At 41.3% G+C, this 115,467-nt stretch overlaps 3 long non-coding RNA genes across 6 annotated transcripts in view; all 3 read right to left on the bottom strand.

Moving 5' to 3' along the window:
• Window positions 1-27,081: 27,081 nt before the first annotated feature.
• On the bottom strand, window positions 27,082-63,715 carry LOC135983588 (uncharacterized). The gene is made up of 4 exons (XR_010601290.1): window positions 63,459-63,715; window positions 37,245-37,339; window positions 36,682-36,734; window positions 27,082-27,929 (listed from the first exon to the last, which is right to left on the bottom strand). It is a non-coding gene; the product is annotated as an uncharacterized LOC135983588 (long non-coding RNA).
• Window positions 63,716-66,816: 3,101 nt separating this feature from the next.
• On the bottom strand, window positions 66,817-108,998 carry LOC112059823 (uncharacterized). 4 transcript variants are annotated; one of them, XR_002889096.3, is made up of 9 exons: window positions 108,786-108,998; window positions 107,453-107,646; window positions 107,119-107,296; window positions 105,777-105,921; window positions 94,732-94,821; window positions 92,239-92,310; window positions 83,143-83,272; window positions 80,839-81,020; window positions 66,817-71,120 (listed from the first exon to the last, which is right to left on the bottom strand). It is a non-coding gene; the product is annotated as an uncharacterized LOC112059823 (long non-coding RNA). The 4 variants fall into 4 exon arrangements; XR_002889098.3 differs by lacking the exon at window positions 80,839-81,020; XR_006176762.2 differs by lacking the exon at window positions 107,119-107,296.
• A 2,938-nt stretch (window positions 108,999-111,936) lies between these two features.
• Window positions 111,937-115,467, bottom strand: part of LOC135984107 (uncharacterized) — an 11,158-nt gene continuing 7,627 nt past the window's right edge. The window contains exon 3 of the long non-coding RNA XR_010602015.1: window positions 111,937-112,118. This is a non-coding gene — a long non-coding RNA (uncharacterized LOC135984107). The remainder of the gene's footprint in view (window positions 112,119-115,467) is intronic.

Genomic DNA, 115,467 nt, shown 5'->3' with positions numbered 1-115,467 from the left:
CAAAGAACTAAGAAATACACCCCCAGACACACATAGGGAAGTGCAGAAACATGAGGACCAAGTAACATGGACCGGCCTTTGTCATGGGGATGAGCACACCTAGACTAGACTAACGGAGGTGCTGAAATCCCAGTGCCAATCAGCCAGCTTAATTCTGCAACAAAGACAGAGCCTTAGGGTAGGTCTACGCTACCAAAACAAAACAAAACCCCAACCAACCAAACAAAAAAAACACAGGCACCAGTGCCAGCTGACTTGGGTTCATGGGGCTCAGGCTATGGGGCTGTTTAATTGTGGTGTAGATGTTTAATTGCAGTGTAGATACTGCCTGAGCCCAAACAGCTCTTGAGCCAGAGCCAGAGTCAGTTGGCCCAGGGCAGCTGCAGGCTTTTAATTGCAGTGTAGACACACCATTAGACTCTGTTCCATAAAGCATTTGAAGCACGCACTTAACTTTAAACATATAAGCAGACACACTGAAACAATGGGACTCATAGGTTTGTAGTTAGTCACATGGTTAAGTGTTTTGCTGGATCAGGACCTTAAAAAGCAGTAGGAAGGAGCAAGCTGCAGCTTAGCAGTTATCTGTATTCTGTAGTTCACGGAGCCTCCTTTTTGTGTTAAAGAGGTTACATGGACCTGTAAGAGGACTGTCCATTTTTCACATCTCTCACAGCCAGGGGCAGTTCCTGAGTGTACTGCCTCAGTTTCCCCTCTTCAGGGCTCTATGAACTCCACCAGTGCACAGCCCTTAAAACATTCACCTTCTGACACTTATTTATTTATAGAATTAGAAACAAACTCAGTGCTAAGGCTTCTCCCCTCTCTGGTTCATCTCTGCTCTGAGCAGGTCACACCCCACCCTACCTGGCTGGAATATTGTCTGCTGGTGTCTCAAACTTTCCTGCAGTATTCTGCTCTCTATAACAACACTGTACTACAGCTTTCTGCTCCTGCTTCTTTATAGAGACCAGCTGCCCTCTAGCAGGTGCCATCCAAGGCTGGTAATGAGGCACAGGTGGGTTGGACCAGTTCCCTCTTAAAGGGCCCAATCCACCCTATGACAGGGCTCTAACCTGCATTCATATTTGCCTGAGTAAGGAGTGGGGCAGGAATATAAGCACATGAGCATGAAAACACTAAGGGTACGTCTTCACTACCCGCCGTATCGGCGGATAGCAATCGATTTATCTGGGATCCATATATCGCATCTCGTTAAGACGCGATATATTGATCCCCGAACGCGCTCACCGTTGACTCCGGAACTCCACCAGAGCTAGCGTCGGTAGCGCAGTGGACGGGGGAGCCCGGCCGTCGATCCTGCGCCGTGTGGACCCCAGATAATTCGATCGAAGATACTTCGACTTCAGCTACGCTATTCGCGTAGCTGAAGTTGCATATCTTAGATTGATCCCCCCTTAGTGTAGACCAGCCCTTAGTACAACAGTATCACAATCAGTTGTGTTGACATCAGTGGAGCTACTAGTACAGATTACTGCTGTAGTCAGGCTTTGTAGAGTCTATACATAACTAAGGTTGGTAAGTGCTCCAGCCCGCTTCAACTAGCAGAGGCGATACTAGACTTTTTTTCTTTTCTTTTTGCAGATGTGGTTGCCTAATACAGTCAAATGTTTAGAATTAAGGTAGCTATACCTTAGTTGAAGTAAGTGTCACATGACTGTTAGTGAGTATGCTCTGAAATAGTCAATATTTCCATATTTTGATGTACATGTTTATTATTAAAACCTAATAAAAAGAGAGTCAAAACAGAAAAAACAGGATTGATCAGTACTGGATTTCCCTACCTCTCAGCCTACCTTTGAAAAGCTAACTACAGATGTTGCTACTTTCAGCTTAATAAATACAGTGGCATGCAACATCTGCATGAGATGAATGAATTATACATTCAAATACATGGTAGAATGAGCGTTCTTTAAAGCATTCAGAAAGCAGGTGACTTGCAACATGATTTTCCTTGGGGAAAGAGAAGGAGAGTTGGCAAGAGGAAAAAAGCCCATAATTTTGGAGTTATACTAATTTTGCAAAATGTAATACTATTGAGACCTTTATATATTTTGTTCTGTACCAACAATTATGACTATATACTTAACGATAATTATATAACTGTAAACATGCCTTTAGCATGAACCATAGATTTACTACTTTGCTTAGGTTGCTGATTATTCAGGTTTTTCTTGTTTGGGTGAAAATTGCATTGTTCCCTGGATAATGAATGTGGATGAGTGGTCTGAGCAAAAGATTAGGGTCCTAGAACTGAACTCTAATCCTGTTTTTATAGCTATGGCCTCTGTCCTCCCCCATTTGTGCGTTTAGTGAAGTCTGTGCCTCAGTTTCCCTCTCTGCAAAAGAAACACACCCATATATAGTGCATATGTACCACTGAAACTTAATTAGATTTAGTAAAGCCTGTTGAAGATTAAAAGTGCTAGGTGTTGTTATAACCTAAGACCTACAAATAGTGGAAGAGAAATCTGTACTTGTCAAATATTTGGAGAACAGTAAATTGAAGGGCAGTCACAATTTTAAATACAAAGGTATATAGTATATTTCAATAGTAGAGTGAACAGTTTGGATCAGATTCTGTCCTTTAATGTGCACTGGCGGGTCGCACGGAAGCACCAGCAGAGGGCAGAATCTGGCCCTTACTGCATAGATTTTAAGAGATTTTTCAAACCCACCTTGTCCTAAGTAGAAACTAAAAGCTTAGAACAGAAACAGAATCTTCACAAGTCCTTTGTTTGCGAGCATATTTCAATATGTAGTATATTGTCCTGCCAGTGCAAGCTGTGCAGTGTTCCTTGGAAAAAATCTCTGCTTGTACACAGGTGCACCATCACTGATTTTTGTTCAGATACAGTATGTAGTCCGAATGATACACACCAGTGTACTGGATTGGAGGCCAGAGTCCAGAGAGTGCACATTACAGTGCTTATATTCAGCTTTTCATACAAAATGTAAGACCTTTTACAAGAAGCCGTGACAGATTTCCAAGTAAAGGAGAAGTGTGAACTCTGATTTACATATCTTAAAGCACAAGAGCCGGTGCAGACACTGAAATGTTGGAAGAAAGGTTCCTAGAGTGATCAGCCATACATAGCTAACATTGCAGATGACAATTAAAAGGATTTAACTAATGCAACCTGATATAACCTTGGGACCTGTTACAATGTTCATGGACACTAATTTATTTTAGTGTTTTCTGTCACTTTTTTTGGGTAAGGAGATACTTTCCCCCCTCTCTCTTATAGCTTTTAATGTGGTCAGGAAACTGTTAGGAACAGTCAAATCAAATTGTAAAACCCCAGAAGACATAGTCCATTGCGTATTTTGCATATCTCATTGCTTCATGTACAGAAGACCAGAATCTGATCTCTCTCTTACAACAAAGGAAAGCCAGACCGTGGAAAATGTGGGAAATTTATGTATTATTTTTATGGAAAAATATCCATGACTTGGTTTCTCCACTCCTGTTATATCATTACCCACTCGGTACTAAGGAGTTAATTTCTTCCCTGGGGTAGGGGACTCAAGAGGAGTCACACAGGCAGTAGGCATGTCTGTGCTGGTATGAATGAATTATCAAGAATTGCCAGCATGTGAATGTAGTTGCCATGGCAATACAATGGAAGACCAACAAGTGGACTTTAACTTTTAATGACTGGCAGATGGGAAGACAGAACATATGGAACTAGCACGTTGAAACAAAAGTGGGAGGTGGGCGCAGACAGTGGGTATATCTACACAGCAGCTGGGAGGTGTAATTCCCAGCTCGGGAAGATGTTCATGCACTAGCGCAAGCTGAGTTAGTGCCTAAAAGCTGCAGTGGCACAGGTGGTGGCTTGGGCTAATCACCCAAGAACATACCCAGGGGGGTTGGGTAGGATTGCACTTGGGTGGCTAGCTCAAGCCATTTCCTATGTAATAGTGGCTACACTGCTACTTTTAGGCACTACCTTGAGCAAAGCTAGCACATATACGTCTACTTGAGCTGGGACTTACACCTCCCAGCTGCTGTGTAGACATACCCTCTGTTAAGTGGGCTGCTACCCAGAACAATGGGAGATGGAATCCTGGATTTGTGCAAGAGAGGTAAGTGATGCTGCCAGCATTGCTTTGCATGTAAACTTTGCTTTTCCGTTCTAACCCAGAGACCCTAACATTCTGTATTCTAGTTTACTAGTAAGTGATGGCTTGTTTTCAAAAGGTGGTTCCATGTCACTGCAAAACATCTAGATGGCTCCCAAGAGTGGCAAGTCTCCAACAGGGGGTACATGGTCTTTTGGACCCAGCTGAAGAAGCCAGGATGAAAAACAAAAGTGCTGAAGCCAGGGTCTCCCTCTCAGAGTACTAGGGGAGCCACGGGCTACCTTGCACAAGTTAGAGTCCTAGGATCTAGCACTAAAAGGGTACCATCCCAGAGAGATTGTGTAAAGGTCAGAGGCCTAGAATGCCCTGTGGATCTGGGACACAGGCTAGCTGCTTTGAAGCCACTGGAATTACTGCAGATTTAGTCCTGTGTAACACAGCAGAATGTGGCTCAGTAAGTGAAAAACAAAGCAGAAGACCTATATCTTTCACTATTGACGCTGCAACATATGACCGGAGCCTTTTCTGAAGCTGTGTTGTTTTGTTGGTGTTCCATCCATGTTGAATTAATTTTCTTTGGCAGTTTCTTGATTGTTCCGCTGTCTATTTGTTTGAAATGGAAACTGAGCTATGTCGTCTGCTCCCTCTTTTGGCACATGATTATACAGTACAGCTTCCATTTTTGTAATCAATCACTATCAACATAATTTCCCATTGTGTGCCACAGCATTACAAAACTTTTGGAGAGGATTTCATCTGAACATCAGATATTGTGAAAAAAATGATAAAACCTAAGAGAGAATCCATGTGTGAGAGAAAAATGTCCATGTTATTCCAGTCACTTGTTCAGTCCTTTAAAGACATTTGAGTTGGAGCCTTTGATTCTGAGATTTTCAATGTACAAAGGGCAAAATTCCCAGTCTTGGCTGTCTGAAATTAGACACCTAAATCCTAATAAGCAATCTGATTTTCACAAATGCTCAGCAACCGTAGCTGCTACAGACATCCAGTGGAAGCTACAGATGCTCAGCATCTCTGAAATCAAACCATAAATGTTTGTGTACTCTGTGGATCTAATCCAAAACATTCTGCCTTTAAAAAAAACAAGTTAGAAGTAATACAGTTCATAGTTGCAGTTACATAAAGATGCAACACCCGTAAAAATAGTTTTGGATTGGAAATGCATTACAAAAGGGTTAGATTTTTAAGTAGTCAAGATAAACAAGACATAATTAGCGCTAATTTGGTTCACATCTCACTTCAGAGCTCCAATGAGGGGCTTGTCTACAATTGGACTAAGTTAGCTTTAGCTGCATCTTATTTGAGTTGGATGGACAGACTGAATGTTCATGGATGCTTTATACTAGAATGTATTTAACACAATAGGATTTAATCCTTATGTTGCTTGTCTGCCACCTGTGCAACAAAGGTGATATGACAGTGAATTAGTCTTAGTATATTAATACTTAGCTCTTATATAGATCATTTTATATGTAGATCTCAAAGCACTTTACAGATAATGTAAATGTCATTATCCCTCTATTGCAGATGGGGAAATTGAGGGACAGAAGTGAAATGATTTGCCCAAGGTCATCCAGCAGGTCAGTAGCAGAGCCAAGAATAGAACTTGCATCTCCTAAGTCCCAGGCCAGTGTCCTAGCCACCAGGTCACACTGCCTCTTTAATAGAAAACAGCCACCTTTGAAAAGCCAGAAAGAGAAGATGCTGGAATGCTCGGCTGCAGAAAGTCATTGGAGGGTAAAATTCATGCTTGTGATCATATTCTCTTTCCATATGGCAACCTTGGATTCAGAAGTGGATTGGGCAGTCCCTGTGGAGAAAGGCATGGGTTCTATGGCCAACTCTGTTACTGATTTACTGTGCATGTCTCACTCCCCGTCTGTAAACATATGGCAATACCGTCTATCTACCTCACAGGGTTGTGGTAAGGCTTAATTAATGAAAAGACCCTATAATTACAAAGTGTTCATTACGTGTACAGAGAAGTGGTTTTTGCTCTCATGTACCTGCCAACGCTCTTTCCTCCATTTTTTCATGGCTGAAGATTCTCATTTTGACCATTTTGATCCTTTTCGTTCTTTCACCGGTTCAGCTGGAGTCTTGTATACATGCCACATTGGCCTGTACTGAAGAGGACAGCCTAAATCTCCAAAGGCCAGCTCTTGTAGAACACACTAGGTGCTTTCAGCTCAGCAGCAATGAAAACTGTGACTGGCTGGAGCCTTCACTTTAGAACAAGCTGCTCCAGTTTAATCTGTAAGATTTGTGTTCTTACTCTATAAGATGATCTCACTTGTTCTGTTTGGAGCGATTCTGTGGCACACCCTTCTCTCAGTGGGATTGTAGGAAGTGAGTTGAGAAAGGGCTACTCATCTTACGTTCACAAGAATTTGTAGCTCAGCACAGCTGGGAGATACAGTAGTTCAGTTTAGATTTCTGTAAGCCTGTGGTCTCGACTGCAACATGCTTAGTGTCAGAGGACCTCTTAATTGTGCCATGGATTTAGTCATTTGAAACAAAATAGGGGTAAAGAATAACTCTCAACGAGGAAGGACAGGTGAATGAGAAAAACAACTGTGGCAAGACAGCTCACATTCTTTTGGATCAATATTAATGGAATTGAGATAGTATGAGATAGAAAGCTGTATGAGATCTTCTGTTAAAGCATATGGAGCCCCATTGTGCCTTCTGGGGACTGCCCTGTGGGAGTTCTGCATGTTTTGCCTCCTTTTGACTTCCTTTGTCGTAGCTAGTGCCTCAAAGCAGGGTGCAGTCTCTGCATTCAGAGAACAAGGATTGTAACTCTGGCAATGGTGATTTAAAGGAAGATGAGGGAGGCTCCTTGGCCCCTTCTCCTTCTTGTGCACCATGTGCAGGAGCTGACCCCAACCTGGCCCATGGTTTGCAGCCCCTGAGCTATGCAGCCAGCAAGCCTTCAGCTCTGTTGTAACCACACATCACTATTTTTAAGGTCTGAGTTTCCAAAAGTGAGGCACATATCCAACAGGCTTCCTATTTTAGTTACAATGACTGTGATTGCACATACACCCATACTTCATTTGCAGGAGCAAATGACTGCTCATACATCTAACTGTCTATTTGTACTGGCTCACACCCAATTTACACATTACCATGCTAACAGGGCCTAAAATAAGGTGTGTATGGGTGTGTACACTTTAGTGCCTGACTTTTTGAAAAAACAAAGGCCAGTTCCTTGGCTGGCATACCTTGGTGTAGCTCCATTGAAGTAAAAAGCTACTCCAGATTTACACCAACTGAGGCTCTGGCACCCCATATTTAGTGAGACGCATACATCACAGAGTAATTCAGCCACAAGCAAGCAAGAGTTGTAAAAGAAAGCATTGGAATTACATTATAGTATGTTTGCTTTTCTGCAGTGTTGTCAGTGAAGACCACCCTCAGAAGCAAGGTATGTAAATCCCAGCCTCACCTGCTTGTTTAACCAGGAGTGAGAATTTGAAGAGTGAAGACTCCACTGAACACTAGCATCTAAATTATGCCTCATTGAATGAAATAGTCTCTCTCTCTCTTTCCTCACACACACACACCACACACACACACACGTACATACGTACGTTGGGGCTTGCTTTTTCCAGTATCAGAACATTCATTTGTAAAACTGGTTCTCTTGTTATTGTCAAAGTGAGAGATTTCCAGGGGGGTGGTTGACAGGTTAGACAAAGGGCCCTGTTCAGTAATAAAATTGTTATGCAGGTGTTCAGTTTTCCCTGCAGCATCATGCCAAATGAACTATGCTTGGGCCTGATACATCCCCGCCCCACTGAATTATTGCCATGGAAGTCTAGGAGAAGAGCACTTTGTACTAGTGTTTTGAGTGACAATATTTGAACAAAAATAGGCATGGGTGGAGGGGAAATAATTTTTGCTCCTTAAAGCAACAGATCACACATTCACTGTATCTATTTGTTATGGGAAACGCTGGTTCTATATTTTGCAGTGACACAATGGACTTGACTTCAATCTGTGATACAGTGTGTGGGTGAGCATCATAGCATATCTGGAGAAAGCTAGTACTGCTATGCAGACACAGGGCATGTCAGAACTAATCCTAGCGGTGGCACAGATGGCAACATCAGATTATTCATAGATTGAAGCTGTTTCTCCCATTCATTTCTTCTTCCTCCTTGAGATTGATTCTTTACCCTTTGTTTTGTTTCAAATGACTAAATCCCAGAGTTGGCACAATTAAGAGATCCTCTAACACAAGTAGGGTGACTATATAGCAAATGTGAAAAATTGGGACACTTATTTTTTCAGGGTGCGGGAGGGTGGTATAGCTGCCTATATAAGACAAAGCCCTAATATCAGGATGATCCTGATAAAATTGGGATGTCTGGTCACCCTAAACACAAGGCATGTTGCATTCAAGACTGCTGGGTTACATAAGCTTAGGAAACACCCATGGATGAGAACTGAACTTAAATGGAAATCAGAAGACAGCAGGTCCCTTAGATTTGTGAATTTCATGTGGTCTGAGGTTTATTGAGGACATTGCACACTGTTACAGCCAGTCATAGGGCCTGATTCTTCTCTAACAGCAATGGAAATCAGGAGTAGCTCCACTGACGTGAATGGAGTTGTTCCAACATAAAACTGGTGTATATGGTCTGTTTATCATGTGAAGTGGGGTAGGTAGGTTTGTGTGAAGGGAGGTAAGCTATTGTAATGTTGTTTGTTATTAAAGGGATAATAAAGTTCAAGCACATTGTAACCCGAGAAAGCACCTAAATATCAACAAAGAAAAAGGAAACATGTTATGGAACAAAACAGATGTTAGTGTTAGGCACTGGTCAAAGCTCTGTGTTGGAGAGCATGCCTGGTAAGATCATCATTCTATCAGTGGTAGCTAATAGTGAGCTACTAAATGAAATTAGATCACACACCTTCATCAGTAATGTACTGTGTTTATCTAGTAATTTCTTTTGTAAGCTGTATGCTCAACCCAACTGGCCCGTATGAGTATTTATTCTGAAAGTAAAGGCCAGTTCCACCAAATGAATTCTGGGATCACAATGTCCACTTTCATTGCTCATGATGCCACCAGTTAACATGGTCCAATGGTTCTGTGGCAGGCAACAAGGGAATGTTAAAGTAAAACCTATGAAGATCGGAAATACACTATTTTTCAAATCATCAGTGGGATCCCAGGAACCAGCAGTGATGAAGCGAGTTGGGAACTTTCCTTCCTTCACAATTTTCACCAAACCCCTCCTCTCAGAGCAGCCACGGTCATGAGATGTTCCCTCCAGCTGCTGCTTCTCCAATGCTCTCAACCCTTGTCAGCCCAGAATATGAGAGGCTGAGCCTGTGAATTTAATCTACGACTTCTGTATCGCACCAAGGCACAGAGAAGAACTTTTACTAGATGGTGGGCCTTCAGATTCTATCCTTCAAATGTTTCATAAGGATTTCATTGCTGTTGCTGCTAGTCACTGCTCTGCAGATGCTGCAGTTTCCTAAAAAAGTTTCTGTTCCAGGAAATGTCACTTCAGCACAGTGGGAGGAGAGATGACCTAACAGCAATACAGCAGCAGCCACTGAAAAACTGCCTGTTTGGAATATCAGATGCTCCAGGCTTAGGCCCCTTTAACTGTCTTTTGTTGCCACTGCAACGTTGGAGCAGTTTCCAACATTGCTTCCATTCTGGAACAACCTTCAGTGAATGATACGCTTCTCCGCCAGAAATTTCTGGTAGCCTGCCCTCTACAATAAATACTCTAGGGGATAGGGCATAAACCTATCCCTGGATCCAATTTGTTAAGGGAAGGAGCAGGAACCTGCCTATTACGGCTTTCTGTACCTATATGCATAATCCACTTACACTGGGAGCATTACCTTCTTCAGCTAGTGAACACCGTGCAGAATAACTGGCCTCTGATTACTTTATTTGTCAAAAAATGCAGCTCTGGGCTGACCAAAGCTATTCAAGAATTCAATGTAGTTGAATAGTTTTGGATGAAAAAAAAAAAGAAAAAGTTCAAAACAGTCAAATTTTTTGATTCAAGAGTTTCCAAATGAAATATTTTGACTTTTTGTTTTGACACGTGTGGCTTCATAATTTAGCTACATTTATTTAAAAAACAAAACAAAGCAGTAAAAAAACACCTGACATGAACTAGGGAAAAAAAATGAAAATAATTTGTTTTGGGTCCAACAAACGTTTTCTTTGACCCAAAATGAAATTTTCTTTTTTAGCTTTTTATTTCAATGAGGAAAAAAATCCATTTGGGATCTACCCAAAACTAAATTTTTTTCCTTCAGATTTTTATCCTGTCAACTCTACCTCTGGTATCCACAGGAAAAGAACTATCCATACATGAAGTTATCCGCTCTGTGGCTGCCAGCACTTACTTATTTAATACAATGTGATGCCAAAAGCCTTTGATTGTGAGCAAAACAAACACATTGAACTATACATAATTGTTGCAGAGAGTGGAGTGTAATGCAGAAGTCAGTACTTTTGACAAGCCTCAGTAGTTCTGGCAAATCTTTAGAACAGAGGGGGACAAACTACGGCCCGTGGGCCACATCTGTCCCACAGGACCCTTCCCTCTGGCTCCCGAGCTCCTGCCAGGGAGCGGGGTCAGAATAGGCTTGCAGAGGAGCCAGCCCAACTCCCCGGCAGCACAGTGAGTGGAGTGGAGGCTAGCCCCTGGCCCATCCCCTTCTGCTTCCCTCCTACCCTCCCTCCCTCGCAGTCACACTTCCCCCAGCACCTGGGCAGTGTGGCTGCAGCTCTGGCCAGGCAGCATGGCTATAGCGCCACCAGACCTGGTGCTCCAGGGTGGCGCGGTCCGGGGGCGGGGAGCAGGGGGAGTTCTGGGGCAGAGGGCTGCAGGGGGCAAGTCAAGGGGTCTGGGCCCTGCTGCCAGGGACAGAGGCAGCGCAAGCCAGGGCCCCCCTCCACCCGCAGCATGCTTGGCCCCTGTCCCCAGCAGCCAAGCCCAGACAGGGAGCGAGCTCTGCCCGACTGCCAGGGAGAGTAGCCAAATGAGCAGGGGAAACACACAGGGAAAGGCCTGAGACCCCTTTCCCCCATCCCACAGGTAACGTGGGGCAGGGAGAGCAGGGAGGGTTGGATAGGGGTCTCCAGGGGGGTGGTCAGCAGGTGGGGAGCAGGGGAGATTGGATAGGGGCAGGGGTCCTGGGAGTGGTCAGGGGCAGAGAGCAGGGTGTTTGGATAGGATGAGGGAGTCCCAAGGGGCTGTCAGGGGTGGGGAGCGGGGGGGGGGGGTTGATGGGGGTGGGGTTCTGGGAGGCTGGATGAGGGCCAGGCCACGCCTTGCTGTTTGGGGAGGCATAGCCTCCCCCAGCCTTCCCTACCCAGCCCGCCATATAATTTCTGTATCTGATGTGGCCGTAGGGCCAAAAAGTTTGCCCACCCCTGCTTTAGAAGGAAATGCAGTGCTCACTAGATCTGATGTATCAGAATCAGAGCACCCTCTGAGGACAGAAGTGCATTGTGCTTGACAGTCCTGGAGTTTCATGCAGAAAGGGAGCAAGACATGTCAGGCTAGATTTCCAAAGTGCATAGGAAAGCAATTTGACCCATGTGCAATGACTGAAATGGAGGCAGTTTCAGAGTACAGGGCAAGCAACTCATGGTCCTCAGAGTGCAAGAATGGCATTGTGAGGCTAGCACTTTGACAGAACAGAGAAAAATAGATTTATTTATAGAGACGGCATATAGGGCTAGTTTGGAGCAAAATGGGCAACCCAATCCTCCATTTGAGGAAGGTGGGATTAGCAAGGAGAATGGAAGGAAGTACTCCCATAGAAGGGACTTCCAGGAGGGTTAGTGGAGACTGATTCCTCACATATCAAGGAGATGAGGATACATTTGTGAAACACAAACAAGCTGTGGCCAAAGGCGATTTGATTTTTAGAAATGTTGATAGTTGGGCACGTGGTGACTATGCAAGATATCTGGTGACTTGTCATTTGGGTGTGAAAATGCAGATTTCATCTTTTAGACCAGGGGTGGCCAAACTTACTGCCCTCCAAGTCGCATACAACAATCTTCAAAAGTTTGAGAGCCAGGGTGCACCTGCTGGGGCTCAGGGCTTCAGCCCCACATGAGGTGCCTGCCGGAGCTTGGGGCTTCAGCCCTTCTCCTGCTGAAGCCTCAATCCTTGGAAGGTTCCCTTCATGGGTCGGAAGCCCCAAGAACCCCTCCTCCCTGCTGGGCAGAAACTCCTACCCCACCATCCACCTGCAAGGCAAAGGTCCTGAGCTCCCCTCCCCAAGTCTGCTAGGTGGAGAATGGGAGGGAGGCAGGGGGGCTCCGCAAGCTACACTTTAACTGTAAAAGAGCCACATGCATCTCGCGAGACACGGTTTGGCCACCCCTGTTCTAGACAGACTGTGGTGGAGTGGACTCTGTGGTTATGCTTCATAGTGGTATCAGTGATGTAGCAAGGTGCATGACAGAGGTCCTGGAAGCAAAATGTAGGTTATTAGGCAAAGGGCTTAAGTCCAGGATCACTAGGGTAATCTTCTCTGATATGCTTCCTATTGAACATGAAGGGCTAATCAAGAGGAACAACAAGGTCTCGCCATATGTTTTAGAAGATGGTGGAAAGTGGCATGTTTTAAATTGATTTTTCACTGAGGAACTTTTGCGGCTCCACCTTAACCAAAATGGAACCAGATTTCTGGCACAGACAAGGGATGAGGATTATTTAACTAGAAATTGGGGGAGAGCTAAATAAGCATTGAGAAGGATTCAGGTGGAACAAAGAAACATGCTAGGAATTAATAATAGTACTAATTCAATATCCAATAGTAAAGGATAGGACAGAAATTGCAGCTGCATTGGAAGAGGGACAGATTGATCTACACCTATAATGTACTATCTACTACAATTCCTTGAGCAGATCTACAAAATAGGGAGTAAAGGACTAGCTTAAATAATTTACTTGGATTTTGACTAAGTTCTTCTAAAGAATCTATTATGGCCCTAAGCAATCACAGAGTGAGAGAGAAAGTATTGTCATGGATAAGAAAATGGGTAAGAGACAGGAAAAAAAAAAGTAGAAATAAATGAATGGTAGGGGATTGCTTGTTGGAGCTATGTCATCAGCGATGAAGGCTTGTCCGAAATATTGCCTTGGGCATTATGTGAGGTGGACAGATCCCACGTGAACCCTGAAAATGATGGCTAACACAGGCGGCGAAGATGCAAGGCAAAGGAAGTCACTGATAAAGACTCAATGGCTCAGGTCGCACAGCGTGAAGCCAGTACTGGTAGACCAAGAAAAGGGTCGCCTTACTGCACCTCCGTATCATCCCACTGTGACGAGATATTTCCTGGGATAATCGTTTGCTCTTGTTTTTTTGACCATGAATAACCTAGTACTTAGCACCAGGGTTAAAGCCTCTGTCTTACTTTCAGCAGTAGATGCCTTCTCGGTGCGGTCTCCCGTTAGTGCAAACATGACGGGTTCGTGCAAAAGCCCGCTAGGGACACGTGTCCTCTGATGTCAGCAGGCGCGCCTGCAGTACATTATGACAATGCAGCCAATTGTATCTGGGATCTCCGACAGTCCACCAAAATTGCAACTTGGAATGTTGCAACTCTTTGCAGGCATGGTCATCAGATAGCGAAATGGACCGTCTTGGTATATCAATCACAGGTCTATTAAAAGCAAGGCTGATAGATCATGGACATCATGATGTAGAAGATTCTTTACTTCTGTATTCTGGAGGCCAACCATTTATATGGGGTAGCACTATTACTGCGAGGTGAGGCCAAGTCCTCGCTGACAACCTGGGCGCCCGGGTCTCCTTGTTTATTTACTGCACCTCTTAAACATTGGCACAGTTACCTCACTGTCATAGTGGTCTATATGCTGATAGAGGAATCTGTTGACTCAGTTAAAGATCATTTCTACGATCAGTTGGAACATCTAGTATGCACAGTCCCTCCACATGATAATCTCGTGATCCTGGGTGACATAAATGCAGTTACTGGCTCCATGCGAACTGGGTTTCAACAGGTCATTATGGTTCAGGAACACCCAATGATAACTCTCCCCTATTGCTTACATTCTGTGCCTCCTAGAATCTTTCCATTCTTGGGTCATGGTTCAAGTGGCGACACATACACCAGAAGTCATGGATCTCTCATGATGGCGTCACTCAGAAGGAGTTGGACCACATCATTACATGCAATAGACATCTCTTCGCCTCCTGTAGAGTATATCGTGGCGTGGAATGGGTGACAAACACAGATCACCATCTAGTGGTCGCCCGTATGGTATTGATGCTCCAGCAAGCAAGTAAGCCCTCTGCAATGATGAAGAAGTTTGACATCGATGCACTCGGTGTGCCAGGTTTAGCCAACAGGTTTTGTATTAATGTGAGCAACAGATTCTTGGCTCTATCTAATCTGTCAGATGATGTGGAGGTTGCCTGGTCCCTGTTCACTTCTACCCTCCACCAATCTGCTGAACAGATGATTGGGTATAGGCATCCAGCACGCCGACCGTGGCTATCGGAGGAGGCCTTTTAGATAATTAAATTGAAGGCCGCAGCCCACCAGGATGGTGATAAGCACACTCGTAATCAGCTGAAGCAAAAATTTAACACCCTGGCACTTTGCAATCGTGAGGCATATTATAACCAAGTGACAGATGTCGTCGAATTTGGCTTAGCCAGGGGTGACTTGAAGCCAGCATTCCATGCCATTCACAACCTCAGTGGTCAAAAGGTAGTCACTACAAATGGCATCCTGAATGATAGCCAAGGCCATCCATGTAAATTGGATGATGACGTTCTCTCACGCTGGGTCAAAACTTATCAAAGTGTCCTGAACCACTGCTTGTTCAGAGCTGGATGATCTGGCAATCACTGTGGTTCCAGATCCAGACATTTGTACTGATGCACCAACATTGGATGAAGTGAAGTGTGCCATCTCTAAACTGAAAAACGGACACTCAGACGGTGCTGATGGCATCCCCTCAGAGCTGCTAAAATGTGCTATTGATCCTGTAGAAGAATCACTTCTGGCCATCTTTTGTGTGGTGTGGAAAACTGGAACCCTGCTGACTGCCTGGAAGGACGGTATTGTGATCTCGCTCTATAAGGGCAAGGGACCGCGCAGTGAATGTAAGAGCTACAGGCCGATCACCTTGCTCTCCATTCCAGAGAAGGTGTTTGCGTATGTTTTGCTGGCATGCCTGGAGCCTTTGCTACATTGGAAGTGTTGTCCTCAACAGTCAGGCTTTACGAGGAACAGGTCCACATTAGATGCAATTTTGGCCCTTTGCTTATTGTCAGAGATACATAGAGAGTTCAGGAAGCCCCTGCACGTAACGGATGTTGATCTTAAGGCTGCATTTGATTTTGTAGCCTGTGTCACATTATGAAAGGCCTTAAAGGGCACAGGTGTCTCTACCACTGTGCTGGACTTGATTAGAGAGCTGCATAATGGAACCACTGACGGTGTTCGTCTGGGGACCCAGATGTCAGAGCCTTTTAAATCATATCTGGTGTTAGGCAGGGTTGCGTTCTGGCCCCTGCACTCTTTTGTCGGGCAATGGATTTCATAACGCAGCATTCCATCAGGTCTATAGGCATTGAGATCGGTGATCTCTCGCTTACAGACCTTGCCTACGTTGATGACATTGTTGGGACTTTTTACTAAAAGAACAGGTTTTGTGAGGCACTCCAGCATATGGAGGAGGAGTCAGCTAAGATTGACCATGAAACATGGAGACCGAAGACAAAACTGCCAAATCTAGGATCAGGTCCACCTGTGACTCCCATTTCTTTGAACAACGAAACCGTCGAATCAGTTTCCAGCTTTTGCTATCTGGGTTCTATACTTACCAGCGCCTCCAATTCTCACACGGAGATTCTGGATTGGCATTGAAACATCTGCCATGGGCCGTTTACAACGGATATGGAATCAACATCATCTTAGTATGACAACTAAGTTCAGGATTTATTCAAGCTGTATCCTTCCCATACTGTTGTATGGCTGCGAAACAGACACCACACTGCTCAGACTGGACAAAGCTAGAGGCTTTCCACACAAAATGTCAACGTCATATATTGGGCATATAGTGGAATTTCTTCACCTGTAATGCAGTTGTTTATGGTCGTTCAGATCTACAGACTACTGGGCCATTGTCCGCAGGCAGTGCCTTATGCTTTTCGAACATGTCGCAAGGATGCCACAAGACATTCCAGCAAATGCCATTCTCTGGGTGGCTTGTAACATCCAGGATAAAATTCCACCAACACCGAGGGGTGGAGGCGGCCCAGAGGCAAACCCCCTATTACATGAGTTCATCAAGTCTGTTCCAATGTTGGACTCTCAGGCCATCAAGCCTTTGTGGTTGTGCAGGAATGGACCAAATGGTGAATGATCGCTACAGCCAACTGTCTGGCTAAATGTTGAACACTGAGAAGAAGATGACTACTTTCAACTCAGCAAAAAGTTAACAACGGGATTTACCAAGGATCCAAACATAGACGCAGATGATCTGCTTTCCATTTTTGTGCCTCTAACAATGTGGACACAAATCATTGATGTCATTTGGACACCTGATTTGTAGGTGCAATTATGGCACAATCAAATAGATATCTGGAGTGCGGTTTTCCAAAATGCTCCGGACTGGCTTAACTCTACTCAAAACCTTGTTGACCATTGATTTGAATAGGAGCAGAGTTAAGCCAACATCAAAGGCTTTTAAATGGCATCAATTGTGTTTACAAATACTGTAAACCCAAATTTGCACCCTCTAAACTGTTGGGACAAAAGCAAAGGGTAGTCAAGACCAAATTGAAAATCAGAAAAATCAGACCCTATATGTTGTCATAAAAATAATTTAGATATTTGATATTGTAATTAAAATATATACATATGTCTATATACATATATATCCACCATTGTTATTAATTTTATATATTCAAATGACCTCTACCTACAACAGTGATCTTAAACGGATCAATGGAATCACTGTCAAGACGCAATATAATTTCTTGAATGCCATTTATTGCATATTTTGGAAATTTAATGATTCACTATTTCAAAATAATTTTCCATACTGAGTTATAACACAAACCTGTCTATGAGCACGAAACATAGCTCCCAGGTTTGATAGAAAATTAATAGGGTCATAAAATTCAGATATGACTTGTTATTGCAGCTGTACTGTCTGTCTAAAGGACAATTCATATATTAAATAGTTTTACATAGAATAGCCTCTATAAACTAGATTTGTTTGAAATAAGCCTGATGCTACAAAGATGTAGGGGAGGTGTTATTTTTAATATTAGAGGCAAATCATAGCTTCTAGTGTTTGACTTCCCAAATCCCCTTTAAGTTCCTCATTGAGACTCAGATTTGTCTGTTTACGAAATCTTTTTCTCTGATAAATCAGTCTTCTGGAAGTCCCATAAAATAACTGTCTTTTTATATATTTTCTCTGTTTGGGATATGATTTTCTAATCTTTGCAGGCGCCTTTGTTAATTCCAATCCAAACCATTGAGGCATTTATCATCTTGAAAATGAATTAAAATTCTTCCTACCTTCATCTATACATACATATTAGAAATAATTATTTAATTGCTGATTCAGCAAAACACTTAAGCATGTGTTTGACTTTAAGCACATGTTCAGATCTGTCCCTATCCACAAAACACTTAAATATATGCTTAAAATCCCATGGGACTTATGCATATACTTGAATACTTTGCTGAAGTGGCTTCTTTGTTACTCATTCTGTTTAGTCGCTGTATTGCAATTTTTGTGGTTATTAGCCATTATTCTTGGACTAAGTAGTAATAGTAAGTAGTCCAAGAATAATAGCTAATAACCACAAAAATTGCAACACTTCGAATAAACAGAACGATCCTCCCATTAGTGTGCAGATGTTTTTTAGATCTTGAGAAGGGCTCAGAACATGTCAGTGCTACTCTGAAAAACAGTTGGAAGGGTTCATTGGATGGTGATGTGGTTGGAGCTTATCTCCTCAGCGTCCCCAGACTGGCAAGTCAGTGACCAAGCCCCGGACCTGACCTCAGTTGAACAAGCTAGTCATTTATATTTCCCCCACCCCCACTCAATTTTTAAAAATGAGTCGTTCCACATCCCCATTAACAATTTGTGCTGCCTTGTTGTGTGGCCTGGAGCAAGTCACTTCACCCTCCTGCCTCAGTTTCCTCATTTGTAAAATGAGGGTAACAATTACTTATCTGCCTCAGAGGCCTGTTGTGGGGATGTCAATGTTTGTGCAGTCCTTCATTGCTGTAAAGCACTATGGGCCTGATCCACCTCCAATTAGTCTCAATGGAAATGACTACCATTGATCCCATCCATGGGAGCTGGATCAGGCGCTATAAATGCTACAAATATTGTGGACAGTTAAACTTGTGAGATTTGAAATAAGGATTATGGAAAGATTGACAAAAAAAAAAATCAATCAAAATCTTGAATTTTGGAATCATACAAAAATTTCAGACTCTCTTTTTCCGACAATATTTTTTACTTAGTATATTTTTATTTTAAAGGTAGATTTTTCGCTAAAGAAAAATTATTAAATTTTGTAGGACACTGGAATATATGAGGGAACAAATTCTGTTCTCAGTCACTCCAGTGTAACTCTAGAGTACCTCCATTTAAATCAGGAGAGTTATTCTGGATTTAGACTGGGCTAGTTAAGAGCAGGACTTAACCTGGTGGTTTTGAAAATATACTGAACAATATTAAAAAGGGATTTTCAAATACATTTTTAAGTGATCAAAATTTTTTTTGGACAAATTGCCAAGTTTACAAATATGAATACACATTCCACATATGGACACACTTTAGTAATCATTGTTACAAACCTTATAGTACTACAGATGTCTCCAATAAATAACCCATTCACAAAGAATATATGATCATCATAAAAAAGTGTTTCATATACAGCCCTGCAAACCGTAGCCTTCACTTTCAACCTCAGCTTCATGATTAATCATTACCTCAGTGCTCATTTTTCATGGTTCAGTGTTCAGCCATAAATTGAGAGGAAAATGACTGAAATAATTAATATTGCATCTGACAATAAGCAAGGCTGAAAGAGAATTGGCTAGCGACAGTTGAAGACAGCCTGCCTACTGGAAGTTGCAAAAAGTAATAAAATCTAAAGACTTAAAAAAAAAACAAAAAAAACCCCCAAAGTTCACGTGACAAAACTGCATGTCATTTCTTTTGTGTAAATAGTAAACAGCTGCAGCTAAATGGTTTACTCCTTGAAAAACAATTTATTGTTAGCTCAAGGTTAAGAGTCCTGCAGAAGGCCAGTCTAGCTACTGGAAAACTGAAATATCCTCCTCTGGGCATCTGCTGACACATAGTCAAGAGCTGAGTTATGTGATACTGACAGAATAGGTTTCAGAGCTTAAGAAATGAAATTTGACTAATAAAGAGTGATTTTGGGGGGGAAGTGATTTTGTCGATTATTGTTTTCAACTAAAAAAAACCTCTTTTCTGATCTTGATCCCCTAGCTTTTACTCACCCCAGGACCCACTGGCTTCACTCACATGAATATGTGCTACTCAGATGTGCAAGGTAAGGTTCTATGCATCTTGTGTGTTTAGTCTAACAAGGATAAATGAAAATACTGCACTCATTAATGACCTAAACCTACATTCCTTGTGTACCCAAAACTCCTTTTAAATTTATTGGAAGGCATGATCTGACCATGTATTTTTTCTTTGTATTTTTAAACTTAATGGGAGTTTTGGCTGCACAAAGTGGCCAGATTTGACAGGAATATGCAAATAACTATCTTGTAGGGCAGACACTTCCTACTTTTGTTCAAACATGCCCCATTTTCATCCTCTTCCAGCACAGGCACGTTAGAGATCTGTATCTGACCTGACACAATATTTGAAGGATTATAGTGCTCAAAATTGCTGCTCTGCCAGGATACTGACTGCTGCCAGGCCCTCAATTGTACTGATTGCTCCACTTTATATGTACAACCGAAGCCAATGTCGTGCAAAGTGCCCACAGCTCTCAGTTTAATGGGATTATATCTCTGGTATACAAGACAGTTGCTTCTGTCACAGAAATTCAAATTTCCTGCATGGGTCTAACTTCAAGCTATGTCACAATAAATTTGCATAATTTGGTTAGTAACTAATAGAACAGCATGAATGATCCATATATCAATGTACGAAACACTATATGCTTAATTTTAAGTGTACAAAAGGTTGTCTTGAGATCCTGCTGGCTGCTCTGAGCTCCTTCAGCAAATTGTCATTCATTTCACATGAAAATAATAGCTTATTTGATTTATAAAATGCACCCAATTATAAAAGTGTCAGGGCAAATGTACATAATGTAATATCACAGTTGAATGGTTAAAAATAAAAGTAAAACAAAAATCTCCCCCATATTCCTACAGTAGAATTACATTCCCCTACCCCAGGCAAAAGGCTGAGAGAACAGATAGATCTGGAACAGTCAACAACCTGATGGTCAGCAAATCTGGGCCTTCTTGGACTAGCTTGAGAGTTGAGGACCCTCCCTCTGAGAACACACTTTCACTGTCCCCAGATGTTTAAATCAGAGGATTCTTTGCTTGAATGCTGCAGCTGATCTCATCTATCTCTATAACATGGGGAGAGAGGCAGTGTCACAAATAATCAGGACCCACTTTCCTTAGGTTACGTCTGCACTGCAATCTGGAGGTGTGATTGTAGCACATGTAGACGATTCCTGAGTTAGCTTAGATATAGCTCTTCTTTTGCAAACATGCCATTTTAGAATGAACATGTTAATAACAAAATTGTGTTTTTCCTATATTTTGGCAACTTTGGTTGATTAGCTAGAAAAATATTTTGTCATCTTTGAAACTTTAGGTACAATCCTGGTCCCAATGAAGTCGATGGCAAAACTCCCATTGACTTTGATGGAGCCAGGATTTCAGCCTTTAATTTTTATCTCCACTGTCACGGGCCTTGTGTGAAAGTGAGAATTTTGGTGTAACTTTACGTAGCTTTTCTTTGGAAAAAGTGTGAATGTTTCCTGAAAATTATTGAATGAAGAGTTGAAAGCAAGGGTATTCAGTACTGCATAGAAGCAACATGTTGATCTTTAAGGTCAGAGGGGGCCATGATGTCAGGATGTCATGGTTTGGACAAAAATTATGTTCAGTAATGTTGTTGCCACAAATTTCAGTGTAAGATGCTTGATGCATAGACCCCTGAAGACAATGAAAAGATTCTCAGTGACTTCAATGAGCTTTAGATCAGGCCTTAGGTGTGCAGAACAAAACAAAACAAAACTTTACTTTTAAAGCAGCAAAGTAATTTTCTGCTTGTATTTCGGATTAAATTCTGGCCAATTTGAGACTGCTGCTGTCCGTAATTAAGATCTATAAACAATCCAAGACTACTATAGAAACAGGAAAGTTTAGGGAGGCTGTTTTTCCTTATTTGTTCATAGCACAGCATATGAGACAACAATAATGAAGGGAAACAACTTTGTATTTATTATTATGGCCAAGATGCTTGTAATAAATTATGGAAGAAAAAAGGTTTAGGAATAATTGACTGAAAAACAAATGCCAGTTAAAGTAAACAGCAGATTCTACTAAGCCTATTTGCAAAAATGTCAAAGGAGTTGAGTTGTTTTCCTTCACAATATTTGTACTGGTATAAAGGGACTGTGGTTTAATTAAATTTTCCCACAGAGACTAGGTATTCCACTAGGTGTCACTCTGAGACCTTGCTAAAGTGAAGGACAGCAATCTGATTAAAAGATGCAATATCCCCCATTGTGAAGACTAATAAGCTGAAGGCTGGTTCTATTTTCTCTTGCCACAGAAGTAGCAATCAGTCAGGGATATGGTACCAGGGTAAATTAAACATACTAAGGCTGATTTTCTGGAGTACAACAATCTGCCCGGAACAGAGTTGCAATCCAGAAATGTTTAAAAGCACTGTCTACTAACATAGATCATTTAACTGAGGTTAACTTTCTAAATTGCTGTAAAGAGATCATATAAAAGGAGTCTACAACCTTTAGATGCAATGGGAGTTGGGGAAGAGGGGATAAAATTCACCTCTACAACTCACAAGGAGGCGATGGCGCTTCAGGCTTCTCTATATGGCATTCTTGTACTGGATCCATTTAAGTACTGATCCAGCAGCCTTCCCACACTCATCCACCCCCTTTGCATCTTTTTATTTGGACCAGTTGCAAAACAGCTCTTTTTGTCATGCAGGGGACGTATGACCCTCACATGGGCACTCTTTGACATTCTTGCCCCTTCAGAGAGAGGTGTGGTTGGAGCAGACAGTCTCTGAGCCTAGATGGAGGGGTTTCCTTTCTGGTAGATCACTGTTCAGTCTTATTTAAAACACCAAACAAAACAGAAGACAGCATAAGCAATCATGGTTTCCGTAAGTGACGTTTTTAGGTCTTGAAGGGGCAAGTGAAATATAGTTATCTCCTTCTTTTAAAATCAGGTGGTAGGAGAATGGGATGAGATAGACATATGCCAGTGAGGCAATACATGAGTCCTCATAATGCCAAAAAATCCACCTCTTTCAACCTAGTCCAAAAAGCCTGATATTTAATGAGAAGGAAAAAAAAATCTGGCACATTTATTTCTGTGTTTGGAGTAAGACCTCTGCATGCACCTACACTCAGCTGTTGTAATCACCCCGAATAACCAGCTGGAACTAAAATGTCTAGGAAAAGTAAAAAAAAAAAAAAAAAAAAATCAGAAAAGTGCAAAGAGAGAAATATGCCTGTGCATTAAACACCCTCAGACCGTGCCACTGCCAACCATGCCTCTTTCCAAAGCTCCAGCAAGCTGCATACTGTTTGTGTTGTAAACAAGCAGCAGCTCTTGCACCTCTGCACATTTGCTTACTAAACAGATGAAAACAATGGAGCTCAATTAAAAGTAGATTAGCCACACATGTACCGAAGGAATGTGTACTTAGCTGACTATGGTGAATCTGGATCCAGTGAAATCCCCTGATGATGCTGTTGTGGCATGTCTGCCTAGGCTTTATTAGCATCACATCCAGGCACAATGGTACTTATGGATCCTCTGGAATATGTTAAATTGATCATATAATAACTGACGGGCAGATGTTGTAATAAGCACAAGTTTGATGCAACTGTGCAGATGGGTTGGTAGATTATCATGGGAATGGAAGCATTGTTTAGTGGGTTCTTTCCCATTATTGTTTGGCAGTGCACCATATGTGCCACTGATCTTGTTGGAAACTCCCTTTCTGGTGCTGAAAATGAAGGTGACACAAGGGAATGAGAGAGACAGTCAATTATGCACAACCCTATGGAGAGAATTTCTGAGGGAGTTTCCATTTATGACTTTTAAAAAAATGATAGAGAAAAAGCTAGAAAAGTATAGCATGGGAAATGGATGAACAGATTGTAACTTACATTCTATGAGAGTTTTAAGGTTTCCTTTCAACTTTTTGTTCTTACCTGAGGTAAGTTGTTTTGCCACAGATAAATTTACTAAAACATAGGGTAAATCAGAGATATTAAGGCTAATAGTATCTCTAAAGATATTGGACCAAATTATCTCTGCTAAAACTCTACTAAACCCTGAGAAGCAATTAACAATAACTAAAAGCAGAGCTCAGTTCAAACCAAAACATCAGTTCCAAACAATCGTGGATTTGGAGCATTTGGAATTCAAAACTCGTATCAGAATTTTGCACATGAATCCAAGCTTTATAATGAGTTGAACCAAAGCTCTTCTATTGTTACCAAAGTGAAATGGATTTAGGAGCAGCAACTGGATTTTTACTTATTAGAGTTGGTCCAAAAGTGAGAAGATGATTTGAAAACTTTTGAAGTTGCTTCTGTTTTGCAAGGATCAAAATGGATTTATTTCCCGTTTTTATATCATTTTCTGTGATTTTTTTTAAATTAAAATTTGTATAAAAAAATAAGCATTAAAAATCTTTTGCTTAGGGTTAGGAAATGATAAATTCAGAAAACAATTTCAATTACAATCTTGACTAAAATGCAGAAAAATATCTATAATGTTGCAATTTCTGACAAAAAGTTTTTTAATTTTAAAATGTTTCAGCCATAAAAACTCTGTGTGAAAAATGTACAATCAGGTGCATTAGCTACCTTTCCATTTCCTATGAGAAGCTTGGGATCCTGCGGTATTGTTAGGCCACAGTATCACCATGGCCCTGCAAGAAGGTTCTGGAACCTAGCATTTGGTTTCATGGAAAGTCTATTCTGTCTTTGGAGCATAATAATATTACTATGCATGTCTATAATTTGTAGCAATATCCAAACCACAGTACAAATAATTAATTAGTCAACGCAATAGCCCTATAAAATAGATATTAATTTGTCCACACAGATGGATTAACTGAGTCAGAGAGAGATTAAGTGACTCCCCATTTTCATAGAGCAAATCAGTGGTGGAGTTAGAAATACAAATCAGGAATTCTGACTTTTCTAATCACTCCACTCCCTTTTCTAATTGGTATTAAACTTGACATAAAGTTCCCATGTTTGTTTTAATATAGTATAAATTAATATTTTTTTTAAAGAGCCCCTTCTGGATAACTGATAGAGAAGAATCTTTCTAAAGAAGTTTTGAATCACCCTACAGATTTTATTAGAGAATTATATTCTTTCTATAGAATTCTGTAGGTTGGTTTAAAACTTCAGTAGAAAGAAATCATTGTCTATTAAATTCTGTCGTGGAAATCCTGGCCCCACTGAAGTCAAAGGGAGTTTTGCCATTTATTTCTATGGGGTCAGGCTTTCACTATAAGTTTTTAGAGTCACTTCTAAATGTAACCCTTCTGCCAAGTGAAGCCAGCAGCAACCAGGGCTGGGTTCAGTATCTAGGGGTTCCTTTCCATCAATACAACACAGAACTGCCTTGCTCCTCCACCCAGTAACCTGGAAAGTTACAAACCACCCCTGGGCACCTCTGAGAGACAATACTTCCCCACTCGCAAGCACAGAGTCTGAGTGTAGAAAAGAAACTTTAAATAAAAGGAAGGAAGTAACTTGGCGTTAATTTGAGAAAACACCACAAACAGAGTTCATAAACATAAACCATGAGCAAAAGACTCACCCCCAAGTAAGTTGGGCAGTTCCCTTTTCCCTTCAGGTTCTTAAGTCCAGCAACCCAAAGGTCCCTTTCACGTGCCTGACCCTTCTCTGCACTCCACTCACAGTTGCTGTCCTTGGTCAATGCAGTTACAGAGTTCAGAGGTGCATTTGCAGAATTCACCTCCCACCCTGGGGGCGGGAGGTAAAGAAGCACCTTACTTGCTCCACTGCTTGGGCACTCGCTCACTGCTCCTCTCTGCAAGGCTCTGCTCTGGCCGTCTTCGCCAACCGCCTTGCTGGCCACTTGCCATGCCTCTCCGCTAGCCACCCTGCTGGCTGCTCGCTATGCCTCCCTGCCTCACCAGCCACTCGTTCGCCAGCCGACTGTCAGTCACCTTTTGCTGCCACCTGCCTCTCTGCTGTGATCTCTGCACATCACTCTCTTAGTAAGTTTCAGCTCTTTTCAGGCTGGGCAGAAACATTGCCCCATCTCAAGAGATTTCAGCTCTCAATTATTTTTAGCTCTTAGCAGGCAGGGCAGAAACACAGTCCTATGATTTCAGCTCTGATTAAGCATTTAAAATAACAAAGAGGCTCCTAATGAAGCCTCCTAAGGTTAAACCAGTCCAGGAAGGACCCTTGGGGGAGGGTCCACACCTCCTGGCTAGGACATCTGTCCCCACCCTCCTTACTTTCATAGGGCTCCGGCATTCGAGCCCCTGGCTTAACGAGATCCTTTTAGCTGTGGGTGATCCCCTCATGTGGGACAGGTCAAGCACAGCCCTGCCTCCCTGCACCCAGACAACAATGCCAAAAACATCCGCCATAGCACCCTGCACTCAGCACCAAAGTGACTTGTAACCCTACTCCAGCCAAAGTTGATTATTTTGAGCCGGCCTGCTCTATTGGCTGGATAGCTAAGCAGAGTAGGTGTGTTCATGTAAATCAGTTTGCTCCGGAAGTCTCTCCCACTCCCAGCTAGCTGTCAGGAAAGAATTTGTTCAGACCCCGCTTATGTATATATTCCTATAAAATTTCTATACAACACTGTTGGTTTCATCCCTGTTATGTTCCAAAGGAACTTTTGCATAAGGAGTAATTTACCTTGTTGTCTGCCACCAAGATCAGTTTTGCTTTTTGTGGTCATATACTGTTGTTGGCACCAGATAAGTAATTTTTTTAAATATGTGCCTAAACCTTAAGCATAGGAGTAGTTCCATTGAAGTTTATTGTCACTAGTCATGTGCTTAAGTACCTTGCTGAATGAGAACCTTTGTATTTGTGAAATGACCTAAACTTTTTGCCCTTTTAATTTTTATGTTAGTATTTGTAGAGCGTTACCATCAGCACCTTCTGTCATCTTAATTCCTTAGTAATTCTAATGGGTTTGCATTGAATTCAACAGCAACCGGACTGGGGCCCTTATCAGATCTGGGCTTATTTGAAATGACTAAAAATATCAACAGTCAATTTATATTTCCCTCAATTGCTTAAATGTCTCTCTGCAACCATGAATGTATATTTTCAAGTTCAGTCTCTTCTCTTATGTAGACCTACTATATAAAATTTGTGATCCTTTACAACTGCTTTGCATAGTCTCAGGAGGAGACTTTGTGGATCATAGGGATACATTTTTAGAAGCTTAGCTTTATTTTTTTCAACAATAGCATCATGTTCACATGCAGAACTGAATAAGGTCCCAATCCTGCAAAGACTTACAAATGTGAGTAACTCTATATACATTAACAATTCCACTGAGTTACTCAGGTGGGTATTTGCAGAATCAGGACTGAAACTTAATGAAACTGTCTGAATGTAAGTCATAATTTGGCAGGGATAGAAAATTACTTTACCTTGCTATTGTTTCTGCCAATAAAATATTATTTCTATTCAGAGATGACAAACATTTATTAATAAAATATTTTTCATACGAGTGCTTTGGGAACAAACGAATAAACAAACAAAATTTGTTGATTTAATTCACTCACTCTCCCTGGAGCAGAGGCTTCCAGCTGTTCCTACTTTATTGCAGGGCAAGGTATAAAAACAAAATGCCCACTTAATAAAAAACCACACCACATGTTACATTACTTATTGATTTTCAGTTTTGTTTTAAATGTAACTTAATTCTAAGTTAAAAGCAGAGAATTGAGTGTTTACAACTAAAAGGCAGCACAACCAGACTTTTTATACTTCAGCTATGTTTATGTTTCTATGGAAAGAGGTGGAATCCAGCTACTGTAGTTTTTCTCGTTCTAGATGAGCTTGCCTGGGACAGGACCAAAAGAAGAATGGTTTTGTGGATAAGCACAGTTTCTTGGATGGCCCTGACTTTCTCAACTACGTAAAATGGCTCCTTTTCCAATGCATACTCTGTACTGAAATGCAAGGTTCTTCCTTGGATGTACCATAAGGGATTTGTCGGGGACACAGAGGAACAGGTTCCATCCCCAGGTCTGTCAGGCTTGAGCAAGTCCATTAGGGCTTGATTCTGCCAGGTGCTGAGCTCTCTGGCCCCAATCCAGCAAAGCAATTTAAGCTCATGATGTATGTGAGTAGTTCCACTGAATCAGAGCTTCAGTGTTTAAGCACTTTTCTTAATCAGGCCCATCCTCTCAGTGATTTCAGCTTACATGATTTTTGCAGAAGTAGGCCCTTCATCTCTCTGTGCCTCAGTTAGTCATCTGTAAAATGGCAATAGTAATAATTACCTGTCACACAGCAGGCATGCATAGATAAATTCATTAATGTGTGTGGCATGCTAAGATACTATGGTGGTAATTACTATAGAAAGCCTTCTAAATAATAAATTAATAAAGGCTTAAAGTGAGCTGGATCACATGAGGGAATAAACCCGATTAAAAAATATAAGGGCCTCTGAAGTGGGTTGATTGCAGGTTAGAGGGTATTATACATGCATTTAAACAAGAGTGCTAAATCCTACTGCAGTTTTATCATTGGACAGAGAGAGAGTTATGGGACAACTAATGTCCAATGGAACATAAGAGTGGCCAACTAGGTCAGACCAATGGTCCATCTAGCCCAGTATCCAGTCTTCTGACAGTGGCCAATGCCAGGTGCTTCAGAGGGAATGAAAAGAACAAGCAATCATCAAGTGATCCATCCCCTGTTGTCCACTCCCAGCTTCTGGCAAATCAATACATACAGATGAATGAATATATATAATCAAACAAAAAAATTTCCTATTCACTTAGTGTAGTGAGCTTATATGGACTAAATTTTGCAACCAGTTAGTAAAAAAATTACCACTTAAAATATCACACCTGACCTTCTCTTTGGAAGAAGAATTGCAATAGCATATTAGGTTGAATTTTATTTCTTGGGTTGTTGTATCCATGTTGGTCCCAGGATACTAGGGAGACAAAGTAGGTGAGGTAAAAGTTTTTATTGGACCAACTTCTGTTAGTGAAAGAGACATGCTTTCAAGCTTACACACAGCTATTCTTGAGGTTTGGGGAGGTACTCAGGGCTTGCCTACACTTAAAATGTTGCAGTAGTGCTGGCTGCAGGTGCGCGGCTGTAGTGCTTCAGCGGAGATGCTTCCTACACCAACAGGAGGGGGTTCTCCCATCGGCACAGGCAATCCACCTCCCTGAGAGGCGGCAGCTAGGTCGACAGACTCATTCTCCCATTGACTGAATGCTGTCTATGCTGGGGGCTAGGTCGGTTTAACTGCATCATTCAGAGGTGTCGATTTTTCACACCCCTGAATGACAAAATTATACTGACCTAATTTATTAGTGTAGACCAGGCCTAAGAGTGTGTCAGTTAAATACAAGGTGGAACAGATTGTTTAGCATAAGGAATTAACATGTGTTGTAAGAGACCATTTTAAGTGAAGTGGGCAGTTAACACTTCTGCAGTCGTAAGACAAAGGAAAGTTAGTGGGTTACAGATTGTTGTAATGAGCCATAAATCCAGTGTCTTTATTGAATCCACGATTTGTAGTGTCTAGCAAAGTTATGAATTTAAGCTCCCTGTGTCATCTTTTGAAGGTGTTGTGCAGGTTTCCTTTGGGGATGGGGACTGAGAGATCAGATATGGAATGATCCTTTTGTGAAGTGTTCACCCATGAGTGATATGGTGTTTTTGTCTTTTATCATTTTTTGGTGTGAATTCATTCAACTTGTCCATCCTTGTGTCTGAATCATTGATTTGTTGTTCATTTTACAATTATATTTAAAAGTTAAAAAGAAAATCCATTCTTTAAAAAGGCCAGTTAATTTATAAAATGTTAATCTAGGTGACACTTTGTTCTGATTATGAGTTTCCACTTAAGCAGTCCAGGAATCCTGGGAGGGCTGTGGTACAGCATTTTAGTTTGTTTAATATGATATTGCTGTTTTGAGACTAAATACCTGAGATGTTTGGAATCACAAGCTGCTGAAGCGAGAATCAAACTCTGGGAAGGCAGGAGATTATTTATGATCACCTATGGCTTTAATTGGTTAAAATATTTTTCACTTCTAAAGTGGCAAAATTATAATCTGGTTCCAACATTACAAAATGGCTAGGGGCTGGATCCTACCCCTGCCAATGGAAGCAGGATCAAGCTGTCAGTGATCTAGCACATGCAAATCTGTCTCGAAGAGTTCCACGATTTTTATAAACTGGGAGACATTCTTTTCACTAATCTGGACCAAGGACTGAATGTCCCCAAAATAATTCCTACAGCGTATCTTTTAGAAAAACATCCAACATTTACACTGCTGCCTGCATGTAACACCTTGCCCTTTATGCCCACAGTATAGTAATTCAGGTGGTCATTGCTGACATAGTTACTTGGGCCAGACACTCTCAGATGGCAACTAGCATTTTATACAACTTCCTGAGTCAAATACTTTAATCTTACACATACTGTGTGAGCTTTGACTTTTTTCTTTTTCTCAGGCCCCCGCCCCTTTCTTTTTTTACTTGGATTTTGTAAATTGATTGATTTGAGCATTGGGGGTCTGCATACATGCCAACACAATGTCATTATAATGGTTGTAATGTAGTTTCAGTCTGATTTTGATAGCGAGTGTAACCTCATCTTATATCTTCTCTTCCAGTATCCCATGACTGAATCCATAAACTAAGCATACTCCACTACCAGTATGATTTTTTCCTTCTTATACAATGTATTACCTACAGGACCTTACATTGTCTGGTCCTCTCAGGATGAAATCCTGGCTCCACTGAAGTCAGAGAGGTCAGAATTTCACCATCAGGCTCCAATGTGACTCCTTCCATGTGCAAGAACTACTCATGTGAGGAAATGTTTGCAGGATTGGGCCCTCTGTATCTGCACTAATGCTGAAGACAGTACGCTGACTTGGACGCTGATCCTGCAAACACGTTAATTTTAAACTTGTGAGTAGTCTCACTGCCTTTGCAGGACCAGGCACCTTAACTCTATCATGTAGCACCACCATGAGGGAAAACAAAGAAAAAAAAAATCTAATGCTTTTCTAAAATTCCATTTGGTCTAATCTGGGGCCACAATCACCAATTAAAATTGTCTAATTATTTCACAGCATCTCTACAGAGTGGAGTAAAGTTGCTTAAGTATATTCAGTGTGCATTTCTGAACCTTGACATATCAGAATTTCTTTAAAGGTTAATCTTAACTCTGAATTCCCCGGGTTTATAAATAAATACTTGTTTTTGGAATAACTGCTATATTCCTTTATTGTATTTAACTGTAAATTACTGATATATGCTATCATCTTAACTCCATTTTAAAAGGTTTTATTTGGGATTGTTTAAGTTAGTACATGTAGGACATGGTTGAATATAGTAAAAAATGGGACTGTGGAATGGCAAACCCCAAACAGCTCTTTGAAAGCTCCTGACAGATTGTATAGTGGGATTTTTTAGCATATTGAGTGATGTCTGAAGATGGAGCTGTTGACTAAGTTTTGGAGAACAAAAAGGTGTATCAATGTATAAACATTTACAACACAAACTTCATAGCAGCAGTTGATGTAATCTCTTTTATATTATATATAAACAAATATGATACACATCATATACACCATCATGAATTATGGATGTATAAATAAAAGAGATAGAGATGGAGATAGATATATTTTCCAGGATATGCAAAATCATGCACAACATACACAGAATGCCTCATTCCAGAAGGGAAGAAGTAAATTAATAGAATTAATCAAGAGGAACATGGAAATGATCACATATTTGTGTTTTACAGTAACATTCTTGCTAAATACAAAAAGAAAACACTAATTTATACTTTCAAGGTACATCACTATCTCCCCCTTATTTTGTGTTCCCTCCACATTACTTTATTTATATTATATACATACATATTATGTATGTGTGTGTATAGTGATTCGATTTCGTCATGTTATACTCATAGATGACATCTTTTCAATAATCACAGCAGTAAAGCTGTCAGCTACAACTGAAGTGGTCATTCTTTCCAGTGTTTTGTAAATGTAAGCTTACCCTCACATAGGACCATCTTTCAAAGATGGATTAATGTAATCAAAATACAGTGAATTTTAAAAATGCATGTAATTAGCAACAAAAAAGCTCTTGTGTTTCTCTTATTTGTATGTGTTTTTGTGGTGCAAGTTGGCACTAATTTACTGCCTGCCCTTCTTCACTTTCAGTGGACACTAAGGATCGGATATGTCAAAACACACACATGGGGATTTTCATAAGCATAAAATTAAGCATGTGCATAAATCGTTGAAGGATCAGGGCCTAACATATAATAGAGTCAGTCCCATTACACACAAGCAGGTTTATATGCATGTCCTGCACAGGCATGCGCATGCACACACACAGAGCTGGGATTTAGAATAACTATAAAAGAATAGGTATCTTTCCAGAAACTTGAAAGGGATTTTTGTCCAAGTCTTGCAAGGAGGAAAACACTGTGTTTGGTTAATTAAGTACAATTATTATAATGCTGGCTTTTAACGTGGCTCTTACCTTCCTTCCTACAGGAATCACAACATAAGCATAGCCTGAAGGTACTCAGTCCATTACTTATTTAGGATGGATTATCTACCTAACTGATGCATTATTACTATCTTTTTCAGTGTTGCTTGGAAAAGAATAAATTTTGGATTTGTAATGAACCATAATATTCTCAAACACACATGCACAATCACACACCAATGTTTTTCTTTCATTATCGGTCAGTTTAATTAAGACATTTTAATCAAACTCCTGTGCAGGTATAGTAAGAATTAATCTTGCCAACAGATCTGAAAATGAGCAAGCTGTCTGCTATTTTTTTCATTTAAACTTTTTAAAGAGCATGCATACATAATGCAAAATATCATCTACACCGTGTCTAATTACTAGATCTAAATCCTGAAGCTTTACATAGTCTCAAAATAAAAAAACAAACATACAAACAGACTCTAGGGTATATATTGCTAATAAGATAACTAGCACTGTTTTAGTTAATTTTTTTCCCATGGGCTGTAACTTGACAAACATTTACCTGGGCCTTAAAAATAGCAAGAAAATCTCAGCCTGGAAGCATATTTTATATTCAACATTAAGAGCCTGATCATAAAAGTCCCTCTATTAATGGAATTCCCATTTACATTCAAGAATCAGTACCACTGATTTCAATGCAAATTCCAAATATATTGCACTGACAGCTCCAGGGCCGGCTCCAGGCACCAGCTTACCAAGCAGATGCTTGGGGCGGCCACACCGGAGAGAGGCGGCACGTCCGGCTCTTCGGCAGCGGGTCCCTCACTCCTGCTCGGAGCGAAGGACCTCCCACCGAAGTGCTGCAGATCGTGAGTTTTTTTTTGGGGGGGGGGGGGGGGGAAGAAGGGGAAGGGGCTGCTTGGGGCGGCAAAAACCCTGGAGCTGGCCCTGGACAGCTCAGGTCCTAAAACATGAAAAACATATCGGTGGTTCTCAAACTTTTGTACTGGTGACCCCTTTCACACAGCAAGCCTTTGAATGTGGCCCCCTTATAAATTAAATTAAAAACACATTTTTTATATTTAAACTATTATAAATGCTGCAGGGTAGCAGGGTGTGCGGGTGGAGGCTGACAGCTCGTGACCCCCCCCACCTAATAACCTCGCGACCCTCTGAGGGGTCACAACCCCCAGCTTGAGAACCCCTGCATTAGCTTGTGGGTAAGGTGGATAAAAGTAAAATTCCCAGAACGTTGCTGTCTGAAGATACTTTTTGGGGCTAATAAAACTCAAAATCACTGCAGCCTGGAACATCATTAATTCTTAATAAACTATTTTAGTTTGAAAAAATGTCAGAATATATTTACCTGTGAAAAGCTGCTACTCTGCACATACACCAGCCACTTTTCAAAATTTAAAAAAAAAAAAAAGCTACTTATTTACAGTGCAGCAGCATCTAGACAAGCTTCCAATTGAGATTAGGGCCCCATTGTGCTAGGCGCTTTACAAACACAGAGTAAAAGATCATCTCTGCCATGTAAAGAGCAAACTGACAAGATTAAACAAATGGGTGTAACGTATAGCTGGAAGGTGTGGAACAGGGAGGACACGGAAAACATGCATTTACATAGCCCAGATTTGGCTGGGACAGTCCATTTCTTAAGCCCTGTCCTGGCCGTCCTGACTTTCTTGGCAAGAGCAAATAGGACAAATGCCCACTTTTGTCAAAAAAGTGGGGTGCGAAAGAACATGGGGGGTGGGGAGAGCAGTGATGCCAGCCCCAGACTCACATGGGGGGGGGGGGGTTAGGCAAGGGTTGGGCGAGCAGTGATGCCAGCTCCAGTGCCGCATGCGGAGGGGAGTTTGGGCCGTGCGGGGGGGGGAAGACACGCTTTGGCAAGTATCTCAAGCCAGCCCAGTGCTGGGGTTGGGGGGAGGGTTCGGGCTAGCCCCACGTGTTGTCCATTTTCCCTTTGAGAAATATGGTCACCCTTGTGCAGCTAGATGGTTTCAAATTGGTTACTGCACATTAGAGCAGCGTGAAACAAACATCATGAAACCAAAACTCAGGCCAGGTTATTTAAACTATTAATACAGTTTTGTGAACCTAGGCCAAGTTTCGAGTTAACTTTGACGAAGGTTCAAGCGAGCTTATGCCTATTTATGTTTTGGGCTGGAACCCATATCAAACTGTATGGTTTTGGATGCCAAATCAAGAAACCTCAGTGTCTGAGTGAGTTTCACTGAGATTATGGGTTAATTTGAACTGAGTCACAAATGTAAAGATTCTGTTTGATCTAAAAGGTTCCAACAGACACAAAGCAAAACACAGGACAAAGGTTTATGTGAGCCCCTGTGAACTATGATCCCAGACATTTGCACAGCTTCACTGCACATACTGGGCCAATGTACTTTTTAAAACTCCCAGCAGCCTTTTATAACAAGGATGGAATCAAGCTCAAGGATCAATGCGGATTGCAACAGCATCAGTATGACACACAGAGAGACATGGTCACTCCAATAGGCAGGTCCCAAGTCTCTTAGAGCTCTAGAGATCAAAACCAACAGTTTAAGCTCCACACAGAAATCCAGAAATTAATGGGCAGACAGCACAGATCTCAGACAATGGTAACATACGCCACTGAGAGGTGCTGCTTAACAAGCAGACTGCTGCATTCTGCACCAGCTTGAGTTTCTGTATAGATTTAAGATGTACCCTATGTAGAGCACATTGCAGGTTTCAAGGTAAAAAAGGTCATAGATGATGGTAGCAAGGTCCATTTCTGAAGGTCAAAATCCATCTTTTCCTCATTCACCTTTAACATTCTGAGATATGCCTGTTGGATTTAGCTTTTCCTTTGTGTGGAGACAATGAAATCATTTCTCTGCATGTTTTTAACACATCCCTCAAACTTTAGATGTGGTCTTCCATCTCTAAGGCTATGTCTACACTACTGTGATAAGTCAACCTATGCTACGCAACTCCAGCTACTTGAATAACATAGCTGGAGTTGATGTACCTTAGGTCAAGTTACTGCAGGGTCTACTTACCTTACTCTTCTCATCGGGGGTAGAGTATAGGGGTCGACTGGAGAGAGATCTGCAGTCGATTTGGAGGGTCTTTACTAACCCCGCTAAATCGACCGCTCATTGGATTGATCTCAGAGCATCAATTCCAGCTGTTGTGTAGACCTGCCCTAAGATTATTTCTTCCGATTTGCTCAGTTGCTCATTTGCATTTATTAAAGAGATTAAAGGAAGAATCTACTGCAGTACATTTTTAAAAAGCTTGTGTGTTGATTCTCTAACAAATCTATTTCAGTCATCGGTTTCATGAGGTTTGGTTAGCTATTATATGATTAATGGGGAAAGGGACTATTCATAGACATATTATACAACTGGGATAATGCAAACATCTCTCCATAGATTTTCTTGGCTGTAAAATGTTGAGTAGAATCAACCAGATTTATCTGGTAATTGTAGAGAAAATAAATGCCATTGTGCCTAGGATTTCTGACTAGCAGCGTGTGCTCATCTTGACAGTTTATGTGAATTTCCTATCTTTTCTTTTTAAATATTTATCAGACAGTCATTAACAGGAACTGTTTTTGCAACATTCTCTGCTATTGAAGATTCTACTGGGATATAATTGACTGCAAGTTGAACCGTGCGTTATGAGGGCTTATAAGGGTGCCAAGGTCAATGGTATCATTGTAGAGCTTCCAATAAAGAGGATTGTTGTTAGTAGAATGAGCCATTAAAAATATTTAAGGCCATATACTACCATGAATCTCAGCATGGAACTTCCATTGACATTTGACATCAGCTATAGTCCTGTCTTCAATCTACTAAATCTCTTTTAACAGTGTTCTATTGTCTGATGGGATAAAAAAAGAACACCCCCCCCCCCACACACACACAAGTTAACACTGAATAGTTCAACAAGCTGCATAACATGCTTCAGAATCCACTGAAACTAAAATATTATTTGTGAATTTCACTAGTAGTGTTCTAATTGATGGCATACTGCATGAAGGGCCTTCCTGTCATCTTTGTGTCACAGTTCCCACCTAGCCAGAAGCCAGAAAACTGAAATTCAAAAGTATTCTGATCTGCATTACAAAAGTACCACATAATTGGGCACAATTTGGTACTATTAGCAGCAGAAGCCTAAGCCAATATGGATCTTGAATTGCTGAAGCTATTATGCTATATGTTTATTTACTGTACACTGACACCCTGAGGATCAAGGAAACCATCTTAATCAGCAGATGGTCTTTGCATTTAGACAAAACTATGCATTTTGGAACAAGACAACTGTAGTTGCTACTGTTGGATTTCATCTTAAGAAAAACAGCTTCCAAGCTTGCTAAATTGCCTCTTTACCTGAGGTGTGCTGCTATTAGCTCTCAGTTAGCTTTCTGCCATTTGGGAAGCAGACTATTTCAAGTCTAGTCTACAATAACTCAGAGAATTGTATTTAAAAACAGTCCATACAATTTTATGCCACACTCACCAATTTTCAAGTAAAAGCACTTTTGCTCATGAGTAAAAATATTCAGGTTTCAGCTGCAAGAGAAAGCAAGAAGGAAAGAGTGTCATTAGTCTCATGCTAATTTTGGAATAATAATTAGTTTATTAAAAGTTTTTTATTTAATCAGAATTTCATTACAATCTGGGCAGTTTACTCTGACAGATTTCACCCACCCCAGCCAATGTAAGAACATCCTTTAATACAGCTATTTTATTTTATCTGACAGTCATCATTAAGAGAGAAACAAAACCTCATGCCTTCCTCCTGCTCCAAAGTGCAGACGGAATACTCTGCAGTGCAGATTTCCATGGCTGCTATGCATTTCATTATGAACGGCAACTTTAAAAATCTGTAAAGACAAATTCTTGTCTAAAAGAATAATAATTAGTAGTAATTGAACTAAAATCTGGTTAGTGTGTGTCATTTGGTTGTGAATGGTGAGAGTAAATAAATGGAGATATGATAGACTTTATGGGATGTCCTAGGACTATACTGAAGGAGAACGCTGTGAGCTCAGAAAAGAACATTTTCCAAGATTCACTAACCTTGTTGATCTGCCACTTCTCTGTGATATTCAGAGCCCCAGTGACTTCTTCAATTCCTCCTGTTCATTATGGATCACATCCGTCCAATCTGGGAACTGAAACAATACCATGTAATTTATAGGACCAAAACCGACAGCGTGGATTCTGAATACCTAATATCAGATTCTTGTAGCAAAAACATTCTGAACAGTAAACTATCTCCACCCACCCAAAAGACACACACACCAATTTTTTTTTATTGCAGAGTAGTTCTGAGTAATTAAATAATCTGGAAAAATTGTACTCTGCATAGAGACATTCTACATTAGGAAAAGAGGCTGAATTTGCTGAGTAAATGATTTCCCTTGAATTATTTGCTAAAATCTGGGAATAACTGAACTCCTCATTTCATGGTGAATCAGTTTTACTGGTGTGGGAGGACTGAATGATTTCCAGTTAGGAAAAGGCCAGTATTCTCTTGGCTAGAAGATTTACCTTTAACTCACACATTGACATGGTGCATGCTAACCATACGGTGAGCACACTGTATGTGCATTAAGTGAAAGTCCAGCCACAGAATAGGGAATCTGGCAAACTGGCTATATTTGTTTAGAGAGTCTGAGCACTAGGTGGCCAATGCAGTAAGATAAATAGTAACTTTAATGTATTCAAAAATGCTCATTAAATGGAGTATTATTTAGGAATGGGTCTTATACATGGTAAGGCTACATTCCCCCTTCACAGCCATACTGCCACAGTGAGTTAATTGGGGTTGCATAGGGCAAGGGCAAGATTTTGCTCAATCATTTCCAATGAGCATCTCTTGCAACCTGACCTCATTTTATAAGTTCTGCTGGCAAATTGTGTTTTTAGATAAAGTTTCATTAAAAATGTTTAGAAATTGCTGTTAACGCTATTGGCCTGATTTTTATTTAAATGATATGCAGTGTTGGTGTAGGCGTGTCAGTCCCACGGTATTAGAGAGACAAGGTGGGTGAGGTAATATTTTTTATTGGATGAACTTCTGTTGGAGAACTCAGCCTCCATAAGCTGATGTAAGCTTGAAAGCTTGTGTCTTACCAACAGAAGTTGATCCAATAAAAGTTGATCCACCTTCTCTCTCTCATTAAACTTACAGTTTTACATTGTAACTCAGCTGATGTTGACAGATTTATCCTGATTTACATAGGTTTGAGGTTAAGTCAGGCCCCATGGCTCTGAAAATGAGAGAAAGTTAGAGAGAAGAACTAAGTTCTAATATTTAATGTGCTAAATGATTTTTTAACATGGATGAATGTGAATGCCAAAGACACCAACGGTTCTGGAATCTTTATGACAAGTTGGAAGGGAGTGGTGTTGCTCCACTATAGTGATTTCTGCCTTCATCTTGAATTCTTCTAATTGTATTCCTTAGCTGTTGGGGTTTTGGCTTTTTCAGCTTGCTTGTTTAGAACTCTGACCCCCATGGCAAGTATTATATACACTTTAAGGCTACGTCTTCACTACCCACCTGAATCGGCGGGTAGAAATCGATCTCTTGGGGAATCGAATTATTGCGTCTCGTCGGGACGCGACAATCGATCCCCGAATCGATGCTTGTAGTCCACCAGCGCAGGTAGGAGTAAGCGCCGTCGATGGGGGAGCCGCGGCGGTCAATTTGCCGCCGTCCTCACAGCAGGGTAAGTTGGCTCAGATACGTCGAATTCAGCTACGCTATTCGCGTAGCTGAATTTGCATATCTTAATTCGATCCCCCCCCCCCAGTGAAGACGTAGCCTAAGACAACATTGTTTTCTAATTGGTGTAGAACCAGACTTGACCCTCGTGTTTGATTACTGGTGAAACTGGACCAAATAAGGGGAGCTTCAAAAACTGCAAACACATTTCACTAGTTCAGGAACCAGGCTGCTCACAATGACAGACAGGAAACTTACAAAGAAAATAGCCAACTTTCCAAGATCATGTCATTTTATTCAGGGCTAACAAGGGACACTCCTGCATCTGGCAAGCACTGTCACATTTCTGCATCTCCTCTGCATTGAAAGGCAGTTTTGTAAAATTATCTGCATAGATTTTTTAGTGGAAGAGTATCCATATAATAGTTTGGTAACGTAAGCAGAATGGCAATAAATTAGTTACACACACTTATGCTACTACATAATTTCCTGATGATTGTGCAGAAAAACCATAGGAGGCTCTGCTATGTGGTGGCAGAACAATTAGTTGACTTTGCCTGGGAAAACATCGACTGCCCATTAGATGGACTGAATCTGTGTCTACCTTCTCCCACTTGGTGCCAGATGATTCTGAGGCCTCTGTGGAGCCTGGGGTTGCAAGTTTACTTCCTGGACCAGGGTCACAGCCTGGGCTCTGCTAACAAAGAATTAAAATTCATGAACTAATTCATCTTTACAATACCTCTGAGGTAATACTGCCCCTATTGTTAAGTGCTATCCACATTTTATCTAAGGCGTTGTCTAAACGCTGGTTAGCGTGCAGCAAGCTGGGGTGTGAATATACAGCGCACTAACCTGCCACTCACTAATTGAACATATTCTGCAGTGGGCATTGACATACTTCTGTTTCAAACTAAACTCACAGGGTAACTGTAAGTCAACCAGTTCCCTGTGGGGCACCATATCGAATGATGAAGCAATAGCACATCCTTGACTAGCCCAAGCAAAAGGGGCATAGTCTCCCTCAATTTGCACTACCCACATGGTCTTGTCCTTTTACAAGAAATTGGAGGAAAGCCCCATTCCTGTATGTACTACAGAGGTTTATCTTTCCTAGTGCTCTTTCCATCAACTGTAGCTCTTCTAATCTACTGATTACAATGCAGTTTCATTGAGAAATCTACCAGAGGATGAGCTATGCTACACAGAAATTTGTCTTAGTCATGTTTTAGGTAGAGCTGTTCAAGCTTGCAATAATGAGGCTGAAATATACATCTATATGTGGTTAATAGAGAAGTTCAGAGAGACAGAGCGAGAAAAGATGATACAGAGAAAAATCAGACCTATACAGATGGACCCACATCAGTCAAAAGGAAATATAGAGTCCCGGAAATATAGCATTATATAATATGGCTCAACCTACCAATATAGTATGTATATTCAGCATGACGGTGGAGTGCTCAAGTGGGTGGATTAAAAAAAAGAAAGTTCCTCTTAATTAAATGAGGGGAAAAAACTCAAAGAAAAAGCAGATTTTCACATTAATTAGGATTTGATTTTTGTATTTCATTTCCTTTTCAAAGACAAGCAAATAGTTCAGAGAAAACATCAATCACAGAGCATATAACAGGATTGGCGCATCATGCTTAAGAATAAAGCCTATAGTCAAACTGACCTCAGCTACTTTGGGCCAGGGCCAGCCTTTTTTCAGCTGTATGTATAGATTTGTTTATTCTGAGTGTAATGTGTATAATTAAAAGACACTAAATAAAAGGCAACAAATAAAGAAGCAAATTTTGCACAATCTTAAACATGGGGTGGGGGTTATAGATACTAATCAGAAGGCAATGTCACACCTGATACTCTATACATCCAGAGATTTTAAAACAATTTTTATCTTAATTGCATGGATTTGCTATAATTTGCATCTAGTTATGATTCCATAAATCTAATTTATATTAGCATCTAGTGGTTCCAATCGGGGACTGAAGGGCAACTGTGCTACAGACCGTAGTATAAACACATAGAATGGCACTGGTTATCAGGAAGGCACGTTTGAGAACTGACTCGTCACACCGATGACTGTCTTTTCAGGTATGCCTCCTTAAACTAATAATGTGTTTGTGTTAAGAAACAAAGGATTCTTGTACGTTATCACAGCATGACTTGCCTGTTAAAAGTATATGAATATTTATTACTCTCCTATTTCTTTCCTCCTGATAATTGTCACTGCATCTTAGTCTGTGTTGCTTTACAGATTTAATTTGAAAAGCAGCATTGTTTGCAAGGGATCAGTTGTTCTGAATCATCCTAAGAACAATTGAATCCAAGATTAGCGTGCTCAGTTTTCTCTCTCTTCCTCTGTTGATTATATCAGCACCTACTGTAGACAGTTGGGTGAGTTACCATCCCAAAATGGCAGCTAAACCCACAGACTGTGGAGGACTTGAGCAGGTTTATCTGTGGAAAAGGCCGAAATGTGGATTTGAAGCCTGGTTCTTAATAGTTTAAAAGTTCATAGGAGGAATTTATCCTTTTATTTTGTACTGTATCATACACACAAAAGCACTCAAAAGCTAGGAAATGCCAGAATTCAGGTTGCCCGTGCCCTTTAATTTGGCCTCCTGCTGTGTATGCATTATGATACAGTCTTTAATTACCTGATCACATAACATTATATGGAATATCACTGGAAAAAATAGTAAGTATAAGGAATCTCTCGCAAACTAGTAGAATCTTACAGAAAGCTTCTAAGTACTATCACTTGCATATACAAGTCCATAACCACTCCCACCCCCATGCTTTACAAGAACATTAAGGTTTCAAAATGAAGCACTCAAAAGTTAGAAATGTCCAAACTAAGGTTACCTGTGCCCTAACTGCAGCCTTGTCGTGTGTTTTGAGGCAGTCTTACTTACATGGTCTCATACTTCTTTTTCTACAGGACTATTGTTTCATTCACAGCACAGGCTGGGTGTTGAGCAGTGAGTGAGGCAGTGTGTAATAAATATTTTTGCCTTCACTGTTCAATTTGCTTCATTCACTGCAAATTATCCAATCATATTGAATGTTCTGAATATTTATTCACATTTATAAAAAAATTAAAGTGAATGTTTAAAATGAAATATACACGAGTTAAGAGAGAAGGTACTGTACATCTGGGGTCAGGCTTCGGTTATGGGGGGTTACAGGTATCATTGCAAGGATTAAAAGATACATACATATTGCATAACCTGCATAGACTCAGATTAGGGTGCAAGGATTTTTAAAGTATCAGTGGATAAGTGGGCTCGGGTACGCCACCCATGGAATGTATAAGGAGTCCAAGTCAGTATCGGTGTAGCGGATAAGTACATGGGTGGGGTGCGTCCCTTGGTCCGTCAGGGAAGGAAGTGGGTTATTTCCCTGGTCGGCGGTCTCAGTTACTCAGTGTGGTATTGACGGTGTCCTGTGATGTGTTCCGTATAAATGTCTCTGGACCACCTGATGGTGTCACACACCATGAGCTATCTCATGAGCCGGGCATAGCATCTACTGACTCCGCACACTCTCAGAACCGGCTCGTTGTGGGGGTCCCACGATCCCAGGGCTCCCACGATCAGGGCATGTATCTGGACCTCGAAGCCCTGGACTCTCAGGGTCTCGGCCAGCGGAGTGTACTTTGACACCTTTCGTGCTCAGGCCTCATGGAGGGCCGGTGGCCGGTTTTCAAAAGGCACCGTGACGTCTACGATGAGGACTTTCTTCTTTTCTGCATCCATCACAACGATGTCGGGTCGCAGTCTGCTGTCTGTCCTGGGGATGGCCAAGTCGAGGGTGATCTTCCCCAGGGATGGCTTTCACCAGCCAGTTGTAGATGGTGTTGTGCAGTGCCGCCAGGCTCCGGAGTGCTGTTTGCATCCACACAGGACGTGGGGCAGGGTCTCATTTGCGTAGCCGCACTTCCTGCAGTGCTTGTCCCAGTTGTCATGGCGGATGGCTCCGTTGAGGGGAACGCAGTTGAGTCGGGCCCTGTGGACGAACCGCCAATCGGCGAACCTGGTGAAGCTGCCCCCGGTGAGGAAGTGATTGCTGGCATCCCACTTGCTGAACACCTTGCCCTGGTCCGGCTTCCACTTGAGGTTCTCGGCATAGTGGCAGCAGATGGCGTCTTTCAGGGACCTTTCCAGCATAGCTCTGGCGGTCGGGGTGACGATGGTATGGTCTGGGGTCTTTACGCGTGGCACCAGTATTCCCAGCTCCTGGCGCTCCTCACACCACTTCCAGCAGCAGCCGATCCTCTTATCCAGGTGTCTCAAGGAGTTGCGGGACCAGAGAGGACAGGTCTCCCCCCTCTCTCCTGAGCTCAGCCTCCAGGGAGCCGCTGAGTTAAGTGGCAACATCCTGCTCGGAGGGGGCCCTGGCGATGCGTTTCCTGACCACGCCCTATAAGGCCTCCTGCACGATGCTCCTCGCCATTGGGTCCGGGCACGTCAGGAGGCGGAAGGCGTGTACTAAAAAGGTTCCTAGCCATAAGCACTAGGTGCTCTTGACCAAACTTAATACATTGTAAGTGCAGCAATCCAAAATAACCCACCACAAATCCCCATTTTCAGATGCCTGGGAAAAAGATGACCTTTGCAACATACCTTCTGAAACCCTATTTCATTCTCTCCAAACTATCCAGCTCATCCAATGAAGACTCAGATGTGTTCTGCATTAGACTGATTTACATGGTATGGTATAGTAACTGTGAAGAGAATTTGGCCAAAAATACAGCACAGGCACACATTTGCTATCCGCCATCCAAGCGGCATATTGAATGAGTACAGGGGTCCTCTGGCTAAACAGCAGGTGATTATGCAATTCAAGAGTATATTTGTAAAACATATGCACAAGTGGGCAGTATTAAGATATAGGTACAGAGGGCTGTCTCTACATTGGCTGTTCCTAAGTCCTGGTCAGATACATGAAAAGGAGATCTTCTCAGGACATTAAACAGATGCTAGAGAAAAACTCCAGGACATAATTAAGGAGAGTTATGTGCCTTTTCTCTTGCATTCTGTAGGCATTTTGCCTGAGCAAGGACAGCAGTATTTGCCCCATTATTCATACAGCATCATAGATTCATGGATGAAATTTGACAGGCAAAAGACAAAGGGCCTAATTCTCTTTTCACATACACTTGTTTTACACCAGTATAACTGCATTGACTTTAATAGAGTTACTCCAGGTTTGCCACAGTGTAAGGGTGAGGAGGACGGGGCCAAAAGAACACAATCTACAATAATTTGACCTAAGAGCTCTTTGTCCCTTTTAAAATTTATACTCCCAAGTCTGAGGTTTGGAAAAATGCATTTTAATTACAGTAGTTGGGTTTTCCTTGTGTTTGCTCAGCCCTAGCACATAGACATTCATGAATAGGGCAGATGAATGAAAGCTCACCACAAGTAGTTACAAACTCTCTGTGAGTCAGATTAGACTGCCACAGATTAAATTTATTAATAATACCACTCCCAGCTATCTGAATTCCAGACATTTGTTTTTCAGCAAATATGATTTCTTTAATTGGACCACACCTTTCAGAAAGGCCACAAACTTGTCATGCCCAGGCAGGTAGCAGATCTAATCTTATTCATTCATACCTTTGTCAGCAGTTAGGAAATCAGATTTATCAATCCAAGTGAACATTAGTATATTTTTTTCAAGGTCTGGGAATTCTGTGAATAAAATGTCTGCCATGCTGAGAACACAGTCTCTGATTTTACTGAAAGGTGCATAAGGAAGACAAAGGAACTTTCTTAGGCGTTAAGAGAAAAGAAAGGAGTGCTGTAGCATTAAGTGGAGGCAATGGAGAAGAACTGTGTGTGTAATTATTATAAAAATAGTTAAAAAGCCATAAATTTCTGTGCCACATTGAATGGAAAAAGCAGCAATATTCATAAATTTTTAATTTGCCAAATGGAGAAGAAATGAAAACTTTTGTCTTAGTTAAGAACATCTCCTCTTTCATTTGAGATCACCATTTTGGTTTTACTCTACATATGATCTGGGTTATATTTAAAAACAGCTTTAAAATTATGAATACATTTTTCATATCAAATTTTCAAATCTTTGTTTTTGGACACACAAAGGTTGATCTCAGAAATTTAGAGGCCTTGTTGATGTCCCTTTGAGAATACGCCCCTTTCTATTGCTAAATGAAATAATCAATGAATGAAATAAAAAATTCTCATTCTTTCCTAAGGGTTCACTGCATCCCACCTAGAGTTTTGATTAGCCACTGTTCCACCCACTTCTAACACCCCACTTCTGAGTCTCAACATGCCTACCACCATCCTTTCAGCTGAAAAACTGGACAGATTCCTTTGTGGAGTGGCTTCTTTTTCTCCACAGCAACTCAAATACGGTCACTCACAGTGAGGAAGTATTAAAGAATATTCACCCATGAAAAGGATTTATTCCAAAGATTGGTGTAGTTAACTCATTTCAGACACTTTTAAAAAAAAATTAAGTGCGCTGAAATTGAAACAAATTGTGAACAAAAATATTAAGCATGTTTTAAATTTCCCTTTTCATTTCTCACAATTAAAATAAATACTTAACATTTTCTACGTTCTAAGACTGTACAGACAATTAATCTGGGATGGGTGCATTTAGAGATTCATAGAATTATAGGCCTGGAAGGGACCTTGAGAGGTCTTCTAGTCCTGTCCGTCCCCTACATTCAGAGCAAAACTAAGTACTGTATTATCTAGACCATCCCTGATAGGTGTTTGTCTAACCTGATCTTAAAAATCTCCAATGATGGAGATTCCACAACCTCCCTAGGCAATTTATTCCAGTGTTTAACTACCCTGATCGTTAGGAAGGTTTTTCTAAAATGTCAGACCTAAACCCCGCTTGCTGCAATTTAAGCCCATTGCTTCTAGTCCCATCCTCAGAGGCTAAAGAGAACAATTTTTCTCCCTCTTCCTTGTACTTGAAAACTGTTATGTCCCTTCTCAGTCTTCGCTTCTCCAGACTAAACAAACCAATTTTTTCCAATCTTCTCTCATAGGTCATATTTGCTAGACCTTTAATCATTTTTGTTGCTCTTCTCTGGACTTTCTCCAATTTGTCCACATCTTTCCTGAAATGTGGCACCCAGAACTGGACACAATACTCTAGTTAAGGCCTAGTCAGCATGGAGTAGAGTGGAAGAATTACTTCTCGTGTCTTACTTACAACACTCCTGCTAATACATCCCAGAATGATGTTTGCTTTTTTTGCAACATTGTTACACTGTTGACTCATATTTAGCTTGTGATCCACTGTGAGCCCCAGATCCCTTTCTGAAGTACTCCTTAGGTAGTCATTTCCCAATTTTGTATGTGTGCAACTGCTTGTTTCTTCCTAAGTGGAGTACTTCGCATTTGTCCTTATTGAATTTCATCCTATTTACTTCAGACCATTTCTCCAGTTTGTCCAGATCATTTTGAATTTTAATCCTACCCTCCAATGCACTTGCAACCCCTTCCAGCTTGGTAGCATCTGCAAACTTTATAAGTGTACTCTCTATGCCATTATCTAAATCACTGATGAAGATATTGAACAGAACTGGATCCAGAACTGATCCCTATGGGACCCCACGTGATATGCCCTTCCAGCATGACTGTTCCCAGAGAGTGGTTATCAGTTGTTTACAGTTTTCTAACCAGTTATGGACCCACCTAGATTGTATTTCCCTAGTTTGTTTATGAGAAAGTCATGCGAGACAGTATCAAAAGCCTCACTAAAGTCAAGATATACCAGGGGTTGGCAACGTTCAGCACGCGGCTCGCCAGGGTAAGCACCCTGGCGGGCCGGGCCAGATTTATTTACCTGCTGACGCAGCAGGTTCGGCCGATCGCGGCCCCCATTGGCCGCAGTTCGCCGTCCCGGGCCAATGGTGGCAGCGAGAAGTGGCACGGGTGAGCGATGTGCTGGCCGCGGCTTCTCGCCGCCCCCATTGGCCCGGGACGGCGAACCGCGGCCAGTGGGGGCCGCGATCGGCCGAACCTGCCGCGTCAGCAAGTAAATAAAACTGGCCCGGCCCGCCAGGGTGCTTACCCTGGCGAGCCGTGTGCCGAACGTTGCCAACCCCTGAGATATACCACATCTACCACTTCCCCTCATCCAAAGGGCTTGTTACTCTGTCAAAGAAAGCTATTAGGTTGATTTGACAGGAGTTGTTCTTGACAAATCCATGCTGACTGCTATTTATCACATTATCTTCTAAGTGTTTGCAAATTGATTGCTTAATTATTTGCTCCGTTATCTTTCTGGTTACTGTAGTTAAGTTGACTGGTCTGTAATTCCTCAGGTTTCCTTATTTCCCTTTTTATATATTGGCACAAAATTTGCCCTTTTCTCTCCCATCTTCCATGACTTTTTGAAAACAATTGCTAATGGGTCAGATATCTCCTCAGTCAGCTCCTTGAGTATTCTAGAATGTATTTCATCAGACCCTGGTGACTTGAAGACGTCTTACGTGTCTAAGTAATTTTTAAACTTCTTTCCCAATTTTAGTCTCTGATACTACCTGACTTTCATAGCATTCATTAAATTAGATGTCCAATTGCTACTACGCTTCTTGGTGAAAACTGAAACAAAAAGTAATTTAGCACTTTTGTCATTTCCACATTTTCTGTTATTGTTACCCCCCCCCCCCATTGAGCAACAGGCCTACCCTGTCCTTGGTCTTCCTCTTGCTTCTAATGTATTTATAGACTGTTTTCTTGTTACCTTTTATGTCTCTAGCTAGTTTAATCTCATTTTGTGCCTTGACCTTTCTATTTTTATCCCTACATACTTGTGTTATTTGTTTATATTCATTCTTTGTAATTTGACCTACTTTCCTCTTTTTGTAGGGCTCTTTGAGTTTCAGATCATTGAAGATCTCCTGGTTAAGCCAAGGTGGTCTCTTGTCATACTTCCTATCTTTCCTACACAGTGGGATGGTTTGCTCCTTTGCCCTTAATAACGTCTCTTTGAACTGTTTTTTCCCTTAGACTGGCTTCCCATGGAATCTTATCTACCAATTCCCTGAGTTTGCTAAAGTCTGCCTTCTTGAAATCCATTATCTTTATTGTGTTTTCCCTCCTACCATTCCTTAGAACAGGGGTAGGCAACCTATGGCATGCGTGCCGAGCTGATTTTCAGTGGCATTCACACTGCCTGGGTCCTGGCCACCGGTCCAGGGGGCTCTGCATTTTAATTTAATTTTAAATGAAGCTTCTTAAACATTTTAAAAACCTTATTTACTTTACATACAACAATAGTTTAGTGATATATTATAGACTTCTAGAAAGAGACCTTCTAAAAACGTTACAATATATTACTGGCACCCGAAACCTTAAATTAGAGTGAATAAATGAAGACTCGGCACACCACTTCTGAAAGGTTGCCGACCCCTGCCTTAGAAGCATGAACTCTACCATTTCATGATCATTTTCATCCAAGCTGCTTGCCACTTTCAAATTCTCAACCAGTTCCTCCCTATTTGTCAAAATCAAATCTAGAACAGTCTCTTCCCTAGTAGCTTTCTCCACCTTCTGTAATAAAAAAATGTCTCCAATACATTCCAAGAATTTGTTGGATAAGCTGTGCCCAGCTGTGTTATTTTCCCAACAGATATCTGGGTAGTTGATGTCTCCCATCACCACCAAGTCCTGTGCTTTGGATGATTTTGTTAGTTGTTTATAAAAAGCCTCATCAACCTCTTCTTCCTTGTTAGGTGGTCTGTAGTAGATCCCTACCCTGACACCATCCTTGTTTTTTACCCCTTTTATCCTTACCCAGATATTTTGAACAAGTCTGTCTCCTATTTTCATCTTAATCTCAGTCCAAGTGCATAAATTTTTGATATATAAGGCAACACCTCTTCCCCTTTTTCCCTGCCTGTCCTTCCTGAGCAAGCTGTACCCCTCTATACCAATATTCCAGTCATGTGTATTATCCCACCAAGTCTCTGTGATGCCAACTATGTCATAGTTGTGTTTATTAACTAGCATTTCTAGTTCTTCCTGCTTATTCCCCATACTTCTTGCATTAGTATACAGACATCTAAGATACGGATTTAATTTCCTCCTATGTTCCCTCTTGTCTCTCCCTTATCCTTGCTATAACAGTATATGCTCCCCTCAGATTCCAACCCTGCTCCCAGGTCTTCATGTTTTTGACTTACCTGTAGGCTTTTTCTCCTGCCCCCATAGAACCTAATTTAAAGCCCACCTCACCAAGTTAGCCGGTCTGTATCCAAATATGCTCTTCCCCTTCCTTGATAGGTGGATTCCATCTCTGCTTAGCAGTTTTTCTTGCTGAAACAACATCTCATGGTCAAGGAAGCTGAAGTTCTCCTGACGACACCATCCTCACAGCCAGGCATTCACCTCCAGGATTAATCTTTCTCTGCCTGGACCCCTACCTTTGACCAGAAGGATTGAAGCAGCTCCTTCACCCTTACTCCCAAAGCCCTGTAGTCACTTCTGATCTGCTCAGGGTCATACCTTGCAGTCATTAGTGCCCACATGGATGAATAGCATGGGGTAGTAGTGAGAGGGCTGGATGATCCTCAACAGTCCCTCCATAATGTTTTGAATAAGGTACCCTGGCAGGTAGCATACTTTCTAGGGTGCCATGTCAGGCTGACACGTGGGTGCCTCTGTCCCCCTCAGAAGAGAATAACCAACCACCACTACCCAACATTTCCTCCTGGGAGTGATGACTGTGATCCTCCCAGCCTTGGGTGTACATTGTTTCTTCTCCTCAACCTTTGGGGGTGATTTCTCATCGCTCGTTACCAGGTCAGCATAATGGTTCTTCATCATTATGGTGGGTGGGTTGGGAGTAGGGGTGGACCACTGCCTGCTGCCAGAAGTAACAAGCAGCTAATGTCCTTCCTGTGACAGAGCCATATCGTCCTCCCCTCGGGAGGTGACAGCAGTCCTCTCTAGCTGAATAGCTTCCTCAGCCTTGGACATCTCCATATGAATACTCTCAATGAATTTCTCATGTGCATGGATGCTCCTTAGTCTAGCCACCTCCTCCTGTAGCTTTCCTACCTGTTTCCTGAGAGATTCTGCTGGCAGACACCTTTCACACTAGACATCCAGTGTGAAAGGTATTAAATTTATGGGCCAAATTTAACCCTCAGATTCTATTCTATTCAAGTTCTTATAACATGCCCAGCCTCATGGCACCTGAGCACCTTTATGGTATCTGATGTGATACTCTTATTGACTTCAGTAGGGGATCTAAGAACTCACCAAAGGGCAAATGTAGCCCACTGACTGTAGAATAATGAATTTATTAAAATTTTTTTTTACTGTGTTATTTTCAGTCCCTATATCTAAAAAAACGTGATATTACTCTAATTCTCTAAGATCTTTCTTTTCAGGATATGTGGAGCCTTTAAACTCGATGCCTATTTTCTCTCCTCTGAGCTATCTATTTATGGTCTAAGAGGGGAGATAAGAGAGCAAGCCCCCAAAATAGGGGTGGAAAAGATTAAAGTGCAAATAAATTATAGTACATTTTAAGGCTGCAACTCTAGTTTGTATTTGATAGCAAAGCAACACAGCAGGTTTTCCCCTGTTACTGTGACAGGTCACCATTTCTAATCTCAGGGTCATGTCCACGTTCTCTCTATGGTAATTGCTTGGGCTGACATCTATCTTGACCTTTATTTACTTTGGCCTTTCTGACTGCAGAGTGTCACACAAGCAAAAGACGACAGAAGGCCCATAAAATGCAGTGATGATTAAGGAATGAGCATATTACCCCTGTGACCTTTGGTGTTAATATATGTATGCTATGTTATGCTATTTTAACCCCTTAAGGTGGCACACAGTACAAATATTTGTCTTGTTTCTGTGTGACTTCAGAGAGCTATATCACTGACTTTACTATTTATGTATGAATTACTGTAAAATGTTCAAATATAAGCTTTTATTCTGGTCCCTGATGCTTTAATTTAGGAACAATAAATACCCAATTACCCAAATTGGACATCTGAACTTGGTTTTATAGCTTTGCCTCCCTCTGTTAAGGAATACTTTTTATGTTCAGTTGTACCAGCCTTCCCTCTTGTCAAACTAAGCCCTGATGCTTCTCCTAGTGAAGTCAATGGCAGTTTATCCTTTGACATTAATGGGAGCAGAATCAGGCTTCTAAAGCTCAAGATAACTGTTGTTGAAAAGAGGGTGGGTACGGTCTAAAGGAATTTCCTAAAGTTACCTTGCTAACTGTTTCCATAAAGACATTCTTCCTGCTCATTTCACCCCAGATTTTATCAAGGAGTAGGAGAACTTTCCTATTTTGAGCGAACTTCTTGTTAATTTAGAAAAATACTTTGTGCCAGATTATGCCCAGCAGCTGTTCATGTGTATGTAATTTACAACTGTCTGCGTTGGAATCAGTTACAGTATTGTTGCTGTGGTGAATATATAGTTTGCCACCTGGCTGGTATTTGACTGGCCTGGCTGTTTTTTTTTTTTTTATAAAGAATTTGCCAGTTGCCAGAAAAATAATTTAATCTGCCGGGTTTTTTTTTATGTGGGTCTAAAAATTTGTATTATCACAATACACTGAGATATCTCATGTTAAAAGTTTGTGTGTCCAGCTAAAGATGCTGCAGTGTTCCCACTTCCACAGTTTTAAGCGATAATAGATCAAAACTGTTGAAAATACAGCAGCTGTCTGCCCACCAACACGCAAGCACACCGCGCATGTGAGAAAGAGGGTTTGAGTCACGTGTGAGTGAGGAGATGTGCAATGTTATCAATCTTATCTATAAGTGGTATCTCTCTAGATACTATATATGGCCATTGAAAGGGGATGGTTTGTGGAGTAGCCTTGTGTTTGGGGTTGCGATGAGTAAGCCTTGTGGGGGTGTGTGCCCATTTTTTTGCATTTCAAAGATGGTAACCCTAGATGTGTGCCCCACACTGGAAGTGATAGGGTGAATTGGAAGAGAGAGCAATTAGTGCACCTGGTTGCACCTGTAAGGTGGGCCAGGCCCATGTTAGCATTTAGCCTGGCTGGGGGAGGATATGGGTGACGAAGAAAGGCATTAGAGGGGAGCTCTGGCAAAGGGCCAGGAGAGAAACTGGGAAAGGACAGCTGTGCTGTACAGAGCTTCAAATGGTCGGAGGAAGGGAGGTGGGGGGGTCCTATCATTTTCTACAGAAATGAAAGTCGCATCACATATATGTGTCCCTCAGCAATTCTACCCCCTCTGCCTTGCCTCTGCTCCTCCTGGGGCTCTTCAACCCCCAGAATCATAGAATATCAAGGTTGGAAGAGACTTTAGGAGGTCAACTAGTCCAACCCCCTGCTCAAAGCAGGACCAACACCAACTAAATCATCCCAGCCAGAGCTTTGTCAAGCCGGGCCTTAAAAGCCTCTAAGGATGGAGATTCCACCACCTCCCTAAGTAACCCATTCCAGTGCTTCACCACCCTCCTAGTGAAATAATGTTTCCTAATATCCAAACTAGACCTCCCCCACTGCAATTGGAGACCACTGTTTCTTGTTCTGTCATCTGCCACCACTGAGAACAGCCGAGCCCCATGCTCTTTGGAACCTCCCTTCAGGTAGTTGACAGCTGCTATCAAATCCCCCCCCCCCCACTCTTCTCTTCTGCAGACTAAATAACCTCAGTTCCCTCAGCCTCTCCTCGTAAGTCATGTGCCCCAGCCCCCTAATCATTTTTGTTGCCCTCTGCTGGACTCTATCCAATTTGTCCACATCCCTTCTGTAGTGGGAGGGACCAAAACTGGATGCAAACTCCAGGTGTGGCCTCACCAGTGCCGAATAGAGGGGAATAATCACTTCCCTCAATTTTCTGGCAATGCTCCTATTAATGCAGCCCAATATGCCGTTGGCCTTCTTGGCAACAAGGGCACACAGCTGACTCATATCCAGCTTCTCGTCCACTGTAATCCCCAGGTCCTTTTCTGCAGAACTGCTGCTTAGCCACTCGGTCCCCAGCCTGTAGCTGTGCATGAGATTCTTCCATCCTCAATGCAGGACTCTGCACTTGTCCTTGTTGAACCTCATCCGATTTCTTTTGGTCCAATCCTCCAATTTGTCTAGGTCACTCTGGACCCTATACCTCTCTCCCCAGCTCAGTGTCATCTGCAAACTTGCCGAGGGTGCAATTCATCCCATCATCCGGATCATTAATAAAGATGTTGAACAAAACCGTCTCCAGGACTGACCCCTACGGCACTCCGCTTGATACTGGCTGCCAACTAGACATTGAGCCGTTGATCACTACCCATTGAGACTGACAATCTAGCCAGCTTTCTATCCACCTTATAGTCCATTCATTCAATCCATACTTCTTTAACTTGCTGGCAAGAATACTGTGGGAGACTGTATCAAAAGCTTTGCTAAAGTCAAGATATATCACGTCCACTGCTTTCCCCATAGCCAGAGAGCCAGTTATCTCATCATAGAAGGCAATCAGGTTGGTCAGGCATGACTTGCCCTTGGTGAATCCATGTTGACTGTTCATGATCATCTTCCTCTCCTCCAAGTGCTTCAAAATGGATTCCTTGAGGACCTGCTCCATGATTTTGCTGGGGACTGAACTGAGGGTTCTCTTTCTTCCCTTTTTAAAATATGCTCTCCAATGTTGACTTCTGTCTCTTGGATTTTAACATACCTCAAAATGACAGACATTTGTTCCTTCTGACGGATATCAGATGTGCAATCCAAAATAATGGAGTCCTACTGCATCTTGTTTATATTAATAATTGTACATTACTTTTTCAGATAACTTCAAAATATCATCATTTTGCATTGTAGGGCTTGTGTAATGGTGCATTTCTTCTTTAGTGAAGATTGGTCTTACATGTTCCTTCATCACAGGCTCAAATGTAGCTGTGATAAATGAAGCGTGTGGGGGGGGGGGGAGTCGGTGGGGGGGGGGGGGGAGCTCCCTTTTCATAGAATATCAGGGTTGGAAGGGTCCTCAGGAGGTTCTAGTCCAACTCCCTGCTCAAAGCAGGACCAATTCCCAACTAAATCATCCCAGCCAGGGCTTTGTCAAGCCTGACCTTAAAAACCTTTAAGGAAGGAGATTTCACCACCTCCCTAGGTAACCCATTCCAGTGCTTCACCACCCTCCTAGTGAAAAAGTTTTCCCTAATATCCAACCTAAACCTCCCTCACTGCAATTGGAGACCATTGCTTCTTGTTCTGTCATCTGGTACCACTGAGAACAGTCTAGATCCATCCTCTTTGGAACCCCCTTTCAGGTAGTTGAAAGCAGCTATCAAATTCCCCCTCATTCTTCTCTTCTGCAGACTAAACAATCCCAGTTCCCTCCGCCTCTCCTCATAAGTCATGTGCTCCATGAACTGGACACCCAGCCAGCCAGCCAGCTATAAAATCCCTGTTAGTAGCTGTTCTCTACTTGTTTTACCTGCAAAGGTTAAAAAGTCCATAGGTAAAAGGACGGGAGAGGGCACCTGACCAAAAGAGCCAAAGGGAAAGCTAGAACTTTTTAAAATTGGGAAAAAACTTCCCCTTTGTCTGTCTCTTGTTCTCTGGAGAGGAGAGACAGGGCTGAAACTATGTTGTAAGAGCTTGCGCCAGGTATGGAAAATCATCAAATCATACCTAGAAACTACTCATTTGAAACCCCAGATATGCAAGTAGATCAGGAAATGTCTAGGAAGATGCGATTAGCTTTCTCTTATTTCTTTGTGGCTTGTGGACTCCTCTGTGCTAATGCCAGGTGCTTTTCTTTTGCTTGTAATCTTTAAGTTGGACCTCAAGAAAACCATTCTTGATGCTTAATTATTGTATTTGTTCTTTTTAAATCTAGCAATAGCCTAAGTTCCAGATATGTTTTCTTTTCTTTTGTTTTTAATAAAATTTACCTTTTTTTAAGAACAGGATTGAGTTTGTGTGTCGTAAGAGGTCTGTACACAGGTTGTTTAATAAGCTGGTGGCAACAGCTGATCTCCTTTGTTTTCTCTCTCCGCTCTTCCCCAGAGTAGGGGTGAAGGGGCTGGAGGGTACCCTACAGGAAGGCATTCCCAAGTGCGCCTTCCTGGGTTCCCAAAGGGGTTTTTTGCACTTGGGTGGTGGGAGCATCTATCCATCCAAGGACAGAGAAAAGCTATAACCTTGGGAGTTTAATACAAGCCTGAAGTGGCCACTATTAATTTTTAGAATCCTTGCAGGCCCCAACCTTCTGCACTCGAAGTGCCAGAGTGGGGAATCAGCCTTGACAGTAGCTATCAACTCTTCTTGGCCTAAGAAGTTTCCATTTACATGCTCATTAAATTTTTTCATGGATCCATGAAATGTTAGGTTCCATTCAGTTAATGAAAGAACAATGGCTACAATTCTTTCAAATACACCTTGCAAGTGTTGTGTCTCAGTTTCAAGCAACAATTGTGAAGTCTGATCAATTGCAGATTCAATTTTCAGTCATAGTTCCAATTTTCTCTACTTCAACATATTTCTGATGTGAACATAGCTCTTTTTCATGAGTTTTGTGGCTATATTACCATTCCTGAAAACCACTATGAATTAAACTATGCTTACCAACACCAAATAATTTGCAACAAAAACAGAACACTGCATCTACTTTACTGGAATATATGAGCCAGTGATGTACATTTTCTCATTTTTCAATTTTCTTACATAATTCTTCTCTGTAAACGTTCTTCCATTGTAACTGGGAAAACTTTTACCTTTAACTTGCAACAGTCCATGTTTCACTATATTTATTCCTGTTCTGTCATCTATGACTTTTGGGCCATCATGAAGGATCATGGACATTAAAAAGGATCACGGACATACTGGAAGTAGTGGAATGTCTTCTGAGTTGTGTCTGCTCTATGCCATTTGTTGCAAAATAGTGGCATAACTATTAGACAACATTTCTTGTTCCTTATTTTCTGCATGCACCTCTAAACTCTTTTCTTGATCTGTTTCTGGACTGATTCTACATTCAGAGAGGTGCCAGGAGTTGAAAAACCTCTCAAGTGTACCTTTATGTCTTTTAATCTGCTCCTCACTTTCTCTTTCTTTCCTTTCTTTTGTACATTTTCTAAAACCTCCTGACATCTTGTGGAATAGGGACCAGCTGTGCCAACATTTAGCACTAGAGGGGAAAAAATGGGAGTGAGGTGACGCATAAACACCATAACCAGCCCTCTCACCCCTTCTCTCTCTCACACCCCCCCCCTTGATTACTCGATCATTAGAATATGCTCATCATAATATGTAGAGGACATTCTACTTCACTGAAAGGCAATACAGATACTGAATTGAAAGGCCTCCCTCATCTAGTGATCTTGACGGGGGCCTCGGACCACTACAGTCCCTCCCATAAATAAAAATCCTTATTGAGTTGGTTAGATTTTGAAGTCAAAGAGCATTCATACGGACTATGCACCTAATTTTAAACAGAAGTACAACATGCAACATGTACCTGCAATGGTAAAGCAGAAAGGTGAAAGCTCACCTCCAGCAGGGAATTTACCATTCTCTAACAGAGAACAGAGTTGGGGAGGGGGAGGGGCATCCCAACCATGGCTAGGGAATGTACCAACGCTGTAGGAAACACAGTGCATGTGTCTAAGGAGTTCAACCATGGTATAACCTCTCAGGCCAAGTCTATACTACCACTTACTTTGGTATAACTTACGTTGCTCAGGTGTGTGAATAAGTCACCCCCCTGAGTGATGTAGGTTATGTCATGCCACCATAGCTACTGCCTCTCGCGGAGGTTGATTTATTATGTGATGGGAGAGCTCTCTCCCATCAGCATAGAGCATCTTCACCAGATGTGCTACAGTGGCACAACTGCATTGGCGCAACTGTGCCGATGTAGCGCCTCTAGTGTAGGCTAGCCTTTATTCTGTCTACTTTACATCTGCAGTAGCACGTTGAGTGTGCAAAGGGCCATACACATGCCAAATATCACATAATTGCATGACATTTTGTCTGCTTGGCATCAATCAGAATAACCTTGAAACCACGGACTGGATCTGAGGCCCCCTGCAGCCACAGGGTTTGCAGGGTGGGTTGCTAAGGCACTCTGGGTGAGTGCTCCAACCATTAGGCATTATAAGTGAAAAGTTACAAGTTAAGCGGTGGCACCACCACCTCCTCGTCCAGCCAGATTTTGAATGGGACCAGTCCACATGTCTTCATCTAGTTTGTGAATTGCTCTGGGGCTTTAGTGGGAGATAAGGGTCTAGCTGCCTAGAGCGAGGCAGCAGAGACATACTCAAAGGCAGAAACTTAAGAGCTTATGGGAACTTTTACCCTGAAAATTTAGGCTCCAAGTGATTACAGTGTTCAGTGGGAGTTTTGTGGATTAGTGTAGCCTAAAACTGGGCACCTAAGTCTGGGGTTTAGCCACCTAAGTACCTTTGTGAATCTAGCTTGGTGTGCCTGGGAGAAACAATAAATGCCTCAATCACTGAACATTAATTTTTAAAAACTGGGAAATAAGGGAAGCTGAGCATGTGAATGCCATGTGTCTGTAACTTGGTACAAAGGGACCGGGTGTGAACAGAGTAGGTTTAAGTTTGCTGCTGGCCTGGGCAGCTTCCTGGACCCATTCTCCAACTAAAGTGCTGCAGTAGAGGAATTTGGAATGGGAAGCAAAGAAGCTTTAGATGGAGTAGCAGAAACTGGAACTGGTGCACCAGAAACCAGCTGAGAGAGAAAAAGAGAGCTGAGTGAGCCTTACAATAGAAGTGAGGAGCAACAGTGAAATTATGCACCGGAAATTGAGAGACTGAGAAGCAAGAGGCTGCATAGAACGATAAGTGGAGAGAGACCACAGGACGGCAAGAGGGAGAATAGATGCTAAATTATTAATACAGCATTGTTTAAGGAGGGCGGGTGAGACAAAGTGGATTAATTTAAAAATCAAACCAATTTGAATCATGTTTTTCATTTAGTTATTTTCCCAGAGAAAGAATGATTCTTACTAGTTAACCATTAAAACAGGTTGACTTGCAACTAAGTATAACCTTTATACTAAATTTGGCACGTCGTTTGCTAATCAGGAGGATACACTATATCTGTACCCATTTATTTAAGCAATTATGTAGTTTAACATTTATTCAGATTCTTAATTTTTACTTTTTAATTGTATTAGAAAATGGTGAATTATTCATTTATAATTTACTAAATGATGATTAATTTGTTACTTATGATTTGTTTCAAGCTCTATTTGTATAGAAATTCAAATTCAATTAAAATGCACAGAATCAGGGTTAAGGTTTCTGAGGGTAGGGTTCCCTGGGCTAGGGTTAAGGTTCCTGAGGGTTGGGCTACCAAGACTAGGGTTAGGATTGCTTAGTGATGGGTTCCCTATGCTGTAGTTAGGGTTTCAGAGGGATGGGCTTGCAGGGTTAGGGTTCTAACAGTTAGGGCTGCCCTGGTAGTGTTAAGGTGCCAATGAATAGGGCTGCTCGGGTTCCAGGAGGTAGGGCTCCCCACGCTAGGGTTACAGTTCCAATGGGTAAGGCTGCTAGGGTTAGGGTTGCATAGCCATGAGTTCCCTAAGCTATGGTTAGAGTTCCAAAGGGATGGGCTCCAAGGCTAGGGTTTGTGTTCTAATGGGTAGGTCTCCTTGGGATCATGGCAGGATTCCAGAGGGCAGGGATCCCCTGGCTAGGGTTAGGGTTCCTGAGGGCTGGGGTTAGGGTTCTAACAGGTAGGGCTGCCCAGGGGAGTGTTAAAGTTACAAGTAGTAGGGCAGTCTGGGGTACGGTCAGGGCTCCTGAGGGTAGGATTGGGGTTCTAGAGGGTAGAGCTACCCTGGCTACAGTTAGGATTTAAGAGGGTAGGGCTCCCTGAGCTATTGTTATAGTTCTAAATGTTCAGGCTTCCCAGGCTGAAATTAGTGTCTGAAATAGCAGCGCTCCGAGTTAAGGTTGGGTATTGGAACCCTAGCCCTAGCTTGGGCAACAACAGGTATGGCTGCCCATTCTAGGTTTAGAGTTCTAAAGGCTGGGTCTCTTCAGGAAATGGTAAGGGTTCCAAAGGATAGTTGTCACTATGCTAGGGTTTGGATTCCAGAGGGTATGTTCCATGCACCTTGGGTTAGAGTTTTAAAGAGTAGGGTTCCCTCGGCTAGGGTTTTGATGCTAAAGGCAAGGACTCTTCAGGCAACAGTTATGGTTTGAAAGGGTTGGGTTAGAGTTTCAGATAATATAGTCCATAGGTCTACTGTTAGTGTTCCAAACAGTATGGCTTGCTGGGCTTTGGCTAGTGTTCCAGAGAGTAGGGCTTCCCAGACTAGTGTTGGGGGTTCAAAGATCAGGGCTCCCTGAGCTAGGGCTTCAAAAAAAAAATAGAACTTCTCTGGATAAAGTTATTGTTCCAAATGGTAGGTCTCTCTGAACTGTGAAAGGTTCCAAAAGGTAGGGCTCCCTCTGCTAAGGTTAGAATTCCAGTGGATATGGCTCCCTGAGTTAGAGTTCTAATGGGAAGGGCTGCTTGGGTTTGTGGTAGGGTTCCAAAATGTAGAAAGCACTGGGCTGCTGCCCCCACCCCCCCAAAGACTGTGGATAATGTGCCAGATGTTAGAAGTTTCTGAGCTAGGATTAAGGTTCTAAAGGCTACAGGTTAGTGTTCCAGATGGTAGAAATCCATAAGGTAACTTTAGGGTTTCAGAGAGCAGGGCTCCCCAGGCTAGGTTTAGGAATCCAATTGGTAGGGTTTCCCAAGGTAGGGGTAGGGTAAAGGGTAATATTCCTCAGGCTACATAGCTCATCATAGCTATGTAGCCTGCTAATAGCTAGTTGCCTAATCATAGCTGCCAACCCTAATCTTAGGCTGGGGCCCTAACCCAGGAACCCTTGTCTACCTCAACCCTAACACTAGCCCAGTGAGTCCTCCCTCAACCCCCCAGCCTAACCCTAGCCTTGGGACTCCTGAGTACCACAACCCTAAACCTATCTTGGAGCCACTTGCTGGTCCCAGACCTAACCGTAACTTGGAGATCCCTGTTCACCACACCCCTAACCTTAGCCTGGAAACCCCTCTCCCAGCCAATAGTATCCTAGGTCCTCTTACCCTTGGCAACCGCAACTCTAGGCTGGGACCCTCATCTCGATCTAGCCCTAGCCTGGGGCCTTCCCACTACAATATACAGTTACACAATGAGTTACACATTGTTCATAAAAATATTGCACATTCTCCACATATGGGTCCCTGGTCTAGAGTTAGGGTTGGAGTGGGCAGAGAGCCCGCAGTTGGGGTCATGGCAGGCAGGGGGTCTCAGGCTAGGACAATGGTTGGGATAGGCTGGGGTCTCATGGTTAGGTTTGGGGTTGATAGGGGTCCTAATTCTATTTCATTCCTATCCATGTTATATCACAAGGAAATTAAAGCCACAATCCAACATGGCACTTATACACATGCACAACATAAATGCTGCCTGTCAAGTCAATACTTTGTAATACTGTCACTGAAGTAAATGTGTGCTTAAGTACTTTTCTAAATCCGGGTCTTATTTGCTTATTGTCAGGTAGGCAAGCCATCTATTTCCTGTAATAAAAATTCTTATTTAAATGAATAATCCCATTGTAATAGTTAGCAGCTTATTTTCATCTACTCTTGACAATCTATTATGAATATAGTGTCTCATATCCAGATCTTCAGATGGTGTAAATCAGCTCTGCTGAAGTCAATTGAGCTATGCCAATTTATACCAACTGAGGATCTAGCCCTCAGCGTGAAGTCCATAGTTAATGAGCCAGATATTCATATGATGTAAGCTTGATTAAAATGGAGTTAGGCAAGATCCTCATCTGGTGTAAATCAGCATAACATCTGGCAATATTCTTTACAGTTTGTGTAGTAAAACACTTACCTACACATCAGTAGACTTCATAGCAACTACCACATAGTTTCTTGGCATTTCTGTACAAGTTTTCCACTTTTTCAACTACTTTTTGCTTTCTCACACAGTTTAAAATAAATAAATGTGAATAGATTTCATGGTAACATCCAGTTTTATTTTGTGGAGGAATTAACTATACTAATCCCCAGATATGAGTCAGCACAGCATGCCATTGCACACTTCATTTCATTAACCTACAGTAATACAAACACTTGGAAAATGAGTGTTTTTTCTTATACTGTCAAAGTATTTATGGAATACATTACCTCAACAATATACAGATTATGTATGTAATGTTGTTTAATGGCCTATCCACATTTTCCATTCCAGAAAACATTAGGAGAGCTGGAAATATCTGCTTTTTTTAAAAAATGCAACTCCAAAATGTCAACAAAATAGGAGAGCAAGATTTGTTCTCTATCTGACTTTTACAATATTTCTTACAAATGAAGTCTGTTTCTTTAGGGATTACAACATCACTGTTTAATTTCACATTTTCCTAAAATTGTAATTAACTGATATCATGAGCCCTCAGGCAAAACATGGGGCAGAACAGAGAGATGCCTACTTAAAGCTGAGAAAGGGTCCATCCATTGTGCATTTCATAGGATCATCTCTTGTCACTGTTATGTCATCCTTCAACTTTTGCCACACCTGAACACTAAATTAGTTAAAGGGTGACTAAAACTGTACAATAATTTTAATGACCCAATTAACTTTAATCAAAAATATCTTCCTCCCCCACACCCCAAATCATGTAATTAACCACCATTCATTTTAGCGAGTTGATTAGATCATCCTTACATTATTATTGAAAATAAGATAAATAACTTTTCCTGATTAAAAATGTCAGATTCTAGCAACCTCTGAGAGAAGAACTCCTGAACCTTTACTGCTTTGTGTGGTCATAAAAGACATTTTAAGGACTGTAACAGAGTTTACATGTAAACAAACACCCTACTTTAACAGATGGCACAACACTGGTATTCCTGTTCACATTATAGCTATATGCTTAGTCTGGCAAACCTTTACTTTTGTGTTGTCCTTACTTACACAAGTAGCTCAATTGGACCTATGCTACAAACACTTTTATCACTCATGGTCATAGCCTCACTGATTGCACAAGAGGAAGGGTTTGCCAGGAGGAGACATTTTTATCAGTGGGTGATGTGTTCTTAAAAATGAATAAAAGTCAAGGAAAAGAATTCAGACTCACCCAAACTTTGCAGAGTTGAGCATTCTGAACTAATCACAACTAGTTTTAGACTCTGGCTGGATACTTGAATCAAGGGAGGACTGAAAATCAGAAGAATAAGGACCAAAACAAACAAACAAAAAACCCCACCACACCTTAGATGCCTGGCAGATTTTTGTTAATCCCATCTCTATTCCAACTTTCACCTTTACTTCTCTCTCTCCTCCCCACTGAATGTTCCTTTTTTCTTTAAAAAACTCAAGTAGTATTTACAAGAAATTCTTGTTTGTCCATCTGTTGGTCCAATAAAATATATTACCTTGCCCACCTTGTGTCTCTAATATCCTGGGATCAACACAGCTACAACAGCAGTAATGCAGTAGTCTGTTTAACTGGGGTTATCAGAAGCAAATGTATAGTGGTGGGATATCTGTTTTAGTGCCTAGTGAGCAGCACTTGCAATGAAAAATATTTTGCTCTTAAAACAATAGAAGGCTATGGGTATGGTTTTGTGGTGAAATGGGAATGGATGCAGCCACAGAGCTGAAGAAAGGAGGAAAGTGTTGTGGCTACTGAAATATGCAGCATGTTGAAATAAGCATTCAGTGATCAGAAAAAAATGAAAATAATTATTGCAGTTGCTCCACTGCTCGCTGGAGGTTTGAAACGACTACAAAAAAAATACTGGGGTGGTTAATTATTCTGTGTAAATTGTGCTCTGGAGCAGGAACTACTCAGCAGAAGATGGACATGATATGTTCTTGGGTAAGTTTTTGCTGAACAGTTAACTTGAATGATTGGCCCCCAAGCCGTGACAATGCAGAGCTGTGCCCAAGTTAATGTAGCTTCTCTGGTGCTCTGCTCACTTGTGTGTATCATTAAAATTTCTAGAGGCATACCCCAGTTCTTTGTCCTGCTGAACTGCTTTGAGCTGCTTTATAATTCCTTCCCAGTGAACTGTGGGTAAACTTTTGTCTTTCTGCGGTAATTGTGGGAAGGCACTGGAGGATTTTCAACACATGTGTGCTTTAACCTATCCACTTTACAGTGAGGAGAGAGGCTATGAGCCCACACAGCAGTCACCCTCTAGCATATAGCTCCAGCAAGGCCAGCTAGCCAGGAGGAAAGCACCACCAAACTCAGGTGAGGTTTTTTTAAATGTAGACAGGAGTGGGGGCTGGGGGACTTGAATCTCAATCATGTGTCAGACAGATAATGCATGACCAGAAGGTTCCCCCTCAGAATTTGCAGTGATATCGTCTCACTGGCTCTCTAAAGGGAAAAGCAGTAGAGTGCTTTTGTGTTCACCTATTTTTCCTTCACCTGGAGTTACCTTATTGCTGTGAAATAGATCAGTACACTCCCCCAAAACAAAGAGGATCTCTGTTAGGATGAGCAGCATTTCTTGGTTAAAAAGGGTCTTGATTTTTTTATTGACATAAAATTGAAAATAAACACAAAGTCTCCTACCTCAGTCTCATATTGGGCACAGCCCTTCCTCCCCGAGGTCTGCAAGTTTCCAAGCTGGACTCAGCTTTTCAGCCCTTCCCAGGCTCTGCTTAGCTCACCCTGGGCTCCTTTGGATCACTCCCTGCTCTCTCCTGAGGAGCTACTCCCAGATTTTTCTATCTGGAGTCTTTCCCCACTTTTTATCTCTATAGGAACTCCAAGGCCTTTCTATGCAGAGTCTCATTCAGTTTCCTGTTCTTCTCTGGCTCTTTATAGAGATCAGCTGCCCTGTATCCGGCCCCATTGAGAGGCTCTTAATGAGGCACTGGTAGATTGAACTTGTTCTCTCTTAAAGGGCTCAGTTCCAGATCCTGTGATAGGGAGCAAGGACTGAATGAGGACTTTAGGATTTGTCTCTTAATAGGCACTTATGTATGGGACCCACAAAAGCCAGCAGATTCTATGGGGAGAGGGATGTTTCCTCAGCCCTAGCCCTCTCAAGGAGGTACAGTCACTCCTCACTTAAAGTCATCCCAGCTAACATTGTCACGTTGCTGATCAATCAGAGAACATGCTTGTTTAAAGTTGCGCAATGCTCCATTATAATGTTGATTGGCAGCCGCCTGCTTTGTCCACTGCTTGCAGAAAGAGCAGCCTGTTGGAGCTAGCTGGTGGGGGCTTGGAACCAGGGTGGACCAGCAGCTCCCCCCCCCCCACATCAGCTCCCCACTCCCCTAAGTTCCCTGTGCAGCAGCTGCCCAGCAGGCTATCAATTGCCAGCAGTTCAGCTGTCCCTCGCCCCACTGCCATTTGCTGCTCCTGCTCTCTGCCTTGGAGCTACTCCTGGGAGCCTCCTGCTTGCTGTGCAGGGGGTGGGGAAGAGGGGTGCTAATGTCAGGGTGTCCCCCCTCTCATCATTCCCCCCCCCCCACTTACCCCATCTCTATAGAGCGGCAGGGGACACAACAGGGCTCAGGATGGAGGGAGCTTGCTGATCTATTTAAAAAGGCAATGTATTTAGAGTGGGGCACATCTCTCTCACACACAGGGTGTGTGTCTCTGTCTAACATGCTGTCTCCCCTCCCTCCATTCGTGCTGCCTTGTAGAGCGTGAGGCTACATTAACAACAATGGATTAACCCTTGAGGGCTCAGCCGAGTGCTAGTTCATCATTTAGCAGTAAGGCATTCCCTGGGAAATATCCCCCCCTCTGACTTCACCACCTCAACCAAGCTTCACAATCATTGCTGTGTATAGTATTAAATTGTTCGTTTAAAACTTCTACGGGTGCGTGTGTGTAGATAGACGATAGATTCTTGTCTGGTGACCCAGGTTGTGGGATACCCAGGTTCAGTTCCCCTGATGGAGAGAAAGGATTTGAACAGGTGTACCCCCACCTCTGAGGAAAATGACTACCATGGAGCTATGGATATTCTGATTGGGGAGGAGGGAGGTCTCCCTCAATCACTGCTGTTGAAGCCATTCCAGTTTGGATATGTAAACAGTATTTGGGAAAGAGAAAGCAAGAATGTGTGACTATAGTCCTGTGATTAGGGTGTACACCTGGCAAGAGAGAGACCCAGTGTCCAATCCCCCTTCTCCAGTGATTAATTATGGATCCAAAGTGGAACACCTTCAACAGGGCAAACTGAAGGAGACCCACATCAGATTAGCCCAACAGTGAGGGCACTGTTTCCAGGGGAGACCCAGTGTTCAAATCTTCTCTCCCCATCAGCAGAGAGGGGAACTGAACTTGGGTCTCCCACATCCTAGGCTCTAACCACTTGGAATAGATGCCCTCTTATTTTTCTAGCTAGATTTTGAATGGGTCCTGATATGGTAGGCCTGCTCAGACCATGCCAACTGGATCTGTCTCAAGGGGCAACATGAGCATTCCTCCATCTATCTCCTACTGGTTTGTGGATCATGCTGGAGCTTAGGTATAAGATAGACATCTTGGCTCCTAGAGAGGCAGCAGTGCACATACCCAGAGGCAGGGCCAGCCTTAGGGAAAATGTTGCACAGGACTGGGCTTCAACTTTCTTGACCTATAAAATTTCTGTAGAGCAAATACTTCAGCACAGCTCCAAAAAGGTGCTTAGGTGCCTAAACCCTAGACGTAGATGCCACTGCAATCCATAAAACCTCCACTTGGTTGTTGCCTGACCCCATCAGTGTGTAAACCTCACATAGTGGTTAAGTTTCTGCCTCTGGGCAGGGCCGGCCTTAGGGGTGGACCACCCAGGATGCCATAGTCAGGGGAACACCATGCAGCAGCACAGAGGTGCATGCTGTTAGCTGGCAGGGGAGCACCACTAACTCAGATGCGACATGTAGGGGTATCATGGCTGATTCCCCACTCTGGCACTTTGAGTGCAGAAGGTGGGGGCCCGCAAGGAATTTAAAAAAAATTAATACTTGCCACTCTAGGCTTGTATTAAACCCCCAAGGTTACAGCTTTTCTCTGATCTTGGCTTGGTAAATGCTGCCATCACCCAAGTGAAAAACTGCCTCTTGCAAATCCTGGAAAAACTCACTTGGGAAGTTTTCCCTCAGGCCCCTCGGCTTTTCCACCCCTCACTCGGGGAAGCCGAAAAAGAAAACAACAAAAGGGAAATGGAGCTGTTGCCACCAGCTAATTGAAAAACACATGCACAGACCTTATAAGACACAAAACCAATCAGGTTCTTTAAAAAGGTAAATTTTATTAAAAACAAAAAGAAAGAAAATACATCTGGAACTTAAGCTTTTGCTAGATTTTAAAAAAGCAATTCCAAAAATTAAGCAGTTAAAATAGCTTTCTTGGGGGGGCGGGGGGGGAAGGGGCAGGGTTTCAGCTTAAAGGTTACAAGCAAACAAAAGCATCGGGGGTTAGCACAGAGGAGTCCACAAGCCTTACAGAAAATAAAAGAAGTAAACCTAATTGCATCTATCTAAACATTCCCTGTCCCAGTGAATTCTTCTAGGTATGGACGATGAATTTTCATACCTGGTCTAAACTTTACATAGCATTCCAGCTGCCCCCATCTCTTCAGTCCACAAAGGGAAAGGGAAAGCTTCCCCCCCCCCTTTTTAAAAAGTTCTAGCCTTCCCATTGGCTCTTTTGGTCATGTGACACTCCTTTTCCTTTACCTGGGGGACTTTGTTAACCCTTTACAAGTAAAGGAAGCAGAGACCAGCCACCAAGAGGGACTTTATAGCTAACTAGCTGGCTGGGTGTCCATAAAAGGGAGGTTTCAGAGTAGCAGCCGTGTTAGTCTGTATCCGCAAAAAGAACAGGAGTACTTGTGGCACCTTAGAGACTAACAAATTTATTAGAGCATAAGCTTTCGTGGACTACAGCCCACTTCTTCGGATGCATACACATATGCATCCGAAGAAGTGGGCTGTAGTCCACGAAAACTTATGCTCTAATAAATTTGTTAGTCTCTAAGGTGCCACAAGTACTCCTGTTCTTTTTGCATAAAAGGGAGCTATCCCGTCTCCCCTCCTCATTTATCTAGCTCAGCTGGTTAGCATGTGGTGCTATTAATACCAAGGTTATGGGTTTGGTTCCCTATGCTGGCCACTCAGTGGCTGTAGAAGAGCTCTTGCTCTTTTGTCTGACTGCCACATGCAGGGGTGGGGAGTGAAAACAAGGGAAGGAGGCAGGCCAGCCACCTCTCAAGTGAAAGCCAGCACCCTGGCAAGGCAGGCATCAGTACTACTATTGCTCATGTACCAAGCATGGCTATACCACTTGAGCTAATTCCCAAACTTTGGCTGACCTCCTGGGTGCCAGTAAGGCAAAGAGAGGGCCCTAGAGTCTTGAGGGAAGCAACAAGAATGTGCCTATTCATCCCACTGCAGCAGAGCAGGGTGGAGAACACAGGCATCAACCCCCTCACATGCAATACAAACACCACCACTTGAGGTAATGTCCCAGGCCCTCAGCCACAGCTCTGTGTTGCTGCTGCAAGGCAGATGTGGGCCAGGGCTGTGCAGCTTTCCACCCTGCAATGGCTCATTTCTTGAGTAACCAAGTGGGGAGAAGAGGGAAGGGGGCACTGCAGGCAGCCAGTCCCCTGGCTGGCAACACCTTCAAAAAAGGCAAAAAGGAGGGTTTGGTGCCACCCCCGGCCCTTGGACAACATGAGCATCAATCCTATCACCTCTTACATACTAAGCAAGAGCGCTACCATTTGAGCTAATGCCCCTGACAAACTCTAGCCTAGGCCCACCCATGTGCCAGAGGCTGCAAAGTCCCCCCCATGGCAGCTTGTTGCTTCCAAAAATAGCTTTGGGAGGCATGTTTCTTGGGGGTTCACTTGAGTGTGACATTAATAATGCCAGTGCTGTGAGCTTAATTGCCCTTGGTGGCTGCAGGCCTTCAGAGGGTGGTGGTTGTTCTTTTGTCTGACTGCTAAGGGGACGGAGGACCTAAAAGAGAGAAAGATGGAAACTGGCTGCCTGACAGGGAATGGGGGAGAGTCCTTGCCCCAGTGCCTGGAGGGCACAAGCATCAATCCCCCTACATCTCAATTGCAAAGCAAGCGCTCTATTGTGTGAGCTAATTCCCCACCTTTGGCTCATCTGCCCAGTGCCAGAATGGCAGAGAGGGCTCCAGGGTCTTGAGCAAAGCCACACAGAGCAACAAGAAAGGACTGGCTCCCCCTGATGCAACAGAGCAGCCTCACGAACACAGGCATTGATCCCGCTACTGCTCAACTCACTGTGTTGGTTGCTGCAAGGCAGATGAGGACTAGGGCTGAGCAGCTTTCCACCCCACCATAGCTAGCTTCTTGGGAGGCCAAGTGGGGGAAAAAGGATCACTGGAGATGCTCAGCCCCCTGGGTGCCACTTTTCTAAACAGAGAGTGGAGAACCAGCCTCACCACCCTGACAACCTTCTGCCAGTGAATACAGGCATCCATCCCAATAGTGCTCACATAGCTAAACAAGCAGTCTACAGGCTGAGCTGATCCCCTAACCCTAGGAATGTGGAAAAGGCTCGGAGGGAGGGGAAAGGGCACTATGGGGACAACAAAATGAACATGAGTCAACAACATGAAGCAATTGATAAAAAAGCTCCTAGTGTTCTGGGGTGTTGTAACAGGGTTGCATTCACCTCTCATGAGCACCCCCTGGCCAAGTGCATGGGCCTGTACTCTTTTTCTTTAGCCACTGGTCACTTTGACATACACAGCAAATATGACTGCTCTATAAATAGGGTGTAAATAATAATAAATGGAGATATCCCATCTCTTAGGTTGGAAGGGACCTTGAAAGGTCATTGAGTCCAGACCCTGCCTTCACTAGCAGGACCAAGTACTGATTTTTGCCCCAGATCCCTAAGTGGCCCCCTCAAGGATTGAACTCATAATCCTGGGTTTAGCAAGCCAATGCTCAAACCACTGAGCTATCCCTCCCCCTACCTAATGATGGTCTTAGCCCTCTCCATCTTAAAATAGTTGGGCTTTTTGGTACCATCGTTAGAGACAGCTATATCAGATTGATATGGAAGGGTAATTCCAATGTTGTTTAACATATACAATTTCACATTGGATGCTGGAGTGTATGGTTCTTTCATAAAACGGTAAATCTTATCCTAATGTCAACATATGTGCTGTGTGTTTTTTTTTTAAACAAATAGCAGAGTACACATCCATGTACATTTTGACACAATGGTCAAGAACACAGAGTTGAGTTAAATCAAGCTCATGCATGCTCCTTTTAAGCTTCTTTTCAGTATAAAAAGAGTCTCCTGTAATATCAATCAATTATATTTTGCATGACATGCTTTTCCAAAATCTCAGAACCACCAACTATTTCCTTTTCCACTGCTTGGTTCTCACTCCCACTACTACACCCAAACCTATAACCCATCCTCTCTTCCTCCTGGCATGCTCTCTTCTTCCAGATAGAGTCATGATTCATGTTGCCTGGTATTGTTCATCAAGAGCCAATGCATCTGACAGACCCCCTAAAGTAGTTTGTTTCTGTATCTCTAATGGAAATGGGACATTGGTTATTTTGGCACTCATATGACTTGTAATAATACATAATGACCCCTCTGAATCTATCCCACGCAGTAGCACAGATTTATTGACAGATCACAAATACAATTTTGCTATGAAACAGCCCAGGAACTCTTGTAAGCATTTTCTGATATTTCCAAGATGGAGCCTGAGGCAAAAATCTTTTTATTAATAAAAACATTGGAGGATGACAAGTAAGAACAATGTTACAATTAACAAACGTTGGTTTGTAAAAACCTCTCCAGTCTCCCTATGCCTTTGCTTTACCAACCAGATCAGTGGTTCTGCATCATTTCTGCTGTCTGACCAGCAAAATACACAGAAAATCATCCTGCGATTCACTATATTCTACACTCCTTTGCTGATAGAAAAGTTTGTGGGATTTGGGTCACAGGAAGAAACAATGGTAAGTTTTGGGGTACTGTGGGCTAAGTGAGAGGTGACTGGGTGGTGGGGCTGGGTAGTGTAGACAGTTGGCTGGCAGGGTTGCACGGTGGAAGGCTGGTGGTGGGTTTGTAGCTAACACCTGCAGTGTACCTACTACAGTTTAGTTTCAGGATAATGTCAGGTTTACCGTTACCATAGCATGTGGTATCAAAACAGACTATTATATCTGGCTATAAGACCTCAGAGCAAAAGAAAAGGTTCCATCTCTTTCTCCACCCATATTCATGTAGGTGCGATCCGTTACAAATTCTAGGTGTTTCACCGTTCTGAAGTGTTTGAGATTATGGATATTGTAATGTTCATCTGCATACATGATTTAGATAGCTGGAGGTATGAAGAGGTAGCAATGGAGTATGGTGATCAAGCTAATTTAAGGTCACATGACAGATACAGCTCCACCTCACTCACATATGACTTTCACCATTTCATAGGCCGTGAGGCTACAGGATACATTTAAAAAGATTCTTTACCCACAAAGATGCTTCTTTATTAATCTCCCTAGACAAAAAATAGGGGGTTAAAGTACAGGAAGGAAGGTTTGTGAATTTCTTAGCATATGCACAATGTGCCTCACTGAATTTGGTCCTCTGGCTGGATCATTAGCTTGCCCGGCCTGGGCACTGATGGGGAATGCAACATGAGTGCTGATCCATGCCCCCATTTGTCAACTCAAACACACTTAAAGACCTAGAGAGTAGATTGAGAGTTTTGAAAACTAAACTCCAGTGGTCTCACCAATGCATTTAAAATGAACCTTCAAATGCTCAGTTCAGATAAGAAATCACATGTTCTGATGCCTATCTGAATCTTAGCCAAATTTCTTGGATCTGCAAAACTGGAGCTCTATTCTGCTGAGTGCCCTCAAAAATAACTGAGTTGAAAGTACTCTGGACCTCAGAGGATCAGAATCTGGACCGGAAATCTCACTCAGCGCTATCAGGCTCTCCTAATTCTTTTGATCTTCCCTGCATCCAGGGGATTGGTAATGCTCAACAGCTACACTTGCAAATAACTTATCATTGCTTCTCTTTGTAGTGCCAGATGGAACCAGGGAGTAAAATTATATATTTACAATTATATTTTTAAAAGAAAAATGTTTCTTAAAATCACAGTTGGGAGCATCAGACAGGTTCCACATTTGTTTAACAAAACTCAATGCACAGCCTTCAGCTCATGCTCAGTCAAGGCTCATCTCACGTCCTGCCCATCTGCAGACAAAACCTGGAGAGGATGGAAAATGAAACAATTTTAAAAACAGTTAAGCCTCTATGAACGCTAAAGTTTCCATTTTGGTCTGATGTGCATTTTGGGCTAAGGTTTGGATCAACTATGCGGCTTAACCCATTGCTAAGTTTAAGTGATTGCGTGATCATGTCTATATATATTGATATCAATGGGAGCAGTGATGGAGTAAGGTAATATTCAGTATGAATAAGGGTATCAGAATCTGACTCACATTCATTAATGACCAGATTATGAGCCTGAAATCAATGGGAACATGTGTAGCACATGTATCACAATCTGGCCCTAAATTTCCACTGGGATGCTTGGAACAGTGCTGTAGAAAGTGGCCTTCCCCTCTGCTCAGCTCCTGGCCTACTCCTCCCCAATCTCCAGCACCTGAATCCTTCAGAAAACCCGTAAACTATTGGTGTATAGAGGTGGAATGATGCCACACAGAGGTAGCATTGTCTGCATTCCTAGATCAGCTGGGGCCCTAAAAGCCCCTCTGTTCATCATAAGAGTGTGCAGAAGAGCACAATGTCTAACTCTCTGTTCAGGTTTGTGTAGTTTTTCTCATACATCCACTGGGCCCTCACGGGCCCTACTCAGTTATATCAATCTGTAAACTATATTAATGTTAAAAAGGAAAGAGAGAGAGTTTTGGAGGCAACAAGTCTTCACATATTAGCAGCAAAGCAGAAATTATTATGACTGATCCCACTGGAAACAATGGAGAAATAAGAGTCGTGATGCTTGTATACGTCGATACTGCATTTGAATACATCGATGGCAGTATTAGAAATGATTTATTTATTTTCAGAGAGCCCCTTTCTTATGAACTATTGCTTGTCCCTTTTAAAGGGAACACAAAAGTATTTATTTCTTCCATCCCTCTCCACTTCTGATCCCTTTACAATACAAATAAACTCTGAGTTTCATTCCTGTTTTTACAATGAGGAGATTTGAAAATCTGCCCACATCTCACAGTCAGCTGTTCCCTTACTTCCTGAAAGTTTGTTTGCCTTTTGGTTTTTGGATGGATATACTATTGCCAGTTATCTAATCCTAATTTGCAGTAGAAGGCATGCAAATGCAAATGTTTTAATGCATATTCCTTTCTGGTCAGCTGATTTTGTAAATATGGGAGGAAATTTTTTGCCATGCATCAGTTTATAAAGCTATCTTAATGTAAAGCCAAGTGGCTTAGAGTAGAACAGATGCAGGAATAAGTAGCAAAACACAAGAGAAAACCACCATTAAAATGGAAGAGGCTGAAACCTGAAATCTAGCCGCTTTCTACAAATACATGTGGAAAGACTAAAGACTAACCTTTTTTATTCTCAACTTCTTTTCCTTTATATTCCAAGAACTGATATATCAACTTTTGGCTGTAACCTTTTCTATGCTATTAGTTGCAAAAATTAACTGCTGTTCTGGACTTTATTCTATTTGTACATTATAAATGTGATCAAGTCAGGATCACTTGTACCTAAGTTACCGTTAATTTTTAGTTAGAGTACTGCAGGATATGAGAGACCCAAGATCCAGTCCCCCTGCTCCAGTGACTCTATCCAAAGCAGAACAGCTTCAAGAGAGATTGAGGGAAACCACATGAGGGCACTTGCCTGAGAGGTGGCAGATCTCTGTTTAAATCCCTTCTTCCGACTAGGCAAAGGGGGAACTTGACCTAGGGGTCTCCCACATCCCAGGTGAGTACCCCATCACTAGACTAAAAGTTATGAGCGAGGTTGTCCTCTCCCTTCCTGGTTTTATGTGTAGTTAGTCATGCTCAGAGTAGGACTACCAAATCGGGCCCCACAGGTGACTTAGGCACAGGAATGCCTATCTTCCTCTGGTTCATGAATCACATTAGGGTTTAGACATCCAGATCTCTAGGGCAGAGCAGCAGGGTGCATGCTCAGAGGCAGAAATATACATAGGTGCCGACTTTCTAATGTGCCGGGGGTGCTCCCCCTGGCTCTGCCCCCACTCCACCTCTTCCCACTCTGCCCCGTCCCCTGAGCGTTCCCCGCCCTCACTCCCCCTCCGCCCCCAGCACCTCTTGCATGCCATGGAACAGCTGATCTGCAGCTGCTGAGAGGCACTGGGAGGGAAGGAGAGGCGCTGATCAGCGGGGCCGCTGGCAGGCAGGAGGCACTGGTGGGAGGGGGAGGTGCTAATACGGGGGTTGCCAGTGAGTGTTCAGCACCCACCGTTTTTTTCCGTGGGTGCTCCAGCCCTGGAGCAGCCACGAAGTTGGCACCTATGGAAACATTGAAAAAACGTGGGCACCAAGTGAGTTTAGGTGCCCATAGGCTTTGGTGGCATCTGAGTGGTGGCTTTGTGAATACCAATGGCACCTAAATCTGGGACTTAGGCACCTAAAGTGGCAGTTAGGCACCTCAATCCATTTGTGAAGCTAGTGCTAAGTGACTTATTGGCCTAAACCCCTTTAGAAAAATGCATCTTAGGCTCCTAAATAACTTGAGTGCTTTTGAAAATTTAGCCAAAGTCTTTTAAAAAAAGAATCCCTGTGGAATTAGAACAATTCTAAGCAAAGGGCTGCTTGTTCTTAAACAGATAGAGAATGACCCGTAAGTTGTCAGTTTCTATGAATCTGTGTAAAGTACCATTGCAATGGAGTTTTCTTCTTTTCTTTTTTAACCACCTATATAAAAAAAATCACTTAAAAAGTGATCTCCTGGAGACCTTTAAAGCCAGGGAAGGTGACAGCAGGGGCAAAAGGCTTATTCTGAGGGTCACATTTCATTTGCATAAGCAAGTAACCACAGGGCACAGTGGAATGTCTGTAAATGGATTTCATTACAGAAATTCAGCTTAAAGGGACTATAAATAATCCTCTGACGAACACTGTATATTGCTTCAAGTTCTTCTATCATAAAAATATTTTAGTAACACAACAATCCATGAAAGCAGGAAATGAAACAGAAGAGGCTGCACATCTTCCCGTTTTGTGCTCTCAGGGCAACATTATATTGTAATATGTTTTAAAGAAGAAAAATGTGATATTCATATTTTAGAAAAGTAAGCTTATCAAAACAAGGTTATGTCATTCCATATGGCTGACACAGGGTGGCTAAACAAATACACAAATCTTTTCTGGCTCTTTCCCAACCTTCGCAGATCATCTGCTCAGCAGGACAGGTGTGCTGGCTTCATGGTATTCTGCCCAAAGGAACATCTCAATATATATATATCAATCTGTACAGTTTCTTGGATGAACTTTGACTGAGGGGGCATTTAAAATACAAGTTTCAAGTACTGGCATCAGACTGACCAATTCTGACCATATAAAGATGCAATATAGGCTTCATATCCCAATTCAGCAAAGCATTTAAGCTCCTGGTCAACTTTAAGGACATGTTCAGGCCCCGTTGATTTCAATAGAATTTAAGCATATGCTTTAAATGTAAGTGCTTTACTGAACAGGGATGGACTGAACAGGGATGGACTGACTTACATGCTTGTGGGTAAGCATGTGCTTAAATGCTTTGCAGACATGAGGCCTCACTGTGTAATACACACAAAACTTATGCCCAAATAAATCTGTTAGTCTTTAAAGTGCCACCAGACCCCTCGTTGTTTTTATGGATACAGACTAACATGGCTACCCCTCTGATACTTGACACAAAACTTGGTACCCTTCTGCCATGATGAATTAGCTTCTACTAGTGGGTTCTGTTTCCTTTCAGAGAGATGTCAAAACCATGAATTTTAGACCTAGATGAAAACTGTCCCAAAAGTTGTGGGGTGTACAGTCCAGGGTTTTGATTTGAAATTGTCTCTACTGGAAAGGGTACAAATCAGCAACACTTCAGTGCATCTGTTCATCATATCACAGCCAGTTCTGAATGTCCCCATCCTATTGTGCTAGTGCCAATGCAGGCATGAGATGGGATAACAGATAACTCGGGATCTTTGTATGCTGCATTGACCCTGTGCGAGCAGCAGAAAGGCATTGTATCTACGGTAGCTGTCCAGCATGCAGAAATATGCACAGTGCAACACCTACAGAAGGTGCCACATACACTTTTACTTGCTGTTGGCCAACTTCAGAGGAGGGTGGGGGACATGCCCCTGCCTCCTTTACAGGAACAACCTTATTCAGGAGAGCAAAGACAGCATCTGTAGCTGTCCCCTGCATTGGAAGGCAACAATTTGGGAGACTCTTTGCCTTCCCCAACCCTAGTACAAGGAGGTTGGCCACAATCTGGCTGTTAAGTTTCTAAAGATATACTTATAAAGGAAAAAGCATGGAAAATATAGCACCTTTCTGCTAGGTGAAAGAAAACAAATAGTCCTTTGTAGCAGTAATTGAATCAGCTAATATCAGTTTATGTTAGTTTTTGTTTCATCTTGTTTATTTTTCTAATAATTACAATTATTCTCACACTGGCATTACTGTTTTCTCTGGAATACGTGTGCTCAGTGAAAAATCAAATTGCATCAGAGCATGTAACGAGAAAATGTAATCCATCGTTATTAAAAAAGACAGTTCAACTTTATCTGGGTGTTAAATAGTACAAATCCATGAGAGTCACTGAATGTTTTGAAGTCAAAACGAAGGGCATTACTGAGGCTGAAGTGGATTTGTCACAGAATTATGTGTATTACATCAGAAATGGTCTAATACATGGTTGGGGAAAATGTGCGTTTCGGGGACCGGGGTAGAGAAAACAGGCTGAAGACCATTTATTTGTTTTCCATGTCTTCAAATAAATCAAAATAGCTTCTAAACAGCAGGTTATTTTAATGGAGATATTTAGGATTAAACACAGTCTTCCTTGAATATAAACCAGAGTGTACTCCACTATTAATTTTAGAATGCTGTTTCTGGAGCAGAGCCCATATGCTGCTGTGTAGAGTTAGGCAACATGATCCAGAGGCTTGACAACAGAATTGGGTGTCAGGCAGAACAACTTGGTCAAGTCATTTAGCTTCTCTATGCCTCAGTGTCCCCACTGGTAAGATGAGCACAGTGATGCTTACCCACTTTTATTAAATACTTTGAGATCCACAGTTGAAAGAACTATATAAAGGTTAGTGGTAGCATTACTAAATGTGTTTGCTATTCTGAGACAATACCCAGTACACACAGCGGAAAGGATCATTTCCACAACACAGAATAGAAGCCTGGCATAGTTCATTCATAGGATTCAGGCTCTTTGTTTGAATCACACTGGCTGTAGCAGTATGGGAACCATTCATAACAAACCCTGAAAACAAAGTGAAATGCATTTACTGGCAGATTTAGTTTAGAGATGGGCCCAAGTTGTAAGGTTTGAATCCAGAACTCAATTACGCTAAAGTATGGGGGTTTCAGATCTTGGATTTATTTCAGGTCCATAGTTTCATTATAAACCCAAACATTAGGTTAAATTAAACTACTCTGGCAGTGTTTGTGAACCTTCCCAGTTTTGAATAAAGCACGAATGATTTACACAAAACTTGGTGTGTTCAGTTCAAAGATTTTTATTTTTATTTTTATTTTGTTTGAACTAGCAGCACAAAGCAAAACTCAAGTCAATGAAAAAATCAAAATGTGCATCCACGTGAAATAAGTTTATGGATAGTTTGTATGAACCATTGTTTCTTTTAATGTTGTACATGCTGTCATGCTAAACAAATCACTGGCAAAGCAACTGAATAAAACCTATGAGCCCAGTCTCTACATGTCCCTGCTTTCTCTCTCCCTTCCCTAATTCCTTCCTACTTCATTCACTTATTTCTGATCTTTCTCCTCCTCCTCTAATGACCCATCTTTCTTTCTCATTCTGTCTCAAATTTTTACCAGCTCTACCCTGGAACCTCTTTCGTCATGCCACTTAGCTAAGACTTGTAGCACAAGAATTAATGGGGGGAAGAGGAAGCAAGAACCCAACGGAGGACATCTCTGCATAGCAATCCGCTAAAGTGCTTACAAGCAGGGTGGGCAGCTTTGTGGTGATCTTTACATGAGCTCCCATTAATATGAACTGCCATTGTCTACTTTGATACAGCTTTAACTAGTTCATATAATGTTTTTTCCATTATTTCCCCAAATTATTTAGCCTCAAACATTTCAGGGAGATGGAGAAGATATTATTGATGACCTGTTCATTTTTCAACCACTAGGCTGTCCAGTTTTGGTCCTATGCGATGAGCATTCTGTTCTCTCATGCAGAGGAACCAGCTCCCATTCTAATCCCAGTTCCTCACTCCCTGGGCTGTCCGGTGAAGACTGAATACTGTGGAGGTACCACATTTAGACCTATGGAAAGAAAGCACCTTCCATTATTTTGCAGTGACCCCTGAGGCTGAACTAGAAGCAGCAATGAGTACTGCCCAGCCTTCCTAGGTCAAGGAAGGTCACCATAATACTGGACCTTGAGGAAGATAGGGAGAATCCCTTTACTGAGGTGTGAGGAGCAAAAGTCCTCTTTTTAGAAGACAATCCCTCTTCGCCCTCATTAAGGTAAAGTTTTAAAAAAAATAAATTCCAAACTATCATTTTTTTTACTTACTTTTTCTAGCAGAAATCACTACAGGATGAAGAGTCAAACAAACAGCTGCACCTGCAAGCCATTTTGGAAGGCAGAAATGAGCCCACATGGACATTTTCCCCCCCTCTCCCTCCAGGAATATTCAGTTGACATTTTAAAACAAATTCATGCTGGTACTTTATACCATTTTGTATTTGTTTCATATGAATATTCTAGCAAAAAAGTTTCCTGGTTGGGATAGTCCCCCAAATTTGTGAATTCTTGACAAATAATGGAAAATGTTCACAGAAAGAATATGTGTAGTTACTGGAAACTTGATTCTAAGATTTCCCGCCCATTCAGTCAGGGAGCAGAATATTGTATGTAATCTTTGGCATATGTCCAGTTAAAAGAGCTTTTATCTCAAATAATGAATACTCTCAATTAATAGCTTGTGAATCATCTAGAGATCTAAAATTATTAAGAGGAAATATTTGGTGAATATCTGTTTTGATTAAATGTGTGATTTTGTTAAATCGGCTCATGGACAATTCAGGAAAACAGGTAAATATAGTTAATTTTTGATTATGAATTATTCACCCAGCTCTACTGGAAGACAGTGATTATGGAATGCTAAATTAAAAATTCATTAGGATGCATTCACTGTCCTTTACTGTTTGGTACTGTTATTGACTTCATTATGAGAAAAGTGTAGATGGATACAACACAGGCATTAGATTTTCCTGACAACATAGCTCTTCTAAGGAACAGCTCAACTAACATGTAAGCAAAGACCGAAAGACTGTCCAGAATCACAAAAAGATGAGGTTAATAATTAGTTATGAAAAATCAATTCTAAAGAGAATGCCAGCAACTCCCAACTTAGGCATTACGTTGGAAGACAATGGAACACAAGAAGTGAGACCGTTCACAAACCTTGGCAGTAACATGCAAGCCAATGGGATATCCCGAAGGAAAAAATGTTATGAATTGGCAGGACAGCAGCTGCATTAACCAGTTTAAACAAGATTTGTCATTGAAAATCTAACATATATAGACCAAATCACAAATCTTTAAATGTTATTTCCATCTTAATATATGGATGTGAAAACTAGGAATCCACCAAAGGTACAGACATACATCTAAATGGCTTTGAAAGGAAATTCTTTGGAAATATACTAGATATTAAATGGAATGAACTTATAACAAATGCTGAGGTTTGTCAGAGAGTTCAACAACCCCTTATCTCCAAGGTTATCAAGAGGAGAAGATGGAAATATCTGGGATATGAGGTCAGAAGGAAGCCAGACCGTCTGCCATGGCAGGCCTGCCATTGGACAATTGGAGGAACCTGTAACAGTGTCTGACTGAAAAAAAAATCCCTCCATCAAACAGTACTTAGAGAGGGAAAACTTATGGGACTTAACACAGAAGACATGCAAAGAGAAGCTCAGGATAGACAGGGATGATGGAGGCTTGTTCGTGCCCTAAGCAATGTTTGATGGCATAGGAAGGATTCAGATTCAGAACTTAGAAATTGCCCTGCATTACTTCTTGAAGTGGCATTTCTAGAAATTACACAACATGCTGTTCTGCAGGAGTTCAAAGATTTTCCTACCTAAACTGAATTTTTGTATATTCCCAGAAATCTAGGATTTCTTATTCCAGAGATTAAAATACCAGGTATCATTGTTTTTCTGGAACTTGGTGAAAAACTAGATCAGAGGTGGGCAAACTATGGCCCGCGGGACTGTTCTGCCCGGCCCCCGAGCTCCTGGCCCAGAAGGCTAGCCCCCGGCCCCTCCCCCGCTGTCCTCCCTCCCCCACAGCCTCAGCTCGCTCACTCCGCCGCTGGTGCAATGCTCTGGGCGGCAGGGCTATGAGGTCCTGGGGTAGCGCAGCTGCGGAGTCCGGCCTGACCTAGTGCTCTGTGCTGCGTGGTGGCAGCGGTGGCGTGGCCCGGCTCCAGCCAGGCAGCGCGGCTGGAGCGCCACCAGCCACTGGTGCTCCAGGCAGTGTGGTAAGGGGGCACGGAGCGGAGGTTGGATAGAGGGCAGGGGAGGTCGGGGGGTGGTCAGAAGGTGGGGGTGTGGATAGGGATGGGGGGGAACAAGGGGTTGAATGATGGCAGGGGCCCCGGGGGGCAGTCAGGAAGGAGGGGGGGTTGGATGGGGCAGGGGTCCCGGGTGGCTGTCAGGAATGAGAGGAGGGGTTGGATAGGGGCGGCGAGGGTCCGGGGGCGGTCAAGGAACAAGGGATTTGACTGGGGCAGATAGGAGATGGGGGCCGGGCCATGACCCCCTATCCTAGCCGGCCCGACATACAATTTACAAAACCTGAGGCCAAAAAGTTTGCCCACCCCTGAACTAGATGTTGGGGAGCTTTTTGGTATGGGGAAGGTTTGAGGTGCATATTTTATAAATATTTATCTACTAAAATAAATGTTGAAGTTAACTATAATTAGGGTGACCAGATGCCCCGATTTTATAGGGACAGTCCCAATATTCGGGGCTTTTCCTTATATAGGTGCTTATTACCCCCCCCCCCCTCCAGATTCCACACTTTCTATCTGGTCACCCTAGCTATAATGTAGAGCAAATTCACACATTTTACAAAAATAGAAATCTTCCATCCTGTGTTTAACATAACCTGGCAAATTGGTAACCATTTCTGTGGCATATAGTCTACCCTCTAAACATGTATGCATCCCACTACGCCCAGTCCTTACTCAGACAAAACTCTCACTGTAGCATTACCTGAGTAAAGGCCCTAACTTTAATGGGAGCTACAAGCATGTGTTAAAGCAAAATAGAGTATCTGGCAAGATGCTTTTCCATCCCTTCTGCCAGGTGCTGATGGCAGCAACAAGAGTCAGGTGCAAATCACTAGGGTTCCTTCTAAGAACGTCAACAATAGTTCCAGCCCCCATCCAGAGTCATAGTCTCATTTCTGACTCTGGGAAATAAAACAAAACAACTCTGGTCACCTATGTGAGTGTTTTTCCCCCCCACTCACAAGCACTCCGAGTCCTTTGGGAACATGGGGCACATGAATCTTTTAGATGGGAAAAGAGGGAAACACAAGAAAGAAACATAAAAAGACCTCCATGTGTCAATATCTACTCATATAAGAAAGAGCAACTCAAAATGCATATAGCAGTCAGCCTTTCCCAGCCTCTGATAATACACGTCTGGCTACTGAAGGACCAGAACCCTCTCTTACTCAAATCTTACCCTTCAAAAATGCCAGTCACAGGACGAGTCAGTCTCAAGGTGGCCCAGGGGCATCTAGGGCTGGTTCTCCTCCAGTCCCAATGGCACTGCTCTGCCAATGAGCAGCTACCAGGTGCAGGTCAGTGATTCAGCTCATCTTCACCAGGCCAGGTGAGCCAGGGTGTTGTGAAGTCAGCTCTGCCCTGCGGGTTCAGTCAGGCCTCTTTCAGTAGGCAGCTCAGAAAAGCTCTGCTACTGGCTCAGTCAGGCCTCTCTGTAGTGTCACCTCATCTACACCATCATCAGTCCAGTCTCATCACACAGATTCCTCCATGCAGGGTCAGAGGTTCCAGATGGAATAATCCAGAAAAAACAGGACCTTTGGACAAAGTTCCTGCTTCTAGGATACAGCATTTCTCCCCTTTTCTTTGCTGGAACCAAACTTTATTTCCCAACCTTAGTTCATCTATTGTCCCTGATGGAGACCCCTCACCGAGAGCATATTTAGCAGCAGAGTTTCTCTGACCTTTCATTAAGCAGTAAGAATAATTAGTTATTACTGCATATGCACATTAAAACTTAAACAAATTGTAATCAAAACAACAAAGCTTAGATGGCGAAATTATGGGTAACCAATATGCAAAGGAAGCTGACCAGAGTTGGCTTTTCCCCTTCTCCTCAATAGAGGGAGCTGAAACTTTCACCTCTTTAAGTTTTCTGGCCATCAGAGGCGTAGCGAGCGCCCTCCGTACCCTCTGACCGGAGGGGACCCCGCAAGGAAGGGGGCCCCTAAAAGTGGCAAAATAAATACTGCATTCCAGTTTCTGCATTGTAAGGGGCCCCGCCCAGACATATGTTCGGAGGGGGCCACCGTTCGGAGGGGGCCACGTTCTTTGTTGCTACGGCCCTGCTGGCCATGAGGCTTACACTTTGTGTAGGAGACTTTTATTTATATCATTCTAGATGCTGGACACAAACGTACCTTTTTCACATTTAAGCATTTTATAGTTGCTTAAATATAAAAGAACATTACATTCATTTGGCAACTCAGAGATGCTATGTATAGTCTGATTGTACCTGTGCTGTGGAAAGGCAGTTAATTATGATGTGGTCCACAACCCATAAATGAATGAATTAGCTATCCATAATCACCATACCGCATATCAACAGTCTATTTATCTGCTTGCTGTTTAGCTATGTACCAAAATGCAAGCAAATTTGTGATCTATTCACAAAATAAAATACAGTGCATAACCCTAGTTTGCTTATGCTGCTGGATGCAAGATGATACACAGAGAAAAATTCATGAGGACATCTGGCTGCTTAGATTACTTTTATTGTGATTTAATTATCAATTAACAGTTTAAGAAATGATATTAGCTGTTGACCTTGATCTTTTGTCTCTTCCGACTATTAAGAAAGCCACAGCAGCAAACCACTGCAGTTATCAGTTTCACGATAAAGAAATTATATATTATGCCTTCTTTCTATCTGTTAGCTGGGAACCTGTTCCATGTAAAGTCAAGCATATCTACTCTGTAGACACCCCCTAAAAGACTAATAGCTAGTAAATTAAGCCAGACTTCAAAGGCAATCCTTACTGAGACAAATTAGGCTACAGCGATAGAAAGGGCCAGCAGCAATCATTAATCTAACTGAAGGCCATTGTCTGAAACGTTCAGTTGTTTTTAAGATCAATGACCATTTCAAGATGAATAGTTCATAACTTTACAATATATCTTTCTAATTAATATACTATTTAAGCAATAAAGGATTTCAGTCTGGATTCAGTTCTTCTATACTGTAACTACTAGAATAAGCCAATTTCTTTTGTTTAAAAAAAAATTAACTTGGATCTCCTGGAGTTTTAAAAGTAATTTGAGAGAAACATTTTCATAATGGTGTTCACAAAGCTGAATTTCTTGTGAGAACTTCCTTGGGTGTAAATTGATTAGTTCACAAACACACCTGTACCCTGCACCTTTTGTCATTCATTTACCTCTGTGCAAAGCAGGTGTAAGTTGCAACCATCTGGGTTTGATAGCATGTAATACCCACTTTGCATTAGTCCAAATGATGACACACAGTGTAAGGCAGTAGAGAATTAAACCCAAACAGTGTATCTGTGCCATGCTTTTTAAAGCATGGTTCATAGCATGAGAAATATTAAAGACATAACAAGGAAGCAAGTCACTTGAGTGTATGTTTGTAGGCAGCTATATGATAAAGCTGTACATGTATTTACAGAAAACAAAGCAAGCTTTATACAGACTAGTAGAAATTTTTCATTCATAATTGAATAAAATACTTTATCCACACAAGTACCTCAGTTCTCGCAATTGCTCTTGTTGCTAGCAAGTGGCTTGTATCATATGAAATTTAAATGCTCCTGTGGGTCGGTTTCGATTGAAGTATTCTCTTTATTCATGCTGGGCACTCCCAAGACTATCGGCACCTGTCAGTTAAAGGTATTATGTCAGTTGAGATGGTACTTTACAGTACTCTAGCAAACTGCTGTACCGAATACACCATTTTCCTTTCCCTCACTGCAAGGGCTCTGGTAGTAAATATAAAGCCAAAGCACTCCCTCTTGTGGACAAGCCCAAGGGAGGGGCCACATGGGGAAGAAAGCTCTGAGATTCCCTTCTTGGAGTTTTCCTCAAAATGTTGCACCAGAGAGTGATATTTGCACCATCTGCCCCATGGAAAGGAATTGAAAATTCTATCTTTAGAAAGTTTGCATCTTAAGGATTTGTTGGAAGCCAGATTCATGCGTTTGGAGTCAGAGACTCTGTGCCCTTGAAATTGCTAGTAGGTGGTCTACTGCCTTTCTTGGTCCCTGGCAGCTATGCTAGAAAGGCTCCCTCTCCACTCCAGCCACTGGAACTACCCATAATAAAGAGGAAGGTGTTCAATGGGTCCGAGAAAGCTTGCAGAAAACTTAATGCAGTCTCAGGCTCTATTGACTTTTTAGTGGATTCACCTCTGTTTGCCTGTTATCATAACAGGTTTACTTCATATTTAGGAAAGGGGGCGGGAGGGATAGCTCAGTGGTTTGAGCATTGGCCTGCTAAACGCAGAGTTGTGAGCTCAATCCTTGAGGGGATCATTTAGGGGTCTAGGGCAAAAATATGTCTGGGGATTGGTCCTGCTTTGGGCAGGGGGTTGGACTAGATAACCTCCTAAGGTCCCTTCCAACCCTGATATTAAACAAACAAACTATAAAAGTAGTTACACTAAATAATTGTGATGGACCTTTTAATCCAGGTTTACATTAGGGTTTTCTTGCTTTTGGCAAGATTAGGTCTTACTCTAGGTTAGTAAGAATTTGTACATGTCCAAGAGAAGTCCTTTCAGATGACTACAGCATGCCAACCTGCAGTTTTAGACACCTAGTGCTTCCGGTGAGTTATGAATCCTTGAACTGTATTCAAAAGTAAATTTACATATATTCTGCAAAAGGGCTCTTGCTTCACTTTCCACAGGGAGATTCTGATAGTAAAAAAGATCAGGAACAAGAAATGAGCTGGCATTTTACTTTTGTTATGTCAGCCAGAAAGCAGCTTAGGATGCTCTGAATCATCCATTTCAGTGACTCCGCAGAAGGACACAAAATCTCCTGCAGCTTCAAGCTACTGAGATTATATACAACTGTGATGAAAAAGCAACAGCAGAAAAGAATGCAATATGAGCCTGTTTTTAGTGAACCCAAGGAAGGAAACAGGAAAAAAAATTGTTTTCTAAATAAAGTAAAATGATCTCATTTCAAAGTTCACAGAGAGCAGGTTCTTCCTGTGTAAGAAGATAATGGGGCATCTAATTCTAAAATGAAATCTTCAGGAAACAAAGTGTGACATTATATGATACTCAGAACACAAATGATTTTACAACAGCTGCCAAGTTCTCAAAGTTTTAAATAATTCCCACTGTTTGAAGTTGTGCCAGCTAGCATACCTGAAAATTATCATGTCATATATAGAAGTATAGATTAGAAAAGAAAACGGTTTAAACTAAAGGCAAAATCAGACTGTCTGATCCAGAGGCCAGATCTCTATTCCATCTCTTTACAAGTCAGATCCATGGAAGTTTTCCACATAGAGTGATGGCAGAATATTCATGGTGAACACTCACCCCATGATTTCACTGGCTGGCCAGTGACTGGGATCTGGGGAAGGATTCCAGGAACTGAGCCTGTGGAAAAGACTGAGGAAGGGCTGGCTATGAGGAATTTTTTATTTGGTTGGAGGACCTCATTACCCTACCAGCACAGAGAAAACTATCCTTAAGAGGAAACTGAAACAGCAGATGCCTCTCCACACTGGAGAAGTAAGATGACTGTTTCAACCAGCACTGTTGGCAGGGTTGACCCCCACCCATCAAGGAAAGAGCATTGTGGAAGACATCCTGTGTTGGTGACAGCAGCAACTATAAGATTAGGAGCATCAACCAAGCTTCCATCCTTCAAATTCTGTAGAGGCAGCAGTGGTCCAGTAGGAGGCATTACAAGAGATCCAGGAATGCAACCAGCAGTTCTTGGGTGTGTCTCCTGTGACAGCTCACAAAGATACCCCAAGAATAGCATCTGGACCTACCCTAGATGTGGAATTCCAGTGGGCCACTCTCATCCTCCTCACAACTCAGAGAGTTCCCTCCTAGGGATTGGAGGGAAGTGCTGATAGCCTGCTTCACTTGTAGGAGACATGGGCAGTGGACAGAGAATCTGAAGAATACCAATGATGAAAGCTACATAAAGATCAGAGCTATTCAGTATCCCCTTACCAGGGCCAGATAGTTCTAGAAGCTGCAATGGAGAACACTGCTGTCCCTACTGCTAGCCAGCTGCCCATTGTGAAGCAGCAAAGACTGTGGAGTTGGAAGGAGTTAGGAGGCAGGGAATGTGGAAATAATTAATTAGGTAATTATAACATCCATTAACCAAACTATTTTTGATGCCCTAGGCGGGAGAACAAGATCTGTTCTGGGAGCCAGGCAAACCATAGGAGGTAAAGCCAAAGGGACTGATAAACTTTTCATTCTTAGTGAAGATGATGGGGATACAGAGGGGAGAAGAGGCCAGTAAAAGGCCTGGTGGGGGGTCTCCACCAAGGGTAGGGGAAGCACTCAGCCCCAGAGGGGATGTGGAAAAGGCTTGTAAAAAAGAAGGCTCTATCATGGGAAGGGGTACCAAATGAAGGCAACATTGGTGTGGGCTTGAGGCCAAGTGTTGACCTCAAGTGTTATTGTTTAGAGGCCCCAAGCCAGGACTTCCAGATGGTGTCAGGATTGGAAGCCCCCTTTATTTCATGTATCAAGGGAAGATGAGGGCAGACCCTAGGAGGAGTATTAAGCCCAGGAAGGGCTTGTTTGTTTTGTTTAGATTTTTCTTTGCTTCAAAACACTCTACAAACCCGGGAAAGAACATCTTCCAAGGGAAACTGAGGCAGCAGATATATCTCCACACTAGACAGGGAGATTTCTGTTAAAAATATGAATCTAAGGCCATGAGTGCTCATGTTGTTGCCAGGGAGTTACGATGACCTTGCACTTTCCATATTGCTAAATAGGATGGGGCTCTCCGCTAAATATCAGCTAAATGGGAGGGAGGATCCTGGGCAGAGTTGTAGTATGGGAAAGGGGGTCTTGGGATGGAAAAGGTTGAGGATCACTGGTGTAGGGGACTTTTTTGCCTTTATTTCTGGAATGGTTTGTGTAATTAATGGGACAATTTGGCCCTAAGAATAGTTTTTATTTTCCTTCATTTGTGAATTTTGTTACTCAGAAAGATTTTAGTTTTGTTTATTGTTTGGCAAAGATTTGCTATTTCAATGTTTATTTCTGAATTCAGTGACTGCTACTGCCTTTAGGTAGCCAGAGTATAAGAAATGACTGAATAGAACAACAAATGCCACATCTGAATATTTCATTGTTAATTTATAAGGGCTGTTATTTACAGAATGAAGCAGCTTCTCTGATTCATGCCATGGAAAATCAGAATTATATCTAAACTGTCCTCTGATTTTGGGATTGTATTATGTTCCTAGATTAAATGTGAGAAGATAATGATGCTGAGTTGGGCTGGTAGAAAAATGCAGTAATGATTTTTGCACAAAAAAATTGTTGAAATTTCAAAAAATAAAAAAAATTGGAACAGCCACAATGCTGATGAGTAGTCCTCTATATCTCTCAAATAAAGACAAGATAACTGGAGGAACAAGATCTTCACCTTGCATTTAACTCTTGTAAACTATATTTTAGTTATATTGCAAATATCCCTAAAAAATCATCCCTACCAAACATCCTTAGGTTAAGTGTGTCCTGACTTACATAGCTTTAATATACATTTTTTTAAAATAGCCACTTAAAAAATGAAACTGCAGTGAGTGTTCAAACAAAATGTAATTAAATTAATAGGTAAACTCCATAGAGCTGATACAGCTCATGAAAAATGTACTTAGATTACTCTCTGTGAGCCAAAAACAAAAATGTATAAAAACTACCAAAAGAAAAAGTATCTTTAACACTAACACTCTGGCTCATTTTGTTTTCATCTTCTTAAAAAGTTGGGTTTCATTAAACAATACGTGAAGGGATGTGCAGGAATGGGCGAATTGAACCAAAATGGACACTTTTGCAGGCATATTGGCTAACACTTTAACGTCAAATATATTTTATTTGTTTTTTTGGGGTCCTTCTGCTTTCCTTGATCTGGCCAGGACCTAAAGGCAGTCACAATCATTTCAGGCAGAAATAAACACTGAAATAGCAAAGCTTTGCCAAATAAAAAACAAACTAAAATCCTTCTGAGTAACAAATAATTATTATATATATTAAAATGTGTATGTGTGTATATATATATATATACACACACACACACACATTTTAATATACAAATATTAAACATGTTAATATTTTACATTTATAGTGAATTTTTCATTCATAGATCTTGTAAGTAAAAAGATTCCTATTATAAAGATGGGGAAACCGAGGCACAAAAATGCAACTTGCTCAAGGTCAGAGAGTGAGTCAATGGGAGAGTTGGGACTAGAAGCTTATCTCCCAATTAAATCCCTGTCTACTGGAACACACTTTCTCTCCTTCTGTTCTCACAACATTTCCAAGGCATGTTTCTAGCCCAAAACGGTTCAGGAAAATTCACACAAGTAGCCAAACTTTTGGTGCTTCTCTGAGCCTTCTAATTGTCACTCACTTCTTTCTCACTTCCACTAGATGTTTTGAGACAGAGCTATATTTATTTAAAAAAAAAAAACCCCACCCACAACAAGCAATTTTTTAGAACTAGCAGCCCATCTGTTAGATTTTTGTTTATGTATTGACATGTAATTGGGCAACTGGAGAAAAATGAGCCCCAAATTTGTTAGGTGTTATTTTCATAAAGATTACACTTAATAATGTTGATATGGCCTCCATAATTTATTTGATCTAAACCCAAATTACGACTTCCCACATATATGACATAACTAATGAACTGTGAAAGGAAAGCTGTTCAGATGGTCACCAATAACCAATGCTTAGTTAATCCTTTAAATAAACTGGAGCTCACAATGTGTCCCTTTGAAGTCATAAATAATGTATATTTTTCTTTTGACTTTTAATAAGCCTGCGGAGTTCATCTCACAGTCTCCAAACACATATATTTTATTATGGGCCTCTGCAGTTTACTTTAATTAGTGTGTCTGAGTGCTTTGGGAGACTTAGCCCTACTGAAAACAAACAGAGTCTTACCATCTATAAAACATTAGCTCCCTTTGGTTTATCCTGATATACCGAGGCTCAGTGAGAAACACATGGTGTAAGTAAACACTCATAATTGCATTAGAATTCCCATGTGTATTGGTAATTCAAGCTCTGTTTCATGATATTGTCAGAGCAGTTAAGACAGGTTTACCAATCTTGTGGTCTTCTGGGATTTCATGAAATTCCATTTGGAGCAAACTTGAAATGACAAATCTAATAGAAACAGCAGAAGACAAAACAAGCCACAGAGGCACTGAAATGCAAGTACAGTGTTAAAAAACCTGCTGTGTAATTGGATTTCTTACACAGCTGGGAAACTTCTCATACCTGAATTATCTCTGCTCATTTATTAACGTTTGTATACGATGGACGCATGTGTGTGTGTCTGTGTGTGTGTGTGTGTGTGTGTGTGTGTGTTTCTTCTATGGTGCCATGACTAACTTTTGGTGCAGTGTGTCAAGCAACTTCACATTCCTATTTCTGAATTAATTTCCCCAGAAAATGATGGATTACAGTTCCAAAACAGTACATGGACAATAAAACAAAGACCTCAAATTTAAAAAAACCCAGTGAGTTGAAAGATAACATGCCCCCAAATATTGTATGTGCTATTAGGAAGGAAGAATTAGGTGTTAAAAGATTTCCACTGTAAGGAAGATTTGAAAAAAAAAATCTTTTGCAAAAACAATTTACTTTGCCAATAATTTTCAGTTTCCTTTTGGTAGTACTGCACAATACCATCCATATGAGACAGTGTGTCTAAACAAGCAGAAGCGGTTGGGGCTGAGTGAGAAAAAGCCTTAGTTAAAGCACAAATATCAGATTTAGATCAAATATTGCTAATCAAACAAATTATGTATGGTACAGTTTATTCCATTTAGGTTGTTATGTTGAGCCCATCAATGTGATATCTGAGCAGCTTCCCGAAGGGCAGTAAGCAATATTCCTAATTAAAACAATTATTAACAAATCTGGGGTTCACTTATGTGACTACACGATAATGTTCACTGCAAGAGAGTATAACAACATTAAAAACATCCATGCAAAATGAGGAAAAAGCATGTACATTAACAAATATAACTTTCAGGAAAATGTCTGTAGTTTTGTGCTGTTATACTCCTGAGCCGTCCTCACTATGAAACTTCCTTTCTAATTGGACTGGTGTTTTCTGCTATTAAAGTATTACACGAATTGGGGGACATGGGGAATCCTGCTCTTTACGAGTATTTACCAAAACCCCCCTGTAATATAACTTTAAAAAAAATCTGAATTGTATTGACAGACCAATGTAAAAAAGCGAGAGTGACTACTCACAAAGTCATTCTACTTCCTTGGTGCCTGACTGTGAACTCTTACTTCCCATGGGTGAGAAATTACTCACATGCCAAGTGACTGCTTACCAGAGGAATACTTCGATCATTCAATTTTCCTGTATTCTTGCCATTCACATACCACTGAAATAGTTATTCAGCTAAACTGCCTGCCATTAAGTTGAGACATAAGTTCTGACCCCTGTTACTGGGCTCTTGAGGTCCTCAAGGCTATGGTACTGTATCTTCCTACTTGCACAAGCCAGTCTTTGTGTATTCTCCTACTTTTGTTGTTGTTGTTGTTTTTGCATTTGGGTTTTGATTTGTTGCTGGCACAGTGCATGTGCACCTTCTTCACCCCCTCTTGTGGAATTCTCCTCCCAAAGATTTGATAGTTATTTTAAAGTCCAACAATGTTCTTTACCAAATGTTTAAAAAACTTTGCTTTTACTTTAAGATGACTGCTGTAAACAGCACTAAATAAATTAATAAAGCCATAATGATTTAAGGCCAATTCTTTCAAGGGCATAGAGGAGTCAAAACAAATAATTGCTGCAGTTTTGCTTTATGGAAATGGGGAGGATGTGCCAAGGGCCAGTGCAGTTACCTGCACGATGTGGAGATGAACTCTATTGTGGCTGACTCAATGGGAGTTCATAGCGGTGGTGAGGGTTGTGGGTAGGTTTTGCAGTTGTGGGGATCCAGCAGCAGCCATGGAATTGTATCCTGCACCCAACATGGGGAGAGGATTCTCTCTCTCTCTTTTTCTAGGATCCCTGTCCTGGGGTTGTAAATTTCACTCATAGTAACTAATACAATAATTCTGAACCCTGGAGCAATATAATTTTTTGGGGAGGAAACTTCATTATTTGAAGACATAATCTTGAGGATATTGTTTATTCTGTTTATCGAGCCATTTTATCAGCTGCAGCCTAAGTACATGGAGCATAAGACTGGAGGGTGGAAAAGTAGTTCCAAGCAGGCCATTTGTACTTCTTTGCTCCTGGTGCTGCTTAGGGCTGGCTCCTTTGTGCTATGCCAGAGTAGCCCTAATATTGCTCTAACTTCCACCTGGAAGAAAACAACTGTAGCTGAGGGCAGGTGTAGCCCGAGGGCAACTCCATCCAAACCACATTTCTGCTGACCACACCCCATTTTTCCTGCTATGCTGGAAGTAGGGAAGGGAAGTGACAAAAGAGCCCCTACATTGGCTCTATGCCACTGGGGGACCAACTTTATAACAGACTGAAAAGATTGGCTCCATCACCATGTTATGTTGGTAGTTCAGCCCCAAATGGCTGCACTGTATTGGAGGATCTAGCCTACTGTGCCAAATGTACTGTACATCTTGTGCTAGATTACTGGACCGAGTGCTAGTCAGGACAGAATGTGGCCTATTCCTTAAAAATGATTTATTTTGTACAGATACATCTGAACCTCATAGGATGTTGATGTTCTAATAGGGCTGCAGTACTTACAGGTTTGCTGAGGCTATAATTTTAAATCCCTGTCCCAGGATTTTTTCCTATGCATTATATTGATCTACAGCATTTAAAAAGGACAAAACAAACCACAGTTTATAAAAGCACATTATATTTATAATAAAATATTTAAAGCAGTATGTAAATACATACAGAATCAACTCTTGATAAAATCAAATGATCAAGACAGGGCATAATGGGGGAGTTATTTAAACTGAGACTGACTCTCATTCATTTGTTGCTCTAGTGGATATAAAAAGATAAATTACTCTCTTGGAAATTGAGACACAATCTTATTTTTTTGAATGATATTTTGCTTATCAGGTTTTCATTAGACAAGTCAGCCTGCTTTATATGTTTGTACAATTTAAGTAGGCTCTTAGTCTGTTTGTTAATCCACCATGTTTATTTAAAGCTCCTGAAGGAAGTTATTAATCTGTCAAAACTTTAAAGATTTGAAGCTGATAAATAAATGAACAATGCTAAATAATTCTGTGTGTCATCTATAAAAACCGAGTGTTAGTGCTTTTCTCCATGGGGGTGAAGACTGGTTTGCTTTGAAATTACTCAATGTTTGCCTACATTACAGTATTGCCAAACCCTGTGCTGTCTGCTGAGCACACCCACTGGCTTAAACAAGGTGCCTTCCTGACTGGAATGGTTGTTCAGGAACCAAAAATATGCTTTAATTCAGTTTTCATTTTCATATCACAAAAGGTGCTATGGAATGACTTCCATTTGCAAAAGAAAAAGGCAAGCACAATTAAAAGCTGAATCTCTAATCCCCCTGCCTATGGCTTAGAACTGGAGCCAAAAGAAATATTGTCTTAACAGGTACATGTCCCCTGAGGGGAAGCACACCCCGGACCACCTACCTGCTGAAATGAAGAGATAATAGGATGTTCAGTTGTATCAGTGGCCAACAAATTGTACTTTGGCTTCTGTGGCTGACAGAAAAGCATAGAATTAGTGGGTGGCAAATGAAAGCTCTATTTTCTGACAGTGGGTGGATAAGCCTTGTGGCAAATCAAACAGCATATTTCCCAGCTCCTGTCTCCAGCAGCCAAGTCATGTATTGAGACGTGAGAAAAATCTGTGTATGAGTATCTGACATTTGTGTGGAGAGACATTTATAAGTGATTGAAGGGCAATGTGAACTGCTAACCACTAATTAGGCTAATTGACACTAAGAGTGGGTGACTGCTGCTGCAAAAACACTAATTGTTATATTGTGTTTCCACTACCTGAAATAAATTTGGTTATTAATAAACGGCTGTTAATTTTACTATGTGGAAAAAGTAACTATTATATTAATATTGGGGAAGTATGGAATTAAATCTTTGTTATTAAGGGTACTTGCTTAACTCTGAAGGCATACTTGCCATTGACAATGACTCAGGCATGCTAGGTGGAGGGTTTTACTTCCTTCTACTACAGTGAATTACTTTCTTCCGTCTCTGTTCACCTTCAAATGAAAACTACAAGGAGATCTATTTCTCTGGATCTATTTCTCTTACCAGGGAGAATCATAAACTCCAGAGGACTATTGCACTACTCAATTAAGTGTTAACAAAGCATAGTTTAAAAATCTGACCATGTCTTCTATCCTCATAGTTATGGAGAAAAGCAAACTCTAACTGCTCAAACATGGTAAGGCAAATTATAAGTGGCAAATGAATTATTTTTAAAAATATTATGATTTTAAGCTAATCTCTTGACTATTCTGGGGCCTGATTTATGATTTTTCAACTCTTGGGGTTGGCAATACTGTTCTAGTAATGAAAAAAAGCAAAACATACAAGACGTTGCTAGTTTCAGGACAAACATGGAAATGAAAAGAATCAAATTTGCTGGAAATTCATTTGCCTTTGTGAAATATTCATGATAATTCAAAGCAGAACTTTTAGCTCTCTCTGGACAGGCACAAATTGTTCAAAACATTTTTTATAAATTTCTCATGAGAGGGTGTGCCATAGCAAATCATTTACTTGATAGATTCATCCTCTTTCTGCGTACAAAAATGTCCATGAACAGACTACAATTTTCTCAAATTTCCTTCATTATTTCTGGTGAGTTTTGATGCTATAGATTAGTGATACTCAGATCTCAGTGGTTCTGGAGCCAAATTAGTGATCAAAATTACCCAAAAGAGTCACGGAAGTGTGAATTCATTGTTTCATTTACTATAGTACTATATATTCATATTTAAATAGTATGACGGGAAATATTTGTTTTAGATATATATAATTCTCACAGCAAAATGACTAAGTATTATTATTTTATCAACTACAATTGGTTAATAACATAGTAAAAGCATCCTGATTGGTTAATAACTTAGATTGGTTAATAATTAAATCACACAGTGTTTTAATATCGTGTTGCAAAGAGCTGCAGGAGACGCATTAAAGAGCCACTAGTGGCTCTAAAGCCTCGGTGTGAGTATCACTGCTATAGATTGATCATTTGTAGGTTGTGAGTGGCCCCAGAAATGACTGGTTGTGATTATCATCATCATCATCAGCAGCAGCATGACAGTGTTTTTTCCCCCTGACTGGATAATCATATCTCTTATGTAGAAATTAGGAGGAGGAGGGTTTGAGTATCAGGGCCTTTGAATCTCTCATGGAGTGGGATGAGGTACTGTAAACAGGATTGGAAAATTGTAAGCTTTCCCCCTTTCTGGGTAACACAGGCCTTGCCCAGTGTATTATCCTTATAAACATTTGCATCTCATAAGGTTTATTAGCTCAGAAAACAATTTAAATTATATTTTATCAGACATTCCCACAAAGTAACTATTAGGCCCTGATCCTGCAAACAGTTAGCACGTGTGCTTAATTTTAAGCACTTCCCCGCTTATTTCAATTGAGCTTAAAGTTAAGCATGTGCATAAATGTTTATAGGTGCAGAGCTTTAATGTGCATGCATGGTAACACTGTTGCTAAATCTGTGATCGATTCTTTATCTACTTTATTTAACTGACTCTGATCAAGGCTCTTGTGGTTGCAGAGTTAAAACTGACTTTTCACAAGCTTCCAAACCCCTAAAACTGAGTCTGAATCCATTGTGTGATGAAAGGGAGTGAACACAAAAAGGGTGCAAACATGACCAAAGTTTTATAAAGCATTTTTAAATTTGAGCAGTTCTTTCCAGAAAATGTTTTGCAATATGAACCCACAGTAAAACTTGTGGAAGTGTGTTGACATGGTATGTCTTAATTGTGAGCTGTCTGGGTCAGCAGGAACCTTGTGTTCTTACTTTTCTTTGAAGCACATAGCACATTGTTGCTATTACATAAATAATAATGGCAAGTCTTCCGAGTCAAAGGTACACATCTCAGCCCCCATAAGCAATGAAATAAAACTCACCACTTGTGTTTGTGCTTCGTCTTCTCCGTGTTGACCCTGAACAACCTCCAAACTTAAAACAATGATTCTATTGATGAAATGCTTGAAACCCTTTCAGATCAAAATGAGAAAGTTTCATTACAGTGTCATGTATAAAACAAAAAAGGTAAATGGGAAAAGGATGTAAACCGAAGCAAATACCAAGTCTTACAACAAGATATTTTGCTCTTACTTCTGACAGAGTTCATGACATGAGCTACACTTTGACTGGATTCCATTAAACATACAAAGAAAGAAATGAAATATTTTACTTAAAGTTATTCTTACACCTTAAACTTTATTGAAATCGAAGCATGCAAAACGAAGTCCTGCACTGTAACAGTGTGCCTACTTGTGTAATGATGAGAGGGAAGAGAAGATGAACACCATCTTTGTTTTTTTTCCCTTTTTTTATTCTCTGATTTCCCTCTAATGAAAGAAAAACTCTTCAGCTCAAGTCATTTAAGACCTATAGAAACATATCATCACACCCCCTCCACCCACATCCATCCCAAGATTTTCCTTGTCTCATTCACAGTTTAATGTAAAAAGTTTTGCAAATGTGTATTTTTTGAATTTCACTGCCCAGTTGTTTTGTGTGTGTGTAGTAACCCATTTATTTTACCATTTACAGTAGAAAATAGATTGTTATATCTAAACATATCTGTAATTATTTGAAAAACTCCAAAAGCCATTACTCTATTAAACTGACAACCTAAATTTGTCCTGTGCTTATTTAATTGGCTTATTAGACATAACCATAACACATTCCTAGATAAGAAGCAGCGCTGGTTTGGCCTGGTTAAAGTAGTGGTATTTTTGAGTTATTTTAACCTGACAACACTTTCAAGCTAGAATAATTTGACAGTTCTATCAAAACGAAGACTCCCAAATGGTAACTAGTCATCAAATAACTCCCTTCTAGGTCAGATATCATTGATAAAGTACACAAGCTTGAAAGATATGGTCTGGTCATTGCCAGAATGAGTTTGTCTCACTAACTTATAAATCTGGCTAATAATTTAACCCACTTAAACTGTGCTTAATAAACTCTGTTATGTAAGTAAGGGGAGAGGAGCAGAAGTAAATTAAAATATATTTCAATAATTCAGGACAGATTGAAATCAATGGGAGTTTTACCACAAGCTTCAGTGGGATCAGGATTTGGCCTGAATGCTGATGGGACTGAATGCTTCCATATCTTTAGATCCAGATATGTGGTTTGATCCCATTTCTACTTTGTACCCACATAGTCTTTTTCATGGTGCTTTCCACCAGAGGCTCTCAAAGTGATTTACAAACATTAATTTAGCCTCTTAGCTCTTTGAGGTAGGGAAGTATTATTCTCATTGTTGAGAAAGTGAAACGGCAGCACAGAGAGGTTAACTAGCTTACCCAAGCTCACACAGCACGTCAGTGGCAGGGCTAGGAATAGAACTCATATTTCCTTAGCTGTGTTCTAATGCTCTAATGACGAAACTACAGTCCCCCCACTGTGCCTAGTTCTGTGTTCAAACCAATAGCCAATAATTCTAGTTATCTAGAAACCATCAAACCAGCCGTTCAAACTGAGCTACTAATCCATGTGAAATTGTTCAAGGACTTCAGCCAAATGAGCTACCGAATATATTAATCAGGTACATGTTTCCTGGTGTTAGCCAGTTGCATCCTATCAATGTAATTGGTGTGATAATATGTAGAAAAGTCACCAGCAGTTAATTTGTAAGAGGCACTAAATCTTGCTTTGTTCAATAACTTTTTCTTGTCCAAAACCAGTTCTCCTGCTGCGTCTTGCTTAACAAGCTGAATGCTATAAAGCTGATGTTTACAAATACCCGAGGATATATGCACACTGTATAGGACAGATTGAAATCAGATAACTGGATGAACTTTTATAGGAGACACTGCACTGTGTTTCTCACATAATATTATTGACACCACTGTGGAGTTAAGTGACATGCCTCTCAGCTGTAAAGTTAAAGTTTATATACTCTGGATTGCTGGCAGAACTTCAGTCTTTCATAGTTATCCATGCTATAGTCCGTGCCTTGCAATAAAGAACAAACTTGTAGCTTTCAAGACAAACAAACTTCGCTACTGAGAGGGAATGGGAATGTGTTCTGCTCCTGGATGCTGTGGAACCTGTTTCTCAATTATAACTTTTTTTTAGGGTGTGATGGGGAAAATACATCAGAGGACACTGTACATCTCTCAGTTTCCTCCTACTCTGCATTGGCTAAGAGTATTAAGATACTTATCTTGATGGTAGAAGGAAAGGTTTTCCCCATGTTTTCATTGTGGACTTTTTACATTTGGCCTAAGACTTTGCACTCATTCAGTGTGGGAGAGAGAGAAGGAGACAGAGATAAACAAATAGAGGGGAAAAGAAATGGAAGTAAGACAGTCATAGTGCTAGTATAGGGACAAGCACCTGAGCTTTAGAATCATCCCTCAATTTGTCTCTAAGGAACTGTAAACTGATGTGGCTTAGGCCTTGTTCTAGCCTACACACATGTGAGTTACACGAACATTGACTCTTTTAGATGCAGTGTAAATTATACATCAGTAAGCGGTTGTCAGAATTAATACAAAAGAATAGAGCAGAGCCTGATTGACTGACTTTGGGAATGAACAGAGAATAAACCAGTGGAATTTAAAGATGAAGGGGTAAATTACATCAATAGACTCACATCTGAATGTGACCCTTTTTTTTTTTTTACTTCTGAGTGAGGCCATTTGTTTGAAGGTATAACACAATTAACAAGAGAAAGGCCAAAATATCATCTAATTGGCATCTAAATAACAGTAGTGTGATAATGTCCACATTTTTCCTGTAGACAAATGTCTATACATCAAGCTTCACTCCACAGCACAGCCAGTTATGAAATCTAATGGTATTTCAGGATTCCACACAAAGACATGGATTTGTCGTTTTAATGCATTGAGGTGGATATGCTCATTTTTGTGACTCCACCTGAAAGCACAACTTATTGTTCATCTAATTCTGCTGTGTTCCATGCCCTGAAAAACCTATTGACAATGACCAGTACTTTACAACTACATTCTATACTCTAAAACCATGAAAGATTCAGTCCCCAAACTGTTTCAGTTTAATTCACGTAAATAAGGGCGGAGTTTACTTTGTGGAGGCAATATTTTTTTCATTATAATAAAAATTCTAGTATTAAAAGCTGCAGGTTGAAAGAAAAGAGTAAACATTTAATAAGAGAAAAGCTTTAAACTGTTCTAGATTTCATGCACTCTTTAATAAGATGAAAGTAACATTTTGAAGTCTTAGACTCTCAGAGAAACATTTTGAGGTGTGCTGTTACTACATCTCATCAGCTTTTTGCAGTCAATAGCTATTTCAGCTCTTATTGTGGTATGTTTGGCAATTCACTTAAAAGATTACCACTTAATCTAGTTAAGTAACTTTGGCTTTAAGCAAGTGTCTATCTGTCCATCCAGTTGCTTATTCTTTTTTCTATCTTAAAAAATAAAAGAAACAAACAGCGGCAGGGAGGAGGTGAAGGAGGGATAAAAAGGACAGCCCAGCTCGATCTTGTTCTGTTTTTCATGCAGCTTTGAATTTTACTAGATAGATAATTCTTTCTGGACTTTCTAGATTGTACTTTATGCATTTTTAATGTAAAATGTTAGTGCATATTTCAGCTTGTTATAATGAGCAATCCCACTCACTAATGGGACATTTTGATCTTAATTTAGCAAAGGACTCTTTTCAGGAGGAGAGGATGAAGGTTAGAGCTGGTTGAGTCTGGTAGTCTGCTAGAGCTGTATTTTGAGGAAACTTTGAGGATGGGATGAGGTAGGGGTACAATTATCCTTGGAAAATCTCTAGATTTGCACGCTGGTAACTGCAAATAGAATTTGGCCCCAAAATCAGACTTAGTTCCTGAGGAGCCCTATCTCTTTTGCTATATATCCCTGCCTCATTCAGTGTACCATCGAACCTGGATGATGAATGAGGCAGAGTCCTGATGAAAAACAGAACTCAAGTGTGTAATTAAAGATTGTACCATAATGCACAAGGGGATGGAATTAAGGTTTTCACCTTAATTTTGGCATTCCCTAGTTTTTCAGCCTTTCATTTTGTAGCCTAAATTCTCTTTTAACATAGTTTATTTTCTTTCACTTCCTAGGTTTTTAAAAAGAAAAATGACAGAAAATGTCTAAATTATAGATTTTTTATAACTTTTCTTTAATAATAGAAATATTTTAAAAAATCCAAAATATTATTATTTAGACAGCATTGGAATGCTCTGCCTTACACAGGATGCACATTCAGGGCCTGATACAAAGTCCATTGAAGTTAACAGAAGTCTTCCCAATTGAATTCAATTGTCTTTGGAGCCCTGCTCATTCCACATGGATCCTCCAAGAGGTAAAATTGCACTCAGCTTCATCATGGATACACATGCAGTGATAACAGAGTAGTAGGAGATAGCTATTAAAATCCTTTATTCTCATTTATAATTTATTGCACATATACACAATACATTTTTAAATCCTTATAGCTTGGCCAAAGCCAAATGGACTTTCACCAGACCACCCATAAAACATCTGAGATTTACATCCCTGCCAAATTTCAAGTTTCTGTTCAAGACCTCTGACATACCAGAGCTATTAAAAAATAAAAAAAGTTGCAAATCTTTTTTTTTATAGTAGCAAAAGTGTATTTTTCACTATCTAAAATAAAAACACCTCTCTCTTAGTGCTTTTCATCAACAGGTCTCAAAGTGCTTTACAAAGGAGGTCAGTATCATTGCTGCCATTTTACATATGGGGACTGACTGAGGCACAGAGAAGAGATGTGATGAGCCCTAGGTCACTCAGCGGGCCAATGGCAGAGCTGGGACTAGAACGCAGTCTCTTGAGTCCCGGTTCATTGCTCTATCCACTTGGATGCTCTGCCTCTCTCTCTGTACTCAGAAACGGCCATGTCATTTTTTGGCTCAAACTTCTAAGTAAAATTCAGGGGATAAATAAATTAATGGAGATATCCTATCGCCTAGAACTGGAAGGGACCTTGAAAGTCATTGAGTCTAGCCCCCTGCCTTTACTAGCAGGACCAAGTACTGATTTTTGCCCCAGATCCCTAAATGACCCCCCTCAAAGACTGAACTCACAACCCTGGGTTTCGCAGGCTAATGCTCAAACCACTGAGCTATCCCTCCCCCCCAATAGAGCCACCTTGATAATTTTCAATTTGAAAGGTGAAAGTTTGACATAGTAATAAGAAATGAAAAAGGCCCTTGAAAGTGCAAATGCATAGGCAATCTTAACTAGAGCCATTGCTACACATTTTTCTTACATACACGGTGTAAAACTTGAACTAATTCAAGTCAATTAAGTCACTATAATGCTACTTTAAACAGTGAAAATTAATTTACATTAATTATTTAGCTGCATGTAGGTACCATGGTGTGATCCAAGCAAAAATTAGGGATTGTGACTGACTTTCAGGGCAATGGCAGTAAAATACTGCCTAAGGGAAGAAATTGTACCTGAGATTACTTTTACCCAAACTCAATATCTTTTTTGCTGTAGTTTTCCTCAGAGTTGCTTTTTTAAAATTATATTTTGGGCAATTTCTTTTCACCTCAACTATACCAAACTTTGCTTGTAACAGAATAAATCTCTGACCCCAGATGCTTAGATAGTTGGAGAAGCTTTTGTGTGTCTCTCTCTCCCCTCTGAGAAGCAGCCTGAGGCCCTTTCCTCCCTCCATCTGGGACATGCTCAGGACACTCACCAAAAATGCACTCTTGCCCCATTCATCCCCTATGAAAAACCCAATAAAGCTAATGTCAATTCTCTGTCAGCTTTCTCATCTTCCTCCTGGCTATGACAGAAGTCAGTGATAAAGTTAGAGTTGGCCTGTTTCTTTCTGTACATGCCTTATTGCCCACTCAGCCATATTATATATAATGGAAGAGGTGGAGAGAAGAAAAGAGAACTATGGAAATAAAGTGATAACATGAAATGAGAGACTTGTACTAGCAAAGCCACCTTAACAATGAATCTCAAATATCTTCTTTCTTCTATATGCCAACCATTTGAAATGCAATTTTAAATTAGAAAAATGCTCAGAGGTTTCTATCCACTCTAAAATTAAACACCACAAATGCATCCAAGCTAATCCCCTAAAATACTCATGGAAATGAGAACAGTTCATCAGGTAGATAAGGACAAAACAGTAAATATATATTTGCATGAATAATCACCCCCACCCTCCCCAATGTAAGCTGCAGAGGGTCTCTCTCCAGATTCATAATTGTTCACCTCTGATCTGTACTGGATGTTATATAGCAATGGTGCATCAAGGCTTAATTATTAGTACCATAGTGAAGGTCTTAAATTAGGATATGTGTACACAAGAGACTGTCTCTGCCCCCAGCTGCAGTTGAGGTAGTTGGGACTGAACCTGCTGGATGTCCTGAAAAATAGTCTAGAGAGGACAGGTGGCAGCACCTTTTCTTTCAACTGCCTGCAGCTCTTCCTCCTTCATATATGCCACAGGTTCTGAAGGGGACAGGGCAAAACTCAAGACCTTTTTTTGTTTCCTTTTAATATATGATTACTAATATAGTGTCATTTTGGTGTTTTTTCGCCGTTCTGAGGTTCTCTGCTTTATTTGGGACTTGGTTGGTTTTTTGTGTGTGTGATATACCAGTATAGTATCCTTTTAGTTATTTTCTTTTTAGGTGCCCGAGGCCTTCAAGTATTGGGTACCAATGTACTCTTAGTAACCCACTGCTGTCACTTCACATAAATGAGTTTGCTGTGTGAGATAATATTAAGAATTTTCTGTGTTGTAAGGCCCTGATTCAACAAAGCACTGAAGCATATGCCAAGGTCCCATTGAAGTCAACTGAAGTTAAGTACATGCTTACGTGCTTTGCTGAAATGAGGCTTCAGACAAGAAAACCTCCTTAGGGAACCAGAAATGACTGAAGCAATATTCAAGAAAATTTTCTTCCAGTGGACATTCTTTTCAGTTCTCTCATCAGGCTCCAGACACTCATGAAACTTGGAAGTTCAGCAGTACAGCTATGCAAACTCTTATTTAGAACCACAAAGGGCTCTGGGAAATTGCATACTTTGGGGCTACACAAAAAGTCCTACGTTGCTGTGAAAAACTCCTCTGAAGTCAGTGAGAATATTCAGCCTTGATTTACATCCTATCTAACCACATACGTCAATGGAGATGCGTGAGGTGTCAGTCAAGGAAAATTTTCCCATTGTAGTTGCACAGCGTGCAAGTTAGGGCAGGATTTTTTTACTAGTTGGGCTGAAGGGGGTGAACATGAAGGCAAGATTTGGCTGAATGAGTCAAAGTTTCAGGAGCAGCCTTCAAAATTGGTCACCTAAATAGCATATCTTAGCTTTTGTGGTCTTCATTCTTTGCCACCTAAGTTTTTGTGTCCTCAAGAACTCAGATGTGCTTTGGCAGTGGTATTTTTTAAGTTCAGACTTGGAATTGGAGAGCACAGCTTGCTCACTAAAACAAGATTTGACATGCCTGAACTCATATCCGAAGAGCTACTACTGCAGTGTTGGGAAAACATAAGAGATGGAAATGGAAGAAAATAACTGACCTTTTTTAATGTATCCTAAATGTGACTGAGGTTTAGAAAACAATCTGATAGCTCTCAGAGCTATACATGAAATTATAGAACACTATTTGCATTTATACTATCTATTCATTCATTCATCATTCCACTGGTCAGGTGCTGAAGATCATGTCACAGAAAGGTGAGTTGGTATACAACAGGTTAAACACTATTGCATAAAATAAATTTTTATGAAAAGAAAGAAATGCATGTGAAAAATCATGGTCTAAGAGCATTAAAATCATAAAAAGGTAAGGGAAAAAGACAATTAAAAAGAGCTTACAGAATTGCATTAGTGCTGAATCACTTTGAGATACTCACATGGAAGATTGAAAGAACAGTTGGTAGTGAGAATGAATCCAACAGCCATTCAGTACACACTATTTGTGTCTCTAGTGTGAGAGCACTGTTAATTGTTTTTCTTTTCCACTATCACTAAAAAGCTGGGAAATCTGTTATTGCCCTAGAAATTTTTTCTTCTTCTCTGTCATATAAGAAAAGCTATAATTACTAGAGACAGGCCTGAGCTGCCAAGTTAAGATCATGATCTGGATTTCAAACACCCAGCATTTCAGCTTTGTTTGAATTCAGGATTTTCCTATTCAATCCAATACAGAGATGTACAGGCTAAATGTGAAAATTGGATCTGGGTTCAGATTCTGACCTCCCTTCTCAGTGTTTGGGAGTGAGTGGATGGCTTGTATCAGGGACTTCTGCTGAGGCCCATATCCAATAGATATCATAACTCACAAGAGTATATAGCAGCTAAATTCAATAAACTGTATGCCTGAATTTTTAAAACCAGAAGCATGTAGTAGTGGGGTGAAGAATGATGGCATAGATGTAATAGATTTTCCCCTGGAGAAATGTAATGTAGAATTTACAAACATTCCCCAACTACAGACCTGGGCAGTTTATGACATAAGCCTGTCAAAAAATGGGGCGGCGGGGTTGTGTGTGTGTGTGTGGGGGGAAATCTGGTCAAAAGAGTTATGATTAATTAGTGGATCTAATTTCAGTAAAAAATATTTCACCTTTATTACTCACATATTTGCTTTCAATCACATTAGCAGAAAGGTACGAGGCTATGATGACAAAATATGCAGGCAAGAAAAAAATTGATACAGAAGCATTAGCCAGAACCAGTTTGAATCTGACTCACAGAAATGAGAGAAAAAAAGCAAGATGCCAGTGAAAGGTATCACAGGCATCTGTTGTAGATATTTCAGATATTTATGCCACTGCTGTTTCTTTAAAGAGGGTGTTTTTCATACCCATTTCTTGGAGCTTAGAAAGATCAGAGTCAACAATTTATTTATTTATTTTAGGATTCTGCAGTTTCATGAGTCATCTGTTTTAAAAATATAAGAACACTAGTCCTAGATTGCCCTTGGCGATCCTGGACCAGTATGCTATAGCTGAAAAGTGTTTCCTTCTCTTAGCATCCGAGAGCCGACTATGGATGCTAGAGGGAGGAAATGCTTTTTAAAATACCAGTTTGCTGTTCAGAAGGGGAACGAATGCAAGTGGATTGGCAGAACTGTATGTCAGAAGCTTGTCCACTGACCTGCACATTCTGGCTTCGGTCATTGCTACTGTTCCCTTATTTTCATGAGCACCAAATCCACTTGATTTGTATATGTTAAAATAGATGTATAGAAATCCAAGGTATTTTCTTAAAATTACTTCCAGTGAAGAACACCAGAGGTCACTCTAGCTATCCAAACCACAATTTAAGTATTTTATTGCAGCATTTCAAAGGACTTGTTAGAACAGGAGGGCTGGTTGTTCCTTTCTGATCTTGATAAAATTATCTTTTACAAACAAAGAAACAAGCAAGCAAACAGTGTCCATCTCCCAAGTACATTTCAGAGGTTATTTACAAATGATTCAAAAAATAAAGACACTTAGGTCAGAGTTGTGTATGATTTAAATATTTTACTGATCCAAAGCAAATGAATGGCTTATTACACAAATACAAAATGCTCAGATTTGAATTCTAATATACATGGGGCAGATTCTCTGCTATAGCTGAGTTCTGAGCCCAAAATTGGGGAGGGGCTACCAAGCAGCCAATCATTTCTCCCTGATTCTGAGGGCTGGGCTGTGCCAGTCCTGGCATGAGTTCGAGCAGCTGAGGACACGTGTACCTAGCAGGATTCCATTCTTCTGCCCTTACATGATCCCTGCACCAAGAGAGGAGAGTGATGCCTGGTGCAGGAGAAGGCTTCAGAAGCTTTATGACAATTAGGAATTTTCCCCACCACAAAACTCTCAGCTGACCAATTATGTCCCAATTCTTGCCCTTTAGGCCACCTGCATGGTACACGTGGTCCAGATCCTAACTACAAATTTGACCCAATGTTTAATAATTAAGATTTTGAATTGATCTAAAAACATTTCCATCCAACGGTGGTTCTGTTAAGTACTGTATTCTATTTATATATCTATATGAACATGTTTAAATTGTTTTGCTTCATTCTGATTTCCAGAACCATCAAGTGATCAGCTTTTATTTTTATACTATTCGTGAAAGATGTCAAGGTAACAGCAATGGAAGCTGAGGCCCACTATTTATTCACTGAACCTTACAGCGTGTGCACCAATGTACCACAGTCCTAACTTAGAGAAACTATTTTTAAGAGTAAGAGGATAGTTACACCTTGCTGGCCCATTCAGTCATTCATCCCTGATCCTCTCCATTGAGACTGCCAACTAGTCTGCCAATTGTTATGGTAGCATTTGTGTTGTAGGCACTTGTTCACTAAGCACTGGACTGAGATCTCCAGTCAGCAGACAGTAGTAACTTTTTAAGGCCAGAAAGGATCATTAGTCTGACCTCCTAATGACACAAAGCAGAGAACCTCACCCAGCAGTTTCTTCATCAAGCCCACAACTCACTAAAAATCACAAATGCAACAGACAATTCCTGCTGTGAAGTTACTGGTGAACTAAAGGCAGTGTCATTTACTAAGGCCAGATGATATATATATATAAAATGTATTAGTGATTTCACACATTTATACTAGGAAGTGCTTTTCACTGGATTCTGATATGGGCGTTTGGAATTTTCAGTGAATGTGAGATTAGAACTTCTCTTAAGTAATACTTTTATAAGTAATTTGTAATGTGAAACATCATCAATGTTTGGGCAACATTTAGCACTGTAAAATTAAATGCATGAACATTCAGTTTACTGAGGATGGGAGACTCCCCATGTGTCACATGAGCTCTTTGTATGAAACAGGACAGCTGAGGAATAATCATGATATAATGCATATGACAGAAATGGTAACCATCCAGACCCTGAGCCCCGGTTGAACCTCAAAATGTTTGAAGATCTTATTTTGATCAATGTCCAAAAATTAAAATACTTATATGAAAATAACCCACCTTCTTTGAGACTGTAAATCAAATCTCCTGAGAACAGGTTATCTTGTAATATTTCTGATTCGTCATGAGTCAAAAATGCCAAGAGAACAGCCTCCTTTTTTTGCAGTATCTTGGTAAATTTATTTTGGGTCCCAGCTGAAAGAGTCTTGCAAAAAACAGAAATGAAAGAAACATATGAAATAACAACAAAAGGTTCAAAAGAGTTCACTTCAAATTTTGGATGGAAGTTCAGGTCAGTTTTAATTTTTATCAGAAATGGTTAATCTATCAACACGTAACAGTTCGCCATATTCTTCCCATGTTGTGCTCATCCCAATTTGCTTTGCAAAACTTTGACTGAAACTGAAAAGATTTTCTGGGCCCTTTTTGGCATGACCCATGAAACTCAATCCCACATTTATGCTGATAAAACTTCCTTTCACATCATTTCTCTCTCTCTCTCTTTTCCTCTGTCTCTGGTAAAGTTTTCCAAAATATATTAGCAATTTTGGGTATCTCAGTGTTTGGATGTCCAGCATGAGGTCAGATTGTCAGAAATTACCAAACATCAATCCTCTTCAAACAGGTTCATTTAAATTGGGCACCCAAAAAGAGTCTCCCAATGACACTACTGAAAATTTTTGAAAATCTTGACCTTTTTGTTTATATAATGTAGACATCAGTGGTGATTCTATAGTTAAGTTTCCATTGAGATTTGCATTTCAAACAAGACTAAATTCCTCTGCTTTCCACCTTAATGATTGAATTTAGCCTCTAAATTTGATTCAACAGGTCTTCAGAGGTTTATTGAATTCTCTGTGAATTTATTGTGAAATATTTATTAATTTTGCAATAGAAAATATTTAAAAGAGCTCAATTTTTAAAAAATTTCCTCATTTTCTCCACATTTCCTTGGGATTCCTAAACGACCACAATCCCTATAAACTTCACAGATATACACATTCTGATATCATAGAGCACTTTTGAACTTTTAAAATTAAACGGAGAATTGTTCCTTTTATTCAGAATTAGTGTTCTGAGCTATACAAAGATTAGCCAATGGATCTGATCAGATCCATCAACCATTAGTATCTTCTGATGCTGGTAAACTGCCTTCTTGACTAGAGGCAAAAGTGAACTGGATTCTTCTGGCTCATGCATCACCAAATGATTTGTTAACTAAGTTTCAATAGACAAATCTCTAGTGCTATTGATATAAGTGGCAGAAATAAACTGATTGTCAAATCTCATTTGTGTTTGCAAGACTAGCAGTTAAAATAGTTATATTTTAATTTCTAAACAGAGAGAGTTGGATACCTATAGAGAATAAGTATGGAGTTTCAGAAAATGCTTTTACAATCACCTTTCTGAATAACTGCACTCTCAGATGAAAAAGTATAAAGTATAAATCAGTAAATATGCCTTATTGGAAGGTTTGTTCTACATAGCTGATACTAAATATACTATGTTGTCTTTCCTTTGCCTTTGTACAATGCTGTAGTGCCACAGTTTCAAATACTTTCTTCATTTCCTTTTAATCACTATCGGAAAGAAAAAAAATAGAAATATATATAAGGAATAATAGTAACTTTCACAGTAATAATACATAAAAAATATATAGTTCTTTGGGTTAGATTTTGCTGTTACACAAAAGTAAATATTAATTTGTTTACTTTTCCATAAAGCATTTGACTTACCGCACAACATTTTGATTAAAAATCTAGAATAATAAAAAAATAACATGGCACACATCAACTGGATAAACAACTGGCTAGCGGATTCTTCTCAAAATGTAACTGTAAACCGGGAATCACTGCATGGTTGTATTTCTAGTGGGGTCCCGCAGGGATCTGGTCTGAGCCCTGTACTAGTTAACATTTTTGTCAATGAGCTGGAAGAAAACATAAAATCATTACTGATACAGTTTAGAGATGACACAAAGATTGCAGGAGCAGTAAATAATAAAAGGAATGGTTCATTGACATACAGCAATAATCTGGGTGCAAGTAATCAAATAGTCATTTTAAGATGGCTAAATTTAAATGCATACATCTAGAAAAAAAGAATGTAGGCCAGACTTCTACAATGGGGGAGTCTATCCTGTGTAGCAGTGACACTGAAAAAGATTTTGGGTTGTGATGGATAATTAGCAGAACATGAGCTCCTAGCGAGATGCTGTGGCCAAAAGGGCCAAGGTGATCCTTAGATGTATAAATAGTGGAATATTGAGTAGGAGTACGGAGATTGCTACTGTGTCAAGTTGTGGTGTCCACTATTTAAGAAGGATGTTGATAAATTAGAGAGGGTTCAGAGATGCGGATGTTTAAAGGATTAAAAAATGGCTTATAGTGGTAGACTCAATCTATTTAGTTTACACAGAGACGGTTAATGCATGACCTGATCACAGTTTATGAATATCTACCTGGGGAACAAAACTTTGATAATGGGCTCTTCAGTCTAGCAGAGAAAGGCATAACAAGATCTAATGACTGGAAGATAAAGCTAGACAAATTCAGACTGGAAATATGGTGCCATTTTTCAACAGGGAGGGCAATTAACCATTGGAGCAATTTACCAAGGACTGTGGTGGATTCTCTGTCACTAGCAATTTTTAGTTCAAGATTGGATGTTTTTCTAAAAGGTTGAGCTACGGAAAACTGGAATTAATGTATGGAGCTGCGGCCTGAATTTTGCAGGAGGTCAGACTAAATGATCAGTGCACTCCCTTTTGGCCTTATAATCTAGAAATTTACCTATGTAAATTCACGTAGACCATATATGGGCATAAAGGGAGTTTTTATGCCTTTGTGCAGGCACATAGTAGTTACAATTTATGTCTTCAAATCTTTTTACCAACATTGGGGCACAAGATGGATTGAGCAGTCCACCGCATGCAACAGCTTGCTGCATAGAGACCTAAGAAGCTACTTTATCTTTGTGTGTGTGTGTGTGATATTTTCAAAGATATGTCTTGCAACAACCTCTTGCTGTGTGTACTTTCCAAAAGTAGTATAATCAGCATTTCCCTACCTGATTGCTAAAGACTGTAGAAGTAGCACTGGAAAATCTTGTGCTAATTTTGCAGTTTCTTTAGAAGGTCAAGTTCAGGCACCTAATCTTTGCAGCACAGATCTTAACTGAGAGTTAAAATTCAAGCTTCTCAAGGCACAGCTGTAATTCAGCCTTAGGTTTCCAGAGGTTAAGGGTCAGCACATTAATCTATTTGATATAATTCATAGAATCCCTTTGGAGAAAAGAAAGAGCGTTAATGTATAACCAAGCCATGTTTTCTGGAAATAAATGAGAGCATATCATGATACAAAACAGCATCCTAATGCTGAACCAAACTGATAATTATAGTTCCATTCATATCTTATACTAAGCATAGCCTGTTTCACTCTAAGAACTGCTGTCCTTTAGTTCTATTAAAAGATTTTTTAAATGGCTGGTTTTGCTTTGATTATTTGAAAATTCGTTTGGAACTTTTTTCCCTGGCCTAACAGCTATAGTATAAAATAAATCAAACCATCACCCGCACAAAACATCATCAGTAACAACAAAAGCTTATAATAATACAGATGTGTAAGTGGGAAAATATAGCTTGTTACAACCCTGAGAAAATGACTAATATTAATTAAGGGGAGTGATCATTGCAATGCAATGTCATCACACACTTTATGGAGCAAGTGCTAGTAAAACACTACAGGACTTTGCAAAACACAACCATGCATGTCTGGGAGTTGGCTCTGCCTGACTTTATACCAAAGATGGATTATTATTAGACGTTATCTTCATTTGGAGCTTCATTATTCTTCACTGAGTCCTCATAGACTTTTTTTTAATACTATTTTTGGCTATTCACAGCACAGCTACAGATGGATGTTACCACTGTAATATAAGATGAGCAGATTCCCAGTTTACAAGACTAGAACAACTATACAGCAAGAGTAGGAAGAATGAGGAGAAATTGTCTATTGGGTGGTGGATTTTTAATTTTCAAATGCAGGTTTTCACTATTGGAAGCTCTCAGCTACTGCTTTTGCACTTTATATACACACAGCAGAGAAACATGGAGATGATTTAGATGTGAAGTTCATTGTTAAGCTTAGGCTTACTGTAAAATGAATTCATTTATTGCTTATAATGTTAATGCCACTGATGTAAAGAGCAGAGAAAAAGAGAGACAATTGAACCTCTCTGCTCAATCAAAACCTCGCAGAAAGACAAATTTACAGAGCCTGATAGAGCCATCTGGTGCACAAGACAAGTGACACCTGTTCTACCTAACACTCTCAAAAAGAGAACAGAAGGGGCCCAACTGCCCCTGCACTATCATCCTTCCCTCCTCCAGTCATCACAGAGGCTTCTGTATGCTCAAAGCCCAGACAGGTGGATGTCAGGGAAGTTGCAAGGGCTGTGAGAAGACTGGGCAGGTATGTGGCAGGAGACACCTCCTCCTCCTGGAGGTTCCCTGAGGGAACAATGTTCAGTTCCTTATGAGACTCATGAATTCAGTACAAAAATAACCATTTTGTAACTCCTGTGAGGAGAATTCTGAGCTCAACTGTGGGATACTGAATGCAAATAGACGTTGACTTAAAGAAAATGTTTTCCACAAAGCTGAATTAAAGATGCATAATCAGCATGTTTACAAACATAGGAGCCAATCCTGTGAGGGGCTGTGCATGTCCTAAGGGACACTTGGTTCCATCAAGTCTTTGGCCCCACTGAGGGTAATCAGTAACTTGCAGGATCATACTATTTGTGTCCATTGCAACTTAGTGGACACATTCAACAAACATGAGTGGACTGCAGTACATAGTAACAAAGTTAATTAACATAGGTCCATTTTCTCCACCACCTAGAAGGATGGCTTCTGGCTGTGCTGGCTTTCTACTCCCAGGTAGCATGGCTCCTGTGAAAGCTATGTTGCTACTGGCTAGCTTCCTCTCACTGTACAGTAGCAGCAAAGGAGGAATATACTGAAGTCAATGGGGGGGAGGGAAGAGGAATGACATCACCTATGAAAGTCAGAGTAGTAATTCAGGTGCCTAATATGGGTTTGGTACAATTCTGAAGATAACTAAATAGTAAAGAAAGCAGAAGGATCCTTTCTGAATCCCAACACTGTGATGCAACACCAAAGAATAATGAGAAAAGAGTTTTCAGCAAATGCCTAATTTGGCTGCTGAGAGCTTAAATATAATGGGAAAATGATATTCAAGAGCGCACTATTCAATCAATTAGATGAAATGTCTTTATCCAGTAAATTTCAGAACAAATGACACTAACGAAACTAATTATTTTTGAAAAACCAGTATTGGGTACCTGGCAGCTGACTGGGAGTTATTTAATGATCTTCCACTGGCATGTACATTTAGAAAGGAGAGTGGTTTGGCTAGGGTGTAGAGCTAAAAAGGCAAGAAGCCCACTACTTGTGTCTAAGAAGCTAGCTGCCGACTTAATCCATAATCTTGTTTCACTGGATCTTTCTTGTTGAAGAGTTCAGCTACATACAAGACCCATATCTGGCCCTGGTCAAAATGCAGCAATTGTTGGTCTTTTCTCCCTAGTAGAGTCCTATGAGCTATAGCCTAGCAGAATAGGAATTCTGTAAATATACTACACAGACTGGCTTTAACCAATAATCCGTTTGATCAATACACTTATATGAGCATGATCTCCTCCACCTGCCCTAAGGCCACAAAGGGCAAGACAATATATAAAACCAAAATTGACTTGTGCTAATTCCATATTAATTAAGCTTCTCTTGACCTGCTTTCCTTGTTCTGAAGGAGACAATGGAGGATTTTTGCATGTAGAGCTGTGAACACGCTCTTTTTGGATAATTTCAGTAATCTCACTATATCAGTACCTTGAATTCATGGCCTTAATCAAATTGCAGCATATTAGGGCAAGCCATTGTGGGCTGAATATAGATATCATTCATTCCTATATAGAATCCAATATAGCTGCTCAGAACAAGGCAACAGATGCAAATTTATGTTCACCAGACAAAAAACTTTGAATGTCATAGGAGTCCCACTCTTTGTACTGTCTTATAATTACTCAGGGCTGAAGCATTTTCTCAATTATTCTTTGAAAGAAAAGGCTCATGTATTGTACTAATAAACATAAAGTGATAATCCAGCCATCAACGGAGCAATTTGTTAAAGGTTTGTTTACAGGTGAAATAAACATATCAGCAAATATAAGGCTGTCAGCTTGTAGATTGCCCCAAAACCATCAGCTCATGCCCCTACCTGAGGTAATGCAGTGGCCTCTTGCAGTGATTGATTTGGGCCATTAGCTCCAAATCAAAGTCGGTTTCAGTTCATCCATCTTCCTCGAGCCTTAGCAAAACTGTTATTTGAAAATAAACATTGGGTCTATGTCTCTTTTGTCAGAAGAGCACCAAGGAACTTATAGACATATGACTGAATACATCTCCACCTCTGCAGCGACAGCGGCAGCCTCCTGAGGTTGAGCTGCTGGGCCAAGGTATTTTGTCTGCTTCCAAACAGGATATGGAAGGCAGCAGATGAAGCCATTTGATTCTGGTTCAGTAATACAAAATACTGAAAAAGTTCAAATATTGATAGTTAAATTGTGCTAACTTTAAAGGGAAAGGCTTTAAAAGCTGAGCAGTAAATCCTCCTGTCCAGCTAATCTCTATTTGGCACAAATCATGGAGGAGAAGTTGGTTTTTAACAATTTTTTGTTCAGAGCCTGAGACCAAATCCCTGGCAGCCCAGTCCCTGGCACAAGATACAGATGCCTGAATGTGGCTCTAACTTATAGCTGTTGTCTAGGATCCTCCAAAGGGTTATTCTGGCATCAAGGGATTTCCAGGGCACACTGGCCATGTTCCTTTACCTCAGTACTGAGATCAGGAGGAATCGCTCAATCAGGGGGAGGGATAGCTCAGTGGTTTGAGCATTGGCCTGCTAAACCCAGCGTTGTGAGTTCAGTTCTTGAGGGGGCCATTTAGGGAGCTGGGGCAAATTCTGTCTGGGAATTGGTCCTACTTTGAGCAGAGGGTTGGACTAGATGACCTCCTGAGGTCTCTTCCAACCCTGATATTCTATGAGGAAGAGCAGCATTAAAAATTAGATGGTGACTCTAAATCACTTGAAGGACTATGAAGGGGGAATCCCCAACTGGTTGGTCAAGATGGCTTTAGCTACTGGAGTGGGGCCAAGGATCTGGCCCTAACACTTTTTTGATTCACATTATTCAGTAAACAGAACATTGTCCTTTATATGCCTGTTCTGTACATTTTGAAGAGATGGTTCTAAGTGTAAAGTTTGGTTCTGGGCCTTTTCCAATAGTTTAGCGGTGTTTGGATCCAGGATTTGCTAATAACTGATGCTTTGTGTTTGAAGTCACCTTATGCAATTTGAACTATAAGATGGGCTCAAACTACAAAGGAGTTGGATTTTGAAACCCATATTGTTTATGACCATCTCTAATTTGAGCACTATTTTCACGACTCATAATATTTCAGTCACTCCTTACTTTACTTGTAGAAAATTTTATAAAGCTATGTTTATAATTAGAATATTAACTTTGTAAAAATGGCACTGTTACTGGTCACTTCACCTTAATGTATCTTTGATTTCTGTTTGCTTAATTAACTATCAAAGACACATTTTTACTATTGTTTGCCCTGTAGGGTCAATACTGCTGTAGAAACGGACTGTGGATTCTTTTTTGTCTTGCATCATCAGCAACAATGCTAATAAAATCCTGATCCCAAGCTCTTCATGGCTATGATAGACATGAACCCTCAGATTCAAACACTCCTGCACTTGGCAAAGGTTGGATCTGGATCTGAAACTTGGAGTTCTGACCCTTCTGTGCTTGATGATAATGTCTGAAGCAGAAAGAACACTCCTCAGTTATCAGATACAGGACCAAGATGGAAGTGATGACAAAGAAATCTTCTTTTGGCATGTGAAACTCATTTGATTCTATGCTTTCTTTCACATATAATGACATATTATGCCAAAGTTAATGGTCAGGCCACATGCTATTTCACTGGGGGTCTCTGAAGTTACAGACGTTGAGAAAAGGAGGTTTCTTTGTACATTTTATGTCACAAAGACAAAAATAAATGTTGCAAACTGGCCTCAGGACTTTTCTTTAGCATTTTAGGGGATGATAATTGTTAACAGGGAGCTTTACAGTGAAGACTCAATGTTTCGGGTTGTCTTTCTGTGCTACTGATTGGTTTGTCTCAGCAGGAGGATGTGAACATCACATTGTAGCACCTACCTCCTTCTGCCTTCTGTTGAAGTAAAAGGGGATTAAGTACAAATTGAGAAATCACCCCATACAGTGTGGCAAGAGTGACCTCATTGTAGCTGCTACAGCCAGCGAAAAAATCTGCTGGAGCCTGCCGTGCTTTTGCTGGGTCAGATTCCTTGCCTTTTGTTATTTGAGCTTCCTTGTGAGAATCGCTGCTGCCTAAAGGAGTAACATGACATTCCCTTTCTTTGCCCTTTAATCCAATCAGAGGAGTCTTACTTTCTCACAGAGGGCTGGGATACACTCTAAGTTTAGTCCAGCAGCTGTGAAGTGAGTTTCGTTGGTGAAGATTAATACTTTGACTCTGATCATACATTTCAATATGAATGAAGCCAATAAAGGGAAGATTATCTTTCTGGTTATTTTTCAGATGTCTTGGGGTATCGTTGCTTACATGGAAAAGTTGATGTAGTTGACATGTCTTTGTCCTGTCAGGGAGCACCAGATTTGGTCAAACATTCATTTTAAAAATACCGGGGTGGGGGGGAGGGAGGTGCAGAGAGAGAAAGATAGAGAGGGAAATTGACTCAGTCAGTCAGTTTTGGATGGTAGCAGATGGGATCATGTCAAGTGAGAAACACAGAAGGCCTCTTCTGGTTCCAGTCTGACACTTCAAAGCAAAATGAAGAGGCACCATTTCAAAGGGGATACACACTATTATTTGATTAAGATGTAGCTTCCTGAATGAAATGTGCATGTAATTATTTGCATGATGATGGGTTTCCTTAAAAAAGTTTACTTTACTTTTTTAGGGTTACCATACGTCCGGATTTTCCCGGACATGTCCGGCTTTTGGGGGCTCAAATCCCCGTCCGGGGGGAAATCCCCAAAAGCCGGGCATGTCCGGGAAAATCGGGAGGCTCGGCCGGGGCCTCTTTGTCCGGGGCCGGGGGCATGGTGCAGGGGGCCGGGCGCGGGGCCGGGAGCCGGGGGGCGCGGTGCCGGTCCGGGCCCGCGGAGCCGGGTCGGGGAGCCGGGCCGGGCCCGCGGAGCTGGGAGCCGGACCGGGGTGTGCGCCGGGCCCGCGGGGCTGGGAGCCGGGGGGTGCGCCGGGCCGGGAGCCCGGGTCGGGGAGCCGGGGGGTGCGCCGGGGTCGGGGAGCCGGGGTCGGGGAGTGCGCCGGGGTCGGGGAGCCGGGGCCGGGAGCCGGGGAGTGCGCCGGGGTCGGGGAGGTGGGGAGGGGGCTGGGGTCGGGAGCCGGGGAGTGCGCCGGGGTCGGGGAGCCGGGCTGGGAGCCGGGCTGGGAGCCGGGGTCGGGGAGCCGGGGCGTGCGCCGGGGTCGGGGAGCCGGGCTGGGAGCCGGGGTCGGGGAGCCGGGGCGTGCGCCGGGGTCGGGGAGCCGGGGAGTGCGCCGGGGTCGGGGAGCCGGGCTGGGAGCCGGGGCGTGCGCCGGGGTCGGGGA

This window comes from Chrysemys picta, chromosome 5 (assembly GCF_011386835.1).
Source record: "Chrysemys picta bellii isolate R12L10 chromosome 5, ASM1138683v2, whole genome shotgun sequence".
Lineage (NCBI taxonomy): Eukaryota > Metazoa > Chordata > Testudines > Emydidae > Chrysemys > Chrysemys picta.
The sequence above is the reverse complement of the archived record's forward strand: the minus strand, read 5'-3'. Positions and strand labels throughout refer to the sequence as shown.